Source organism: Dicentrarchus labrax, unplaced genomic scaffold (assembly GCF_905237075.1).
Source record: "Dicentrarchus labrax unplaced genomic scaffold, dlabrax2021, whole genome shotgun sequence".
Classification (NCBI taxonomy): Eukaryota; Metazoa; Chordata; class Actinopteri; family Moronidae; genus Dicentrarchus; species Dicentrarchus labrax.
The window spans coordinates 19091518-19235696 of NW_026136724.1; the positions used below are offsets into that span (position 1 = coordinate 19091518).

The window sequence follows — 144179 nt, forward strand, 5'->3', positions numbered from 1 at the left end:
CTCTGGCTCTGGGCGCTTGTTAGTATTATTGTCAAATTCCTTCATGAACGCACACCGCCAGACACACACAGGAACACACACACAGATGCTCACAGCCAAATCAAATCTCAGCTGGCCAGACTGACGTTGAAGGCTTTTAATGCAGCTGTCATTGGCTAGTCCTCTTACACACTCACATCCTCACGCTATAAGTGCACACACACACACACAAAGTGATGGAAGTCATCAAATACTCTTTTTTTTTTTTTTTGCAACAAACACCCAAATGCATTGAGCTTTGAGAGGAGTGTGTGTTTATGTGAAGTGAAGGCAGGAAGGAGCGGTGACACTGCAGTTAGCATTAGCCTCCTTTGCCATTCCCACCTCATGGCTGTCAGCCTGCGCTTAGCTTAGCGTCTTCATCTGCAGAGGATTAGCATGCAGCACTAGCCGGCGGTATGAGCTGAGCCTCGCTCTCTGATTAGGCGTGATGCATTTGAAGCCTCCACGGGGAGAGAGGACGGCACACACTCCGCCGCTCGGCACATCGGCTCATTGTATTAAGCGGTGTGTGTGCGGGATGTTAAGCAGATGTTTAGTGAATGCAGCTTAGTCGTTTTATACGGCCTACACAAGTCCACAGCAGCAGAAAGGAAGCATTTACCCAGCGTCCACTTTGGGTTTTGTACTATTGTATACGGGTCTAACTTAACTTACAGAGACGTGTCTGAATTATATTACGCCGGTTCAGTGGGTTTTAAATGAATACAAGTGGTTTTTTAGGAGAGCTGCATGCATTGAAAAGAGCAGTTTCATGCCTTGTCACTGGTGGGTCACTGGCTCTGGTGCAACAATATATGGCCAAAAGTATGTGGACACCTGAATTGAGCATCTCATTCCAAAACTAAATCCATCGATCTGCTATGATAACAGCCTCCACTCCAACGTTTTGTTCTCAGGATTTTGGAACCTGGCTGCAGGGACTTTTGCTCCCACATGACCCACTTAAGACATTCCAGTCCAGGCGCCGTGCAGGCCCGTGAGGTTCTTCCACACTAAACTAAACACCATTTCTGAGGTCATAAATATGTGGACAGGGGTGAACAACACTTAACATCACACAAGTAAGCACACACACTGTGACAGTTGTCCACTAGCATTAACTCAAAAGGGAGAAAAGTAGAACTGGAAATCTACATAATGAGTGAGCTTAAATGATGTGGAGCTAAGTCTGGAATTGGTGGTCATACATGGTGTTTTCATATCAGAATGTTGGTATTTCACTGTAAAAGTCTTTTAATTCCAAATTTTTGTTGAAATAGATTACATCAAAAAGTCTAAGTAAAAGTTTTTTAAGTTCAAAAAGATTCTTGCTTAAGCAGATTTTACTAGTCATTTTAATTAACACTAACTTAGTTTTGTAAGTTACAGAAACATTCCTGATTAATTACCTTTTACAAGGTATTTTGTTTTCATTGTCCAAATAAAAATGACAAAATTAAGTCAGTGCCACTTAATTTAATTACTGAAGCTACTTATTAAAGAATGATTTTTTTTTGTTGAATTTACTTACCTGGTTTTACAGTGTAGTATGGCAGTAGACAGTACAAATCAACAAAAATCTTCCCTGGGGTAAAACGTTATCATACATTTTTCTAATTGGAGGTCTTTTATATGAAAATATTTACACACCTCTTGCAGCAGTCTTTAGTTTTCTGGGTTTGGTGTTGACACATAGTCCGGTCCTTCATGTGGATGAAAAGCCCGTGGGACAGAAGTGACAGTGCTGGTTATGCTGTTATGGAAATGGCCATTTAGTCTGTCTCAGGACTCTGGGGAGCATCAGAGGTATCCCAGAAGTCTCTGCAGACCTTTTTGCGAAGAGAGTGCACTGCAACAAGTCCCCCGGGTGCTCATTATGGTAAACGTTGCTCTATGACAGGCCAAAACTCTAAAACACACACACACGCAACCCAGACAGAACTTTCTCTGTCTCACATGGTTCAATCACATAATTCACAAAGGCGGTGCGTCAGGGGGGTCAAGTAGTGGGACTTTATTCACATTTTAGCATATAGAGTCCAAATTTGAGTTATTGCATCATCATAATGGGGAGCAAAGATCAACCAAAGATGCTGAATATGTTTTTTAGGCACCAGCAATTCCAAGTTGAATCTCATTTTATTTAGTTGTGTACTAGTAGTTGTTTTCTTGTTACCGATAGCACATTTTCAATACTCCATAGATATTATTATTGAAGCATTGTCATTAAAATACCATAACTTGAATTAGAAGACATTCGTATCTTCCAATCAGGTACAGCTCAGCACAGCACGCAGAGCAGCTGCTTTAAACTCCTTTAACAGCCTACACGTCGTTTCTTTGCTTGTAACACTCAAGTTTTAATGCTTTTCCTGGCATCTTCAGATATACAGATTTCCCACCACTCTTCCCTGCTGTTATCTTCTGTTCTTTGTGCAATTATGCAGCAAAAATCTAGCCTTATAATCAGCGATGGTATTTAGGTCCTTTATTTAAGTGAAACTAATAATACCGTTAAAAAATACTGTGTTACATGTAAAGGTCCTATATTCAAGACGGCACTTGAATAAAAATACATATTATTTATTATCCTGTGCAACAAGGAAAAGTAGGATACTTCAGCTTTGTGCAACTCCTGTCTGGGTCTGTGGGGCCTTAAATTCAAAATAATGTATCAAGTTGACCAAATGTAAAACATTTCATAAATTAGAAATACTCAAGTAAAGTACAAGTCACCCATAATTGCACTTAAGTACAGTGCTTGAGTAAATGTACTTAGTTACTTAAGATCAATGCACTGTCTAATATTCAACCTATAATATCTCATCCATTGCTGTTGCACTTGAAACGTAAATGGCACAAATATGTTTCACAGTTTCCTGACGAATGTGATTGGATATGAATGAAGTGAATCTCCAGAGAGAGACACTGAAGTGTAAAAGGATGGAGGCACAGACGGAGAGTGGGATGAACAGGGGCGACGGAGAGAAAGAGAAAGGAGGTGAGAGAAATAGAGAGAGGCGGGTGGTAGACAGTTCCTGCGGCACCCTTGGGTGGCGTTTGCCGTGTTTGTGTGCGCGAGTGTGCGCTGCAGATGAGTAATGGCCTCTGACGTGCGTGTCTCTCTTGTCTCGTCCTCCATCCGTTTCATCATTACATGCCATCAATCTCCCCATCTCTCAATCTCCCTGTCAGCTCCCTCTGTTCCCCTTCTCTTTCTCCATCTCCCTCTTTTTCTCCCCCCTTCGTCTTCCAACCCCCCCTCCCCCCTCCATTTTCCTCTCCAACCCAGACAGGCTTATTCTACATCGCCAGCAAAGTCCTTGGGGTGTTTAACTCCTCACCGCCACTTCTTCTTCCTCCTCTCCTTCCTCTCTCTGTGCTGAAGCATTGCTCTGTTTCTCACCTGAGCCCCAGTTTAATTTCACTGTGAAAGCGGCGCTCACGCACTCATGCACACACACTCAATCATTCACTCACCTAACACACACCAAACAAACACGCACATGCACGCACACACACTCAAAAGGAGCTGTCAAGAGTAATGGTGTTTAGTGTAATTTACTGTACCGCCGTTGTAGCCTCTGCTTCCTCAATAGGAATCATTATAGAGATTACATAATGGGGGTAATTTTTCTTCTGCCGTATACAGCGCTGTGATGGCAGTACAAAGTGTTTTGGAGGCAGGAGAAACCCTGTTAGCTGTAGCTGAGAAGTAAATGGGTCCGGTGTAGCCTGGCTAAATCAGCGCCCGTTAGCCTCCCTCCCCTCTCTTCAAATCCATGCCTATTACTCTTAACAAACCAGAATGGATCCGAGGTATTGATCTGTTGGAGAGGGGAATGCTCTCTTTGTTCAAACACACACACACACACAGAAAAGAGAGCAGGCCGTACACGTGCCTTTGCTGAAATCCTTACACTCGTGCACAAATTAGATAATGTGCATGCACAGTGCCCCCCCCCCGCCACGCCACGCTTGGTTTGTCCCCCGCCTTCAACCTAAAGACCTCAACACCCAAAATGCAGATTAAGTGACTGTATTAAGACATAGTATGGCTTCAAAGACCATGTAAAAAAAAAAGCTGTCTTTACGTTTCTAAAGGAATACAGTCTGTCTTTTGAGGATCAAATACTCACCACGTGTAGCTCTGAAAAGTTTGCAGCTTTGTTCCTTTCATGGAGGAAGGCAGCTGTCGTCTTGTTGGATTCACAGCAGTCGTAGCAGATTCCAATGGAGACCCAGAGGCACTGCAAAAAGGGGTATCAAACTATAATGTAGGCAGTTCTCCAGAAACCACCAGATCCAACTTTTTGGATATCGGTTGAAAGGGAGGTGGCATGGTTTGATTTGATCTAAGGAGCAGAAAGACAGCTTAGATCAAATACTATGAAAGGTTTTAATGAATTTTCAGTTTGCATCTGATCAGCTTTGAGAAAATCATATTTTCCAGGAAGTGACTTCTATGTTATGTGTGAATAATTGTTTTAATGTCCTATAACGTCTACAGTAAATATTCGGTTTTCCAGCTGTCAGTAATCACAAAGAGAGAAATCCATAGTAGCAGATTCCAATTTGTCCTCCATCATTAGCCTCAGAGGACCATAACCCAATGCAACCACAAGATAGCTCTTGTTTTGACTCCGAGCAATGACTCCATGTGTACGGGCGCCGAAACTTAAAAAATGTCAGGACTTTGATTCTATGTTTTTCTTTACTTCTTAAAATAAGTGATTCATGGTTTGTCTACTTTCCAGATAAATGTTTTCAATCATGGTTGTTAATGCTCTGTTAAGATACAAGTATGAGCCGATGAAATAAAATAGTTTATTGTTCATAATGCGTCATGGCAAAATACATCTTAGGAAACACTGATCAAAGCTGTAATGCAGATGTACCGTTATAGACGGGCATAGGGGAAGTACACTATTTAGTGGGCAAGAAGGGCATATGGGACATAAATGTGTTATGTCCTATTTCACAGGAGTCTTGTTGGTCAAGCCAAAAACACAACATAAAACAAAAAATGTTGTTATAACCTCAATGTGGTCATGATGGCTGATTGTCAAAACCCTAAAGACTTTGCACTCATCTGAAAAATAACAGCCATATGGTACATGTTAGCTTGTTTATGACTGAGATCTCTTGCTCGTGGATGGAGCTCCAGAGCAACTGAAGCCTTCACTACTCTTCAAAGTGTCCATATTATGAGGAGACTCTGGACAAAGTGAAATCCCGTAGTTTTAAGCCAGTTAACCACGGACACCTGAATTTAACCTGTGAAAGTCACTCATTCAATTTGTGTCACAGTACGTTGGGCCTAAAAAACTCTTTAGCTGTGCTCCTGGCTTAAGCAAGAATTCAATTAGCAAATTTGAAAGGGTGCAACAAAATAGTAATTTGAGGATTATAACAAATGAATGTTACCGCGGAGCACGGCAAAGTCATAATATCACTTCTGAAATGAGTAATAAATAATGTGTAACACTGCCAGGTTCCGGTATGATGGAGTAATTGACTCTCCTCTGTGGTGCTCCGAGGTCATTACCTCCCCAGTGATGATTCATGTGTTCTCTAATTGCTCTGACATCATCCATGTTGGATACACACACTGTCTCTTTAACACACGCACACACACTTCGCTGCCTCTGTTGGCTCAGCAGCAGATGAAGCTGCCAATATTGTATTTACATTAAATGTGTGTAATTTGATAGACCCTGAGAAGAAGTTCGCTTTGGCATCGATATGGCTACACAGGTGTCTAACCTTGACTCCTCACCCAGCATGGCTATTCATAGGCCATTAATTAGAGCAGGATCCTTCTAATTAACACACAGGCACACTCGCTTTCTCTCTGGCACACACACTCGCACACACACACTCTTCTTCCCCCCTGCACTCCACTCTCTTCACGTTTGAGTTCCGTTTAATGCGCCCTGTTTGATTTGCCCTACTAAAGTAATGAGTTTGGAAAGCAGACAAAAATTCTGAAGTGTGTTTTGGAGGAGCCTCGGGATAATTTGAAGTCCTGGGGCTGGGAGTAGAAGTACGCTCGCTTGCTTACACCCACACTCGTACACATTCGCACGCACACAAGCGTGGAAGTACACACTCGCAAGCACAACTGTGCGGTGTCGTTTGTCTAGTGTATTATGTGTATATTTTCGGAGAGGAGTGAGAGGTTTTACGCATTTTAAATGTTCTTCAGAGGGGCCAAGCATAACAAAATCAGGGAAAAGAAGTGTCTCTTTGCTCACAGTAGTTTTCCATTCAGATCAAAATTACCAGTTGTGTTTTAACCGGTAAGAAACAACTGTTACTTACACACAGTCACTCCATTTATCTCCTCAGAGGACCTATTATTTTGCCTGCCAAGGTCTTTTAGGCCACGTCCAAGTCAAGTCTCAAGTCAATTAACAACAGTCCAAATCAAGTCTCAATTCAATCAAGACCAGTCCAGTCAAATCAGTGGAGGCATGTCTGAGTCAAGTCTCAGGTCTTCTCAATACAAGTCTGAAGTTAGTTGTGGGAAGTGCAAAACAAAGCTAAAAATAAGACTCAGTCAAGTCTTGTAAAAATAAGTCCGAGACAAGCCTCAGGTCAGAAGTAAAAAGTCCAAGTCACATCTAAAGTTTTTATTAAAACAAATCAAGTCTCAAATTCTTAAGGATACGTTAAGGTCAAGTAAGAAGCCTTGCATCGATTGGCCTCTGACCATTAAAATAACCACATTTACACGTTTACCTTGTAAGTCTGATTAGTGTTCTCAATACAGTGGCATATAATTAAACATGAAAGTCAACTCGAGTCGCAAGTTATCATTGATGTGACTTAAGAAGAGTCTCCAGCTCTACCTGGATCCAATCTCTTAATTGGAACAATATGTGTGCTCGCCAAAGTGTGTCGGATTTTCAAATGTAGCCGTCAGCAGATAGAGATGAAAAGTTCAACCTGTAAACAACGTATTCAGAGTAGATTAACAGACAAAAACAGATTTGCCAGAGCCGTTTAACAGGTGAAAGCAGCTTATTCAGAACAGGTAAAAAGATAAAGACAGCTTCTTCCGAATTAAGAGATAAAGAAGAGTGCAGTAGATTAGGCCTAATAAAACAGAGCAGCATTTATCCTGCACAGCCAAATCTTGTTGTCTAAACAATAACAGCTGTGACTGCGGAGTTCACAAATAGCACCGCAGAATTTTCACATCTTTCCCCCGTGCCAAAAAATATTTGCCAGTTACATTACAAGCACTTAGGAGCTGGAAATGTGCCGCTGCACGCTTTTCTCGTGTGGTTAACATGGAAACACACAAGCTAGCATCCACTTAGAATGCGAGATACTGTCAACCCCAAACTGTCCCATCAGAGGAAAGTGCTGCCGGGCCCCACAAATTGTAAAATTTCAAACATCAAGTGAAAAGTTGAGTGAGAACAAATGATATATTTGGCGAGGCTGGATCCAGGCCAGAGGGACTCGAGCTATGAAGGGAAATAGGATGCAGATGAGCCTTCCTCCTCCTCCTCCTCCTCCTCCTCTTCTTCCTTCTCAGCATTCAAACCTCATCCTGAACCAATATGCGGTGTCTGTTAGCCTGCAGGACGAGAGAGACGGACAAACAAGGATGAAGTGAGAAAAAGTAGATGATGGGTGAGGGGCTGAGCAGCCGGGGTAAGAGAGGGCGAGAGAGCTCGAGAGACAGTAGCGGGAGTGAGGGAGACAGAGAGAGATGGTTCATTAAACATTTAGAGGGATGGAGAGCAGACAGGCCTCTCCATTTCTCTCCTCTTACTGTTCGGGAGATAGGAGATTGAATGTAGGTCTGCCTGTGCACCGAAATACTTAGTGCATTGTGCATTTGTGTGTGTGCGCGCATGTCTATGTGTGTGTTTTCTGCCGTGCTGAAATCCCTGCTTGTCCCCACAGGTCTAGATAATGGCTTGGAAATGTAACAGCACGACCCTAAATATAGCAACCTCAGTCATGCTGTAACGCTGTGCTTAATCCCTATATCACAACACACACACACATAAACATGCAAAGACAAACACGCAGAGTAATGCAATTCCAAGGTTAGCCAAAGGAATTACATGTTGGTTGAGCTTACCCGCAGTGTATCTGCCTCTCTATATAAACTGGAGTGTATTTACCCTTGTACACACCTCTGTGTATTGTCCCATTTAGCACGGTTCCCACTCATGCATCCTAATGGCCCCAGAGAGCCAGGGAGTCTCTGCTGTCTGTTATTAGTGAGCAGCACAGATCAATGGGCTCTGGGACTGCAGCGCTAGCCTGTTAGCGCGTCCCCATTCAAACTCACTGAGCCGTAGCTAACGCCACAGCTAAAGTGTTTGCTAGTATAAAGTCTCCAAAGTGGGTAGGCGCACCTGTACCCGCCCTCCTTCAACAGATGTAAAGCTGAGCTCCAAAGCCAGTGAGAAGTGAGAGGACGACTGTGGACAAGAGATGAGAAGTCGTACAAAGGGGCCTTTGATGTGGCAGTGTTTGGGTCGAGTGGGTGGGTGTTAAAAGGCCAATTCACTCAATTTACAGTGATATCGAGCCATGCAGATGGTTTCGAGTTTGTCAGCTTTTCAGATAGCTGTCTCTGAGATTGCAGCTGCCACCACAATACAAAGAAGGTGAAAGGAATTTCATTTGTTATGCTCAAAGTATTGAAAACTTGCACTCAAAAAAAATTAACAGCATCTTTCCAGAAGTAGTATCCCTGATAATCCACTGACCTTACTGTGAAGAATTTTCTTCTGCACAAAGTATTTTCAATGAGCGTTGATAAGAATAAAAGGTATTTCTCTGGCTAGATGCAGGTCTAAGGAAAGCGGGAGAATGGTTTTTTGTATTTGGCATGAGCCGACCCTTTAAACCTGCATAAATCGATATTTTTTTATATCAGGATTGAGTCAGATGTTTGTGGACAGTCATGGTCCCAAAATTGTGCACAACTGTTGCCCAACTCTGCAGTTTAATGGAGCTTTGCAGCCTCTTTTACCTCACTGTTTTGCTTTTGTGACACATTTACAGTTGCTAGCTGGTGAACTACTACAGAATTTAGTAGCTCAAGACTCAGAAGTTGGTGGAAACCAAAACAGAGATATAAGGAACACTTACACTTACCATTGATGTTCTGTTCATCACGTGAACAGAAACATGGTTCAAAATGAGTGACAACCCCGCTAGCAGTCTGCCGGATGTGAACGTAGGCAACCCTTTACCCATAACGACTTCATAAGCTTTGGAAATGGTGGTGGCCATCAGCTTGTTTTGATGTTTTACTTCCCTCTGGTGGCCAAAAAGCTTCACAAACTGGATATTGAGTTGTCACTGAGTCATCCATCTGATCTGATGGATATTACACAGGTTTTTTTTATTACATAACTATTGTAGAACTGATCAGTACAGCACTGGCTGTGTAGCAGAAGACTGTCTGAATTGGAATAAGGCATTTTGTTTGAATTCTTTACAAATGTGCACTAAAAGTGTTTTATAATTATGATTAGGATCATTATTATGTGGAAACTGGTATTATTATTCCTTCAGTGTGAGTGTCTCTTGACGGCCTAACTGCTTTTTCAGAGGCTTTTCAACTCTGACATGAATACAGTTCTGAGAAAAATGCTGACTCCAAACCGAAAAAGAAAAAAAGATTGATACTGGATATCAGCCCAAAATGTCAGGGAGAGATCGGTCAAACCTTTGTGTTGATTTGACACTGTTTGTGTCTGGGAACTCAGAGCGAAACTGGGCCGTATGCATGCTTGCACACATAGACACACACATGCATAATCAGGCGATCCCTCTCCCTCGCTCCACTCCATCAGCATATGTCAGCATATGGCTCCCTCCTCAGAGAGACTGTTGAACAGACTGATCCAGGTTTGATGTTGCTCCAGAGGCCCTGACCTGGGATGGAGGGCAGAATGGAAAGGAAAAGGAACAAGAGGGAAATGGGAAAGGAGGAAGGAAAGGGAAAAAGGGAAGGAAAGGAAAGGGGGAGCTTTCTCTCCCAACAGCTGTCAGCCTGAACTCTCTCCTCCTGTTGACCGGCCTGATGCTGTCGTCTGGATTGTTACTGTCAGGCTCACGCTCCCTTCAACACACACTCTTTAACCACTCATGTGCACGTGTGTGTGTGTGTGTGAGACGAAACATACGACCATATTGAGCCATCTGTTCCAGTGCTAATTGGTATGCATGACAATGTTTTTCCAACCCATAAAACCTAATGAAAATGAACACCCCACCCGCCCTAATATCCCTTAATGCTATCACCCACTCCTCTCTGCCCTGCCCCCCTCCACCCATACCCCTCCTCCTGTACAACATTATAGGCACAATTACACTGTAGAGGGCATTAGCAGCCCCTCTTCCAGGGGCATTTTCAGTCCAGGAGGCAGGTCCAAAGATTGGAGATGTCCTGCAGTTCTCAGCGTCAGTGATCTGTCAGCCTTCTGAGATCCAAGGCCCTCCCAACCCCCCTATAAAGCTGGCTGTGAGTGTGAATTGTTGTAATTTTATGGGGTAAAGCTATTGGAAACACAGGGCTGCAATGTGCAAGTGATTTCCTCCTTTGTGCTGACGGAACGCTTAAGGAATCAGACAAGCAGAGAGGGACAGGAAGAAGGGAGGAAGGGATATAAAATGCAAAAGAGGCAATGAATATATTAATGATATTAAAAGTCAAAAGCGTTGAAGATGGAAACATTATTAATGAGTAATTAACAAATTAACCTCAACCTCTTTGGGTTGTGAAATACAAAGTGGGATTATGAAATTCTCTAAAATCAGTTGTATGAGATTTGAAAGGATTTTTTAGGGGATGAATCCCTGATTTACTTTAATTTACTTTGATTTATCGCAAATCAAAAAAGATTATAGGTGCAGTGTCTTGGACTCCCCACAACTGACTTGAAACAGAGACTTGGTTTTAAAAGACTTGGTGTGTCCTGACTAAACTGGAGACTTAGGCTGGACCTGTCTTTACTGACACGAGACTTGAGGATTGTATTGACCAAACTTGAGACTTACATGGACTTGTCCTCTACAACTTGAGACCTGACTTGACATTAGATTTGACAAGACTTGAGACTTACCTTGACACTTTGTTCAACCAAACTTGAGGCTTGACGTGGATTTGCCATCTTAGACCTAAGACATGCTTGACACTTAGTTTGACTTGACACCTGACCTCAAACTTGTTTTGACCAAACTTGAGGCTTGACTTAGACAAGTCTTGACTGACTTGAAACTAATTTTGATAGGACTTGACCTTAAGTTTGACCAATCTTGAGACCTTGAAACTTGACTTAACACTTGGTTTGACGAGACTTGGATTTGGTTTGACCAACCTAAAACTTGGACTTGGACATGCCCTAAAAGACTTGGAGCAGCTCTGGTAATCAATGAAATAAAATATGGTTTGTAATTTGTGTTGGGTGTTTTTTTATTTCAAAAATCAAATTATATGTGCCTATCGGATGTCCCAGGACAGAACCAAAACAGTGTTATAAAATGAATAGTGGCAAGAAAAGAAAGAAAACAAGGGATGAAGGAAAAAACAAGAAGAGAGATGGACTTGGCAAAGCGTGGCATCGTTCACATGAATCACAGCAGGGAAATGCTGGATAGACGCCCGAGTCACTCTGAGCAGTTTGTGTGTGTGTGTGTGTGTGTGTGTGTGTGTGTGTGTGTGGAGTTTGTGACGCCACACTGAAGAACACATGTGAACAAAATGCCCCAGTTGTGCTGCGTATATAAAGGAAACCTGAGGTCAAACACACAAACACACTCAGTTGCAACCACCATGAAATGATCTACGAGGGAAATTACAGTACGAACAAGAGCTTACAGATGTGTCCTCGCAGAGAAAAGCAGCTTCTCAGTGCTGGGCTTTTTTCTCGTCCCCGGACACACACAAAAAGACACAGAAAACACTACCCTCTCATACCAGCCAATAAGTAGGTTTCCTCCGGCTGTCTTGTCTCTATCGTGTTCAACTTCACCTCTTTCGCTCCCAGCCTCCCTTCCACTCGTACCACCACGACTACCACTCATTCTCCTCCGAGGTCGTGTGTGTGTGTGAAGAGCAGTAATGGTGGTTTATTAAAGTGTCAGAGGCGGTTTCTGCCTGTCCTCGCCACAGGAACACACTGAGCGCTCTCGGAGAGCAGGCACACGGACAATTTTGGCAGCACACGTGCGTTTTCTAGTTTTTTATTGCCGTCATATATGAAAATAGCGGCTACGCCAAATGCTAATAGAGGTGATATCCAGGCTTTTGTAACCTTTGTGCTGTAAATGGCGCAGAGGTTTACTCACAATGGGACATAATTGTGCTGAAGCCAGTACAACAAATGCACCCGTGTTGTTAAATCAGTAGTGTTTTGTCGCTGGCAACTGCCTGCCTTTTCTCTTCCCTCTCTCTCTCTTTCTGTGTGTCTCTTTGTTTCTCCCCGCTGCCCTTATTACGCCATTTTCTGTCTCTACCCTGTGGTTTTCCGCTCAGTCGTCCCCTTTAGAGGTGTCACGACCGATGTGCGTGAACACACCGGGGGGATTTATTGTTCAAGCAGGGCACAGCGGTGGAGGTGTTACATGTTGTACAGGTGCACAATATTGAGGATTTACTGTAAAACACACAGTCAAAGGATGCTCTCAAGGCCCTGGTGACTTTTTTTTTGACCGGCGTCCCAAATCTGGGTCGGTTGAATTAAAGCGGTACCAATCTGATATGATCCCACCCCCCTTCCAAGCCCTATCTGCTCTTTCTTCTGTTAGTTGGATCGGCATTGTTGGCCTGTTTTGTGGAGAAGCATTAGTCAAATGGGCCATCATCCCCGTCGGCGAGTCAGATGATGACTTTTGGCAGAATGCAGCCGCAGCGCCATGCCAGACAATCAGAGCCGTTGCCATTTCATCACACGGTCGCACACGGACGAACAGCCACGCACGCAGACTCACACCACAAACAAGCTGTTTCTCATTAAGCCCACAAACATGAGAGATTGAGCGAGAGAAGCGGGAGGTGATGAAGGAGGAGAGACAGGAGAAGCTGAAGGCTGAAGCTGAGATAAGAGTGTCTGAAGAAGAAAGAGGAAAAGAAAAAAAAAAAACAGGTGACACACCACAAATCTAACAAAGAGTCAAGGGTGAGAGTGTGGCATTGTAGTGCTGTCAACCAAAGAGACACCCACCTACCCAACACCCAGTACCCCCAGCTACCCTCACCCCATGCCCCTCAGACACTGCTGTTCCCATAGCAACAAGATACAGGGAGGAGGCAGGGGGTGAAGAAGAGAGGAAGTGTGCTAAAGATTAGGGTGGAATTTTGCTGCTGCTGCTGCCTGGATTTGACCAATCTGGTGTTGAGGCTTTAAGATGCTCTAATTCCTTTCCCCTTCCTTCCCTCTATCACGTGCGCACACACACTCAAACTCCAGGTCAGGCTGACGTGAGCTAGAAAGCATAATTTTAGGGAGATAATTCTAGGAGCAGCACTGTCGTAGTAGATGCAGGAAGAAGTGGGGACGAACTAAAGCAGGCTTTTCCAAAATAGAAATAGGAATATTTTTTATTTTCATCTTCGGCCAAGGTTTATGTAATCACCTCCATCTGTACGTTTGTGAGCTTGGTGACCAGATGTGCATGAAATTTGCTTTGCTCATTCACACCCTCAGGAGGAAGAAGGCTATTGATTCTAGTGACCTTACGACCAGTGCCACCATTAAGCCGGGTTTTCGATTTTCCAATGAAAAAATCTCCTTATCCTCCAGTTGTAAAAAGTGTTTGTTGTCCACATTCGTGCTCCCAGCAGATACAAACCTATTGATTTTTGTTGACCAGATCAAATTTCTACGTTTATTCATTTCTCAAAGGCGGCAGGAAAACATTTCACATTGTCCAGGTTCAATTTAACCTCCAGTAAAAGTTCCTTTGAAGTGAGTGCAAGGTCTATAGTATATAGAAAACATGCTGTGTTTTACTCTTTTGGGTGTTTTTTCCACTGCTATTGATTTCCATTCATTTCATAAGGGGTACTGCTAAGGACTATTTTCCTTATTGATGCATTTGCTGAACACTTTGTTGATTAATCAGTAAACAGTTTGATCTATAAAAAGGTAGAAAATAGTGAACAATGTCCATCATAGTTCCCCCGATATGAGAGGTATGTCTTGTTTTGGGTTCATTTCAAGAGAGATTTGATTTCCTACATTTGAGAGGCTGACAAAGCTATTTTTTCTGTCACTTGACTCACCTGCAACTGACAGCTGTCCTCATCATCAATATTTTTCTGATTAATTTCACCAATTTTTTTAAATTATCAGAAAATAGTGACAAATATTCAAATTTTATCCAACCAACTATCAAACCCAAAAAGAAAAACCCCAACTATATTGAGTATACTATCATATAAGATAAAGAAAGCAAATCTATAAAATTTGGAAGCTGAAATCAGTGGATTTTTTGTTGACTCATCCATTAACGACTAATTGTTTCAGCTCTAGATAAATTGAGAGATATCAGCTCATTTAGCAGACTCTTAAAACTTGCTTGAATTGTACAATCTATCATAGTGAACATCAGTTAATTTTTGTCAACACTGATTCGTATTCATACCCTTCAGAAATGAATGCAAAGCGCCAACTTTATGGTGTGCAGTTGAAAGCATTAATATACATGATTTGTAGTTATGAAACTTGCACAAAACCTTTTTGTATATACTGTATAGTGTTTCTTTGAATCAAAAGGTCTCTTGTCAATGGTGGTTTAGGTGTGCAGAGTACAACTATAGATAGCATTCCTCAACAGTTCAGAGTTCAGCCTGACTATAAGTGTGACTCGCTCTAAGTGGATCTCCTCCTCCGCATGTTATGGTGTTCTTCACCTTGTTCCTTGGGAGTACATGAGCTGCACGTCTGCGGCGGGTAGAGGAGGAGGTGGCACGATGACTAACGCACAGTTCGAGTTTCTTTTTTGCAACTTGAATAACTTACCCACATGCAGGAAGGGTAAAGGGTGAACGGCGGAGCAAGATTTGTACTCGGTTTGAAAGGACATCATTTATCAAAAACATGCTGTTTTAAATTAAATTAAGAGAAACCTTCAGCTTAAAAAAAGAGATGTCATACAGTTATTCAAATACCAACTTTCAATACAAGAATTGTATCCTTCTGGTGAGTTCTCATCCGTGCTACAATTGCAGTTATTCATATATAAAACTCATTAGTGGTTTTCATTTTTAAAAAATAGCTGGATTGAAAAGGACCAGATCTGTTTAGGATGATTCTCACCTGCATTTTATTCTTAACACTGTTGTGCTTCCTGCTGTGACATATGAATGCTACTATCAGGAACAAAACACAAATAACAAAGCAAATGATTAAACCTGCCCCCCCAAAAAGTCTTTTTTTATTATAAAAATCAAGAGGCATTTGTTCTTATGAACACATTTTTGTTAAGCTAACCTTAAGGTTCACTTTTCAGGTTTATTTTTTCCTATTATTGCACACCGGGATGTGCTCCAACATGACAGTCGTACACAAAAGAATTTATTCATGTCCTTTTTTGGTCCAACAATTTCACAGAAAACAGGTCAATGTAACTCACAATAGATTCAGATAAAGAACAACATCTATGTTTTGCCTAACAGAATAGGAGAAATGGCCGTTTCTTTTCATACAGCTCATCTTTTAAACAGCTGCTGCTATGACTGAATTTACAAAAAAAAAGCAATTAAGCAAGAGACATTCTTCTGCTAAAAGGATTTATATTGTCCTTCATTTTCAATATACTTCGAGTATACATATCAAGACAGCTTTATTTGCCACAGATCCCAACACTGCACAGACCAGCGCCTGCAGTATCTAACAAGGCAGCTTTATTCCTGTGGAAACAGTGTGGGCTCCTCCACTGTTTTATAGACGCAGGAAAATATGACATGAGAAACGAGCAAAATGAGACCTGTTTCACTTGCATCCGTGTGCGTCGTGCATCGGCGTGTTTCTCCTCATACTGTGTGTATGTATATGTGTGAGAGTGTAGGTGCGTGTGTGTGTGTGTCTCCTCTCATTAGCGGGCGGCGGCGTGCGGTAGCTCGTTAGCGCAGAGCTAGCTGAGCGTCGGGGCACCGGTGCAGCTTCATTAGCTACTGTGACATTTATCTGATCGTTTCCCTGCGTCGCATGTACTGCCACGTCTCCATGGCAACCCCAAATGCGTACACACACACACACACACACACACATAAAGGCAATCATACAGTCTCGCATACCAGACCCAGTTCTTTCAGCTGGTCACAGTTATTCATAGGTGCTAGTTCCATCAAAGCTGTCCTCCCTCCTGCAGCAGGGAAATACTGATAATGAATGTATGAAACCTGCTTTATGAAGAACGCACCAGTGGCTGTTGTCCCAGTGCTGTACCTAAGGTGGGAGGAATATTGCTTATTGTAAAGTTCAAGTGAATCACAGGCAATATCACACTCCCTCGTTTGGCTCGAACAGGGCCCCCGGGAGCCAGTTTACCTCGCTGTAACTCAGTTACAGAAAAACTAAAAGCGTTCCAAATAAATCAGTCGATACAGTACGCCACTCATTTAGTTTGAGTCACTAATCCGCCTCGCACCGCCGATGACAAAATCAGTTACAGAGCCGGATTCAGGGGGAAAAAAAAGCACGCCTCTTATGGTGTGTTGTGGTGAAGTTGCTAATCTTGTTTACAGTTTGATACGGCAGCAGAAAATATTCAGGACTATGAAATGAATTGTGTGTGTTTTTTTGGATGTCTCTGCTTGTGGCCTCTGTGCGTGTTTGCACACAGGTGCTGCGTGTGAGTTTCTTTAGGTGTGTATTAGCCCCATTTGGGACTGTCTCGTGCCTTCAAGTGGTGTTGTGTTTATCATGTTGCGGAGAAGAGCCAATTTTAAGCCCCTGAAAACTTGGCTGCACTGTATTTCTCTGTAACATAAACTATTACAGTACACACAAAAACTCAACCAAACTGTGTGTGTGTGTGTGTGTGTGTGTGTGGTGTGATCACGTTTAGCAGCATTCAAACAGAATCACAAACTGTGATCAGATTCTGATTCAGATGTTTCTAAATCCTGACAATCATAGTAGGATTGCTCACTCTAAAGCAGTGAGAAGGGCACAGAAAAGGAACTAATATGTTAATTGAAAAACAATAATCATTGATTTTTTAAGCTTCTGTTAGCTCCAAGTTGTGACCTATATATATATCAGTGCTTGTTAAAATGCAGCCATGGAAATAACTGTTGTTTAAGATGATATTCTGGGTGTTTTTTTCAGCTTTATTGGCCAGATTGAGAGTGTAGAGCTGTATGGTCTTCACAACCAACTGTCCATTCCACTGCATGTCCATTTTTACAGACATGAGGGACAATGAAGAAGGAATGTTGTGTCTACCTTTAGGGGTTCATGGAAATCTTTCAGTCGTATCCAGACATTTTTTCTAGGGCTGTCACGACAACCGCAATAATTGTAAAGCCCACCGCAGCTGACGTCACATCATTACCTCATGTTCATTTTGTTTGTTAAGACGGGAAAACGTCCAAGAGCGGCGAGGCTGAAGAGACACAGCTGAAACGCAGCGCTGCTCAGGATCCCTCAGTTCACCGCCCAGGATTTAAATACCACGGAAGAAAAAAGTTACGTAGCCTTTAGCAAAAACATTCCGACTGGAAACACCAGCAGTCTCGTAGTAAAACAGCGACTGGTCCGCCAATTATTCCAGTTCTCCAAGGCTGTGGCGTTTGCGTCCCGCTGCCCGCCAGTGTTTGGGTTTAACGAGTGACCCTGTTAACTGGCAACTTTCAGCCTAATATGTTAACTAACTGGCAACTTTTTAAACTAAGAGTCGCCAGGGTCACAGATCCAGGAGACGGGAGGAGGGGGGGGCATTATCCCACTATACCCCTTAGTCAGTTCACTCAAGACGTAAAACTTTCCAGGATTTCAAAAGAAAGAACAAAACTTTTTTTTTGTATAATCATATTGTTTCCCCTTATTTAACAGTATTATCTTGTGACACCTTACCTCTGATATCTATAATAGGAAAACGATAACATGATATGACCATAACGTCATGAATATTATTGATAATATTGAATTATCACTCAGCCCTTGGTGTGTCTTAATGCTTCTTTTATCATCTTCCACATTTTGTGTCTATCTGTGTCTGTGGGTTGTCGGAGAATCTGCCATGGTGTGTACGTGTCAGGATATGTGACTGTCCAGGTCTGTATGTGTGTGTGTTAACATGTCGGTACGTCTAGGTGTGTGTGTGTGTGTGTGTGTGTGTGTGTGTGTGTGTTTGTGTGTGTTTAGCTGACCTTGGTCGCCCCGCTCCCTCTGGGGGGAACTGATGTTTCTCACTCTGCTTGTCAACAAGATTAGTTCCCCTGTGGGACCGTTACACACCCTGCAAACACGCTGCCAATGAGAAGACGTGTGCGATAGCTCGGCCCTTCCGCGAACCCACTGAAGTGTGTGTGTGTGTGTGAGGGTTGTTCTGTGCAAGGGTGTGTGCATGTGCTGCGATTGAGGGGTTAAGGGAGTCAGAGAGGATGTGTGTTTTAGAGCAGAAACAGAAGGGAGAAACAGCAGGGGGATCAACGCAGCCAGCCTGAACTGTAGCCCGTGTGCGTGTATGCATGTGTGATATGTGTGTATGCATGTGTGTGCGTCTGTGCCTGGTTTCTGAGAGAGCCCATGCTGAGCTCTGAGCTGTGCTTACTCCTAGACCTGGCTCATCTGCATCCGTCTCCTGCACTCGCTCCCTCTCTTTTTTTTGCCCACTCTTACCCGCCTCGCTCGTCCTCTCTGTCTCTCTCCCACTGTCTTTTTGTAGCACATTCCTGTCTGGCTGCCTGTTGGAGTCCAGCTGTGAACAAGGCAAACAGAGAGGATAGCAGGCCCTTAATGTATTCCAGGTAGCTCGTCGCTGTCACTGTATGCTCCTCATCTGTGGGGGCGGAGCTTGTTTTCCTTATCCTTTATACCTGTAATATCCACCATGTTTAGTTACAATACATCTATACAAACAGAAGGTCACATAACTACATAGAGATGTTACTTGTAGTGTTGAACCCACAGAGAATGATCACCCAACTTTACAGTTCTCCTCGGCTCTGTGGTGCTTTTTAGCATCTTTCAGCTCATTGTTTTGGTTTTGCAGCCATCATCGCTGTTTTGATTCAGTCTGTCTCACCAGCCTCATTTCTAGGTTGTTGTTTTCTGATGATATGCAGACTGTGTGCTACCTGTGTGAAAGACAGACAAAGTTAGCAACTACCAGTTGAACATTGCGTAACAGCTAAAGATCAAAAAACAGTCAAAAGGAGAGTGTTGAGCTTAAATTTAGTGCCCTGTAACACAACTCTAATGGTGCTCTGTGTCTGCTGGATGTCTAAACAGGAAACTGTTTGCAAACACATTCGACATAGCATCTTTATGAAGATATAATATGTCAATGTTGTGGTTATAGCTTGTTCTACGGCCCCCAAGTGGCCAAAAAACCAATTAACGCCGATTTAAGTAACTTCATTTCTGGAAATGTGCAAATTAGAAACCTGGTCTCCCCAGCTGGATTTCTCCTGGAGAAAGCTGTTTTCTTGGCATTATATTCACATAACCAGGTTTCTTATCAATTTTTTTACATGAACAATACTTCAGGCTGCAGAGCTACTGTTGAGGATGACAGAAAAATGTGTGGCATCCTTGTATTCAAATTAACTTAGTTTTAGTTGTAGTTAAACTATAACTGACATTAAGCAGCCTCTATAGGACTAAAGTTTTAAGTAGTTTAGTTCCACAGCTGAACTTTTGTCTATTTGTCAAATTTAGATGGGATATTCATCAAGAAATAGCCCCAACACATACGCAAAAATAAAATCACAAACAGTTGTTTTTACATTTCAGTTCATGTATGTGTAAAACAAACAAAATACACCACCTAAATGAGAGCTTACAAGGCTTTGGAAGGCATCTTTTTTTACTCTGGAAAGTGTTTCCCCACGCCTCCAGTATTTATGCTAAGCTAGGCTAACCACATCCTGAGAGACAAGAGACTGATACAGTATTGATCTCCTCAGTGTCACTGTCGGAAGGAAAGCCAATTAGTGCATTTGCCAAGATGTTGAACAATTTGTTTAATATAGGGGAGGTCTGTGGAGCTGCGGATGTAAAATGAAGATGATGAATGCAAAAATAAATGACCCTCATAAGGTTTTATGGTCAATATCGTGCAGCTGTAGTTTGCTGTCTAATGTGAGTGTGAGGTGAGGGAATAGCAGCCCTCAGCAGCTGCTTCAAAGACCTATCCAGACACTTTTTTGCAGTCTAGCTGGGCACACACACACATATATATATACAGACACACACACGCTCAGTGTAGATCAACCCTCAGTCATGGCCCTGTGCTGCAGGGAGACTGGAGTGATGGAAGCAATAGTTAAGCCATTAAGGCAAACAATTGGCTCAAATTGAGAGGGAGAGAGAGAAAAGAAGAGGAAGAAGAGGGAAAGAGGGAGGGAGATGGAGAGGCCATGGCAGGAGTGGATCCACTCAACGACTTAATCCGAGCCCCAGGACACTCTCCTGCTGAGCTTCACACACTCGCACAAACATCTACACGCGCACACGCTAAAGCTCTGTCTGCTTGCAATAACACCTTGTCAGTCTTGGCCACAGGGGCGATGGAAGAGGCCCTCATTCCTTTGTAGTGAGGAGAGTCACCTACTTCCAACCACCTCGGGGAAAGACCGAGCATGCAATCTACACAAGGCAGTTCTGTAAGCGTTCGTACGCCTTATGGCTGCAAGTGTGAGGCTATTCATTGTCTTAGCAGGCGGAGTGAATGGTGGAGGGAGCACAGGGCGGACAGTGTCCTAGACGAGGGAGGCGCTTCTCTGACACCGGCTATTGTATCGTCTCCTCCGTGGACTCGTTCAGTCCCCACAGGCCTCACATAAACAGCCAACAATGAGGGATTGTGTCCAGCTATTCTTTGTCACACACACATCAGCTCCACGTGTGTGTGTGTGTGTGTGTGTGTGTGTGTGTGTGTGTGTGTGAGAGAGAGAGAGAGAGGGCGAAGGGATGATGTGCTGCAGTCCTGAACCCAGCGACCGCCGAAGCTCGTCCGATACAGTCGTCTTGCCGTTTATGTGCCTAATCATCAGCCAGTGATAGGGGCAGTAACTCTTCGCCACCTCCGCTGCCCTTTCCTTCCCTTCCTCCCTTCTTTCCCCCCCATCAGCAGCCACCCTTGGGGCTCCCTCAGCGCGAGGCCCCCGCGATTTATCGGACAGCTTAGCGAGGAGCCGTTGCTGCCGCGAGGACTGTTAGCACTGGTTTGGCTCGTTGACTCCTTCTCCGGTTCTGGCGTTTTACTTGACATGTCCTTTAAGTCCTTTAAAGAATTGGGCGTTTCCGCTGAGCGCCTTGGCTCTTTCTGCAAAAGATGGATGGCCCGCGTTCAAAGGTCTGGATGTTTTTTCCCTCCCTCCCAGTCTTTCTCCATATCTCTTTTTCCCCTCCCTCCCTCCCTCCCTCCTTCCCTCTTTCTCTTTCTCTCTTGCTGAGCTTTATAGGGTGGCATTAGTGTTGTCAGCTAACCAAGCTTGGGATTTGGCTTTGTTTTGTTTTTGCCTCTTAAGATAATTCTCTTTCTCTCTCCTGCCGAGAATAACAAAAGGGAAAGTAGAGCTATAAAACAGCACAGCCATTGACTTTGGTTTCATTAAATTGGTTTTCAGCCATCTTAAATAGACCACAGGCCTTGATGGCAGTGATGTGTGTGTGTGTGTGTGTGTGTGTGTGTGTGTGTGTGTGTGTGTGTGTGTGTGTGTGTGTGTGTGTGTGTTGGCAGTGATGTGTGTGTGTGTGTGTGTGTGTGTGTGTGTGTGTGTGTGTGTATGTGTGTATGCTGTGGCCATTTGCGTATGATTGTCCTCAAAAACACAGCCACACTTTGCCTCGTGCGTCCTCGGGTGGCATTCTCATCTCCGTAGGGCCTCGCCGCTGAAAGCCTTTCCTCGCCTTTATTCGTCCGGGAAAAAAAAGCGACGCCGTAGCCGGAGTTAGCATTCAAAACACGTGGACAGAAGAGTGTGTTTCGTGAAGATAAGTGTTGTAGCTCCGCAGTGAAAAAGGGTGAAAGCACTTCACCCCCATTTCATATGCATTCCAGATGTGGAAATATAACCAGACCGATCGGCGTGTAAGCATCTGTGTCCTGTTAGAGGGCCTGGAGGTTTACTGTACTGGTTCTGCAGCCTAATCCCTCACACACAACCTCACATTAACACGCTGCATGCTGCTTATTCATTCATGCATGCGAGCATGCACAAACATTCGCCCATGCGGGTGGTGGGAGACAGCGGGCCAACATGCATTCATAAAGTGTCTACAGCTCGTCCAGTAGCAGATGTCAGGTCAACAAGTACAGTGGGAAAAGCAGATATACTTTGTATGTTGTCTGTGTTCAGCTCAGTCCTACAGTGTGGATTTACTGGCATCCTGAATAGATCCGCTGCTGCATCTTTATATCAAACATCCAGTTAGGGTCAGCGTGATGTGTCAGTCTGCTGATGTGTCGGGTCAGTATATATAAAAACTGCAAGCTTCAGGGATCTCAGTCTGTAAAACCTGTATTGAAAGCTGCCTCTCACTGCTGTGAGGAGCTGCCGAGGCGCCCCAGAGAATTTTATTAGTGTGGCTCACTGCGATTCAGTGTCCCTTTGATGGTCTAAAGGCTGTTTTAGGGCCCACTGTGTTGAAAATAAAATTCTGGGTTTTGTACTTCTTTTTTGTCTTTTGTATTTTTGAATTTTTGCATTTCTTTTTTGTTTTGGATATACGGGTCCCGTTCTTAAGGGAATGCTTTTTCCAATTTGGTTGAAATTACCTCAAAGTCTTTAATTGTGTTTAAAAAAAGATTTTATGTATTTTTTTTGGTATGTTTTATTCTGTCTTGTGAGTATTGCTTTCTATTATTTTGGCAGAGGTGATGACCCATTTTTTTCCCCTTTCACTGCACACTAATTGTCTCCCTCCAGTGAAAACCATGTATGTCCAATTGTGGTGATTTAAAATTTTTCAGATTAACTGAAAGTGTTTCTGCGTGGGTTTAGAAAATACTTTTTCACAAAGCTGGAAACCAAAGCTGTTTTGATTCTGGAAAGTTTACATAGTGGAGGTTTTCCACAGCACAAAAACACGATATTTGATGTTACTTTCTATGTCCTTTGAGTTTTTTTTACTTGCACAAGATAAAATCAACAAACTTTTAAGTGCCTTAAAAACCTTGTGTAGAGTCAAAGCACGTAGCTCTAGATAACGAATGCTAGGACCACGAGTCTGATGCTGTTGGTGTCACTGGTATAAAATGGTGTACTTCTAAGCTCTTAATGTTCCGCCCTCTCTCTCCAACAGTAACGGCACGGCCGGGAAGATGAACGGGGCGTTGGAGCATTCGGACCAGCCAGACCCGGATGCCATCAAGATGTTTGTGGGCCAGATCCCGCGCTCCTGGTCAGAGAAGGAGCTGAAGGAGCTGTTTGAGCCGTACGGAGCCGTCTACCAGATCAACATACTCCGAGACCGCAGCCAGAACCCTCCACAGAGCAAAGGTACAGTGGCACAGGACACACTTTCATTCTGTCCCGTCCTCTGTTTTTTCCCTCCCTTCTTTGAATTTGCTTTTCTTATTTTCTTCTTCCTTTTCCTGCTTGCTTTCTTCTTTCTGCAGGACAGTTTCATTTCCTTCACTTCCTTTCTTCTTACCAGTTTTCTTTCTTTTTCTTTCTCCTTCTCCTCTTTCTTTCAGTCTTCTTTCCTTCCGTTCTCTCTTCATTCAAAAAATTAATATTTGTTTCCTATATTCCTTCTTTACTTTCTTGTATCTGAAAATGAAAATAAAATGTATGAAAATCTTCACCTTTAACGCAGGACTTCAATTTGTAATGGGATATTTATTGTTGCTCTCTAAACTTAAGTAAAAGGATTTGAATGGGCACATATACACAAAGACACTCATGCAAATATATACAGACAGACAGACACATGAATGCATAATACACTTCCATGAACCCGGATCCACATAGAGAAACACATTCTGTACACACACACAGAGACACACACAGCAGTCAGTGGCTGAGTGGGCCGTCCCACGTAGTTAATGGCAGAACAAATGATATATGTGCAAAATTACACAAGCAAACACACATTTCGTGCACCATTGGAAGACAAAGACTCTCCCAGCCAGACTTACACAGTCAATTGTGCGAAACCGCATGATTTGCAGCTATTTTCTCCCATTCCTTTTCTTTTTCCTTTGATGAATTCGTCAAGTGTGAGAGCAAACAATAGAGACAGCAGCAACGAACGGGCAGACAATAGCGCTGCCATATTAACAGGCATCAACCGGAGTGGGGGCTGATGACACTCCTGATGAGACATGGAGAGTGGGAGGAAAGTAAAGAGGACGTCAGGAGGGGAGATGTGGCGCTTCCATCCAACTGTAAAGCACATTTCAAGAGAAGTTTCAAAGTGTCACACGGAACAAAATATGAATCAGTGGGGATGAAGCAAATAAAGCAAGTAAGCACTCATCTGCCAGAAGAATGGAGCTGAATTAAGGATTTATCATTTTTGTGCAAGAGGATCTTCATCATACATGTCTGGAAACACCCGACGATGTCTTAACGTCGCAACGAGCGGTCATAAATCTACCTTATGTTCTACAAAATACATTTAAATACTGCAGATTTGTTTTGTCAGACTTTTTTTGGGAGGAAATGTAATTGCTCCCTGGGTTACGTTTGCTGGCAAGGTTTTTTCCAATTCAGGAATATCCAATACAGTTTTACACCGCACATATGTCATAAGATGGATGAAGGATTGGCCAAAGCTCAGGTCTTTGACACCACAGACCAGGGTTCATGTTGCTCATGGTTTAGGCTTGTTAAGGTTAAGGTCAGGAAAGGATTGCGGTTTTCGTTTAATGTTGAAAAAGTCAACACATTCCATCTTGTGATTCAAATGGCGACTTTTTCAGTATTTAACTGAGACCACCATCTTTCCCTAAACTCAACCAAGTGTTCTAAGTGGCCTAAAAATTGCTAGAAATTAACTTGAATACTTTTACAGTTGTTGTTATGTTGGGTATGAATGTTTGTGTTGGCAGGAAACGGCACGTTCCATGCAAACAAGGCCTGATTTCTAACCACGGAAAGTGGGCAACTGCCCAACATTCAGATCCCCATTGGCCCCTATTGCATGTCATCTGGCTTTGGTCATCATGACAAATGGAACATATTAGTTATTGTTCACTAATCTTGTCTATCAAAATCTAGTTTTAAGACTTTTATTTTTTAGAAAACCAGTTAGTTCCAGCATTGGAATACAGGCTGGCCTCTGGGTTATGTGGGCTGCCATACAATGGAGCTGCCATGTAATGCTCTGCTGTGGGCATTCAGAGGTTGTGTGTTCAATGTGCACAGGGTGGGGGGGGGGGTTAAAGGGGGGTTAATGGAAAATTGTTGTTGGGGGGCCCCTAAATTGTTGGTTTGGCCTTGGTGCAAACAGATTCATTTACATGAATGTAGTCTATAGGATGCACACTAGCAATGGGTGATTTGGTAGAAACGTGTACGATATTTCTTTTCACTTTCTTTTCTTTTGCTACTACCTCTCTGTCATATTTATTTACAGAATTTGCTTTTTGCTATTATTTTTGTATGATTTCCTTTTCTCTTTTTTTTTAACTTGCATTCCTCAGGTGAGTGTAAAAGCTTTTTGGAGACAGCCGGGGAGGCAGATGTCACCAATTCTAAATTAACACGTGCTATTGAGATCATGTTTTGAAATTGAATGGAATTTTCAGTGGCTAAAAGGTGTGCTGTCCTTCACCTTTCTGCACCCACAGTCTCAGTCTCACATCTCAGTCTGCTTCTGTTTTTAGCTTTCTTTCTCTGTGTGTGTCACCTGAGCTTTGAAAGCCTGAAGACAGTGTTCTGCCAAGTCCCAAATCAACTCACTTTTGCACACCAACACACTTATCATGCGCTTTGTGTTTGTGTGTTCTTAGCCTTGAGATGACTCCTTCTCTCCCCACTAGTCTCTTCTCCCTCCTCTTTTTTGCTCTCTGCTGCTTCTGAGGAGGGAAAAAAAAGGGCCAGAGTTCCTCCTCCTGTCCTTCAACTCCCTCAAATCTCCTGCTTCATCTTCACTACCCTTGAAATGAGTTGTTTTTATGGTTGATGAGTCAAGAGTATCACTCACCAGCACTTCTACAGGGGGAAAGAACACCTACCATGCCTTTTATTTATTTTTTCTCTGAATGGCAATCTCTCGCTCTATATTCCTCATTTTTGTGGTCGCTCTTTCTGTGCTGCGAGGTGGAGTGTTTTAAGAGGAAATGTAGCATTTGATTGGGCTCTTACTGGCCTTGTTATTCGCAGGCTTTGAGCACTGTTGTTGTTTTCTCATAGTTAAGTAAGCCGCCTGGCCTCATCTGCACCCGCTCAACTCAGAGGAGTTGCAATGGCCCCCTTGCCGGCTTCACTGTTGCGCCGGAGCCGATGGTAATTTCACCGGTGTCAGGGAAACTGTGGCCTCTCTCTTCCCTCAGTGTGTTTATTTTAAATTAGCGACGGTGTTGTTTGAAAAGGATCTCAGCCATTTGGGGCAAATGAGCCCACTCCGATGCCCCAGTGGCGACCCAGAGGCACTTTTTCCTTTTTCGTAAAATAGCAGTTTGGATTCAAATGAGTTTGTTGGTCCCACTGAGACGCAGACAAAGTTGCAACTACAAGCCTTTACAACTCCAACAACTTCTCTGTTTCCTCCTTTTGGTTTTGTTTGGAGCCTCATTAGCTGACACTTCAGCAACCGCTAGTCCAAAAAAGAACATCAACAACGAAAAGATAAAAAAACAGCACAACATGGCAGATATTAATTGACAGCAGATATTTGGCGAGTACAAGATAAGATTCTAAACTAGAAAATTCCTAAAGCAATTTTGATTGTGCCTTGCTCTGGCCCATATGTTAATACCATGTCTACGTGCTAACCGCTAATCGCTAGCTGTGCGCTAATCGCTAGCTAAGTGCTAACCGCTAGTTGCTAGCTAAGTGCTAGCTGTGGTTAATGTGTTTAATTGTATTATTCTCCTGAAGGAGTGCTAATGTAAATGAAGTAACAGCTCACAGTAGGGTAAAATATTTAAGGTGTATTGAACTTATTTTGTGTTAATATTAAAATCATTCAGCTTTAAATTGTTTGTTTGTTAGCCACCTGCTAATTATCTTTAGCTAGCCAGCTAGCGCTAGATTATTAATGCCATGTAATCCTCCCTATAGCATATTGATAACCTGTCATCCTCCTTAGCTAGCGCTAGCATATTAATATCATGTCATTCTCTTTAGCTAGCTAGCTAAAGCTAGCACATATAAACACATAAACCAATGGTAGTGCTTAGCTACATGCTAATCGCTAGCTATCCGCTAATCGCTAGCTACATGCTAATCGCTAGCTAAGCGCTAATCGCTAGCTGTGCGCTAATCGCTAGCTAACCGCTAATCGCTAGCTAAGTGCTAGCTGTGGTTAATGTGTTTAATTGTATTATGCTCCTGAAGGAGTGCTAATGTAAATTAAGGAACAGCTCATAGTAGGGTAAAATATTTAAGGTGTATTGTTCTTATTTTGTGTTAATATTAAAATCATTCAGCTTTAAATTGTTTGCTTGTTAGCCACCTGCTAATTATCTTTAGCTAGCCAGCTAGCCAGCTAGCTTATTAATGCCTTGTCATTCTCTGTAGCTAGCTGTGTGTGTGTGTGTGTGTGTGTGTGTGTGTGTGTGTGTGAGCAGGCTTTGGTTGTCATGGCAATCAGGGGAGCCCACAGCAGCTGCGCACGCTCTCTCTGTCTCTAACTCCTCAGAGAGACAGAAAACAATTAAAACGAATCCCCTCGAACGCATGGCCAGGAACGACCGAAATGAAAACCGAAAACACCGTGAGCGTCGTCATCTTGTTGACTATAGCGCTGCCGAGTTTCAGTGGCTAAAGTTAAAAAATGTGACCTGGGGAGATTGAGAGAGAAGAGGTTCAACGAGCGTTTTTCAAGATTCCTCCTCTCCATTTTAATATGGGAGTAGATGGGGCCGTGAGAGGGAGTTGCTGGCGCATCAGTGCGTTTCCCGCCAAAACTATTTGTCTGACAGCTTCAGCAGTGGTATCACTGCGACCCCAACGGATTTACCTACGTTTCTATCTATAAATTATTTCTGTAGAGTGAAATTTGTGGCCATGACAGCAGTTTACAAATTTATTTTTAGACAAATTTTTCTCTCTCCCCACACTCTAGCGATGATGTCACACACTCTGGCAGTTTTTTTCAGTTGGAGGTTCTCGCAATACACACCCATTCATTTTTGGACCGGTTTTCGGCGATTTACCGGCAAACCGTTTGGCGAAATTCTTAGAAAAGTCATAGCACTAATGTCCTCAACGAGCCGCACGTTTGATACCTTTTTGTGTATGTGCGACAAAAGCTCTGGGAGAAGAAGCGCCAAAAACGTACGGAAGAATAATAATAAGTTTAACTAGAAAATTCCTAAAGCAATTTTGATTGTGCCTTGCTCTGGCCCATATGTTAATACCATGTCTACGTGCTAACCGCTATTTAACCGCTAATCGCTAGCTGTGCGCTAATCGCTAGCTAAGTGCTAACCGCTAATCGCTAGCTAAGTGCTAGCTTTGGTTAATGTGTTTAATTGTATTATGCTCCTGAAGGAGTGCTAATGTAAATTAAGGAACAGCTCAGAGTAGGGTAAAATATTTAAGGTGTATTGAACTTATTTTGTGTTAATATTAAAATCATTCAGCTTTAAATTGTTTGTTTGTTAGCCACCTTCTAATTATCTTTAGCTAGCCAGCTAGCGCTAGATTATTAATGCCATGTAATCCTCCCTATAGCATATTGATAACCGGTCATCCTCCTTAGCTAGCACTAGCATATTAATATCATGTCATTCTCTTTAGCTAGCTAGCTAGAGCTAGCACACATAAACACATTAACCAAAGGTAGCACTTAGCTATGTGCTAATCGCTAGCTAAGACCTAATTGCTAGCTACGTGCGAATCGCTTGCTAACCGCTAATCGCTAGCTAAGCGCTAATCGCTAGCTAACTGCTAATGGCTAGCTGTGCGCTAATCGCTAGCTTAGCGCTAATCGCTAGCCGTGCGCTAATAGCTAGCTAAGTGCTAGCTCTGGTTAATGTGTTTAATTGTATTATGCTCCTGAAGGAGTGCTAATGTAAATTAAGGAACAGCTCATAGTAGGGTAAAATATTTAAGGTGTATTGAACTTATTTTGTGTTAATATTAAAATCATTCAGCTTTAAATTGTTTGCTTGTTAGCCACCTGCTAATTATCTTTAGCTAGCCAGCTAGCGCTAGCTTATTAATGCCTTGTCATTCTCTGTAGCTAGCTGTGTGTGTGTGTGTGTGTGTGTGTGTGTGTGTGTGTGTGTGTGTGTGTGTGTGAGCAGGCTTTAGTTGTCATGGCAATCAGGGGAGCCCACAGCAGCTGCGCACGCTCTCTCTCTGTCTCTAACTCCTCAGAGAGACAGAAAACATTTAAAATGAATCCCCTCAAAACCATGGACAGGAACGACCGAAATGAAAACCGAAAAGACCGTGAGCGTCGTCATCTTGTTGACTATAGCGCTGCCGAGTTTCAGTGGTTAAAGTTAAAAAATGTGACCTGGACAGATTGAGAGAGAAGAGGTTCAACGAGCGTTTTTCAAGAATCCTCCTCTCCATTTTAACATGGGAGTAGATGGGGCCGTGAGAGGGCGTTGCTGGCGCATCAGTGCGTCTCCCGCCAAAACTATTTGTCTGACAGCTTCAGCAGTAGTATCACTGCGACCCCAACGGATTTACCTACGTTTCTATCTATAAATTATTTCTGTAGAGTGAAATTTGTGGCCATGACAGCAGTTTACAAATTTATTTTTCGACAAATTTTTCTCTCTCCCCACACTCTAGCGATGATGTCACGCACTCTGGCAGTTTTTTCAGTTGGAGGTTCTCGCAATACACACCCATTCATTTTTTGGACCGGTTTTGGCGATTTATCGGCGAACCGTTTGGCGAAATTCTTAGAAAAGTCATAGCACTAATGTCCTCAACGAGCCGCACGTTCTGATACCTTTTTGTGTACGTGCGATCAAAGCTCTGGGAGAAGAAGCGCGCCGAAAAAGCGTACGGAAGAATAAAATATTATAATAAGTATGGGGAATAATAGTATTGTGCTTGCTTATGCAAGGCACAATAATAAGCACGAGGGAGAGTAGTATTGTGCTTGCTTATGCAAGGCACAATAATGAAATGTTCAACTAGGATATAAGGACCTGGAACACTTAGACTGAGCCTTGTTAAATCCAGATTCGTTAGTCTGTGTTTCTTCACGAGTTGAATAAGATACGCTTTCTTAGATCCAAACTTGGAACTGGAATCCTTTTGATTTCATGTCAAGTGTAGACTTTACAGCCAAGTCTCAAATAAATGCCCCTTAACACTGTTCAGTATCAGGTTATCCCAGGTAAAAATGATGAATGATCATCAATGAAACATGGTTTAATCTTTGGTCAATCAAAAGATACGTCCCATAACAGCCGTGTTCAAGTTTCCGGCAACCAAAGACCAAAGTCTGCTGTGAAAAAGGTCAATATGAATATGACACAGAATCCACTGTTGAGCTATGGCTTTGTGGCTGCAACTGGCTTTACATTTTCCTCCTCCTCTTTTGAGGTTTTTTTGACGCATAGAAACTTGTAGCGACATAAAGCCTTACACTGTACAATCTCACACACCTTAAAATATAGTACAGTCTGTCAAAGATTGAGACCATGACTTTATTAGACCTTTCCAGTCCAGGACTCACTTCAAACTCCAAATAGTGTCTCTTGATCAGTGGCCCATAAGTTATGCAAGGCATGTAACGTACCTTACTTTTCCTTAACCCTAGCTAAGTAGTTTTTGTCCCTAAACCTAAGGAAGTAGTAGTTGTGCCTAAACTTAACCAAAGTGCAACCGTTTCACAATGTTAACTACACAAGCTTTATTTTGATACAGGTCTCTCTAAGGGGTACCTATAGTGTCATAATTTAAAAGTGACCAACAGCAGTATTTGGGAGTGAGACTATGTTGACCTTTCTCACACAGCGTGACATTCAATGAATTGATCAGTATCGCACAGTCTGTAGGACCTGAACTCAAGCTTAAAAGTAGTCAAGTTCAAGTCCTCATCTTTGTGACTTAAGCCTTAAAATACCCTTTCTTTGTATTTTGCCAGAATGTCTGGTTTGCTGTAAAATATTGTTTTAAAAAATCAGGCTTGAGCAGACAGTAGAGTGGGACAGCAATGAATAAATTAATGATTAATTACAGGACGATAAAACCCAGGACTTAATGCTCGCTCAGAGCTACGGCTGGAATATAGTTTTGCACGTCAAAAAAAAAAGTGGAAATCTGTGGATCAGTGTAATCCCCCTGTTTTATTATTGTCATCATCTGGCCTCACATGATGGTCGTAAGTGCTGTTTGAGAGGCTTCTTCAGCCTGACAAGGATAAAATTCCTCGAGCAAACACAAGATAGTTTCTGAATATATTTGGAATGAAAGAAAATCATCATTCCAAATATATCAGCTTCCAAAAAAACATATTGCAAATACTTTAAATGATCTCTTTAAGCCTGTTTAGGTGAGTTAGAAGCCAAAACTTAATCAATCGCAGAAAATAATTTGTGAGTCAGCTTGGTTTCCTTTAATAAGTTCCCAGATTTGTTGCTTTTGGCCCTACAGCATTAAAATGTGTCGCTTTTGTGCGTCATGCGGAATCCATTTCGCAGTTTGACCCAGGTGTGTGAATTTAGGCTGTGCTTGTGTGTATTTTTTATTTTGACTAGGACGGTCTGGGGAATATTGTGGCACTACTGTTGGTTTAATGTGTTTGGAGTTAATAACCAGATGAGTGGATGAGCAGGGAGGAGGGGAGCCAGTGAGAAATGGAGCAATTTGGCATTTTGTGCTAAAAGAGAGATAGAGATGGAGGGAGAGATAAAGAGAGAATGAGACAAAGAGAGCCAGAGGGGTAAACAGAAAATGGTCCTTTTGCTAAAACACAACCTTAAGCGCCATGACGGGTTTGTTGCAGTGTGTCTGTGTCTGTGTTTTGGCAGGGGACGTGCTATGTCATTTATCTTAATGATACAGCCTGCCCACATGAGCTGCTGAGACACACACACACTTAAATTCACACATGCACAGAATAAGTTTAATGTCTTCATTAACAGGCTATATCCTACATAAGAGTCTCCGTGCAAAACGGCCTGGGAATCATTGGAAATATGAAAAATAACAACATAAATCAAAAGAGAAGTGAACTGTGTGTTATGTGGTCTGAATGGAAAAGAGTCATTAACAAGGTGGGAACAAACAGAGGATTTTTTAAAAGGCCAAGACATGAGATTATTATCTGATAAAGCAATGTTGTTCATCCAACTAGGACATAAGGCAAAACTAAGGCTGAACAATTAGCAGTTTTTCTATTAAAATCACATGTTGAATTAGAAATAGAAAAACTCAGTTTCCTCTGGCTTCTCTTAGTGCCCTTAATGGTATTTGCAGGAATACCCGCGCCTGAACGAAAACACCCAATCAGAGCAGAAAAAGACAGAAATACAGAGGCTTGGGTCTAATTGGTTGTTTTTGTTCAGGCGCTATAGATTCTTGCAAATGCCATTTGGAGCACCAGGAGCAGCCAGAGGAAGCTAATTTTCACACACATTATCTGTCTCATGTAAAACTGTAAGGACATACTGAAAGTTTCAGCAAATAAGACAAAAAGTTATTTTTATAAAAAATGACCTACTGCAGCTTTAAGCTGGCAACTCTTGCCATGTGTAATGAAAACTGTGGCCAGCAAATAGTTGGTGAACGTTAATTCTGTTCATTCTGTTGGCAGTCTGGTTAATATTCTCTTTGCATGTAGGTGTCTGTACTATTTATCAAGGAATATTCACTCTCTCTGAGTAATTTTGATCTTGTAGTTGGGTGTGCTGTTTTGACTCAGCTGATCTGTTCACTGCAGTTTCAGACAAGTAGCACGTAGCAATCTCTTTGCAAAGGAATAGCTTGATATTATATATAGCAGATACGTTAAATAGCTCAGCTTAGTACAAAGACTGGCACCTCTAAAGAGAGATTGTCCTCCCCGAGAACAAGATGAATTTGTGATTATTCTTGACAAACTTATGTTTTTTTATAGAAAATGCTGACATTGAAATTGAAATTGCAATATTGGTTTGAAAAATCCCAGTCAGATATTTTCTTCAAACCACTCTCCAGAACCAATAATCCATGACATATTCCGTTTTCTGCTCTCTGTCGCTGATTACTGCATCACAAAAGTGATTCAACCTACAGCCAAGACAAAGACAAAAGGGCCACCTGTAGAAAAATCAAACCTTCAAATCTGAGAAACGAGACAACACGCTGCCACCCACACGGCTTGATTGACAGCCGATCTCTGGGGAAGAGCGGGAGCCACAACAGAGCCACAAGTGTTTAGCACCAAAGATAGACACAGAGGATGTAGCAACAGTTAGCTCCTTCACATAAACCACCTTGAAAACAAAAAGTTCAATTAACACCGGTGCCCCCTGAGAGGTGGATACCTGAAATAGATTTTACGTCAACCATCGTTTTGCTTTTTTTAAATCTCCTCTAACCTGAAATGTCATCTTGATGGCTAAAAAGGCATCAACACAAAAATCCAATGAAGATTTGCGAAATAATTTCAAGCCCCGGAGAGATAAACACACGCGGGCAGATTACAGCATCAGATTTTCGATCACTGCTCAGACGAAAATCTCCCTGCCTGGGTTACTCTGATGCCACGTTCAGGGACCCACACCCGTCCAATGGCAGACATCCGCCTTTGAAACTGCAAGCCAACTGCGTCCTCTCGCTCAGCTGTGGCAACGCTGAACCAACGCTTTGCCGTCCAAGACAATTATCTGCTCTAATGGATTCAGTTGAGACGGGGCCGACCTGAGACGGAGAGCTGATTTATTTCATTCTTTCCTAAAGCAGAGCGGCCAATTATATCGCCTTAACTAGACGTTAGCTTTTTTAGCCGGCTACCGAGGCCCAATTAGAGAGCAGCTGCAGGTGGATTTTAATGGGAGATTGTGTGTGTGGATTCTCAGCTCGTCTCTGTGTGTCTTTCTTTTTCTTCCGTGTTTATACTTTTGCATGCCTCAGCGACAGAGAGAGAGTTGCTTGGTTATAAGAGAAGTTGCAGAGCTGGAATTTTTTCTCTCTCTCTCTCTCTCTCTCTCTCTCTCTCTCTCTCTCTCTCTGAGCACTTCGGGGTCGGCCAGAAAGCGGCTTTGATTTCCGGAAAGTGCTCTTGTTGTCTCTGCAGAGAGGGAGGGAGCGAGGGAGGATTTGGAAGGGGGGGCGGGGGTGACATTGGTGCTTTTCCACCAAAGTAACCAGTGGATTGTATAGATTTGTGGAGTGCTGCGAGCTGGACCAATTCCTACGTTGACAGGATTAGAACATCAGCCAAATGCCCGTCAGAAATGCGGCATTGTTTGAAGCCATCCACTCATCCTCTCCCTATTTTTCCATCTGACAATCTGTTCTTTATTGCGCTGTCAAATTCAGAATGTGCTCTCTGTCATTTTTTCCCCCCCATTCCTGCTGTCACTCAGCGGCTCTTTGACACACATAAATTATACACATTAAGGGGCATTTTTACAGCTGCACAAACAGCGGAGAAGGGAACAGCGAGTGGGGGAGGAAAATATAAGAAATAGAGAGGTGGAGTATGTATCCCATGCCACCCAGAGGCCTGTGTGAGCAGTAATTGCAGTAGAGTGTAGTTAATGTGGGTCAGCGGTTGAGTGGAACCCCAGGGGTCAAAAGGAGTGTGGAGGGGAAGGAAACCGGAGTGATGGAGGGAGAAAGAGGAAGTCACTGTGAAAGCTGCAGCCAGCCTCGGGTGGAAGGGCTTAGGGTGAAGCTCTCTGATACACCCCCCACCTGTCTCTTTTTTTCCCCCTTTTAATAAACCATACCTCCATTCTGCTGGACTGCAGGGCATTCCTTTCACTCCCCCCCCCGTCCCACCTTACTCACTCTGTGCTGATTCAACCCCAAACAACTGAGTGTTGAATACAGCAGCAGTTCCCGACCTGGATGTGTGGACCCGCAAGATAAAACTTGGTGGTTGTGGGGTGATTAACGGGACAGGAAACACAAAGATTTCTTGTGAATTGTTGGATAATCTTACCTCCACAGATCTTAAAATTCAAATAAATGAATTTGGGATTTTGGTCAGAAGTTGTCGACATATGCAACCTGTTATGGAGGGCAGCAAAAGGAGGATATATGGCTTCAAAAATGTTGAGAACTTTTGGAATAATACACACTTCTAAACACACAAAAAAAAATCCCATGATACAATTCCCACAGACTGCTAATGGGCCAGTATTTTGCACAGATCATGTTCAACTTGCACAGCCTTTAATTTTTCAGGATACTGGTTTATTTTCCTGCTGGTGTTGCAGACCTACCCACTCATTGCAGCTGTTGCAGGTTTTTTGACCAATTAGTGATTGTGTAGGGGGCTGTAGCTGGTGAATAAATGACACACTAACTCTGTAGAAAATGCAAGCAGGGAGCTGAGATGAAGCTTCAAACCTGCATCGGTTCAAGAAGCCAGATTTAGTCAAAATAGTTTCCAAAGGTGTCAGTACAAGTTTCCACTGCGCCGTGAGATCTTCCTGTCAGAATCATTTGGTTTGATGGCTGAGCTGACGGCTGTGAGCTCCACACGTCAAAGCTGATATTCACGTTTTACTGTTACTCTAGAACTTCAACAACAAACCAAAAAGGCTAAAGGAACAGCGCAAGAATCCAATGAATATTTTGTCTGACAGTAAGAGTCTCTGAATCACTGAAACCCAGACTAATGAATGTCTTTTAAGTAGATTAACCGCCGCTTAAGCTGACCCATCCACCTGTTTCTGTGGCAGGGGAGACCTGGATGTTCTATTTTAAATAGAAAATTACAATATAAATATACAAATGTACAATAAAAGTAAAACTGCAGTGCAGGTTGCCACCTCTGAAGTGCCTTGCACACCGGCCTGGTCTGCTTTCCCATGATCAGACATGAACAACAATGCCTGACTGGCACCTGATTTGAAAGAAAAAGGCAATATCGACCTGAAATACCAACACGAGGTTGAACAGACTTCCTCAACACACCAGTTCTTCTCCCCCTCAGCTCCGCTGCGGCCCTGCTGTCTCGAGCCGTGAAGCTGGGGTCGACCTGTTGTTGGAGGGGGTAGATGTGTTGACAGAGGCGGGGGGCGTGGGTCTTCACTCAGTCAAAGGCTCCCTTCAGCAGTCATAAAGCATTTATGAACCGGCATCTCCCTCCTCTGCTCCCACCACAGCAGCTCTTCCTCTCCCCTCTTCTCCTCTCTCTCTCTTTTTTTGTCTCTGCCCTTCTTTCCTGCGTCGTGTCCCACTCTCGCAATCTTTCCGTTGCACACACACACACACACACAGACATCAGCGTCTAATAGATTTTCCTCCCCTCGCTGCGGGTTGTGTGTGCGCATCTCTGGTGTGTGTTTTTGAGTGTCCCTCTTCAACAGCACAAGCAGAGTGTGTGTCCCCGTTCTGAGCCCTCCCGGCCTTCAGGTAAATGTTTGTGCTGCGAGAGAAGAGACACATACACACAAATTGATGGAAAGAGCTTATTAATGCCAGTCTGCAGCCCTTTTTCCACTTGCTCAGGGTTGCCGTATATGTTTCCCTGTAAATAAAAAGCACACATGCTGACATACACTTAAAATAATATGTGCGCTCATATTGGCTTTCTGCGGCTTTGTGTGTGCGAGCTGCGAGTGTGCTGACTCTTAAACAGGTGGAACTGGAACACTGCAGGGAACGTGTCTGTGTGTGTGTGTGCGTGAGGTCCACTCCACTGCTCTTTGATCCTCGTCTTGACAGCCCACCACCTGGGACGATCCGTCACACGCCGCATGGCTCCCAGGCCCGGCTACGCCATGGGAATCACAACACATAGCGGCAAACGCAGCGCTAACAGCCAGCCCTCCCCTGCACATTATACACTGTCAGAATCGCTAATGCTAACAGCAAGAGCTAACCCTCCCATGTACAGATATGCAACGAAAAATGCCACCGGAATCATAATTCACAGTGTGCGGCTAGCAGCTAACCCTCACACAGTGCTATTGGAATTGCTAATCGCACACAAGGGGCCAAAGCTTGAACACAGGTGCAATTGGAATTATAATGGAATTATAATGTACAATACTGAGGCAATGCTAAAAAGCTCCCCCTTGTATAGACATAGCATTGACTCTGCATCAAGGAAGTATAATGAAAACAGTAAGAAGTTAACACGCCTCGCATGGAGATCATGATGCCGGCTAACGAGTCAGTTTGGCATTATTACATATGCATTTAATCAAATAATGAACTTAAAGGGCCAGTCCATAGTTTGTTTTACCTCATACATTTTAACTCTACTAAAATGTATGATTGAAGAGTTTAAATTGTTGAGTGAAAATTTGTATTTTGTTCAATTTTCAATTGATAATATTTGAAAATCTAGGTCTGTTTTACTCTCTGACAGTGTTTAAGATAAGATAATCCTTTATTGATCGCCCAGAGGTGGATTTGGAGTGTTACAGCAGCACAAGGACAGAAATAAGTACAGATTAATAAAGAAACATAATAATAACAAATAAAAATAGATTAACTAGAAACTTTACACAAGCAATTAAACTCAAATTACAGGCAATAGCAGTACACATACAGTACCCACAGCTATTGTACTTGAACTTGAATTTAAAAAATGAACACAATAATTACTGAATGTTTTATCAAAGTATCAATGACTTTACAATTCTGTCTAGAGTGGCTCTGTGTAGTCAAATATATTTTAATTTGAGTGATAGGAGACGCTTTAAACCTCCTACACACACCCACGGTACACCTGCACAGGTGTCTTCACTTACTGTGCCTGATGAGACCCTGTCTGAGGACCGTGCTTGATTGAAATCTTCCCCACTCTGCTTAGGTGGAACATCTTAGACCTTTATGGTTTTTATTATCTGTGCTCCATTCAGCCGTGCCGGCATGCAGCTTGTTATGTAAGGAAACAAGCTTTAAACGGGGTGCAGGCTGCATATCAGGTGGCAGGTAGGACGTTTTATCTCTATCAGCTGATAATTAAACTGCAGAAGGTAGTAGAGATAGTGTGGATAACTTTTCCACAACTTTTAAGCACGGGCAGAAAGAGTTCAGCAACTTTCTGTACTGGGATTCAGCCGCTTGTAATATGTTTATTAGTCTCTGTTGTTCACAGTGCTGCTGGTACATGTGGTATTTTGTTAAATTTGCCTCACAAGCCATTGCTTCAAGTCACCATAAGGAGCATGTGTGGGTCGGGGTTTGGGGCGTTTATTAATTCATGGAGACCTAACTTAAACTCACATGCCCCCAAGCAGAACTCAGTGTTAGGTAGCAGTGAAAACACCTGTGTGGGTGTACAACTCTTAAAATCTAGTTTTGGAGTACTTCGGAATACTTCTACTACTACTTCTACAATATACATTTACACTTGTTGCATCTCTAAATTATGTTAGTAGTGGACCAGTTCTCCAAAATAATTAATTTTTCTTTTTGACACTTAATATTTGTTTAGTTTTGCTCCCACTTGTAGATATTTTCCATATTGGTCTCATTACTTTAACTTAAGGGTTATCCTTAGTGAGTCCAGTTTTTATCATGGTAACAAAGAGCTAAGATGGAGCAGAACTGCCAGAGATCTACAGTATGTGGAAGCAACTTCACCACTGAGTGTTATATGTAAAAGCCATATTAGTTTGGTGACCTACATGGAATAAATTGTATAATATTTTACCCAGTGATAGTCCGTCAGTCGTGACTAATTTCCCCTCTTATCGCCGTGTCTTTAACTAGTAGAAGCTGATGTGAAACTCTCGGTGGTAAATTAATACTGATAGCAGAAGTGGGGGGGCTTAGGGTTTAGTGAAGTGACACCCTGAGCTGCCTTTCACGCTGGGGGTCGGGGAAGAAAACACTAAGCTGGGAGTTATCTCTGCTAATACACAGGAACTGCAGCATTTGAATCACAACACCAATCACGTTGCTGACGCTAGGCTAAGGGCCAACTATTCAACAGCCGTGGCACCCAGAGGACACCGCAGGAATTCAGATCCATTACGCTCCCAGCCCCATCAAAGGGACTCTGGGATTCGGATGCCAAATCTGCTCCAGATGCTCACTGTTGGATTTCACTAAGATGCACTGCAGGGCAAGTGTCATAAGGGCTGATGTCTGCGATATGGCCAACAAAACCACAACCAGTCCGCCTCATTCACAATGAGTTGATTCGTGCCATAAAGACAATGGAGAGGACAACAAAGCAGGTGTAAACAATGGCACACTCACAGCTCATCTGTGGACAAATAAATACACAAGAAAATTAACAGATGAGCAAAGCTGGAGGCAGAAGGTCCAAACATATGAATCTGCAGCAACTGGAAGGACGATGTCAAAGCTAAAACCTGCACGGACCAGTGGCTCACCTGTATATAATGTGTGTTAACCTTGTTAATCAAGGCAACTAGGACTGATTGTGTTAGTCAAATGCAAGGTAAACTCAAATGCTAAGCTGTTTCGGGGTGGCTCTTGATTTTTCCTATACCTTTTGCATCAAAGGGGCCACTGAAAATGTCAGTTTGTGATCATTGTCAAGTTTATGTTTTGCTTCGTTGTTTCTATCCAGTAGGGTAGCTTGTGTCATGGGTGGTACGGTCGATGGTGTCAACGCCATCAAAATGGTGGTTTGTTATAATTTTTTTTAAAAACGACTGTCTCCAGATAGTTCAACGGGTTTTTGAGTAACAAAAAATGTTAATAGTTCCCTCGGTCTCCCCTACAGGTCACCTCAAAGCACCACCTCTCTAAATCAATGTGTAAGGTTTATTTAACTGCAAATACACTTGCTACCAGCGCAAGTTGCTACTTGCTAAAGGTAATTCTCGCTCACTGAAATGGACGTAGGCTCGAGCTAAAATGGCAATTAAACTTAGGTGTCAGTTAGTGTGATAATACACTCTGAAGTGTACTGATATAGAAAAATAACAGACACAGTACAATACTATTGCTTACTGGAGCCCAACCAGTACTTTGGCATGGTCTATATTATATGCCAGTTTTAGCTTATCACATCTAACATCTTCAACTGGAGCATGCCCTGCTTAGTATATAAAGCACCTCAGTCATATCTGTTGTTGTTACAATCAACTATTGGCCTAAAAAGTCCAGTTTTCTTAATGCTGTATTACTTACATATTCACAAATGTTTGTGTTCACGTTGTTGGCCTCTGCAGAATGGCAACTTGAGAGAGCAGACGAGCTGCTCTACAGTCCGAGATAGATGCTGTGCTCAAGGTCATGCCATCACATAAAACACAGGTCTTCGTTGTTCCCGATGATGCATCATGAATCTCGCACTTCCAATTTGTTCTTCCAGTTGACTGACTCACCAGTGCCGCCTCCATATTTTATGGTTGGCTCAAAGAGTCTTTATCCTACCGTTCTCTTCAGTCTTGTTTTTTAAGATTCCCCGTGGCTGGTGGATAATAATTTCAAAAGTGTCACGAGGACATAAATACAGACCATACTGTGACTTTTCCGATGTTTGACAGAAATGAAATAAATAACAGCTGCTGTTCATATGAGGAAAATAGAAGAGTCGCACCTCTGTGTCTGGCCTAAATGTCCTCCTGCTGCTTTTTTCGCCTGACATTGCAGGTTTGCATGCTGACTGAGAATGGCCCACAACTGCAGTGTTTCAGCCCCACTCTGCAGGGATTACACGCAGATTAATGAAGAGCCAAAATCCCTCTCCTGCTTTCTACTTTCTTCGCTGTGTTTGTGTATGCCCATGCATGTGTGTGTGTGCGCAGACACAGTACTCTGTGTGTGTGTGTGTGTGTGTGTGTGTGAGTAAGCAACTTTTATGTGCTTTTATTTGGTAATTTGCGGGTTTGTAGGCAAGGTTAAATCAGGGTTTAAATTGGATTAAAACAATTTTTTTAGTAGCCTGATAATCACACTGAATTGCTGTATCGTTTATTCAGTATTAATTAATCTGGCATTCTGTTCATGTTAGTGGAAGTAGCGTATTTTGGTCTAACCAATCAGAGAATGAGCACCATTCCTTCTGGGGTATTCTGGCTAGTTTTCAGAATACAACTGTTCTTTCAACAGCATGCAAAGCTATTTGAATAAAGATATTTCAATGTGGACCAGCTACTTATACACGGAAATATATTCCTTTGAAATGCAGTTCAAACAGCATTTATACGTTACCAAGACCTTGCACTTTTCAGCTAAACGTTGTCAGGTTTTAACCTATTCGTCTACAAAATCAGTTACTCAGAATAAGTGTGTGAATTAGTGAATGAGGGAGGGAGTGTGGGCAATAAATAAATGAATGAATACTTCCTTTAGTGAATGAGTGAGTAAGTAACTGTTCACCAGGATTAATGAAGAGGCAACCCCTTTCTCCACCACCTCCTCTGTCTCTGCGCCTTTGCATTATGTGCGTGTGTGTGTGTGCGCGCGCTCACTTCCTCGAGGCTCTAGTCATCAGCGTTGAAACGAATCCAAAAGCGTTGCCTTCCTCTCCGCTAGGATGTTTCGTCCTTAGCATTCACTCAGCGTCTGCCAGTGTCGACAGGTGATGCCAAGCAGATGAATAGAGAAAATGCTCTTTGTTGCTCCTTATGCTCATCCCCTCTCTCTGTCTCTCTCTCTCTCTCTCCCCAGGCTGCTGTTTTGTCACGTTTTACACAAGGAAAGCTGCCCTTGAAGCCCAGAATGCACTGCATAACATAAAGACCTTAACAGGGGTGAGTGTGTGTCCTCGATTCTCCTCTGCCTACTTTCTCCTCTAATCACACACTTACAGCAGCACCCTGAGGCGGCCCCGCCCCAACCTGTGTGTGTGTGTGTGTGTGTGTGTGTGTGTGTGTGTGTGTGTGTGTGTGTGTGGGGGGTGCGTGAGTGAATACACCGCTGCCACAGTGCATTTGCAAGCATGTGAGTGACCAAGTGACTGAAAGGGTGAGCAGGTGAGCAACTGAGTGTCAGTGTTAGTTTGTCCATGTTAAAGGCATGCTGTGGAGTTTTTCTTGTAAACAGCTTGTTTCCATTATATAAACCCTTTTTCACTGTAGATGATATATAAAATGAATGATGGCTGGATTCCATTTAGCTGCTTTAGTTTTAGGGTCCTGGTATTGTGTATGCTGGCTCGCTGCCATGGCTGGCTGGGACACTCCTTAAGGCCTAACAAACATGTTGAATGCATTTTCTAACTCCTACAATTTTTTTGAAAAGCTGATTTTAAAAATTATTTATAAATCTGCATTGTCTACATCCACAAGCTGCCTTTTTCTTGTCCTCCTTTTTCAGCACATTGTTACCTTTAACTATCACCAATTGGTGATATGTGGGTGAAATTGATTGAAACCACAGGGGGGGTTAAGTTCCCTTTGATTTGATAGATGTAGTCAGACAAACACATCAGGCAATTTGATGTGCAGGCCTAGCTAGGAGCTATGTGTTCAGCCAAAGTAAGGATCCCCTAAAAACCTTTTATTAAAAGCTAAATTAGTAGCAGTAGCACAATGGTGTTTATCAATGATCAATAGAATCATATTTTGGGAATATAATCATACTGTGTGATAACTGTAAGCAATGTGGAAAGTTAAAAGTTTTTCACATTTACTTACTTAAATTGCTTGTCTAATTCCTGCCATGTCACCCAGCCTCACCCAATAAATATTTGAACATTAAAATAAATAATACAACTTGTCGCTATTGCCCAATAAACCGTGCTCGTGGCATGCATGCAGTGATACTGTATAGCACAATCATTGAGACATTGCTCTACAGCGCCACTAGAGGCCAAAAACACTTCAAAAACAGGTGTTTGCATGCTCGCCTGCGTCTAGTTTCTGCATATCCGGACACGCATGAGTGTGAAGGAGTGTGTTGATGCTGTGGCATTGGCTTTCTTTCATGTCGTCTGCGCCGTTCTCCTCCATTGTTCCCTCCCGCGGCCCAGGAGAGCGATAGAGGAACCGGGCCGGAGCGCTCACTCTTTTAGCCCTGGGTGGATATTTAGAGGCCCCCTGATCCCTCCTGCTAGGGCTATTGGCTGCTTCCCCACCTCTCTTCTTGGCTGCACCGGCTAACTGGAATCTCATCAGTTGAGCGCCTGCATTCGCTTGCTTCTGTCAGTTGAATCAGCAGATAGCCCCCGTGGGCAGCACAGGGTGGATACTGCGCATCCCACAAGAGCTACCCGGGATTTGTGCTTGGGTTCCCAATTCAGAGTCAAGCTTGTTGTTTTGCACGGTGTCACCGTGTTAATTGCTCGTGGAATAAGTATGTTAAATTTGGTCTGTTTTCCTACGCTGTGAGAGTTAGTCACTTATCCCCTTGTTGGAGGTGTGAAACAGCCCTGGGGAGGACACATACTGCAGCAGTTTCAGGATTATGGGAACATGAAATCGCCTTCTTCTACACCATAACACCCTCCATCCCTGTGTTCTGTCTGGTCGTCCCTTCTCCTCACTAGCTGTTCTCTCCTGCGGCATCTCTAGCTGGTTGTTATGTTTGGGGCTTTTTCAAGTCACCACTAAATTTGGATTGTAGTTGCTTGCAAGGGCATGAGTTTGGTTTCTGAAGTGGAGTTCTAGGAAGTGTTCTTCAATCTTAAGAAAAAAAGAACTTAAAAAGAACTTTATGAATTCTATATCCTGCATTTGTATGCATTTATGTCAACACATTATGCTCGTTTGGAATGCGCTAACCCGTCTTAAAATCACATTTAGTTTGATTGATGAAGACCTGATACTTAAATGTCCCCTGTGGTGTTTTCGTGTTAACAAACACGGTTATATTTAAATTCAGTGTTCATCATTCAAAAGATGAAACAACACAATAAGAAACTGCAGGCTCTAGCTGCAAGATTGTATGCAAAACATACTGGGAGTACCAGGGACTCTTAGCCCCCAGTAAACTCTTTTTTTTGTTTGTGACAGTGCAGGAAAAATTAGAACTGCCCATAGAGACCTAGACGACATTGATCAAAGGCATAATATGTACATGATTAAACCTGCATAATATTTATCATGTCAGTGCTGGACAACACTTACTGGCTGACATTCGATTTTTAATAAAAAGTGCAGTATTGACAGACGGATGTGGTTTAAACCTAACCAATAAATACAGTACACTCCGTCACACACACTCTCAAAACACTGAATCAATAGCGGTATAATGACAGATCATTAAGTGGTTGGTGTAGGATTTGTTTATTATATGTTTTTAAGCTCGCTCCCCGCTCTGCTTAAAATAAAAATGACGGTCAGAAAAAGGTGAGGGGAGTCAGGGGGTAAAAAATGGATGATGAGGATGGTGAATTAATTGCTGAACGAGGCAAGACAAAAGGAGAGCTGACACAGAGAGGGAGAAATTGAACGAGAGGTTAGCCGAGTGATGGGCAGATGGACAGTAAAAAAGCGGAGTGCAGCACTCCAGCACGCTCGAGGGCAAAGCAATAAACGGGCTGCAGTTAAAAACCAATACCTGCTTATTAACTTCCCCACTCTCCTGGCTTGTAAAAAGCCAGTGGAACAATGTTTGTATTGGCACTCTTCCCCACCCCTCGCTCTATCTCTCCTTCCAAACCCAAGGCCCTAACAGGGAGAGATGCAATCAGAGTGGAAAGCTGGACGGGGGCCAAATTGGAGAAAAGGGCACCGGTATTGGCAGCGCCAACCGGCAGCCATGTTGGTTTAGGGAAGGAACAGTTGGAAAGGGTGCCGTTTTTTGTTGGTGTTTTTTTTTTGTAGGAGGGCATTAAGCGAAAGGGTCTGTGGTTAATGTGATAAATCTCTCTCTGCACGGTACTCAGAGAGGCAGCGGAGGCAAAAAGAGTGAAGGTTCAGGCTGTCTCGCAGGAGGAAAACAAAATCAGCAACAAACAGCAGCTCCTGTTGCTTCTCTGCCAGCCTCTCCTCATCTCTCTATCTCCCTCCATCACCCCTCAGCTGTCTCTGCTGACGATTTGTCAGCGATCTGACAGCGCAAGTATACCAAATGTATGCATATGTGATTTAATGCATGCAGAAAGTGTATATTCATGTCAGCGCCAGAGCTGTCTGTCATACTTCAGCGATGGAGTAATGTTTCCACAGCATATGCAGGTCAGAACAGGAACTGGGTGTTGCATTGCTAAGGATTCTTGTTGTCAGTTGTTATACATTTGTATCAAAAAAGTGCCTGGATTCAAGGAGTCGATTGGTCCCTTCACACCCGCAAGTTGTTGTGTCTCCTGCTGGAAGAAAGACACTGTGGTTTGCAGTAAACAAGGTCATCTTGTGATGAGTCAGAAAAGCTTTCAGATATGGAAGAATGTTGGGAAGAAGGATAAAGTAAACAAGCAGTCATTACTGCGACGGCAACTAACTTGGATTCCAGTGCAGTAATGCAGTGTATAAAAAGGATTTTTATTTTTTAACACTTGTACAGCTTTTGCATAGAGAAATGTTCACATTCTTGTTTTTGCACTTAGTCTTTTTTGTACAGATTCAAGGTCCATTGTGTAACATTTAGGCGGATGGAATATTACATTCATAAGTATGTTTTTATCAGTGTATAATCACCTGGAAATAAAAATTGTGGTTTTGTTACCTTAGAGTGAGACATTTTTATGCACAGAAGGTACACAGAGTCCACCGCGTCTCCTTCTTTGAGTTCCATAACCATCCTAGTTTCTCCTACACGCTTGGAAGGGTGAGCTGTATGAGATGCTAGATGCCACGAAATCCTACACACTGGTCCTTTAACTAATCGTGATATAACGTGTTAATAATGGAGCTTTAGAGGTGCTGGTAGATGTATTTCGTAACTTTTTGGACAGAGCCAGGCTAGCAGACATTTTGTGTTTCACGTGATGACATCGCGAGCAGTCATCATAAATAACACAATCACATCCATGCAGTGTGAGTTGGATGAAACTGGCACGTTTTTTGTTTTTTTATTTATCTCCTAGATCCAGTGTTATAGCCCAAACATTCATGCCTCAGTTGGACTATGTCATCACAGTAACCGCACAGCACATACATGAGCAGGTGGATTCATCTACAGCAAGTAAAAGAAGCCAGATTTATTTTCAATAAAATAATGCGTCGTCTGTATGACATGCTCCACACATGGCATCTTTTCTGTGAACACAGGCGAGCAAAACTGTTTCTCAAAGAACAACAGCTTTCACTGAAGTTGTTTCTAATGACCTGCTAATGAAGCTCTGGGGGGGTGGAGACAAAGTGCGTGTGTGTTGCCTGGAGAGCCGTGTGTTCATCTCTCCAACTCTAATAGCACTAGTGAGGTCTAAATACGTTTCTTTTCGCGTACACACACACTCGCACACGCACACAAAACCCCCACCATAACCCATCTATCGCCGAAAAACATGCCCTGTACCCCCGGAGCGATTTAAAGCCATAAGACCCAACCCCTGCTGCACAGACTGATCCACACCCCTGCATGACTCTTTAACACACACTTACACACACACTTTTATGTGCACACAAGCATATGCCCCAACACAGCCTGGGTTTATTACATTACATTTATTTTCTTTCACATTATTTGTTTTTTTTTTTCTCCCCGTTTTTTTCTTTTTGTTAATTTCCCCCTCCTGATCTACTCAGAGACAAACCCACCCTCCATGCTAACACAGCACACACGCTGAGACACACACACACACACCAACAACAACACGCAGCGAGTTAAAGCCTGTCAGCCAGCCTGTCAGACAAGGTTGTTTGAGATTTTCCACTAAATTGAACTCTTTCATTAGTGGCTGACAGATGTCTAAATGCCCGGTGTCTCCCCTTTTTCCCCCTCCACCCACCAAGAGGGCCCCGGGGCCGCTGTTCTACGTCTGAAGCTTGGCGGAGGAAGGAGGGTGGAGGGATTGGAGAGATGGAAGGATGAAGGGAGGGGTGAGAGCTAATCTAGGACGTGTCCTCTGGAGTGCCCTCCAGCTTGGAGAAGTTCAGTCCTTTATCCTCGTTTTCTTTCTTCTCACTCTACCCTACCTCTTGCCCTCTCTCCATCCCTCCCTCTCTCTTTCTCTTTTGTCCAGTCGAATCTCTCTTTCCATCTTTCTCCCTCTCCATCTCTCTTTCTCTTTGTCAAAAAGGATGAAAAGCCCTTTGATTCACAGTTTCTCTCAAGGATATTTCATTCTGACACTAAGGCCGAGGGGAGGGGAGGAAAGTGAGGGAGAGGGAGGGTGATCAGGTTGTTGGGTGGGGGTGTGCGAGGAGGGGGGTTGGGTGGTCGCATGGGGGGGGGGGGGCTTCAGACGCGATCAGTCGAGCCCCGTCCTCCATGTGGGCGGATCAGAGCGTTTGTCGAGCGCCAAGCTTGATAAGAAGCGTGGGGCTCATTAAAAGCTACCGTCGCACTGAGACCCCACACACACACACACTCACACACACACACAGGTCCCCACCTCCCTTACCTTTCTGCTGGCAAGATAATTAGTGACGCTCCGCTGCCAGAATACAGGCGCAAGGTTGTGTGTGTTCGTGCAACCAAAGGCACATCAAAGGCCCTCATCAAAGCAAGTGTGATCTCGAGCAAGGTTAAGGTTTAAAAGCTGCAATTTACAATCCAAAGACATAAGTCATTTAATCGGTCATTTATTATTTCAAGTTGGCGGACTGAGCTGCAGATAGAAGCACAGACTGTAAGTGATAATGTGTATTATCATTTTCAATGATGTGAGAAATAATATTCTTTCATGCAAAAGCCCCTGTGGTCTCGAGAGTCTGACTGTTCCAGCCTTTGAAGGGAACTTGTGTGCTCGCTTGAGAAATGATGCAGTGTAAGACTGTGGCTACTTTCACACTGCAGGCCCCAGTGTTTACTGTAGCTCTCGTACAGTTGTTTTTTAATTGACTGATGACATTCATATTTGAAAGTAATCTGATAATCTGTTCACACTGTGCTGAAATGTCACTCAAATCACACACTTAAAAGTTAGTTTCACCCTTATCTTCCACTGTTCCACAGGATTTATTAACAATTCATTAATGCTTTATAGAATAGCAGTTTCACAACCTGGCAACCCAGTCTTATGTTTTATCTTTTAAGCATAAATATATAATTCATAAAGCATTAAATAAATGTTGGTCATCATTCCGATTGGTTATGACAGCATTTTCCTCACCAACCTCTTCTCTGAGATCTGCGGTCCAAACGGAGAGGAAAACAAGCAGTCAGACATGCAGACAGGTTGTAAACAAGCCCCCAGGTTTCACAGACATCTTTTATATTTGTGTCTTAAACGCTGGCTGTATAACAGGCACTCAATGCTCACAATACTCAGGATTCACTTCCTAAATGTTGTTATACTGCCAAATAGTGGCCCTAAATCCCCAAATATCCTCCCAGCCCACTTTACGTCTAACCAAGTGGTATATCCAAGTTTAGTTGCACGATTTCTGCGTCTCCAAGAGCATTTAGACCATGAGATGCTGATGCTCTAAGCTGGTGCTTGAGGAATGGAATCTCAGCCAAATGGCATTGATCAATTCAGTATTAAGTGCTGAATACATTTAAAGCAAATCCATCATAGCAATGGTGCAACAAGACATACAAAAGCCCAGCATCAGCCCCATTTATCAGCTAACTGATACCTGAGCACATCCTCAAGTGTGCACAAGTGTGTGTGTTTTCAACAAACTACTTGATAGTAGTGCAGCGAGGGGAGGAATGCTTCATGTCCACGGCCTGTCAGTCGATGCGTGTTGTTTGTTCAGGTACGAGCCTATTACACATATCGCTGCTCTATCACAATAGCTCTCCACGCAGCACTTAAGTAGCAGACGAGCCAACTGGCAGGAAAAAGAGATGAGGTAACTCCCACCGACTGATAGACCAGCTGATTTACTCTTTAAGTTGTCGGCAGCTCGCCGCAGCGCAGATGAGCCCCTGTGAAACCTGACCGCCATAACCGCCCAAGGACTTGGGAAGTAGTTGAAGGTGGTGCTAAGCCTGAAACAGCGGAAATACGGCAGTGTAGGATATTAAATTTATCATGTAGTAAGCCGTGTGTCATCAAACATTCATGTGTTATAGCCTGGAGGATATTATGCAACAAGCTGAAAGGTTAGACCTCGGACAAATGGTTTATAAAAAGGCTGAACGGAGACGCCTGACCAGCAGACAGCTATTAGAGCAGCACGCACCAGTCTTTTTAAATGTGTGTTTGCGTGTGTGTGTCCTCATCCTTAAATCCTGCTCGGCTCCTCACAGATCATTTAAGTCCAGAAAAACAACAGTTGCTCAGTCATTGCAAACACCGCACACACACACACACACAACCATTCCCACAGCGGTGTCATTACAGAGGCTCATTATCAAAATCAATTCAATTAAAGGCTGTAATTGCTGTAGTGAAACCCAAATGCTATGGCAAACAGGGCTGAAGCAAGGCAAACCTCATCGATGCGCCGACCCACAGAGTGTGTGCGTGTGTGTGTGTGTGTGTGTGTGTGTGTGTGTGTGTGTGTGCTCTTATTTAACGAAAGAAATATTAATCGCTTGTTTCAAATTAACTTCCCTAACCCCTCTTTTCTCTCTGAGTTGGTGGCGGCGTTTAAGCATATTGATTCTTCGTGGGAGGAGGGAAAAGAGACGGGCTGGGGGGGTGGGGGAGAGGGGTGGAGGGTGGCTGTAAATGCAGGCCAACTATGTTAAACACTTAGAGTAGTTAGTGTGGAGACGCGACGTAGCATAGCTAATGCCAAATCCCTCAATCATTCTGCTCACACACGCGCGCTGGGTTAATTGTTTACCGAGCTAAATGAAGTGGGGATAATGTAGGCTAACTGTGCGCTAAGCGCTGCTAAGACGAGGGATATTGTAAAGGACAATTTGATTTATAGTGGTTTGTTTGCTGAAGGGAGAGTGAGAATTAAAGTCACACTTTATCTGTATCAAGGTGTTTGTCAGAGTGACGCGAGGAAGCCGAGGGTCTATTTGTAATGTGTCAAGTGTGCGTGTACAGTTTGTATTTTACTGTTGTGAGGACACGTTGGAGAGGGAAAACACCTGAAGTACATTCAACATTATAACACCTCAGGAATAATTCACCACTGTGCAGGAAAGATAAAAAATGACATGTGGGGGCATGTTCGCCGAGCAGATGATACGCTCTGCCAGCCGGTACGCCAATGATGTCACTAGCTTTCTAGGAAGCTGAATCAAACTAATGGAAGTTGTTTGAGAAGGAAGAGCATATGTTGATCCATAATCCATAAGAAAAGTGCACCCGCAACAAACTTGCCTCCAAAAGTGTAAAATCATTCTTTTGATGCAGGTCACAAGTAAAGACAGTTCAGTACAAATAAAAACGCCCATGAACAAAGAAGAAAGACAAATATGGTAATTACGGCTTTAAATCAAGTAGCAAACTTTTCTTCTAACCTTTCTAGCCCTCAAACCTTTCTTTTCTTTTTTTAAAGTTTTAACAGTAAGTTAGAAATGTGATTAAAAGATGCACATAATTAGGCGGATACTGTATTTTGGTATCTTCTCTTTCGGAAATTACACCATTTATAGATGTTTATTGAGATATATTTACACACCTGCTTTGTTTCATTAATTTTACTAGTGTATTTGTAGGCCTTGGCAATTACTGTAGCCTCACAATCTGATTATACAGGTGGAAATATATTGTTCTGGGTCTTGATTGTAGATTTTCTTTTTTTTTTTATTTACCTCCCCAAACACCAGCTTTTGTGTTTGAATGCCTTAAGGAAGATCTTAAGTGGAACCGAAGTAGAAATGTTGGTGAGGTGTGGTTTGTGTTGTTGGTGATGATCACCGTCTAGAGGTCATGCGTTTGCAGAGGGCACCTTTGTGGTTGAGTGTGGATGCTACACGCTTGCAGGTGTGTGTGTGTGTGTGTGTGTGTGTGTGTGTGTGTGTATGTATGTGTGTGTGTGTGTGTGTGTGTGTGTGTGTGTATGTATGTGTGTGTGTGTGTGTGTGTGTGGTCGGTCATACGGTCTCGGTCACTGATACTGAATCCCGACTGTGAGGGCCATCTGTCTGACTTTGACCCAGCAGCTCACCGTCACACCTTCAGAGAGGAAGGGGGGAAGAAAAAGTGTGTGGTCGTCGTCTGTCTGCGTGTGTGTGTGTGTGTGTGTGTGAGCGAGAGAGAGAGAGAGAGAGAGAGAGAGAGAGTGGGTGGTGTTTGGTACCGTACAGTATGTGCACTCCCCAGCTTTTGGCACACACACTCTGGTCATGTGAACTTGGCTGTGGCTTTGAAGGTGCCCACTGCTGGCAAAGGGCACACACACAACGCACAGTGGCACACTCTCGATATACACACTCCTTACACAACACACACTCATCCTATTCCCAGCGTGAGCCTCAAGTTAGTGCTCTGGCTCCAGGACAAGCCCACCTCTGACCTTTTAAGCATCTGGGGCATTCCTGGAAGACGTCTCCGGGCGAGAGGAGGCGACAGGGGACAACGTTAACCCAGGAGCCGGCAGTTAACATTTAGGAAGTGTAGGGTTTCCTGCACTCAGTACACCGGGAGGGACTATTTAACGGCCTGCCGAGGGACAGGGTTAGCGCGTGGATGGCCTGATTGCCAAACAGGTTGCTGAGGGACTCTGTACACGATGAGGACATAAAGATAAAAAAGCTGAAAGGAAAAGAGGGGGGTGTTAACGGGTGTCAGCTAGCCCGACAGATAGACACCTCGCCTAAGCCAGAAGGACGAGGTGATTAAAGAGACTGTCCCATAACTGGAAGGTCGTAAAATCCATCCTGGCTGCCCGCTGCACTCTGATCCCTCTGGTGTAATGTGGACCTTATGGTTTCACTCACCCGGGTTCTTACTGACATAAATATCTTCTGGTGATTGGATAAGCCACAACTGTGACCTGTCATGCGCACAGACAAATTAAAAGTCAATGACTCAATATGTTTATATTAATAGTGGATCAGATGACTGTGTGAAATGTTGTGACAAACCCACAGTAGATCCCACCAACTCTTTTAGCCAGCTTTAGCTCATTGTTTTGGTTTTACAGCACATTTACTGTGGAATTCAGTCTCTTATCGACCCTGTTTTTACCACATAAGCCTCGGCAACACCGCTGTCTATTTTTCTCAGGAGTTGGTGGAGACCAAAAAAAGAGGTAAAAGGACAGTGAATATTGGACTCTGAGATATTAAATTAAGGCTAATGTTTCTTAAAGGCTTAAGGCAGACCACTGTTTGCTAACATGTTAGCCATATGACAGCTTTATAAGGGAACAGTATGTCAGGTTTATGTGTTTGTTTGCTTGTTTTGTAGATTCTCAATCTCCAAATGGCCAAAAAAACAAACACTTAAAGCTTTAAAGTACAAGAGTTGACATAGAGATCTGAAATTAATTTTTTCTGTACATATTTTAAGCTGATTAAAACTGTACAGTATAGTAAAATAAGAGCACCGTGTCATTTTAACCTCCACGTGTGGTGGCATTTTTGCTAAATTAAAGCAAATATGCTAATTTGGATCATTAGTCCATTGCAATGAATGTAGACTTGAAGTCTAATTATACCATATATAATACATATAACTTTACAGACACTGGCGCTGGCAGTTGGTGCAAGTTAGCGTCCCACAGGGGAATAATCTGACAATGACTCAGGGATATAAGAGAAATATTTAGGAAGCGATCTGATATATATTTTATTTTTAACTCTATAGTTTTAGGAACACTTTTAAATGTGTCAGTTAATATCAAGCATGAGTCACTATCTAATGATGAAGACGTTCGTTAAGAAGCTCTCAGTCAGGAGGAAGAACTCCACTTCAAATCATAACGAACTTAAACAAATGACAATAAAAGTGAACCGAGCTGAAGAGAAAAAAGATTTCCACGACTGTAGTATGAATGAAGTCATCAAGTTAAATTTAATTTAGACATGAATGAACAGACAATCACTGCTGATTCTGGTGCCCGTGTAGCCGCTGCTCAAGAAACTCTAACTCCAGATAAATTAAACAATTTCATAGCAGGCTAATAAATGTCACACATTGCTTTGCAGTTATTGTAGAACAGCAAAAATGAGTTGTTATTCTCAGCAATGTAATTCTTAAACAGTAGGACAACATGGTGGCTTAGCAACTCATTATTAGCGGTGAGTGGTGACTTTCAGTTTGCACATTAATATGTAAATTAAATGTTAATCGATTTTCAAAGGTGTGCATTTATCATGTGTTTTACAGCGGCGCCCAGTGTGACTCAGTCAATCAGAACTGAACTATGCAGTTTGTAATAAGGCAATTCAAGTGCTCTGAAAATGATTAAAAACAAATGGTGACACTTTACTTCAAGTGCACTGCGGATGCATTACAAGCAGATAATAAGCCCCTTAAAGCTCAGACAAACTTTTTACGACGTAATAATCAAACATCAGGAAATTACATTCAATTTAACTTTGTGTCATTAACTGTACAGCTGCCCTGTAAAGCATTCAGCTCATCTTTTTTTCATTTCATGTTTTATAAATCATGTTCTGATTAATTATTGTGCAGTGGTTTGGAGTGGCTTATGAGGACCATTTCAATTAAAGATTTACCAGAGAAAACAGACTCTCGTCAGAGCGGAGAGGTAGAAGCTGGAAAAAGAGGTTTTCGGGCCCGAAAGGAAGAAAGAACTCTCGTGTAGGTCGTAGCAGGTAAACAGGAAGTAGATTAACTCGACATACGTTTGTAAAGCTAAATGCCAGCGCAGCATTGTGCCGGCTGCACACATGGCTTTACGTAGTGAAGATTTTGGTGCTCTGTGCTTTTTATGAGCCTGAGCACAGGGAGGACTTAGTAGTTTTGCTGGGATCCTGCTGAGCACATAATGAATGGCAGACTGCGGCTGTGGGCCTGCCAGGCAAGAAAAAAAAACAGCAGTGTGGAATTGTGGGATAGCGGAGGAGAGTCTTGCGTTGTGTGTCTCGGCGGGAGCTCGCCAAGATCAAACACGACGACAGCGCCGCCGCCCGCTGGGCATTCTGGGTAGACAGACCTGAGGAGGAGGCGCCTGAAAACCAGACAGAGTTTTTATACCTGTATGTGTGTGTGTGTGTGTGTGTGTGTGTGTGTGTGGGTGCTCGTCGTAGCTCTTGGCAGTGTTTTTCAGGAGTGAATGACGGCAGCACGGCGGATGCTGTCATGGCTTTTGTTTTTCTGTTTTTGTTTTTTGCCTGTAGAGGACAGACTTTGAAATGGATTAACGAGAACTGACTTGATGTGACTTCCAGGTTTGCTTTGACATGACTTTCCTCCTTTTGATGTGGCTTCCACCCAAACACACACACTCACACACACACACACCTCATCCATGTCCCTGCATCTGTCCTTGTGTTAGTGATACAGTACTGAGACTACAGCCTGAAGGGTTATCGACTATTCCTGTCTGTCCAGTGTCTATGACCCTCTTCCCTCCTTCTGTCTCTCTCTTTCTCTCTCTCTCTCTCTCTCTCTCTCTCTCTCTCTCTCTCTCTGTCTCTTTCTCTGTCTTTTCTCTCTGTTGATGGCTGATTCACAGTCTGTCTCTTGGCATATCTTTCTCACTGTCTGTTATTTTTTTCCCTTTTGTTTCTTTGTTTCTTGCCTTTCACTTTTCAGATTTTCTTTTACTTTAGATTTTCTATTTTTGTCTATATTTAATAATTTATTTCGTAGTTTTTCTTTCATTCTTGTCTTTCATGCAGACGTTTGTGTCTTTAACTACAAGTTAAAGCATTCAGCCATCACTGAATTTCATTTGAATTTGGTTTTTACTTTGTAATTTCTTTCACATTTTATTTCTTTTTAGAGGTTTTCCTGTCTTTCTTTCTTTCCCTGTATGCAGACCTTTGCATGAAAATGTGTCGCAAACTGCGATGCAAAGCATTCAATAGTGACTAGTGAATTTTGTTGTTTTTCCTCTCCTCTCTTTTTTTTTTCCTGCAGACATTTGCAAACTGCAAGTCAAAGCTTTTAGCCATCACTCAGTTTCCCTTAAACCTTGTTTCTGTCTTTTTTAATTTTTGCTTTTCTTCTTTTCTCTTTTTTTTATTTGCCCATACTGTATTCCCCCACCTGTATGACCACAATGTATCACAAACCACATGCTAAAGTGTCACTGAATTTTTTCTTTCCTCCTTTTACTATCTCAGTTCTTTGTCTTTCTAGCTCTTTTTTTCCTTCGTGCAGATATCTGAAATTCATCACAAATCACAATCAGACATCAAAATATCAGAAAAATCTATTAAAATTAAAAATAGCACACTGTTTTGTTTCAGTGTCTGCCATGATTGGTTAGTTGCATAGCTGCTATGATGGGGAAGGGAGTCGATTGCTACTTCACTGTCAGGTGCAGGTCTTTCTTTCTGTCTTTGTTCCTCCCCCCCTCCACCATTGACTGCCCCCATCAGGCAGGTTTGGGAACTAATCAACGCACCAACTAGGAGTGTGTGCATGTGTGTCTGGGACAGGTCTGGGAGACGGAAAAAAAAAAACAGAGAGTGAGGATGATAAGGAAGAGAGCAAGAGGGAGAGAGTTGGGATAAAGGTGTGTGATAGAATTGGAAGATCAAAGCCTTCTGCCACAGCGTGACTGAGCCCAGGAGCGTTATGGGTAAGACAGGGCACATACACACTCGTACGGACACACACACACACACACACACACACACACACACACTTATGCACGCACAGACACACACACGCACACACTCTCATGGCTGGTATTTGACTCTGAGTGTGATTGATACCGGGCTAGATTTGGAGAATCACTGTCATTCGTCTCTCCGCAGATCAAACAGCCACATAATCTCCCATAAAGGAAAGAGAGATGGAGGGAATAAAAAGGGGACAGAGGAGGAGAGATTGAAGGAGGAAGGATAGGGAGACAGAAAGCGAGAGAGAGAGAGAGAGAGAGAGAGAGAGAGAGAGGTGACAAAGCCTTCTCATCTGCAAAGTATTTTCTTGTTTTCCATAAAAGAAGACTCGCCACCTTAAAAACACATCCATCATTCAGCTCCATTAAACTGCTCCTTGGGCACATCAGAGAGATATCAAGTATCTAAAAAGACAAATGTAAATGGAAGTACTGGACCCCATTTACACCTTGTATAGACATGCAATCTGTATCTCAATATCATCTCTCTGAGTAAAAAATGCAAGCTGTACGGGCATGCAGAACATGTTGCAATCAGAATGCAACCGGATCGTCCAATCCTCATCTTAAATTGGTCTGGATTGTACCGTGAGCGAATCTCAGGCAGGTGTAAGTGACATCTGTACAGTGTGGTCACATTATTAAGAAATAATGTGACCACACAAAAACCTACAGACAGCATCCTCTGCAAAGGAAAAATAAGCTTGTACAGTGTTCCTTTGACCTGGGACACATCACGCCTGTTGAAGTCCACCAGCCTCGGCTACCTAATCTGTACATTACCATCCAATCCCCCTGTGAGCAGAATCACGATAATGAGAGCACTTATTAATAGCAGGTGTAAATGCAGAGACATGTGATCAGACACAGATTGCATGTTAATAACGTGTAATATAGGTCCTAGAGACAGATCGCTGATTGCTGAAATCACCTTGGGACGCGGATGCAGGGGTAAATTTCCCATCCACCACCTCAGTGACCTGAGGTTCAATTTCTAGTAGCAGCCATGTTCATGAGTGGAAGGTGGTTTGAAACTTGTAGCGTATAGATAGGCAGCATAGGTAATCTTTACTCCTCTGTTTCAACCCCAAGTTTTGTTTTGGGGAAATGGGGAGTAACATGAGGAGTTCGATTTTTCAGTTGTTGGAATCAGTTAGAAGCTTTTCACATTTCAGGCAGGGCCCTCGGCAAAAGTTTAAAGTTTAAGCTAAAAATGAAAGATTACAACAGCAACCCTAACTCCTAAGGAAACAAAATGGGCAAGCATAACTACAGTCAGCAGTCTGTGGAGGTAAACCCTTCCTGTATCTACACCCTAAATTTCCACATGCGACAGTTGACAATGTGCGCCCACTCAGATGACATCAAAAGCAGTTTATCTCATCTTATGATTGCAACCAATGAGTGTGAATGTATGTAAATGGCCTTGTGGCAAGTCTCACTTGTAATTCACTCATACAAGCCAACCATGTGTTTGTGTTAGTCACTGGATAGCCAGTTAAGCTGGTTTTAGCACATGGTATTCAGAAACATTGCTACTGTTTCTGTTGCAGTTCTTCTTCTTCCCCTTCTTGGTCTTGGACTGCTTCTACTTGGTCTTCTATTTCTCCATCTTGTTCTCATTCTCGGTCATCTTGTTTTTACTCTTCCTCCCCATGTTCTTAGTCTTGGACTTTTGGTCTTCCTCTTGTTCTGGTGTAAAAGTGTCTCAGGGCTGAGGCAGACTTGTGTCATGCACAGAAAAAACTGAACTGGTGCTACTGAATATTATATCTGAGATGCATACACCTGTAAATGAATGAATGTTTAAGCCATCTGAATTTAATCGGGACACGAGACGCTTGGAATAACGAGTGCACGTGCAAAACGCCATACAGTGTTTATGCATGTGTGTACGTGCAGCATTTAATATATTTTGTCCTTCTCTTCTGTCTCTACAGATGCACCACCCTATTCAGATGAAACCTGCAGACAGTGAGAAATCTAACGGTGAGTGGCCACACACACACACACACACACACACACACACACAGACGCATCAATATCACACACACATGCATCAATAGCCTTTTTGAATTTGCTTGGTAATAGCTATCTCACCCATGTGTTTGCTCGCTGCTTGACTGGCAGACGGGGCGAGGGACTGGGGGAAGAGATTGAGCGGAAGACATAGAGAGGAGCAGAGAAAGAGAGAGATGGGGGGGGAAATGCTGATATATATAAATATATTTTTCTATGTGTGATGAATTATTAAGGTGCTTCAGAAGGAGGTCAGTGAAAGTTGAATCGTTTTGGCCTTGTGGTGAACCCGTCTCTCTCCCCTGTGGCTGCTCGCTCATACAAACATGCTGTATGCACCCTCCTCTCGCCGCACACACACACACACACACACACACACACACACACACACTCACTTAAATGCATCTATCTCACGCACACACAAGGACCGTCACACACCCCGTCCTCAGATCACCCCATTTCCAAACTACATATCGCAGATCCAGTTGTGAATTGATTTCCTATAGCGAGCCTCTTCCTCCATTCCTTCTTATTCTAACGAGGAAGCTGTAGGCAGAGGAAGTATCAGGATGCCTTTAACGGATAGGGCCTGCGTTATTTCATATTTCTCCTATTGTCAACAAATCCCATGAAAAGACAACACAGACAATGTGTTTGTCCAACTATAAATACTTTATGACTCTCCTGTCTGAGGCACTCAGCTCCAAGCCCATTGGTTCCCGCTGAAGACGTACATTTTTAAAAAAGCTCACAAATATATAGCTGGAACAGCTAGTTTTTAGCAAATGTTACACAGGCACAGTGGTGGAAGAAGTTTTATGATTCTTTACTTTAAAGTACTAATACCACAATGACAAAATACTCCTCCACAATTAAGTAAAAGTATGTAATTCTCAGCAAAATATACTTAAATTGCTCAAAGAAATAGTACTCACTGTGCAGTAAAATGGTCTCTGTCAGTGTTACTTTTATATGTGATGTTTTTGAAATAATATTGCTGCTGCATTAATGTTTATATTGCATTTTTGAACTTTGTTATAATGCACTTTCCACAATCCAAGAGGGTTTAAGAAGTAGGAATTCAAATTTAAAATCACCATATTTGGAGATATAGGGTTTTCACTGGACAGGGAGTCATCTGAAAAGTAAGTCAGATAAATAAAGTTGAATAAAAAGTACAATATTTGCCTCTTAAATGTCGTGGAGCAAAAGTATAACGTTGCATAACATGGAAATACTCCAGTAAAGTGCAAGTACCTCAAATTTGTACTCAAGTACAGTACTTGAGTAAATGTACTCGGTTACGTTCCACCGCTGCTCGAACATCTTTAGCCTCTGCAAAGTGGAACGTGAGCAGGGCGTAATTTCAGGAGTGATTTTGATTTCATTTGATTGCTTTGAAGTGTGCATGACCTTTCAATCACGGAGTCTCCAGAGAACCACAGGGAAGTGAAGCTGTATTCCAACCCATCCTCCCACACCTCCCTCGCCTGCATCGTCAAATCACGAGAGGGAGAAATGGAATAACTTTTGGAAACACAAACAATGTTTTCTCCGGCCGCACTACGACCCGCGAGCTAAGGAAGTCAAGTGTAACCTATTATGATGGGAGTCGTCTTATTTGATTGGATAAAATGTATTTATCGACCCTCAAGTGCAGGATGAGTCATCTGAATTATGTTAATGTTTCACAGGAAGTAGAAGGAGACTTGAGATACAAATACTTAAAAGATAGAAGAGCAGTTAATGCAGGGACACAGGATAATAGGGTATCATAAATAATGTGGTGACGAAGGTGAATGTGGTTGTTCTTTCTTGAGACGCTACTGCGTTTGAAAAGCTGTCCTTCTGTTTTATTGTAGATTTTTGTACTGTGATTACGTTACGCTGCTACCTTGGTCAGGTCTGCCTTGTACAAGATGTTTTTTTTTTTTTATCTCAATGGGACTCCCTGGTAAAATAAAAGTAAAATATTTCATTGTGCCTTTAAAGACAGCTTTACAAGGTCGCCCTGGTATCCCAGTCTGTTTTTAATTGGTTTCATTTTGATGCAGCAATAACATTCAGTGTAATTTGTCAGGTTCATTATGTTCAGTGATATTTAGTCGAGGTAGATTTGGAAACTAAAAGACAATGATATTGAAGTTGTAGTTTAGTGGGAGAGGCAGGCAAACACTGTGGACACGGTGTCTCTAAGCAAAATCTGATTTAGTGTCTATTTTAAGGTTCAATTACTCAGTTGTGAAAACGCATAATGTAATTTCCCACTCGCCTCTGCAGAGTTCAGGTTTCTAGTTTGGGTTTCATCTGTTGGTGAGGTATGGCGGGATTATGAAATGACAGCCCCCTGGACAACCATGTCTTTAGAGCCTCATTGGTGGTCGATTGTCCGCCGTTTTCTGATCTCTTCCAGCTGATTACATGCTGTCAATACTAAACCACATCAAACTAAACCTAAATATTCTCCACAAAATCAATTTTATGTTATCACGATGACTTTTGTGGCAATCTTAAGGTGAAGTTCTGAAGGCCCACTTCATAATTCATCCATGGGATATTTGTTTGCTGCCGATGCCTCTGCAGCCACATAAATGTTAGGTAGATAAAATGTCTTCCCAGAGCCAAATTCCTGGTTATAATCTCGAGACCTCGCTGCTGATAGTCTTTACCTCAGGTGGAAAAATATTTCCCTTTTGAAATTGTTGTCAGCAATATGTGTGAATTATTCAGCGTGGCAGAGCTCAAGAAATCTTAGCAGCAGATATCTGAACATTCTGGCAAACAGAACTGAAATTATTTGCATGGCTAAGTGAGAAAATTTGTGTTTTTGCAGTTTGAGTGAATTGACCCTTGAAGCTGAGTAATTGAGCAGAATATGAAAATGGATAAAGCTATGATTGGATGAATTGACCATTAAAATCCAGTTGCAGGTAGCTTTACAGAAAGGATTTGACAAAGTTTGAAAGGTGTGTTTGTACAGGAACCCTGGGTGTATACATATTAAAGCAGGGCCTTTGCCATAACTTTACTTCACAGAGGAGTCCTTCTGGCTGACACACAGACGATGGAGTAGCATCATAAGCCACCTGCTATATCACTGTCCACTGCAGGGGAATACAATAAAATGACAGCATCCAGCAAGGCAGGGGAGAAATCCTTATAAAAGCTATCATCCGCTCCACTGAAATATGGCAAAATACGACTTTATAAGACATAACCGTCAGGGTAACGATGGTGGAACTTAATAAAGCAGCCACTACTCAGAGCCAGAATGGTGAAATATAGAGCAGACCATACGTAACATATCCATCCACTTAATGGTAATGACCTTTAATAAACCCAGTGTTAGAGTCGCTGTAACAGTGACGAATGGCTGCTCAGAGGTTTATTAGTTTAGTCAGAGGAGGAGATGGAAGCAGAGAGAGAGACGGAGAGATGTACAGTATAACAGAGAGATAGCGTTACTGGTAAATCGTGTGTTTCTTTTCACTAAACTTTTTGTGATTCTTTTCCTAATGTGTCGGAACTCAGCATGAAGCCAATTCTGCTCCAGTTTATCCCAGAATGCAAAGCTGACTCCAGATCATCCCAGAGCCGGCTTCATGAGTCTTATCACCCGCCCGCCTGCCTGTGCGCCTCGTCCGAGAAAACACAAACAGTCAATTGTAACGATATCTCCTCTTTCTTTTCTATCGACACAGAGTAAATTAATTACATTGCTGTTAGACTTGTGGTAATCTTCCTCTGGAGTGATGCACACTCACACACACACACACACACACACACACACACACACACACACACACACACACACACACACTGTGTACAAAGGAGTTAAAGCTTTTTGAAACAACACTTATCTTGGCAGCGTATCCCGACGGTTTGTTTTTTTAAACACACAAACAATTCAAACAGCAAAATAAACAAGTGCGCTATTGATTTCCCAGAGTGCAACAGACCGCTTATCTCTTTCGCCTCGCGGTAAGAGCTGACAGTTTCCTCATTAAAAATGAATTGGATTAGCATTACATTGAATGTGGTGGGAACGCATAAACACACACATACACACACACACACACACACACACACACACACACACACACACACACATTGTTTCTGCGAGCGATGAGGAGTTCGCTCTCAGCCGAAGTCACACTTAACCTCACTCACACGCACCGAAACCCCCGGCCCAAGTTTCTCACCGTTACCTGCAGCCCGCCTTGCATTCCTCGACGTTGCACCGGAGGAGGAGGGATTGTGTCAGCGAAGGAGAAAGAGAGAGAGAGAGAGAGAGAGAGAGGGAAATCCACAAGGGAGAAGGGAGGAGGATAGAGGAGGAAGAGGAGGAGAGGTGGAGGGAGGAAGAGGGTGAGAGAGAACAAGCTGGAGAGTCTCAGCGAGCAGTCGGTGTTGAAGTGATAATGAGACATTGATCAGAGCCTCGCAGATGGCATGATGAAATACATGAACTCTGTCTGTGTTCATCTCTCTCCCACTGTCTTTTTTTGTCTTTCTTCCCCTCTTTCTGTGACTGTTTCTTTTGATTTGTGTTTTGTTCTGTCTCATTCCATTTATCCACGTTTCTCGATTGTCCTGTTTTTGTTTTATCTTTTTGTATTTTGTCTTTTTATTTCGTTCTTTTTCATTCTCTTTGTTCTTGCCAATCTTTCTTTCTCCTTCACTGTTATTCTGTGTCTTGTCATTGTTATATCTTTTAGAAACAGTGAATTCCAGTGCAACGGGAAGCCTGTTCTCTGGCTACCTCCATGTAATACACAAAGATATAAATGTAGTGTTAAAGGGGTGGTTACCACTCCTCTGCAGCCTGTTAGCATAGCTTAGCTCAAAGGCTGGAAACAGAGAGAAACAGCTCGCCTGGCTCTGTACAAAGGGAACAAAATCCACCTAGAAGCACCTCTAAAACTCAATGATTAACATAGTATATATTATACTATAATGTTGTTTTACACCCTGTAAAACAGCAAGTTGTGGTCCAATCCTCTCAACTAACTCACAGCATGAAAGCAATTTTACCAGAATGTCTAACCATACAACAAATACTGTGCAGTCCTTCCCTCCATTCACACTTTTTCGTATTCTTCCTCTCCTTGGCTCCGCAGCGGTGGAAGACAGGAAGTTGTTCATCGGCATGGTGTCGAAGAAGTGCAACGAGAACGACATCCGGGTCATGTTCTCTGCGTTCGGTCAGATTGAGGAGTGCCGGATCCTCAGAGGGCCCGACGGACTGAGCAGAGGTGTGTGTCGCTCCGACTCACTTCCATCCACACGTAATACTCTTCATGTGAATATTATTACCAGAACAGCCTCCAGCAGCTGTTGCTGTTCATTGTGTCATGGCTCAAACTGAAATCCTGCAGGAAGTCTTTACTGTGTCGCTGTTCGAGTAGATTTGGCTGGTTGAAGACGGTGTCTGAGTCAATGGCTGGTGTCAGAGTAAAAGCAACTTTTCACATTAAAGTCATTTTGTTTTCATGTCCAAAAAATCTAGGAATTTATCTCATTGTCATCCTTTAAAATCTGTAACCTTAAAAAACATCATTCCAACCACTTTCTAGTTTAACCATTTATTGCGCGTTTAACATACTAAGTATTTTGCATAATCAGCAGCTCATTTGCATGTTTTCAAGCATTTTTCTCTTCACTGACTATTTACTGGAAGTTTTTTCTGAGCTGTCAATGTCACCATAAGACACTGTTTACAGTAAACTCTGGTGATTAGTGTCTCTCTGCAGCACGAAACATAAAAAACGTTTGGAGACATAAACTTCAGGAGACAGTTGGTTTTACATTTTTCTGCTTCCTTTTAAAAAACTTTCCCCATTTACCTGAAATAGCCTTTTTAAGTGGTGATCAGACTACACAATATTTTTGTCTTTTGACATGGTCACTTTTTCTTGCATGTCGGACTTTGTGTTAGACTTGCTTGCCGCACACTTGCAAGTGGTACATAGGTAATTGGGAACAAGTTGCATCAAGGCGCCTGATAGCACCAATAACGGATCTTTACATGTGTGAACACGCAGTGAAGGTGGGCCGTGTATATGTGTGTGTGCAGAGAGTGAGTAATTTAATGCTCCTGAATCAAGGGTTCATTCCTTTTCTGCTTCACTGTGTTTGCAGTTCTGTGTGGACGAGTGCCCATCGTAGAAAGTTGTCAAATTATGCAAGAGTAGGTAAAGAAATTGTGCCATGCTAGTCTTTACGTCTAAACATTGTGAGATGAACTATTTGAGGTCCAGTGTGTAATACTTAGTAGGATCTATTGGCATGAATGGAATATAATATTCATTGGTATATTTTCACTTACCGCCATATTGAACCGCCATGTTTCTTCAGCGTTATTCATGAGTTTCACAGCCACAGTAGTTTCTCCTAGACACTTGGAAGTCCTAGCTGTATTCAAATCACCACTAGATGCCACTAAATCCTACACACTGGTCCTTTAAGGCTACAGCCACAGGATACAGAAACTGCAGAAATAATTGTAATGCACTAAGAAACCAAACCAAAGAAACCAGTAAGAAACCAAAGAACAGTAGAGCTGACCCCTCAAAAATTGGTGAATCTTCTGTCTGGGTTTCATCAGTTTATCTAGTGTTTGGGCAATAAGTTACGGCGTACACATGCTCTTCTTTCCTGTAGCTTAAAATCCCTGCGATAACTCAGTGGTGCAACACTGCCTGTAGCATACCAGGACCAAAAACTGAAGTAAGAGTGATGTGCAAAGCAAACAAACCCAACAAACCAAAAATCCTTGCATGCCTCGCGTATAAAGCTTTGCATGTTACCTCCGTGAATCCGAAATTCTGGGTTGACCTGAACAGTGAAATTGAGCTTATTATTCTTCATTTTGTGTCTACTAAAAGCATTGTATCAGTTCCTGTTTTCAACCAGCTGCTTTTTGAAAATGGTTAAGATTTCCTTCAAGGTCTCTAAAGAGTCATATTAAAAAGTGAATACAAATGAACTGTAGCGACATCTTGAGGCTGTTGTGGCCACTGTGAATACATGCTTCTCCTTTTCGCTCTATATATCTCTTTTGCCTCTCTCTCTCTCTTTTTTCTCCCCCTCTTGCTCTCTCAGCCTCAGCCCCTGATCACCTGCCCCCCCCCCTTCCTCCTCTGACCTCCTAACCTCCATTCATATCCTTCACCTTCCCTGCCGTTCCAGTTTAGCCTCACCGTAAGCCAGTCCTAAGCTCTTTGATACTTCCACAGTGAGGGCTGAGGGCATTTTCAAACCGGCAGTCCAAATCAGGAGACGTGTTGCTGCTTGTTGCATTTACAGTATGTATCTGGTTGGTTATGTTTCGCACAGCAGAACTTCAATTTCAAAGCCATGTTACAGCAATCATTTTCCTTTCCTTTCCGTAAGTGGTCAGGAAAGACACAACACACAGAGGATGCGCTGTTTGATCACTGTTGTTCCTCTCATTCTTCAGGTCATATAGAAAGTAAAGCAAGTAAACATGGTCAAATTGAACTTATTAAAGACAAGGAGTCAGACACAGTGATACCAAACAATAGCTTTTTTTCAATTCCTTGCTTTGAGAAAATCTTTTTGTGATTTAACGCCAACATTTCACCAAATATTCTAATGATAAATCCAGGCATTACACAAGAAAAAGGCGAATTTCAAGATTGCAAAAATCACAGGAAATCCTTGTAATAGCAATCCTTTCCTTTTCTCAGTTTCTCAGAGAAGTAAATTATGATTTGGCCACTTAGATTTGGCGAGAAGCTGTTCCAAACTCCACAAGAGCACATTTAATCATGACTCCAAAATGTGGCATCTCAAAACTTTTAAATTGCTCCAATTGATTTGGAGAGGGGTTCGCGCTGCCTCCGCACCAGGCAAAGGCAAACAGGCTACCTGTTCAATTCATGGCATGTTGGCGTGTAATTGGCAATCATTTAGGTTACATAAAACCAAAAAATAGGCCTATTAACAAGCAGTTAAACCAGCTGGATTTATTGACTCTTGAGTTTGTCTAATGTGTTCTCCAACAAACTTGAAAATAACAACCCTAAAAATGCCCAAAGCCAAATTTCAGCGGATCATAATGTCGAAATATGACCAGCCGTAGCACTCTCAGCTGTAAACCAGCTGCCTCATCTATCAATCCAATCTCAGCTATTGTACCTCTATAAATAGTTCTTGTAGTAACACTGGGACCCCTTCTATCATCAACCATTCCTCCCCTCAAACACACACACCTGCCCAGCCCCCTCATTTCTATCTCCCCAATACTCCTTACCTCCCCCTCCCCTCTCCCCTTTGTGGTTTCTATGTGCTGAGGAGATGGAGGGGCTTTTGAAACTCTCTGTCCTCCTATTCCTCCTCCTCCTGTCACACGAGCTGTCATTGTCATTGTCACGCAGGTTCAGTGTGGATCTGTCACGTATATTTTTTTCTGTGGTTGTCGGACGTTATGGATGTTTTATTGTTGACTTGAGTCTTATTTATTTCAATGTGTCTTCTCTCTCTCCTTCTCTTCAAGGTTGTCTCTATCTAGAACCAATCTTTGCCTCAAACTAAGCAACTCAAACTCCCATGTTCCTTTGCTTCTTCAAACAGCACCACCCACCCTCTATCTATCTATTCAACCTGGCTGTCCTAGAATCCTCTCTTGCATCAATTTGTCCTCTTTTTCCCAGACATCCCACATCGGCCTCCTTCCCTCCCTTCCCGGATTCCTTCTTCCATCCCTTTTCAGCTCCTCTCTTTTGTCCTCATGAATATTTCAGATGCGATGGCCAAATCCTCGTTTCTGTAGAGCTGGTATAAACCACTTAGCAGCTGAGTAAGTCAAAGAGGAAATGCTTGTAGTCCAGCTCGGGTCTGGCTAGTAAATAAACAACCCTAGCCAGGTTGGAAAATAAATAGGTCTTTAAGGATTTCTTTGTTCCTGCGAGTCCCAGAGGCCTTCAGTCCCACCTAGCTGCGCTGCTGAGCTCCTATTAAATCGTGGTATCAATCAGAAGAGCGCTCTGCCATCCCGCTATTAATAAAATATGGATCACACCACCAGTGGATGGCTGGGCCTTGGGAGCTACCCTACTTTCATTAAAGGACTGTTTGGTTCTCCGCTGACGACAGAATGCGGCCCGCAAGGTATTTTTAGCACTGAAGCCACGTCCCATCTCTCTGCCGTGAAAAATAAGACATGCACCAACCAGCCAGAAAGCATGACTTCTAAAGTTGTTTTTTTTTTTTTCATTAACAGCTTCAACATTAATGAATCAATGTTCAGGCGCTGAGGAATTCTTTATTTAGAAGCTTCAGCAGGATCAAGCTGGAGAAACCGGCTAAAGATAGATATTTTTTTATGAGGGAAAACATTATTCTTGTGTGCCAGTTGGACACAAACCCAGGAGTTTCCATTAGATGACAACCAATGACGTTGTAGCTGACCAGTTTTATAAATAGAGTCAGGACCCATCAGGCCCAGTCTGGAGGGCTAACCCAAATGGAAGCCCCCTCCAGAACTGATCCAGTTCTGGGGCAGCGTTTCTCTGCAGAGGATGGGGCAACCTCCTGGAAAGTTAAATGACAGATTGTGGCCCGTCTAAAATAGACAGTCCCCTGAATCAGTTGAAAAAATGACCCCTTTTCAAATGTCCTATCTACAGTAATACCAGCTAGCACAGCAGCCCGGCACTGTAAAGGACACCTCGGAGTGTTTACTAGGTCAGTGCTGCAGAATCTGCTAACCTTGAGTCTCTTTTTATTACCTTCTTACAGCTCTAATGTCTCAGCAAGGCAGTTTTGAAAGATGAGTAAACTATAACTTCAAGTTGGCAAGGACATGTAAATAAAGCTGGACCAGTCTGAGACTGGATACTGTAGATATTAGTGTGACAGTCTGAACAAATGTTCCCATTCAAAGGTGGTGGAAGTAAAACATCAGCTGCGTCTTCCTGCATTGTCTTAAAATATTGGGGCCCAATTGAAGCAGATTTTGCTGTTTTAATATGAGCTTTTACATTTTAATGTTTACAATAATGGAGTTTCCCTATAAACAAATAAAAATCATATTTACATAATGTATTATTCACCAAAAGGTACTCTGCCAAGTGCTTTTCTTGCATATTTGTCCAGTGTACAAGTCTGGTTTCCACCAAGTCGGACCACTTTGGTTTGGTTGCAATAAGTAACTAAAACTACCTGGTTAAGATCAGGTAAAGATTGTAATTAGGATTAAAAGAAACTATTATTGACTTTTGGTAAAAAAATTTTGATTGGAATCAAAGTTGATAGCTTTATACACCCAAGCATTCACCTCAACCTCCTACCGAAGAGGTTTTGCAGCACTAAAACAACGCCGTGCTACTTTCAACTCTGCTTCTGACAGACAATTGAAAACCATAAACATAGGTCGTTTTTTATAATGCTGTAAATTGTTTTTGCTGGGGCAGTCTTTTGATTCTGAACTCCTGCCGAGCACCCAATTCACTGTTAAGAAGCACACTTGTCCTGTGTCTGACACGGTGTACTTAGCTTGACGCACACAGTGAGTTATCAGAAAGATTTGTCTTGCGAAAGTGGACAAAAGACATGATTATAATATTACTGTAGCGATGCGTGGCCGCTGCAAGGACATGTTCTCTGTTGTCAGGGAGAAGCCTTTGTCGGAAATCTGTGTAGTGGATGAAAGCGGGAGAGAAACTGACCATCCGTCACTCTCAGCCTCGTTCTATCACAGCAACAGCAGGCTTTTTGATAGAGGTGGAAGAGGACAATGATCGCATCTATTCCTCAACACATCTGTCCTTCCTCTCTCTCTCTCTCTCTCTCTCTCTCTCTGTTTCATTATCCATCCTCACATTTTCTCCTGTCTTTTTCCTCTCTGCCCCTTCATCCCATCCACACAGCCCGGGAGTCTATCTGATGACCCAGGCTATTAGTTTTTACCTCTATTGCCAAGCCACGAGTCAGCCAGCCGAACCTGAACGTGCGTGTGTCTCTGTGTCTGTCTGTCTGTATGTGTGTGTGTGTGTGTGTGTGTGTGTGTGTGTGTGTGAGAGAGAGAGAGCATGTGTGTAATCAGTTCAGGCCTGGCTGCGCTAACATGGCTTGGTGAGTTTGTTAGCATATTATTAGTCCGGGGGGTTGTTGAAGCACTTCTCACATTATCTCCTCTAATCACTCCCTAACCAGCCAGGCAAACACAACCTTGCATTACCCCCTACCCACAAACAGCCAATAACAAACTCCCCTAAAACTGCCTCTGGCTGCGTCCGATCTTGATTGGCTAAAATCAGTGTCAGTCACGGAGGAGGTCGACCACACCTCTTCTCATCTCTTCCTCCCTCGTCCTCGTCTCTCTGTGGATTGAATTAATATGATTTTCTATCTGACTCCCGTCTTCCCGAGCCCCTGCAGATATCTTGTCCTGGCTCGCCCCGCCCCACCCCGCCGCCGCCACATCTCTTTCCTGTTTGACAAAGAGAGAAAGAGGGCACCCAATCAGACACACAATGCAGGCCCAAATGAATTCAAATCGCTTTCATGCAAATTTGCACTGATTTACATCGTTGAATTGTTGAGAGAAGAGAGCGGTTGAATTCAGGTATGACTAATTCGGCCAGTGTGTAGGAGCGGAGAGGAAAAAATAAGAGACAGTGACAGAAAGAGACGAGGAGGAGGAGGAGGGAGGCATCAGCCAACCAATCCAAAGCCCCAGTGGTGATAGTGGTTGTCTCAGATGTCCTGTGGTGGCTGTGGATGGGGCGAGGTGGTGGGACGGGGTCTGGGGAAGGGTTGTGGTTGTCATGACACATGTGCTCGTTTTTCAGCTGTTGTTTCCACAGCGACTGAGAACACTGTTGTCCGCCTGTGAGCTGTTCTCTGTATCAATCTCTGTTTGGGTTTTTTTATAACAACGACGTGTCCAACCCTTTTGTCTTGTTTTTGTTCTTTCTTGTCTTCCCTCCTCCTCCTCCTCCTCCTCCTCCTCCTCCTGCCCTTCTGCCCTCCCCCTCCTCCCTTCCACTGTCCCACCATCCCTCCCTCCTCTCCTCCTCTCCCCTCCCTACAGGATGTGCGTTTGTCACGTTTTCCACCAGAGCTATGGCACAGAATGCAATCAAAGCCATGCACCAGTCTCAGACTATGGAGGTACTGTAACTCTTGCCCTTTCTTCAACTCTTCTCTTTCTCTCTCTGTCTCTTCAGCTCTGTTTAAACATGCACTTCACTTTTAATGTGCCAGCAATGTAATATGTCGGCCTCATGTTTGAATATCTGTAAGCCCCTGAGTCACCCCTCTGTAAAAGTCAGGAGTTACTACTCAATGTAGGTTGAACATTTTGGTCACACTTCCAGCATGGTTTGAGTCTGAACTGTTGCATTAATGTAAAGGCTCCCGCTGCACTAAGTTAAACAGAGACAGATTAAATGTGTCTTGGATTTCCTTGTTAAGGGCAGGTCAGATCAGTCAGTTTAACAGGCAAAACGCTTTTTCCAGCATGTCATCAAACAGAAATTTAACTATACTCATTTTCATCTATGCTTGGGCTGTAATTGAACTGTTTAAAAGAGAATAGAAAGGCTTTAGGAAGTCAGGTGACGTAGTATAATGAGTGATAGTCTGTGTAGGGACGAGGTCGTGGATGAATGGGTCAAGCTTTTGACTTTCACCCAGGAGACTTAATATTTGTATATTTTAAAAATGATGTTCAGTTTTCAGTTGCAGGTTGGTTAGGTTTAGGCTGCATAACTACTTGGTTAAGTTAGGAAACGATCACAACGCCAGAAACTTCTTTCTCTGACCGTGCCAAGCATACAGTAATGTATCCACGCATGTCATGTGTTGGAAGTAGCAAAGAGTGTCACCAGTGCCTTGCAAGCTAAGATTAGAAACAGATGAAATAAAAATTAACCAATTATGGACATTTTACATACGTGTCATAAAAGCCAGCAACGTTACACACTCTGAGACGGCTCCTCTCGTTTTCTTCCTCCCTGCTGACGTGATGAAATCGGTGATTTTTCTGTTTCCAGCTAGGACAAACTTTGGTAAGGTCTCAAAACCGCGACAAAAAAGCAGCACCTTTGACACAATGGGTAGGTGGTATTACAGACCTCATCAGCTGCACAGCGAACCCGGCGGTGCCGGGGACAGCTCCTTTGTGTTCCACCGGTTTTGGGGCGCCCTTGTCAACATTGTCAGGCCGGTGACAGGGCAGGATGACAGGGCTGTGATTGGGAGAGAATTACATGGTATAAGACGAGCGTGAGTGCATGTACGCTTGAGTCAAAGAGGGAGACAAAAAGTGGTAATAACAGGCTGTGTTAAAGGAAAAAGACGAGTGGCGTTCACCCCCGTAGCCCCCTCATTAGAGCTGATCATGATAATCATGGATGCCATTGATGTGCTGTGACCCTGACATGGGGAAAACGCATGCTCCTCCCTCCATCTGTCCATGTGTGTGTGTGTGTGTGTGCGAGCAGGGATTTTCTGTTTATATTGTCCCACTGCGAATATCAGTGAAGTGTCTGTGTTGATTTATGTGGCCGAGCAGCAGCAGCAGCAGCGTGTCTGTCTTTCTGAGTAGAAGGAGTGACACTCTCCTCCGACAGCGTTAGTATTAAGCTAGAATTATCCTCGCTCTGAGCAGTCGTCTGCCACAATGGGCCTGGTAAACACTGCCAGTGTCCCTTGCTTTTATCAGGCACACAGGAAAAAAAAGCCTTAAACCATAACACAACGATATTGCAGTGGACAATGGCAAAATACCTTCATTTCCATTTGAAAACAAGCTGTCTAGCCCCAGGCGGACCTAAATTGCCGCAACCGTTTGTTAATGTTCCTCAGTTTTGCAATTTAAAAGTAATTACTTCGGGTCCGTATGAGGGAATGAGGTCTGGTAAATAGAGTTTGGTTATTGTCTTGGCTCTATTGCACCCCACTGTCTTAGATAGGGCAAGATTGCGTGTTTGTGTTTGTGTGTGTGTGTGTGTGTGTGTGTGTGTGTGTGTGTGTGTGTGTGTGTGTGTGTGATCCCCGGCACGTACGCACCGCATGTCACTAGGAAAAAGGGAGGCGGCCCGGGCTGTCCATTCGTTGATGGCCCTGTCACTGTCATATCCATTCTCATTACGCTGTGACATTCAGGTACACGCTAGCACACACACACACACACACACACACACACACACACACACACACACACACTTCTCACGCGAACACACATGCTCGCTGAATGTCAGGCCGTAATGAAAGTGGATATGAGCGAGACAGGTAATTCACTGTCGAACCTCTAAAGACACACAAGGAGAGAAGTGGGTTGGCTTCATTGTGTTGCATTTGTGTTGATTTGTGCTTTACATTATTCACTCCCTTTATAAATACTCATTTAGCGCTCAGTTCCCCCTGTGCAGCGTTCCATCAACACTGATTTCTGTTTCCACCTTTCTTTTTTTCCCCCCACATGACACTGGAGGCCCACTTGCACATTATCCTGCCCTCGCTGCATGCGCACACACCCCCGCCATGAATGCACAAGCGTTCAAGCGCATGTAGACAGGAGCTTAAGTAGAGCATGAAAGAAAACAGAGCAGTGTCTGTTTAAATAGTGAACAAACACATCTGTCAACTGTAGTGAAGAGAGGAGACAGATACAGAAAGAAAATATTAGATTAGATTAATCAGGGGCTGATGGTTGTACCAGACACCATGTAAGGGTGGATGATCCCACTGGTTTTTAAACAGTCATAGTCAGTCTGACTTACAATACATAACGTTTCCACTTTAAAACTAGACCTAGAACTGGAGTTGTGTACTTACATTATCCCTAATATTTCTAACAATGGTCAAACCCCGAAAAAGCCTAATTTTATTCAGGTATCGGAACGTTTGTTACTTTCCTCTCGGTGCTATAACTTCCAGGTAACATGGTAAAGAGTTAGAGGAACACAACTAAACCTAAACATAACGTGAATAAAACTTTAATACATAACCTCATCTGCAAGCATTTCATCTGCAGTGGCGGTTGTTTAACACGAGCCAACGCTACTTCACTTCACCTTTACTGTATTTAGTCACATCTGACTCATGTATTTGCCCTCAGTTGCCAGTAGCGAGAACACTCAGTTATGTATAGTCTAATGCAGTCCAGAAATAAATCCTACTTTCAACTTTTTGATCAGTTTATAAACTGCCATTTGTGCTGCTGTTAATTGTATCATGTTATACTCACTGACATTGGGCAAAATATTAGAAATAGCACAGTACAATTCTAACTACAATGTCTAAACTGAGTATAAAGTTGACTCAGTACCTCTCTTGAAAATTTAACCTTCATAAAGACTGAATGGCGTTGTTGTATTTAACTTCAACATTTGTTTTAACTATGTGAATATAATACGATACTGTACACACTTGGTGATGTATTATTGTAATGCCGGCTGGGTATTCTGCGCAACCTTCCATGTAACTTTATTAGTATTAGTGATACATTACTACATACTTCTGTAGAAATATGGATTTCAAACAGCTGCCTTTGAAGTGTTTGGACCTATTCTAGCACTGCACAGGCTTCAGTTAAGATTTAATCATGGTGGATTTGAACAGTGCATAGTTCCAAGTATGTAATTGTCTGTGAAAGTGAAAGTTTTTGTAAGCAAAGTGTTTTTGGGACATCAGGTTGAAGCAATGTGCACACCAAGTACAGAGACTTGGCGTGCAAACTCTTTAGTTAACAGAGCCTCCTGCTTTCCCGTTAGTAGCTGAAGATCACATGGTTTGACATTTAAAGACTATGTGAGTGGTAAGCAGATGAAATGGAGAAGGTTCAGAGCACATAAACTCTCTTGAAAGCTATGAGAGATTGATTTTCAAGGTAATCGGACCGGAGCTTATAAGTTCAGTATGCGCGTGTGCGTTTAAGCATTTTGGGAAAGATGGGAAGCGATGTGTAAAACTCTCTTCACGGTTGTCTCAGAGAGTTGGCTTCAGGGAGTGTAGTCGGGTTTATTAGCTGAGTGAACTCCTGGTTAAGTCGATCACAAGTCTGTAACTTCTGTCACAGACAAAAGTTGGAGTTTTCTTGTGTGTGGACAGTGAGACGAGGTCAAATCACAGCCGGAAGAAGGTGCTGAGGTGTACTTTCACCGCATGACAAATGATCCATATGGTGTAATTATATAATTATACATTTAGATACTATAATTATGCCAGGTGCTTATTGCCATGTCTGCAGTGTAATGAGAGACTATAGGTTGTCACGCTGTCAGCCTACAAAGATCTGTCTGTCAATCACAGGTGTAGTGTGATGTCAGCACAGAAGAAATGTGATTGGATGACTTTTAAAGGAAGGGACAATCAGCCTGCTAAATAATGACATCCATATCTCAGTTCCTTCAATGATCCAAACTTAAAGACATGTAAAGATGTAAAGATATGTATCCAAGTATGGCATTTTTGTGTAGAAGCTTTGTCAAACATTGTAAGAAACAGACAAAAATAACAGAGAGGAGTGTTTTCCCTGTAGAAACATCTCCTGGTGAGAAAGGTTCCTGTGAGACTTCGAGCACTTTATTTTCTTAAGATGTGAAAGTTGTGCAACAGGGGAGACGGTCTGCAGCTAAATATCACTATACTGAAATAGCATCAAAAAGAAATCGATGCTACACCACCAGCATCGAGTTAATGACATGCTATTTTAAAAACATATGAAATCAGAGACCATTTAGGACAAAACAGTAACAACTTTTTTATGACAACAAATTAGCATTCTTATGAGATAGCATTATTCGTCTCTTATTAATAACTTCAGAATATTCTTGTGTGTTAACAATCTACAAGGGTCTCATGAAATATTTTGGTGCCCATAGAGAGGAGAAGTCATCACGTTGCCCCCTGCTGTTTGTGTTCAAAAGTGGACAATTCAAAGCAAATCAGATGGATTGCAAATTTAGTTTAACACAACATGAGGTGTAATTGCGCCCAGCGGCAGGGTTTTCACAGACGCCCATCAGCAACAAATACCTATAACCATTAGTTTGTCAGATATTCTAAAATGGACCAAAAAAGTTCCTAGTCCGGTGATAACACGTGCTTCCTGCCTTCGGTGCTTTAGAAAAGTGACTCAGAGGCTGTTCATTTTAGAAAATCTAAATATACTGTACATCAGATTTTTGCAGGAGTTATCTGAATTGTGAGCTCAGAAACTCAGAAAACAAAGTCCTATTTTAAGCTAATGGAATGGGTTTATAAGCATATTTTCTCATATTTCTCTGAGTTCATTCTCTCTTGCTTATTAAAATTGTAATCCTAAAGATTTCAGTCCTGGTTTATCCGTCAACACTGCAGCAAACACCCAGAAGAAGCAACTTTGTCAAAAATACATCAAAAAAGTAACTGGTGTATCTGTTTGCAGTGCAGCCTAACAAACTCATGGTGTATTAATAAAGAACCCGGTCAATAATTTGACTTTTTCCATCATAGTATGAGTAGCCTCGATCTGATTTGATTCTGCACACGTTTTCCACACAACAGCAGGACTTTTTACCTATGTTTGCTGCAATATTTAAAACCGATCTGCTGTCAAAAAAACTTTAAAACGTGGTAACCTTTGTGAAGCAGCAGCATTAGCAGTAACTTAATCCAGCTCTGATATGGCAATAGTGAGGTCCAATTAAAAACAGTAATGTTGGATTGTATGCTGCATCCTTTCCTGGAAATCCCTTCTGTTTATGAAGGCAATTTGAATCTACCACAGGAATGGCGGACTCCGCCACTTACCATGAAAACTACTATATAGAGAGGTCATTACAGAATTTCTGCTATTGCAGACAATAGTCTAAAAAGGGGTTTGATTTGTGAAAATCATGGGCATAATGTTTTAAAGAAGCATGTAACCCTTTGGCTTTTGTGAAAACTAAAAAACCACCTCATTTAGAAATACATGGTTTTCCATGGACAGTGATGTTGTTTCATCTCACTCGTGGCTCATTAGCACTATAGTCACACAGTGTTTGATATATGAAAGTTCAAGCTGTTACTAATCTATGATGAATTATTAAAAATGCCCCTACGGTAAAATCAACGATGATTTGTTTCTTTGAGCGAAACCAACAGATGGCAAAAGCTGCCAATTTCCCTCCGTGTGTTTTCATCATTTAAGGGCAAAGTTGACCAACCAGTCAATCGCCTGAAAAACTTTAAAGTGCCTCCCAGTTTGCAGTGAGAACCAGCAGCAAGTGTAGAGGCCCCTCGCCTTCGGCCCCTCTCCCAGGGCAGGACTCTCATTCTGGGCTGCATTTCCCCCTGCTCGCTGGGTGTCAGCTGGAGTAATGAGATATTTAGCAGAGAGGGATAGGGAGCTCCTGTCTCAAGGGGAATCGACTGCAGCGGCGCGGCCTCAGACTGACACTCTCCCTCCGAATGCAATTCTCCCATCGTCTCCTCTCCTTTATCTGTCGGCGGTCAGAATAAAGAGGGAAAATGACTGGTGGAGAAGCGGAGTAAATATGGCCGAGTCGCCGTCAGACAGGAGACATGCTCATTCAGCTGATAAAGTCGAGCCCCAGCCCACAGAGGAGGGGTTGTCTGGTCACACACACGGAAACACACACGGACAAGCATCCAGGTACACTGTGGAAAAGCGGTTTCAGCGTCAGCCTTAAAATTGAACATTGGTTAAATTATGCCTCAGGTTGTTTTCACTCTCTTTATGTGCAGGCTTATTGCATTGTCACTGCATATCTTAGCAAGCTGTGTTACATATTATAATTTTCAGGATGAGTTTGGATACTCAGAAATGCCAATATTCGGCATGTGAGCGGCATTTGTACAGGTTCAAGGACACAAAAGCATTCATGGACTTTCTCATTCCCTGTCTGAGATGAATATGTTTAGAGTTTTAGCACTACAGTTCCCATCATGCTCTGGGAGATTCAGACTGAAAGTGTAATGTCGCCACTGAGTCTGTGAGTTAACTGTGGATGCTGGCAAAAATCGACACCATGGAAAGTTATGCTGAGTTAAAGGTGCGATTTTTGGCACAAAAAAATGCTTCACTGCTTGTTAAATGAACTTGACACTTAAACTTAAAAATATTAAGTGCGGCCGACGGTTTTGATGTCATATTGTCAAGAGATGATAGTCCTGTTTGCTTTGCAATTATATTTTATCTTCCTGTAGAGTAGCTCTTAATGTAATGGCGGTGGTACCATGAGGGCTTGTGCTGTCAGCTTTAATTCGCCATCAATTAGCTGATGAAACTTGTAGGTAAAGACTAGGGATATAGACTAAAGGGAATATTATGTCTTAATGAGAATCCAAAATAACTAGTGACAATTGCTCTTATCATTGAATCATTAAAAATTATTTGACAACAATTTTGGTAATTGTTTTATTGTTTAAGTCATTTATCTGGCATGCTAAGAGCTTGCTGCTTCAAGCTTTTAAAATGGGAGGATGTGCCTCTTTTCTCTGTTTTATATCACCGTAAACTGAACATATTTGAGTTTTGGAGACAGCAAGAAATATGAGGATATCACCATCGGCACTGGGAACTTCTTGGAGGGCATTTTTAAAAGTTTTTTGACACTTTATGAATAAAATAATAAATAAAAAAGTGATTAGATGCAGCCTTACTAAGATATATATATATATATATAGGAAAGACCCAAAACAAGCCTCCATCATTAAAGTTTCCTTAAACTAAAAGAAAGACTTCTTGAGAGTTTGAATTCAAATATGATGCATGCTGGGAAGTATGATAATTCCAAACTTTCTGATCATCAGTATAAGTTCTGATAAAAGGAGTTGATTTGAAGATTTTACTGAATCATACATACTGAGCCACAGCCTCTGTCACATGCACTTACACGTATGTGTACACATAGTCACACTTAACATTCATCCACATGCGCGCACACACCTGACATATATCACAGCTCCGACTGCGTGCTGCGCTATCTGCAAAGTAGCCAAATCCCTCCTCTCCCCCGCCGAGTGCGGATCGTGCCTCAAACTAAATGTTTCAATCAAAAGGTTTTTATTCTCCTGTGGCAGATTGCCTTTGTTTCGAACGGATTTGCCCCTAGTTAGACTTTGATTGCAGCGTGTGAGTAATGGTGTGGTGTGATATATTATGACTCGTTTCAGCTTCATTGTGTTTCAGCCGTCGCTGCAACTTTCATCCGGAGCGTTGTTTTGTTTTTTTTTTATCATTTTTTGTGTGTGACTGTTCATTCATCTCTTTCTCTCTGTCTCTCTCTTTCTCACACACACACACACACACACACACACACACACACACACACACACACACACACACACACTGCTTCTCTGAGGAATAAAAATTTGGACAATTAGATTAGCTGATTGTCCAGATCTCTAAATCTTCCTCTTGCCCTCTCAACCCTTTTCTGGTCATCCCAATCAATGTCTCTCTCTCTCTCTCTCTCTCCACACACACACACACACACACACACACACACACACACACACACACACACACACACACACACACACACACACATCAAGTCTCTCTTCATATGAGATGATGAAATAGTTGGAGAACTCAGGAAATCTGTTTCTGGTGAAACCGTTCTGGACTCAGAGATAACTGAGCCCTTGTGGGGGAAAGAAGAAAGCCCACTGGCTTTAGAGTCAAGTTTCCTGTGTGACTCTGTGTGTGTGTGTGTGTGTGTGTGTCCTGTGTCACTGAATGTGTGTGTGTGTGAGAGAGAGAGAGAGAGATCATTTTATAAGACAGTTTTAATTAAGAATAGATTTCTTTTTGCTCTCTTTGCTGATGTAAAGTTTCTTAATACAAAGATGTGTGTTGATTGGTCTTGTGTTACTGTACTCTTGTGAGTCCTTCTAAGTGTGTGTGTGTGTGTGTGTGTCCTTTCCCCCACCATCATTAAAACCTTAATTTTCCTGCTTTCATTACAATATATTAATCATCTTTATGTGAAGGTGTGTTTTCTACCTGCTACCACTGTATATTTTACTTACTTTTTTTAAGTGTGTGCACAAACCTGATTCCCTTTTTCTCTTCTTTTTCCTATTCCCCCCCTTTCTTTACCTGTCCTTTCTTCCTCATCCTCCTCTTCTTGCCTTCTCTCTCTTCTTGTCTCCTCTTTAACCATTATCTCTCTCATCTCCCTTCTTGTCTTTCCATTTCCTCTCTTCCTTTTCCTACTTACTCTTTCCTCTCTCTCTCTCTCTCTCTCTCTCTCTCTACTTCCCTCTCCTCTCTTCTTTCTTTTTCCACTCCCTTCCTCTTCTCTCCTGTCTTGTGTCCTCTCCTTTCCTCATCTTTCTCCTCTCATCTTCCTTTTTCATCTCTCCCCCTCTTCCCCCTCTCCCTCCTTCCGCCTCCTCTTCCTCCCCCCTGCAGGGCTGCTCGTCTCCCATCGTGGTGAAGTTCGCCGACACGCAGAAGGACAAGGAGCAGCGGCGTCTGCAGCAGCAGCTGGCGCAGCAGATGCAGCAGCTCAACAGTGCGACCACCTGGGGGAGCCTGACGGGCCTGGGCGGCCTCACCCCGCAGTATCTGGCTGTAAGGAGAGCCGCCGCGTCGCCCACCTCCACCATCACCTCCTCCACCCCTTACTGCAGCCCCATGGCCAACGCCGCCGCAGTCAGTGCCCCAATCGAAAACATCCAACTTGAAAAATCCCCAAATACTCTCACTGGCCCCCTGTTTCCCCCTCCCTTCTTCCATTTGTTCTGTAATTCCTTCTTTAGCCCTGTCATTGTTCCTCTCCTCCATCCTCCTCTTGGGATTGCAGCTTAGTGAGGAAATGAGGTCTCTGAATGGGGTTTGTGGCTGCCAGAAGCCAATAATATATGTTTAATATCTCCACCCAGAAAAAGATGCACTAATACGGCGTCTTTTCCTGTATTTCACTCTTATTTAGACCATGAAAAACTGTCATGAAATTCTCAATGCAAGGACAAATTCGAGATTTCAAAGTAATAATCAATCATCAATAACAATTTTGTAATCTTTAGCTCCTAAAAACTATCCTTTATGTGCTACTAATTTGCTACAGCAAATACCTTTTTGAAAGAAATGTAATTCTGCCTGGATGAAATTGTTAAATAATCTAAAATTATAGTGAGGAGATGTTTTTTTAATGAACATAAGTCCAAACATTCACTGATTGCATTTTCCACTTGTTTTCCCTGTCAGCTAAAACATGAGAAACATCTTCTGCTTATGTTACGGCCACTCAAAGCAGTCTCTGTTAAAGTTCGGGAAAGATTGTGGTCATGGGACAGGAGTTATTTGCTCTTTCAATATTTAACCAAACCCACAATCTTTCCCTAACCCTAGCCAAAGTGGTTTTGTGGCTTTAACCTAACAACATGACGGATGAGAACTCCAGCCGTCTGCCCTTTCAGTCTGCTACAAGAGCGTAGCACTTTATGGACTGAAAAAGTGTCCAGTGAACATTTCCTTCAAATATGTACTTGACAAAACCATTTAGTGGTATATAAATATAATTTACAGACCTCTTTGGACTTCTTTCCTATGCTGCAAATGTTCGTTGTTCAATGAAAACTACTGCATCTCCAGATTTGGTTCACCTAAACTGAAGTAGGTTTTTTTTATTGTTTGACACTTGTTAAGCTAAATAAATCATTTAGAAACCCATTAGATGAACAGCACAATGTTGTTCTAACAAAGCTAAAAGCAGCAAGGTTTCTTTCAGCTCATGAAGAATTTACCTTTTGGAGATACATGGTTTTCACAGAACAGCGACAATGGAAACAGTAGCTGAGAGTGTTTACAGTAATTGTTTGAATGTATTTTGAAGTTGTGGTAAATTTAAATTTTGTGTGGGATTAAACAAATATATTATTTGGCTTTGGACAGTATGGAACCCCTGGGAGTCCACTGATCCCCAGTTTGAGAAATCCTGCCGTAGAGGCTCAGGTGCACAACATCTGAGCCTCTCTGGTTGATGTGTTGATTATTATTTGTTATAAAGTAGGGTTCAGAAACCTCATTCTCTCCCTTTGTCCCTGCAGTCCTTTGCCTTTCCAGAGCCTCATACTCACAGGACTCCTCTTGTTGAAAGTCTCGGCACTAACCTTTGACTCATTGCTCTTCAGTTTCTAAATTAACTGCCCAAAAAAAAAAAAAAAAACACATCTCAAAAGTCTGGGATTCGATTCTCAATTTGTTTGATCCTAAGTGCAATTAGCACCTGTCTATTCAATGAGGGAAAACAGAGCTCAGACAAACATCCCTCCTTTACTGGATATTGATTTATTTTTGGAAAAAAAAACATTTGAGATAAAAACTGTTTTGTGAATTGGGCTCCCAGATTTTTATGCTCTTTCAATCCCTTTTCTCAGTCTTTTGAAAAGATTAAGCTCTATTCTGGAAGAAGAAAAAAAATGACACACACAATAGAAACAAGATGTTAATTTGCTGTTAATTCAAGTCTTTGAAGGATGAGTTTTTGACAGCATCAGTATTCCACTTTTGTTTTGGAATCTAATTAGTCGGCTAGATTAGAGCTTTCATGCTCAACTTGTCTGGAAGAATCATGGTGGAATACAAACAGTGTTTGCTTAGAGGAGAGATCAAACTATATTAGCAGCTCATTTACTCATCGAGCACTGAGGCAAAAACCACATTGCTAACCCGCTCATTACGAGTTTAGCTTCCCAGTGTAGCATTGTATAGACATGTATTAAGCTTTCGTTATACACCCAGCTCACTTTGTTTCTCCCTCTTCTTTTTTCTCTGACTTCTCCTCCTCTCTCTTTCTTGCTTTCTTTCTTTATTGCCATCAGTTGCTTCAGCAGGCAACCTCCTCTGGAAACCTAGGAGCCTTCAGCGGGATCCAGCAGATGGCCGGTGAGTCAAAAAACAGTTGATACACTCCCCTGAAACCACGATATACGACGGCAATAGACTCTTTGTTGCGCCTCTCTGTTATTTTTTTTTTTTCACAGACTTCTAAAAGAGGACCAAAGAGCATAACAGATGAACTCGCGTGGCAGAGTAAAGAGAGATCTTTGCCCTGAAGATTTATTAACTGTTGCTAAGAATTGTCTTGATCTTTTAATGAGGCCAGACAAGAGTTGTGCCCTGGGCGTGTAACAGTGGCACCGTGGCTTTGCAGGGATGGATGAATCAGAGAAAGGAGGGAAGAAAGAGAAAAAGGGAGTGGAGAAAATTGTTTAAAGTGGGCTCCTTTGGTGGATATCTTGTACTGCTGGCTGGCGCCATCTACTGCTCTCTCACTGTGGAGGGTCCCTGTGATTTTTCATCTGCATCTCCATAATTCCTTTCAAGAGTATCTGCAGGTTCAAGGCAAACTCAAGCCTTTTATAGATACAAGACCTCAGTTTAAAGCCAATTTAAAGAAGGAAATAAATAAAGCCAATAAAATCAGCCTATTGTGCATTAAATGCAGCCAGTGAATGTCCTCAAACTCTAAATGGGTTGAATACGAAAAGGACACAAGGAAATAGGAAATAAAGTGGTAAGGGACAGTCCAATTCTCCAAAGGGAAGCTGATGCAATAAAAAATGCATATTGTATTAACCCAGTTTTGTGTTAATCTAAGCCTTGAGCATACCAAGAAGGCTCCTATTAAATGTTGAACAAGATAAAATCTCTGTCTTTAAGAAATATAATTTTAGGGCTTTAAATTTTGGTTATTTAAGAGTTTCAGAGACCCGTGGATACTCGCTCCTCATCATCTCTCTTTCCATTAAACTCTTCTCCTCTTTCTCACCACTCTCTTTTCTCTTTTCTATTTATTTTAAGCCTCTTTTTGCAGATACTCTTGCACCTCCCACCCTCTTCAATCACAGTTTCTTCATCTCACCTTTACGCCTCCTTCCAGCCTTCACACTCTGTCTGTTCTTCCCTCCTTCTCTCTTCTTCTCCTATTCTTCTGTGAGTTTCTTAGTAAGGTGTCAGCTCTTAATTTTACGCTGTTTAGTCAGTTGACGCGGGGAAACAGGATAAAGAAATTGCCAAGAAACAATAACAGCTCAGAGTGTGATGGGAGTTTTTTAAAGTGGCGAGCCCCGTCATGTATCCTCCAGTTTTTCTGTCGCGTTCCCTTGAGTTACAGTGCCTCGCAATTTCCCTGTGGCTGATTTAAATTTTTGCTCACTCTGCTGTTGAGCTCAAACACACATTTCCTTACAAACACACACTCGCCCGGATAAATAGGCTCTGGGATTTGGAACCGAGGGTGAGTAACGGTGTCTGAATCTGGAGATCTGTTGGTCCTCCATCTGCGATAGAGAGAGAGAGAGAGCGAGTGAGCATTAGTGATTGGCAGGAGATGTGACACAGCTGAATGACATCTGGTCCCAGTCTTTAACACGAGGAGCTGCAGAGCTGAGAGGCTTCAATTACACCAATGAGCATTCAATTAGACGCAGCCAACGCCAGCCTGGTGCAGCCCAGCTCTGCCATACAGGCTGCACGGAGCGCGCTCACACACACACACACACACACATACACAAACACACACACACACTCACAGTCGCTCGCACACTCACGTACCATCTGCACAGCCCGGATACTCCGACTCTGATGTGGGAAGTAGATTGTATTTGTCTCATACTGTCTCTCTTTCTTCGCCTTCTCTCTCTTTTTTCCCTCTCTGTGCGGCTTCAGCTCGACTTTATTCCCCTCTAACCCAGTTATTTTTATCTCCTGCCTGCTCCCTTTCTCCTTATAACTGTCTCGAAAATGTATGTTCAATGAGGCAGATAACCTTTGACAAATGCAAGTAAGAATTGGTGTAGAGCTACTTTGAGAGAGAGGGGGCGAAAAGAGGTAGCATGGAGAGCGAGGGGGAGAGAAAGAGAGTCGCTGTGGAGTTGTCTTTGTCGTCAGCTTGGAGAAAAGAAAGGGATTGGAAAAATAGACAAGAAAAGAGGAAAAGAAGAAAAAGAGGGTAAGGAAAAGATAGAAGAGGTAGGAAAGGAAAAAGGAAAAAGAAATGAGAGGATAAAAGAAAAGGGGAAAAAAGAGGAGAGAGAAATTGGAAAGGAGGAAATTAATAAAAGGGAATGAGGAGGAATTAGGCTTGGAAGATGTGGGCAAAGGAAGGAAGGAAGGAAGGAAATAAAGAAAGGAAATAAAAGAGAGTGAAAATGGGAAAAAAAAAAAAAGGAAAGGACACAAAGGGAAACACAATGGTAAATAGGGGATGGAATGGGTAAAGGGAAAGGAAGGAAAAAGAAAGTGAAGGAAATTAAACAAATGGTAAAACAGGGGACCAAAGGGGGGGAACAAACTACCAGGAAAGAAAACCAGAGGAAATTAGAGGAAATGGGATGGAAGGGAAATGAGACAGACAAAAGAAAAGGCAGAGCAAGGAAGCAAAGACGATGAAAAGAAAGGGAAAGAAAGTGACAATGGGAACGGTCGAAGGGTCGGGAAAAGAAAGAGGGAAAGGTCAAATAAATGAAAGGAAAAAAGGGGAAAAGATAGAAAAGCAAACATGAAAACTGAGAAGACAAGAAAAAGAAGGGGAAATGAATAAAATAAGAAGGGGAGGTGAAGGAGAAATGAAGGAAAGGAAGAACAAAGACAGGAAAGGCAAGGAATAGGAAGCTGGGAGTGGGAAGGGAAGACAGAACAGGAAATTAAAGGGGAAAAGAAAGGGAAGGACACAACAAAAATGGAAAGAGGCAGGGAAAGAAGAGCAGAGAAAATGAAAGGAAAAAGGAGGAAATGGAAGAGAAGAAATTAAGAAAAGGAAGGGGAGGCAAGATTGGTAAAAGAAGGAGGAAAAGAAAAATACAATGAAGAGGATTAAAGGAAAACAGGAAGTGTAAAAGGAAGGAAAGGAAGCAGGGAAAAAGAATAGGAATTAAGCAGAAGGAATACAGGAATAGGGAAGGCAGAAAGAAAGAGATAAACAAAGAGATAAAGGAAATAAATAGAGAAAAAAAGACAAGGAAAACAGGAATGAAAGGAAGGGCAGCCAAGGTGAAGGAAGTGAAGGGAAGACAATGACTATTTGTTTGCACCGTGAACGCACTGAAGTGGCATTATCCCTTAAAGGTGTGTGCGAGCAGCTCTGAGCCTCTGTGGTCAAACCCGTCCCCTCAGCCGCTTTCCAACCGTACCGAGGGAGAAAGGGCAGTGAAATAAAAATCTCCTTTTATATTATAATAAGGAGCCACGAAGGAGAGCTCTTACGAGCAGCCTTCTCCTCGCTGAGCAGCACCAACACTGACACTGCCTCTCGTCTCGCTCACGTGGTGCATCTCCTGCCTTTTACAAATGAAAACACTGTCTGAATTAGTGCGAGAGCTGAGCACGCGGGCGCAGACGGTGATGGAAAGAACGACAGCGACGGCTGTTTTATTCTGCCACCTTTGCGTAGGAATAGGAATCCATTTTGAGCTTTTGATGGATCACAGAAAATTGGAGAAAATCGCTCTGAAAACAAGATTGGTTCTGGCTTCCTTGCCGCTCGTAGGTAAGCACAGACGAGTAAAAAAAAATAAATAAAACACACACAAATATACATGCTCATTACTGCAGGCACACACGTTTAACTTTTTTTTTTACGTTTTTCCACTCACACACACTTCCTGCTGCAGCAGCTCGTCACGACAAGCTCAGAAAAAAAGAACACTTAGAAACTGGCAGTGGTCTTCTTTTTTTTTTTTTTCCCCCTTCTGTATTTAATTAACCAATCAGAACTGTGAATCCCAGTGATGAATCCAGCCATCTGTTGTCATTGGCTGCGTTCAGTTTGGTTGTCTGGGTGAAGGATATCTCTGTTTGGATGTTACAACCTGAAACCATTCACCACCACGGTGTCAAACAAGATGGATCTTCTTCATGGTGTCTTGTTTGTGTGTGTCTATTTGTGTGTGTGTGTGTGTGTGTGTGTGTGTGTGTGTGTGTGTGTGTGCGTGAGTGTGCGTGAGTGTGTGTGTATTTCCATGGTACTGTATATACACCCAGACTGTATATACGACACATACACCTCACATTGACAGTGTCCACCCTTTTAACTTTAAATCTAACAAGCTCATGAGTCAGAGGAAGTTCCTCGCTGGTAAGAACAACTCTGGTGACTGATTCTGTTTGCTTTATGAGGTTTTCCTCTGATTGCCTCATAATGTTCACACACTTGCACAAACACACTCGCGGAGTGAGGTGAAAGGTGGAGTTGTGCTCACAGAAGGTGTTTTATAGCCTTTGCTTCACCATCATTTAGGTGTTGGCATGTAGTCATTAATTATGCTTAAGTACAGGCCTGTATGCTAATGCCAGCAAGCAGATTAACAGTGAGGGGAGTTCAGCCTGCAGGTGGCCTGAACTACAGTGCGACTGCTGACTGGGGCACAGCGTAATGTTTAGTAAAAAGCTAAAAGTCTCAATCATGTGCCGTTGTGATTAGAGCCTGACTGATGGACAGGAGGCCGACGTCTGCTTATTACAGATATATATATATATTAGTACAGGAATGTTTAATTAAAGTATAAAGTACAGTGTCTTTGTTGTATTTGTGTTACATTACAGTTATTCTCCATGTAGAGTAATGTTTACTGTTAAAAATGTGCGGTTTTCATGTCATTTAACAAGAAATAGTTTATAGTTTTTTGTTGTTAAGTGTCTGAAAGAAAAGAAAAGGATGGGAAAGGAAAGGAGAAGTAGAAAGAGGAAAGAAAGGCAGGTAAGAAATTGGGAATTGAAAATACATTTTTTTTTTAATGAAACAATTTATTATTAAATTAAGAAGTTTATGTAACCATCAGAAATTAGCCAGGGTTATCCTAAAAGGCTAATTAAAAAAGGCACTCTATGTACTTAAAGGCACCGTTTTATACTCTTAAATATCAATATGGGCCTTAAACGTGTCACAGCTCTAATCATGACTTTTATTTACCAATTATTCTTTTCGTTTAAAGCACATCTTAGCTGAGCAAAGAACGAACTCCAGTCAAATCTCAAGGTCTAGATAACTAGGAAGGTTAGTTTCATTAGCTGTCGTCTTTTTTTTTTTTTTTTTTTTTGCTTCGCTTAGACAGAAAAATACAGGTTGAACTAAACCAGTGAGAATATTTCTGCCTCAGAGAAATGCACCAAACCTAAACACTACAACAGCTGCTTTTACTGATTCAAACACATGTGGGACTTATTAGCGAAATCAGCTGCTGCAGTGTTTGCCTTCACACACTGCAGACTCCTCACAGGGGCGAAGATACGTTAAAGTTGTCCAACGATAGAGCAGGAAAGACACACAGCACATCCACACACACACTCCTCTTTTATTCCTGCGCACCTTTGGGACAGCAGGAAGCTCACTCGTGTTCAGTACTGTCCTCTGGTGCACTGTCCCGGTCCAGCCAGGCGGCCCAGCCACGCCTCAGCCTCGCTGCCCAGGTTTGACACCACCCTCTCTGGCTCCTCTCTCCAGGTATGAGTGCTCTGCAGTTGCAGAACCTGGCCACTTTAGCAGCGGCGGCGGCGGCGGCCCAAAACTCAGCCAGTCCCTCCACCGCAAACCCCCTGTCCTCCAACGCCGCCTCCCTGGGAGCGTTGGCCAGCCCAGGTAACACCGCAGCCACTCAGGTTGGGGGGTCCGACGCCGAGGGGGCCAACGCCTGCCTACGTCCTCCGCTCTGCACCGTTACCATTACCAGTGTTGTCGCCCCCCCCCTCCCCATGATTCCCGGCACCTCACCGCCCACCGCCATCACTGAAACCATCAACCAATCATCGTTGCCGAAACATGCCCATCTCCATTGTTCAGATCTTCGTCAGTGTTGTTGACCTTCTTTCCTGGCACATTGCCGTGGTGTGTGTGTCCACCGTCTCCGCTTTCCAGACCTCCATCTCAATAGAGAAACCATGCTGTGTTGTTGTTGCTGCGCTGCCTACCTTTGCGTCCCCCCCCCTCACACCTCACGTCCTCACCATGTGGCCCAACAACCATGATACACGCACTGTATATGTGTGCGCGTGTGCATGTCTGTGTGTTCTGTGCTTTAATGTTTCCGTCCGGTATCAGATCTGTGTGGTTTTCTTTGTCTGTGCCTAACCTCACCAGCTCTAGAGACACGTGTAGACATTTTTTTTTTTTTTTCGGCCGTAGTTGTTGTGTCCCGGAGGACGGCGTCTGTTTGCACCTGTATGTGTGTGTTGGTGTTTTGTCTCTGCTCATGGCTGGGGGGGGGGGGGGTCAAAAAACTACCAGGTTGATGTCCGAACTCGGCTCAGGTTAAATATCGCCACCTTCAGATTCTCTCCTTCCTTTTTTGTTTTTTCCCACACTGCCTCATTCTCCCCTCCCCCTCCTCCTCCTCCTCCTCCTCTTCCTCTCCGTGTGTTCCTTCTCGTTGCCCTCGTCTTTTGCTGCTGCCCTCCTTTTGACAAGCTCCCTGTTTCTGCTCCATCATTCTCCCCTTTCATGTCGGCTCGGCCTCGCTCCAGCAGCCGTGGTTTTGCTGTCTCTTTTGGAGCGCACTCCCAACAGAGCATGAATATGAAAAGCTACCTCTCCCCCCCCCCCACACACACACCTCCTCACCCCCACTCCTCCTTACCCCTCATTCCCCCCCCTTCTCTTCTTCCTCCTTCACGTTAACACTTGCGCCGCTTCCATCCCACTTCCCTGCCTCCACCGAGCCGGTTCGCACTGGCATGAATGCCCGTTCTTGTCTCGTCTCTCTTCCTTCCCTCGCTTATTCTCTCCATACTCTTCACCTTCTCCCTTATTCCAAGCCCTCTCTCTTTCTTTCTCTCTGTCTGACTCTGAATGTCAGTCCAACCTTGAATAGTACACACTCAGGTTGAGCTACTCAGCGCTCAGTGTGAATGAGTGGCGCTATACTGCATGAGTAAATGAAACTGAAAACGTCACACCAGTTTGATAAATATAGACAGTTCTGCATGGAGACAGGCCAGCGTTTTTGTTTTTGCACCATGTGCCGACATAATGCTCCCTTTATCACACCATTTCTTAATATATTCAGCGGCAATCCTGCTTTGTTGGAATCGCTTTGATGAGATCAAGGGTAAATTAATAGATTCAATCTTTTTTTCTTTTTTTTTTGTCTGAAAACAGAAAAAGGTTGTGAGCTTTGTGCACCATACTTCCCACCATCTCACCCACCACCACTGACATAGTAGTTCATGTATGGCACACATTTCACATCGGTGTGTGTTCAGGTGTATGTGTGTGTGTGAGTTTGTGTCCACCGTGTTGAAGTTTTGTGTGTTTTTTTTTTTTTTTGGTGTCCGTGACAACACGAGCAACTGATTTAAAGCCAACTGTAAATAAGAAAGATTTGCAAAAGTTTCACACTCTCAACATTTCCGAGAGGTTATCTGTAAGCATAATAAGTCTCTTCTGATTGTGCTCTTGCCTTTCTGTACATATGTCTGCTTTTTTTGGATGGTCCTTGTGTTTTTTCAATGCAAATATAGCATCACCATGAATGCAGCAATATTCCAATTTACCTGCTTTTGTGAATATATTCCTGATCTAAACAAACCGTAGATGTTTTCATCTCCATATAATTTTGCTCATGAGGTTTTTATATGTAGGGTCAAGGTGCTGCAACTTGTTAGATTAATTAAAGGTGCTACTTTTAATATTTTTAAGCTTACCATCAAACTGACTGGGACACACCGTTAAAGATCCATAAAAGAAGACCACTGTGGAGAAAATTGGTTGCCTCAAGATCACATTTCCCTTGAACTCCAGTGCTTGGTGTTTCTAGCTTTCTCTATTCACACTGGCTCTACTTATACTCCACACATATCGTGGAGTGATTTCTCCATTGGCCTCCCAGCATTAGTCTTTATCATCAAAAAGCTTAAGCTCTGTTTGCACTAGAAGGATGATGGCCAGTTCGCGCAAATCTCCGAACAAATCTGACCAGACAAATCTTGGAAACTAGAAAACATGCACAGAGTGTGCAACCTCTGCCAAGGCTGAAATATAGCTCTCTGTGGTTACGTTTTAATCGTGGAAATTTTTGGTTTTTAATCCAGGATTTGGATCTGCATCAAAATACACATTGATGGTGCTTTGTTTCAATGCTGCTGTAGCACTTCCGAAATGGGAGGTGCCATCAAGTTCTTCAAATTCAATTCAAAAGGGTGGAAAATCTGTTAGGGTGAAAAGGATGCAGATTTCCAGATTCATCTTCAACCTTTAAAACCCAAGAAAACTGAATTTTTCTGTTACATCACGCTGTTCAGTTAGTCAGTGCGGAGTGACTTATACGATGTTTGGTCTATAAATTGGTCACACGGTGGTGCTATCTCCACCTTTTCCCACTGTTCATCAATTTCCACCAATTAAATTAATCAAATTTAAGTCCGACAGCCTGCTAACTTACAAACCAAGAAAGCATTGAACACATAACCTCCTTCGTGGAGGTAAGAATGTAAAGGCAGCCAGTCTTCTCAGCAGTGCTTTCAGTTGTTTGCAGTAAATATTTCAAAATTATGACGACGTTAGATGGGACAGGTAGCACTTTATATAAACTCAATAAAGGCCTATCTTAAATAGCCTGAGAATGTAATGTATTTAGTAAGAAAGCCTCTATACGTGGGACTTTGAGGTTTGTTAAATGCTTGTATAACATGGCTGTTTCTTTGTCTCCTACTTTCCCCTTCACCTCCGCCCTTATCCCTCCTTTCTCTTTTCACTCTCTTCATCTTGTTCTTCTCCTTCCCTCCTCCCCTCCCATTCCTCCTTCCTTTCCTTTTCTTCTTTCTGCCCCGGCAGCAGGCACCACAGCCAGCTCCAACGCCGGTGCCATGAACTCTCTAACCTCTCTGGGCACCCTGCAGGGCCTGGCAGGCGCCACTGTGGGCCTGAACAACATAAATGCACTAGCAGGTAGCATCAACAGTGAGTATTCACCCTGTCATCAGCCACTCCACCTTCACCTACACCTCCACTCCGGACCATCCACATCCAACAGCAGCATCACTACCACAACCTGTGAGTTGATGCAGAGAGACGCCAAACATTAGAGTTTGATTGAAATGGGTTTTTGAAGGCCGTTGCATATGATATTTTAATTAAAACTGATAATATCTCATATTTAACCTTTTAATTTTGATAAATTTAAAGACAAAAAAAAAGACTTGTCAATAACACTTACATTAAAACCTGCAGAATTTGCAGTACTATAGTGTGCTATAGTATGTTTAATGTCATTAAACAAAGGCTGAGAATATAAAAAACCCATCTAGATGTCCAGCTCTAATGTCTGTGGATGTACAGAATTGTATCATACCTACATGGAAACAGTTTATACTTTAGGTACATACTTTAGATATAAACTCACAGGTTGAAATTGGACAGTTGGATCAGTTACTTAATTTTAGACATTAAAGTCTATATTTTACAACAATGAAAGATGGAATAAGAGAAATGTATAACAAATAATGATGAACAGATGAAGAAATACATAAGAAATGTATTCAGAATGTATATATTTGTAGACAAATGGACAACAAACACCAAACTACAGTCTGGAGTTTGGTTCCTCTGGTCGTCTCTCTGTGTCTCACTTTCACTTTATAATAAATTGTCCTCACTCTCTCTACTTCATTAACTCATCTGGTCACATATATTTCATCCATTCATCCATCCATTCCTCCATTCTCGCCATCCGCTTCCTGGTTGTGTCCTGGGTTATGCTTGCTGTAAGAGTGCTGCGGTGCCGTCCGGGCAGAGCTGACGTGCTGCTGTCACCTCACGCGTCTCTGTGTGGGACAATGTTGTCTCACATTGTGTTGTTTTGTTGTGTCATTTGTTGTGTCTTCTGTCATCTGTACAAGGGGATTGAACATTTAGAGGGTTGCAAGGGAAGAACTCAAATTTTATTTATTTTATGTCTTCAAAATAAGAATTTGATCATTTTTATGTCAAAATGTAACTTCTGTTAAAATACAACATTTGACAAATTTCCCTTCCAGTACAGACAAAATATTGTAATTTTCATGCCAAAGATCTTATATCATATTTAAAAGAATCATTTACAAATCAAATTTTATTTTGATTTTGTGCGAGAAAAACATGAAATCAGACCACTTTAATCCAAGAAAATACAAATCTGGCAAATTTCCTGCCCAATAAATACATATCTGTTTATTTGCATGCCAAAAATACAAATTGTGGCAATGCCCAAAAAAAATATTTTACCATTTTCATACACAAAACATTCCAACCGTGGCCGTCTTTATGCTAAAAGAAACTCAAATATTTATATTGGTTTAATGCTGATTAAATACAAAAGTTGAAATTTTTATGCCAAAAACAAAACAAAAGACCTTTTGTATGTCAATAAAATAAAATAACAATTTTCGTGCCAAAAACTTATCAGGAAGATAGGAAAAGACGATATGGGCTAACTAGTGTTAGTGTTATGATGGCAGTTGTAGGGCAGCTGGTTTAGTAGTCAGGTTTTACTTCAAAGTGTGGTCCATCCAGAGCAGATACACTTGTTTCTATCCGCGTGTGAATTGTATCGACTACACAGTCTGTGTGGTCCACCGGCGTCTGCCGAGCTGCGTGCTGTGTGTCCTGCCTTTGACCTCTGGGAAGACGGGGCTGGGATCTTAATCAGCGCTGTTATTACAGCAGAGATCCTGTACTACTGGCCTCTTCCACCACATTATTCTCCTCTGACCTTTACCGCTCCTCGGCTGGAGTAGCTGTATCCGCGGTGTAAATCATATACGCGTCTACTCGAGCACACACAGGTACAGAAACACAGGACATGCGGGCACACGCGCATACACACACCTTTCAAACAGAATGGGCTACTTTCTTTTTGCATCCCATTTTGTCCCAGCTAACCCATCCCTCCTCATTGTGTGCCCTCCTCATCCCTCCACCCACCACCGACCGCCCTCATTTAAACACATCTAGGCTTTAATTGAATTGCAAAGGTCACCAGTGCAATTATTCCTGAATAAATGAGTGACCTATAATCCACAGCTCTGCGGTGATAATTTATTTCACTGTGTCTGACGGTGAGGCGACAGGACGCCGAAGCCAATGTCAGACCCCCCCAGACAAGTTGCCCTCCGCCGTGATATTAAGCCGTTACAAGCAGCTAATGAGTGTTACCGCTGTGTTCCTTCACTTTTTAAACTCAAACCCCCCCTTCCTTCCCTCCTCGCTCCACGTGCCTGTCTCACACCCAAAGTGAGACGTCACAGGCTAGGAAAGGACATCAAGTCACGTCTCGCTGTTGATGTCTGACTCTTCTGTAGGGTGGATTATAAAGACAGACCATTATGGGATTTCACATATCAGTACTAATGCAGATTATCTGTCAGTACCTTTTTTTTGTCATTTTATTAGGGTGTCCTGGACCAACTGCTTTTATATTTTGGGTTATTTGTTATGTGGATGAATCGATTCATTTGTAGAAGACAAAAAATAAGACATTAAAACTGAATAATTCAGACATTAAATGAATAAGATGAAAGACAAAGTCAAGAAAAATGTACTGCTGATGTGATAATAGCCTAAAAGTTTAATTAGAAGAGCCCTTAATTTAAAGCAAGAGTTTGCAATTAATGCCTACTAGAACCTCTAAAAGTCACATCATGTCAGTTAAATGCGTACACAAACAGAAATATTAAACTTGTATTAGTCCCTAGTCCCTAAGTTTAGCAGGCTACTACACTACCCATAATTCAAATGGATGGCCACTTGTCTTTAAAATTAAAAAATGTTAAAATTGGGACCCTCGTCACGTCCTTCAGCAGGTCTTCTTAGTGACCAGTGCTGCAGCTAATGTAGTAAAAGGAGCCAACAGCTAATGAAAATACACCAACACAAGAACAGTTTTAATGACCAAATGGGGGCCAACTGGAGAAAATGTGTCCCTTTAGGAGGCCCTGCATTACTAGCCCCTGTGAGTTTGTTTTCATGTGATCATTCTGGTGTTTTTCATTTTTGGTCTTCAGTGTTTTGTAGACACTACTGTTTTCTTAGTGTGTTTTTGTGTGCGTGCATTGCATCGCTGCGTGCTTCTGATCTGGAGTACACCTGTGTGCAGCTCTGGCTGTCATCAGCTACGCTCATACTGTACTTTATTGTGTTTAAACTAATACTCTGTGTGTCCTGTGCTCTGACGTGTTAGCTGTCGTGTTTCGTTGTTAGACGCAGTATTGATGTGTATTTTTGTGTGTGACGTTGACATGTGTGTAACTTACAGTGTTGTCTGTGTGACCGTCAGTCTGTGTCTGTGTGTGTGTGTGTGTGTGTGTGTGTGTGTGTGTGTGTGTGTGTGTGTGTGTGTGTGTGTACGTCTTGTAACAGTCGTGTAGGATTTTGTATGTGTGTGTGTGTGTGTGTGTGTGTGTGTTAGTGTGTGTATGTGTGGTAAAAACACAACCTTCAGTGGGAGCGCTAATGAGTAAGTGCACTCTTCTTTCTTTATTGTTGGGTTTTATGTAAAGTTGCTCAAATGCTCTCAGGTATGGCGGCTCTTAACGGAGGCCTGGGCGGCGCAGGGCTTACCAACGGGACGGCGGGCACCATGGACGCGCTGACGCAGGCTTACTCAGGGATCCAGCAGTATGCCGCCGCAGCGCTGCCCACCCTCTACAGCCAGTCCCTGCTGCAGCAGCAAGGGGCTGCTGGCAGCCAGAAAGAGGGTCAGTAGCCTGGGGCCATCTGTCTGCACATCACTGCTGCTCAGTGGGAGTTCGATTATTTACAGCAGTTCTTCACATTCAGTGTTTCCTCCAGGATTTATTTTGTAGAACAGCAAATAGACAGCATGAGGCTTTTAAACTCCAGCTGAAACCTAGGATGATTATGACTGTGATTTAAAAAAAATTAACTCTTAATAATATAATATGTAGGTAAAAGTGTAGTTGTGTTTATTTCTACAGTTAATATGTACCAAAAACACTTTTTTAAATGCAGCAGCACCCCAAATACACATCTGGATTTGAAGTTGTGTTTCCTGCTGCTAAAAGACACATTAAATTGACAAGAGCAGCTCAGAAAATGCTTCTAGTAATAGAAGATGATGAGAAACACAAATGAGTTGCTTATTTAGTAGAAAGAAAAATCTGAACTGGGTGCTTTTGTTGAAATTGGGGGAACATTTTGTATTGTTCATTTTTTATTTTTTTAAATTCAGATTAAACACAAAAAGTCCACTGTTTTTTGTCCCTGAAAGACTCCTCTTTAAAACACTCTTACCAAAAAATTACATTTGTTTATGAAAGCCATTTTTATGCCCATTCTCCGACAGAGAAAAACAGAGGAATTATTTTGTCTTATTTTGAAGAAACTTATATTACCTTAGTAGGACAAAATGTGTGTTTAATCAGACTTCTCTATGAATATCATCAATAATTTTGTTGATGATTGTACAGTTCATTGTGGAAGAGAAAATGTAAAATTGATCAGTCTACATATCAGCGCTGTTGCAAAGTACCACCTTCACACAGAGCCTGGTGGTTGAAGTTCAATTTTCCCAAAAGCTTTCAACAGCAGTGTTGAATACAAACCAGATGATGAAATGTAAAGTAAAAGAAAAAGAGCCACATACTGTTTGTTTGTCCACTTCTCATCTCTGCTTCCAACAAAGATCCATTGGTAAAGATGCTTTTCTTTCTTTGACAATCCATCCAGGGAGACAAAGATGTGACAAATACCAGGCTCCATTCTAGCTTCATTTAGCAGAAGAGAGCATATTTAATGATTCTAAGAGATCTGACCTCTGTGTGATAAAAGGGGGGAGCGACCTATGACCCCTCTTAAGAGAGACAACATGCAGCTGAAAGAATGAATGAATCAAAAGCAAGAGAACAGGGAACTACTTTTATTAGCAGAGAGCCAAAATATAATTATTAAATGAAAACCAAAAGCTTTCATCTTCGTTTAATGTTCAATACAATTGCAGAATGTTGTTTAAAAGCAATAACAAACTCAAGGTCATGCGATATTGTGCTAAGCGCTGTGCTTCAGCTGCGTTCCTATGACGACAGCACAGCGGTGCCAGTCGCCACAATGCAGCGCTCCCTCTCCTGCAGTTTTGTTTAATGAAAAACCACTCTGACCTTATACCCGCTCTGCATCTCGTCCCGCCAGGTCCCGAAGGTGCCAACCTGTTCATCTACCACCTGCCCCAGGAGTTTGGAGACCAGGACATACTCCAGATGTTCATGCCTTTCGGAAACGTGGTCTCTGCCAAAGTCTTCATCGACAAACAGACAAACCTTAGCAAGTGCTTCGGTACGACAGCAGTGCACGCGACAGTGTGTGCTCCCAAAGAATGGGAAACACACAGAAATGCCTGCAGTTATCTGTCCTTTTCCTTTACTAGCTGTGTCTCAGTTCAGGGGCTGGATTCTCTGAAGGATACAGCCCACGAAACTGGATCCTTCAGAGGAAATGAAGGCCAGGTTGAACATATCATGCTCATATCATAAGAGATTTATTTTACTGACTTGGCATTCACCTCAGCACTCAAGTCATGATTACAACTGAAAAACTTTAGATTTTTCTTGAATATTGGTACAAAACAATTCGGAAGTGCTTGAAAAGGCCAAAAAGTATGGGTGCCCTATGTCGACTAAAGACGGTTGTGGTCAAAAATAATGAATTCAGGCTCTCCTCATCAACTCATAAAGTCCAAAATATTGAGATGCACCACTATGAAGTTATCCTTAAATAGCCAGTGGTAGACTAAACATGTCAAGGCTGTTTATGTCTGCCTTACATTACCTGCAAAATAAAAAAAGTCTTTGGTAACACTTTGTTGCACAGGTCCCATAGTTTCCTAATTATTTTAGACAGGAACTAAATTCTTAAGAAGGTTCCTGAAAACCACCATTTGGCACTAATTATAAGAAAATTTGAGATGGTGTTCAGTTAATTACCAGCATAGCGTAGTGTAGAAAGTCTTCAGTGCACACCAGGTCAGCTGCGAACACGGACAATTTGTCCACAGGCAAGCGTACAGCTGTCAAATATGGAGAGTAAAGATTCCATTAAAACATGAATACTTACTTTGGTTTAAATGGGTTTTTTGCAGTTTCGAATATTTTAGCAGGTAGGTAAAGAAAATCTGCTGGAAATCAATAACTCCTCCGTATGAACTCAATACAACTCATTAAACTCAAATTACTGTCTCACCCCCATTGTCTCTATCTTCTCTTAAGATTAGTACCAAATTACATATTCTGTCCAGGAAACTTTGTGGTAAATTATTAAGAAACCACAGGAGCAACTCAAAATTCCCACTACCTGTGACTGACGAAAACTCAAATCCAAATACCTGGTGAACATTTTCTTGCACTTCCCTGCGATATTTCCAGACTTAACGAGTTGACAAGGATCATTTGAGTGCTGCAGGAAACAAATGACGGACTCCAAATGGGCTGTGAGACATTGAGGGCTGCAAAGGACACACTGGTTGTGTCCTCCAAATTCAGGCAAAAGAGGTTATGTTCCTCAGCCACATTTATGGAAGCTATTCAAATGGGACACGCCTGATTAAAAGGGAACCAACCCTGAACTGGGACATCAAGTGACTCTTTTCCACCTGGTATTAACGTTCTGACTGACAGAGCAAAAGAAAAGGCTTCAAATCCAAGGTTAAATGCATTTTAAGTGTACTGTAGATTTTCATTTGCATAGCATTTGTCCATGTTGACAACAAAACCGAACTATAATGCGTCTCTCCGTTCCTCGTGTAGCAACTAAGGGCAACAGAAATAAATCAAGCATGGATCCAGGAAGGAAAACAGAACACAAACAGACAGCAGTGATACTTGACAGAAAATGGATTGCGAGGATGGATGTGAGACAAGCGAGACGAGGAGTTTACTGTCAGTTTTAGAGGTTGCAGATATTACAAGAGGAAGTGAAGTGTGTACGAAGATGGCTTTGTGAGGGACAGCAAAAAATATAAAACACAATAAAACCTCAGTGTCAGTGCCACAACCATTATTTTGACATTTTGACCAACAGTGACCTTTTGTCATGTTGTCCGTATGATATTTTTGGAGCAGATACTGTGTCTCTTGTCAGATTCTTTTAGAAGTATTTGTGTCAGGATTGTACTGCAGTTATTTCGCAGACTCAGGATGCTTCAAATTGGAAGTGTCACTACAACCCCTCCCCCCCTTATTTGTTTTACTATAGCTTTATTCTTCAATCATTTTGTTGTTGCAACAACCCAGTTCCCCTCCAGGAGTCATTAAAGTTTAATCTTTTCTTATTGTGTACCAGGGGTGTATTTTAATGTAGATGTAAATGTAATCCGGCTCAATCAGATCTTGAGACACAGAAACACGGTGAGGGTCCCTCGCGTGGTATTTTAACACAAGTTTATTATAACATCTTAATTTTGAGACAGTATAGTTGCTGTAAATAAACAAGTGGAAGTCTGTTCAGCTGTATTTTATATCGTCAGATTTGGAGGGAAATCTGCTGCGGTGCTTCATGGCACAAAACAAAAAGAAAAGGAATGAAAACCTTTGATTGCAGAAGTGAAATTTTTTTGACGTTACACAGGAAACAATGAGGATTATGGAAGGATTAGGGAAATGTGGTCTTTATTTTGAGACTGACGCTAACATAAACAATACAACTGGAGGCAACCAACCATGGTCTCATTAAACCATCCATGCGTGCATTTTCTGCTGCTTATCCAGGTCTGGTTCACTAGCCTGTTTCCGGAGCTCCGACCGGGCCAAATCCAGATGAAACCTTTTCTAAGAAAGCTTATCATGGAGCGTTAGCAGACACAGGCTAGTGGAGACACTGTGGATATGCTGGCTAGCTACATGTTAGCACCTTTTACAATCCCGCTCATGCTGCTACTTGCTATTTCTTTTTGCTTGGTTAAATTCCTGCTCCTTGAAGAAAACACTAGATATTTCAGCATGATTTAGTGATATATCTTATACCAACAAAGCTTTATTAGTTTAATGATTCAATGTTTCAAAACGCTTCCTGTTGCGACTTTAATGCCAAGTGGGAAAAGGACCGGTAACTAAGCCACATTGTGACAATCTTTTCAGTCCATTTCCTTCCGTTTTTCACCAACTATCCACTTTTCTCTGGCGCCCCCCGCAGGCTTCGTCAGCTACGACAATCCAGTGTCGGCACAGGCAGCCATCCAGGCCATGAACGGCTTCCAGATCGGCATGAAGCGGCTGAAGGTGCAGCTGAAGCGCTCCAAGAACGACAGCAAACCGTACTGATCTTAGCACTAGGGTCTATCTGCTCCCCATGTTAGCACTGCTAGGGTAAGTCCCCCCCACAAAAAGAAAAAATGAAAATGAAAAAAAAAAAAAAAAAAAACAGCAAACCGAGCCACGACCTCTACACAGGGACTGGGGGAGGGTGGGGGGGGTTGATGGGAGGGAAGGGAGGGATGTGGGAGGGAGGGGGAGACGACCTACAACCACCCTGAGGGAGACACACGCCTTGTTTTGTTGTTTTTTTTTTTTTTTTACTTGTTTTTCTTGCTTTTTTGAAGATTTTTATGTTAGCTTTCAAGTATTATTATTTATTATAATTAATTTTTTTTTTGACACACATGAACGCTTCCATTACCGCCATTACTTTGTGCAATTTTTATTTTTATTTTTTTTTTTTTACAATGGAAGGAAGTAGCTATCTTGGGTAGCTTTAAAAAAAAAAAAAGTTTGTTTCAAAGTTTTTTTTCTTTCTCAGTGATTATTTATACATTTTTGAGGACTAGTTACAGTCAGAACCGAGGTAAAGACAAAGGAGCCATGATGATTTTTAATTTTTTTTTTCCTCTCTCTCGTTGTGAACCTGGCGACGGGTTCATTTTTTTGCGACACGCACGCAGATATGCACATTCGACCTTTGACCTCCGCGGTGTTGGTTGCAGGCCGCCGCTGCTTCTCCAAAACCCCTCTATGCCTGCTGGCAACCCGGGAGCAAAGGCTGCAAAAACGTTAGTGGCCTCTTTACATTATAGTCAGTGGCGACGTCAGCCTGCCGTACAGTTACAGTCCACCACCACGAGAAGAAAAAAAAACCACACACACACTCCAGCTACGTCTTATTATTTATGTGAAAATATAAAAACAGTTTTTTATTTCTCAGAAGGTGGAAAAAAAAAATTAGTAACTACTTTTCTGGGTCAGATCACATTGGTCTTTGTTGTGAAAGGGATATTACAGCATGTAGAACATTTTCAAAAACAACATCCAGAATTTGATGAAGGCTATAATAATAATTCTAATAATAAAAAAAAGAGTTTATGGGTTAAGGTGGTAACTGAAAATACTTGATGTTTGTTGAAAGATTTAAAAAAAATAATTCAAAGTACAGAAAGCCACAGGCCTGTAAATTTTATTTGTAAAAAAAGCAGTTCTATTTTTATACAACATTTTTACTGCCTCAGATGAAAAAAAAAAAGGATTTTATTTATTGCCTATCGTTAAGTTATTGGACTCCTATAAAGTATACAGCATCATTAAAGTAGACCCTTGTGGAGAAGTCTCGTGGAATTGGGTTCTCCGGTGTTTTTCATGTTTTTTCAGTGCAGAAACCACAATCACGACACGCCCGCCCCGCCCCCCCGCCCCGCCACCATTCGAGCCACACCGCCCTCCCTCCACCCCTCCCTGTGTCATTTATCCATTCACACACATCTCTCTGTGCTGTTCACCCATTCATCCATCCATCCATCGTCCACCTCTCTCTCTTTCCACCGCTCTCCCTCTCTCTCTCCATCCGTAGTGGGACTACTTTCTACCTTTTTCCTCGCGTTGTTTTTTCTTATTATTTTTCTTTAAAAACTTATTTTCACTTTTTTTTTTGTTTTCAGTGTTTTCCGTTTTTTGTTTGTTCGTAGCCCCCTCCTGCCCCTCCCCCCATCTTTCAAAGGATTAAAAAAAGATAAAAAGATTCAAAAGTAAGAAATGAAAAGACCGACCCCCACCCCCCTTTTTCCCCTCCCCTCAAAAAATAGGACTATTTTCTCCCAAATGACATCCATCTGGGATCTGATGGATAAAGCTTTGGGTGCTCTCTGTTTTTTGTGTATATGTGTGTGTGAATGAGTGTGTGTGTGTGTGTGTGTGTGTGTGTGTGTGTGTGTGTGTGTGTGTGTTGTTGCCTGTTAGTAAAGACCTATAACATTATATCATTTAAAAAAACAAAAAACAAAATCAAAGCTAAAAAATTGCCAATGAAATCAGTGAGTGGTGTTGCTGTTCTGCCGGTTTGCATTGTTGTTGTTGTTGTTGTTGTTGCTGTTGTTTGTTTGTTGTTGTTTGTTGTTGTTGTTGTTGTTTCTCCTGATTTTACAAAAAAAAAATGCTGTAGTGGTGTGGTGCTCTGGCTCTCTGTGTGTAACTCTCTCCTCTCCCCTGTTTTTTCTTTCCCCCTTTTAGAACAACCCATCTCCATGCCTGTTAGCTCATCGTTTGCCTAGCATGTCTCCGTGGCGTCCCCCCCCAAAAAAAAACACTTTAAACAAAACAAAAACAAAAAAAGATCCCCACCAAACAAAAAAAAGTGTCATCGTCCTCCTCCCCCGTCATTGTTTTTTCTGATGTCTTTTCCGAGCTCACCTGATCATAACCTGGTTCTCCTCCTCCTCCTCCTCCTCCTCCTCCTCCGCCGCCTACTGACCTTTTGAACTTTGAACTTTTAGCTTTTTTGGACTTTTTTGATTTTTATGATTATTTTTTTCTCTTTTTTGTTTGTTTGTTTTTTTGCATGTGACCTCATTTGGATCTGTTTTCCGGGAGGGTTTCAGGGAGGGAGTGAGGCGATGAGGGAGGGGTGGGTAAGAAAATGAATCAATGTGAAAAAGATATAAAGCTGCATTCATATGAAAAACAAAAAAGACTGCGATTTTTATGGAAAAACAAATGTTCTTTTTGGAGAAAAAAAAACAACAACCTGTGGCAAAGTGATTTCCATTCAGTATGTTTTCTTGCATTTTTGTTTTGTTTCTTCTTCTTCTTTATGTCAGTTTTTCTTTTCTTTCTTTTCTTCTTCATTTAAAGTAAACTTGAAAGTTCACCACAGGAATTGGCGCGTCATCTTGCTTCTGGCGCCGATGAGAAACAGAGCGCGGGCCAGAAGCAGTCCGCGCCAGTTTCTCTGAGAAATAAGACTACTTCCAAACAGTTTTGAGTAAAAACTGTCTGATCAATATTAGACTCTCTCAGAGCTCTCCAATGGTTTTTACATTTTTCAGGCAGTGTAAAGTTTTTTGATAAGGCCATTTTAAGTGGCTCTGTTTCTCATTCAAAGTCTATATATAGAACCACTTTTTTCTAGAGTAGTTTAAAGGTAAAAATAAAAAAGACATTTGCCCTGTTTGGGTGGGAGAAATGCTACCTACTTGTGTCACCTTTTGCTGAACTGACTCACAGATAGACAATCCGTGGTTTAAATGCACATGATGAAATGACCTATATTTTCTACTGTTTAAATGTATAGAGGAAAAAAAAATACTAAGATACCTGTAACCTGCGTTAACGTCGGTGCTTCTCGTGAGTTTAGTTGTGGTTTCATCACAAGTCTAACGGTCTTAAATGTTCTCATGTTTTTCAAGAGAAGACTAAAAAATCAGTTTACTTGAACAATAGACAAAGCCTTTCATATTACTATAATAGTTACTTTGTTGTTTTTCTTTCGTTTATTTTTTCTTCTTTTTTTAAGGAGTCCCTATTTGCTAAATTTCTTGTTGGTTAATTAGCTATATAAAATTCCTAAAAATATATATAAATATAAATATATCTATATATATATATAATGTCAGCTTGTGAAGCATCAATGTCATTATTATTTTATTTCTCTCGTGGGAAACAATATTTAGATGTGTTTTGTTGTTCAGCAAAATGTCTTATAAAGAAAAAAAGACAAGATCAGTGGAGTTTAGTGCCAAATTCTGAAGGTACTTCCTGCCTAGCGCGTCAGTGTATTTCTTGTGAAATTATTTGATAACATGGGTATTTTATTATAAGTGTTTTGTATGGATCCCTCATATTTAAAATATAGATTTAAAAAAGAGTTTGTTAACTTGCTATTCTGTGGTCTTGTTGCCTGAAAATGTCATGTTTGCTTTTTTCTTTGTAAAGATGTAAAAAAAAAAAAAAAAAAAAAAAGTGCCCATGTGTCATATATATATCTATATACACGCACACACGGACACACACACACACATTCTCGTGCAGACCTCACAGTTTACTTTCTTGTTGTGCATGAGAGCCCCTGAGTGTGAAAGCCTCTACAGCGACCGCTACCGCCCGCCAGCGTGCACGCGCACACTTTAAAAACACGCGCACACACACACAAGAATCACGCACTGATATTTTTAGCCATTGTACAGCCGTTTTATTCATCAAAGCCTTACCACAAATCTTTGCACTCCTGTTCTCTCTCTATTAGTATCTCGCACACACAGACACAAACACAGACATCAGGCTTCAGTATGTATTGTTTTGATTGTGTTTCTCGCACACTGTCCCGCTCCTCAGCCGGAGAAAAAAAAAATTGAGGTGAGAGTCATACGCGAAGCCTTATTTCTCCAAATCCTCTTATCCCCTTTGTTAGGTTCAAAACATTTCTGAGTTGTAGCCGGCGCCGTTTGTCTCAGACGGCGAGGATCATTACTTTTTGTGTATCACCTCAGACGGGCGCGCTTGCTTTCATGATGTAAGCACAGGGCAAGACTCGCTCATTCACAAACCAGCCTCGATCTTTTGAGGAAAAAGCACACGCCCGCCGTCGGACAGTCAAAAAAAGAGAGAGGCGGGACGGTCCGGAGCAAAGTTTTTTTACTCGTTTGATTTCGCCGATGAACTTATCCTTTGACGTGTTTTTTAAGTGGTTGTTAAGACTTCTCCATATGTGAGTCTTGTGGTGTAATGGGCCAAAATCATGTTTAGATGCCAAAGTGTGTTATTGACATTCTCATAGTCAAGCCGTTTACATGGCACAGTGTTGTCAGTCTATTCAACTGCCCCCGATACCCCTCCCTGAAAGCCTAGTTTACGCTCTGCAAAAAAAAAAAAGGCAGCATTATTTTCTACAGAAGCTCACCAGTCGCCTTAACCAGGGAGCGTTGTACCAGTATTATAAGAGTAGAAGATGTTGTCAAGTCAGTAATGTGTGCCAAGTCTAGGTTCACCCTTTTGTGTACAGTTAACCTCCCACTCGTCAAAGTCTGGGTTTCGCTCTTCCGCCATTTCGTCCGATCGGAGGCCGGAGCTTGAGAAGCTGAAATGGCCGTTTGTCCTCGCAGCGGTGAAGGAGGAGAGAAAAAAGGAGGCGCCTGTTTGAAGGATGCCGCTCTCTCCGACTTGGTTGTTGTCTCCCAGGCTAACCGGGGTTATTAGAAACAGGGCTATGTGGAGAGACATCTTATTGGAATAGCGACAGGGGAAATAAAGCGCTTGTTGGTTGGAGAGGAAGGGTCACGTCCGCAGGTCCGCACAGGAAAAACAACAGCCACAGCCGAGATGAAGGCAATACAGCTTTCATTATCCACTCGAAGACCAAACCCAATACCAAACTTTATCTGATCTCAAGAAGGGAGGCGAGCAGACTTTTTCCTAAATGCAGTATACACATGAGCAGTGCCACAAACAGCCATAACTACCTGTATGAAAGCTGGACAAGACCAGTTCAATCAGTGTTAACGGACCAGTTTTCTGAACCAGCGCGTGTGCAGGTTTTTTCACGTCGTATATAACCGCTGCAGCGTCAAACCCTTTGCATCCGAGAACTACGATTGCACATCTTCACACCGTCACCTCGCTCTCGCACAATTCGCACGACAACTTCTATTCGTTAAGTGTGGAGGCTACATCACCTGTGCCGTCGCAAATGTCGACTCACGGCGCGCTACTTTATACGGCTGTCTGCGTGTTTTCAGACATTTTAACTGTCCCAAAAACTATGTCGTAAATTGCCAAATCTCACCGAGTTGCACACAGCCCGACGTTGCACAGTCTAGTGTGAAGCATCTTGTCTTTGTTTCAATGTCGAAGCACAAGAGGGTCGTGGAAACAGAGTTTCTGTCGAGCGGCTCACCTCAGGGGCTGTCATCGCCGATGCTCGTTGTAATCTTTCTATCTTGTCACTGTTCACTTCTCTGTTCTCCTTCTTTCTTAATTATCTTAAGTGCTATTTATCAAACAATGAAATCTGAAAGGAAAAAAAAATTGAACTTGTCGTTTCTTTGCATTATGGCTTATGTCAAGTTTTTTGAGGAAAAATGTTTTGTGTGTTCTCTCTTTCCGTGCCGTAAAAAAGAGCTTGTTGTCTGTAGAAATTATCCAAATTCTTTTAATTTTTTTTTATTGTTTTCTTTGTTTCTTTCAATTCTTCAAAAAGGTTTTCAGTAGTTTCAAAGTTATTGTCTTGAGAGAAGCCAAAGTCAATGCATTTCAGTGGATCCTGTAAGCGTGATGTATGTTTGTTTGACAACACTTCGAAATCTGTCACTGGATGGGATTTAAAAAGTACAAAAAATGCAGGCTTTCCTATTTCTACAACTGATTGTACTTATGCATTTTGTACCAGTGGAATTTTTTATACTGGAGATTAAAGGATACAACAAAAAAATCTTAGAAAAAAAGCTGTCTGGCCTGGTGGTGTGGCCTGACTCTGACTGGTCCCCGAGTATGATTTCTAGCTGGCATCAAGAAAGTTGGCTTTTGATATAAGATTTTCTAGAAGATCTTTGGCTTTATTTCTTTCACTTCTTTTTCCTCACTTGAGTGTTGTTCTTTCTTTCTACCTTTCTTTCGTTCTTTCTTTGTTTTCCCGAAAAACAGAGGGTAGGTGAGTGTCAGATCTTTTCGGTTTTGCTTTTTAAATAGTTCTAGCAAGTTTGTCTATACAACAGCGGTAAGTTTCATTTGACTTCTGTATTGTGCCGTCTACACGATAAGACAATTATAGAAAAAGAAGGAATAGAAATATTTAGTCACCTTCAGTGGATTAATGTATTAGTTTAATAAAGAGATCAACTAATTAGAAATTTTTTGCTTTTAGCTGTTTAGATTTTTCCGGTTTCTCTGTCCTTCTCTGTGAACTAACTGTGTAGCTGAAGCAGTCAGAATTATTTTTGTAAACGTATGTTCTTGTGTGATGCAGTTTTTTGCTTCTGTCTCCTATATTAAACCATTTTTCCTAATACTTGTCTCTCTCTGTGTTGTTATGTTCCAGTGCCTGTCTGATGTTGTACTGTTTCACAACCTCTCCCTGCCATTCTCTCGTTTTCTCTCTTTCTCTTTCTTTCATAGTCTCTCTCATTCTATCTTTTTTCCCGCGTGTTCACATTTTTGTTTTTTTTACCACATAGTAAAGTTGACTCCATCCCCAGTGACAACTCACTATGCTGTTCTCACTAAACATAGTAAATATACATCGAAGTGTTTGTATGTATATTACTGTGTAGCCCAAGTCGCTGCGTGACAGTCGAGAAATAAGTCGTCACCCTAAAGAAAAAAAAACGGCCGGACAGGATCCTGGGAATCCTGCTGACTAAATATTGAATTTCAACCAAAATTCAACCAGTAAAAACTAAAAGGCACATTAGCTGGGTATAGAAAAGCTGAACGCATTTTTTGTTCTTAGCTTAAAGGAATCGACATTTTGGGAAATACGAATACTAGTGCTAGGCAGTCACAATAGCTCTCAACAGGCCAATGAGTTTACACGATTTATTCAAAAGCCTAACTGTCTGCGAACTATTTCTCTTTTGGGAAACTGCAACAGAAGAAGTTAATTGAAAGTTGAGGCGACAAGCTATGATAGCTTTCACCATTTTTGGACTCTCTAGCTCTAAATCCACCAAAGTTTTAGATCTCAGAGTCCCGTTGTCAGTGTAGAGTTTCCAGAAACAACTGCACTCGGCCAAGAAATAGTCCGGCTCATAATCTTGCGTAAAACCACAACTCATTTCGGTTTGTGTACAAACAAGATACAACGTGTTAGTGAGCTTCAGAAGCGTACCGTAGATTTATTTTGTTAACTTTAGACGGAGCCATGCTAGCTGTTTCCTCAAATTTCCAGTCTCTATGCTAAGCTAAGCTAAGCGGCTACTGGCTGTCGCTTCATATTTACCTTACAGACATGAGAGTGGTATCAATCTTCTCATCCAACTCTCGACAAGAAAGCAAATTAGCGTATTTCCCAAGATGATGAATTATTTTAGGTACTGCATTTTGAATTCTTTCTTAACTCACTTCAATCAACTGAGAAATGCTAAAATGTCATTTGTTTTCGGACTTTTCCCAGCTGCTGTGATAAAAGCTTAGCTCAAACTGGAATTGGCTGTTGCTTTCAATAAGCGAGCCGGCTCTGATCAGGGAACAGCTAAACTGTTTATTGGCCCCTGCGAGCGTTCCCTCAATCGGGGATTTGGCCCACGCCGTCCTCCTTCCTGTGCTGTCCGCTGTCCTGGGCGAGGCCTGTCCACTGTATGTCCACTTTGTGTCCGATCCACTCCCGTACTGTCTCACCGTCACAACTGCATCCCCAGTAGAGAGAGAGGAAAGAGAAGTCAAAGGTCAAAGTTTTCACCTTTCATTCACAGATACCGAGGAGGGTTTGACATGGGTTTGAATAAAAACAGATTTTTTTCTTTGCTCCACATTTTGAAGGTTAACCCGGAGAAATGATTGTAGTACTAGGAAATGAAAAATGGGAAGATCTAGACAATACTGGCTGCTTTCTGAAAATATAAAAACACATTGTTTATCTAATAAATCACCCGGCAGATTCCTGCCCTTTAAACCAGCTTTTAAAACCAAAGCAGCAGCCCTCAATGCTTTGAATTCTTTATCTTTTTAACTTCATATTACAAATATCCACGTTGCTGTACATTATGTGCTCTCTGGCACATTATGGCATCTTTTCCTTTCATCACTGCACCAGTCCACCAAGTCTGTTATTAAATATTGATTGTGAGGTTCAGGCAAGGCATACAATAAACTGCCCTCAGTCTGTGGATCTAACCCATGGATAGATAATATTACACCTCTTATTATTGTCGTCGTGTGGACTGTAATTCAAGAACATGGCTGCAGCTCAAGGTTTTATTTTTCCTCGATGTTTTTCTCTTTTGTTTTTTGCTCTTCGAGTTTTATTCCATCTTGCAGAATCACTCTTAAAATGTGAAAGCAGCCAGGAAGGGAATGTGTATTTGCAAGCAAAATGTAAATTAAGATTGTGCACACACACATTCGGTAGCCTTAAAAGATTTGATGGTCGTACTGTGGAAAAGGTGAGTGTCTGAAGATGACCACTACATCAGCTGTCGCCCAGGATGCGCCGAGATTCAAGGTAAGGTCCACGCAGTCAGACACAATATTCTAAATAAACAGATATTTTGACAAGTGTGGATGTTTGAAGGTCAGCCATGCCACTGTGAGCACTTTCAATTTGACCGTTTATAAGTCCAGAAGATTTCAAGGCTTCAGGTTTTATTCTTCTCAGAGTCGGAAAGGTTTTGGGCCTTTTACGCCATGCAGCATCACACAGTCTTTAAAATAAGAGTTGAATCACATAAAAACCCCAATGAACAATACAAGACAAAGGGAATGTACAGAGAAAATCAAACAAAGCAAATCTTTCCACACCTGACGGACACTATTAACTGATTAATAACAAGCTTTTTTTAAATGCATTTCCAAAATATTCATTTAGTAAGTCCAGGTAACCTTTACAGACACCAAGGAGTCGTTCTTTCGCTACTTTCCCAATTTTCTGTCATTTCTTGGAGATGGAAAAACCTTAAAAACACCCATCATGAAGCCTCTCAGGCGCGTAGAATGAATAACACATGAATAAATCCCACAATCAATAAGAGACTATTTATAGTGAGCATACAGCAGTGATACTGGATCAATAGACCAAACACAAAGACATTGTTTGCAGATGAAAATAGAGGAGTCACGCTCAATGAAACATCAGAACAAAGGCGATGTTTTTTGGAGTGCGGTGAGAGCAATGTAAGTAATTCAAGTCATACTGTGCAGCGGTTTGGATGCAGGTAAAATAAAGAGTAATGCTGTTGATCAGCAGGCGATCCGTTACCACCCTGCGATTTTTTTTTCTGAAGATATAAGCAACTCTTAAGCCACCAAACCACACAGCTAGTCTATTATTCACGCCTTCACAAGATGTAAAAGCAAGACCTGCCGCAGGGGCTGAGAACACACACGTACACATCAGTCTTCAATCCGTCACGTTCCCGATGGAACCGTGTAAGCATCCTTCCGCTGAGGAACCACAGAGGATGCTGCGCGCTCGCCGACGCCACCCAGAAGCTGAGGAAGTGGGCTGGAGAACAGGAAATTGGTCGGAGAGGATGAGAGGAAGTGAACTGTTTGATTTGAGCTAATGAAGATTAACTACCGGGAAGGAGGCTGATGCTCTGCCAGAGCAGGAAACCAGATCTTCCCTGCAGGTGTTGCAGAAAAGGTCAAGGGTCGACTGAGTTTTTCTGCACTTATTAAGTTCTAGGTTTCAAAGCAGAATTTTTTTGCAGGATAATAGAGTTCAGGAGGAGAGGGTAGTGCAGGAAAACAGCAATTTCTTCTGGTCGCAACAACATCAAGGCCACAACTACAACTAAGGACACCGAGGTCATGAACGGGATGTGTATTTTTTCATGTGTGATTCCACAAGGACACAATTCATTCAGAGAGGGAAAAATCATTAAAGTATGTCCTTACATTCTCTACTCAGTCTGGAGGATAAGGACAAGGACAGCAGCCCTAAATAAACACGGGCTACCCTGTCTTAAGTTTCTGAATCTTGACCTCAGGATCATTTAGGTCCAGGTTGTGTCACCTGCTGAATAACCTCACAAATGAATCCTAATTAAGTGTGTGATCTTAAAATCTACTCATGAGGGCTTTGGTTAACATCTCAGCATTAATTAAAAAAAGGGTTAAGACGGAGAATTCAATAAAATCTGACGCAAATGCGTGTTTATTTATGACTATATAGATATACTGTTAATGCTGTACCTTTGTTTTATATGCCTTATTAGTACAAAAATAAAGAAGAAAACTGAATTACACCATTATGAGGGGTTTTGATAAATACTTACTGTAAAAATGTATACATTACATTTACATACATAAACGTTTTGTTTAGAAAAGAATTCATTAGATTATTTTAATAAGAGGGGACAGTATCATGTATACAGTTTCCTCAGTTTATTTCAAGTAAGCAAATGTTTACAACTTACCAAATATTTACATATAATTTGCTAAATATTAGATGAATGAAATGGAAATAATTACATTATCTTACATAATATCCTGACTACAACACTTCACCCATTCATTTCTGGAAAGCAAATACATTTAAACTTAAACTTTCATGAGAATGGGAAATGAGGTGCACCATTTTAAATCAACAATTCAAGACTTGAAGAGCCACTTTATTATTATTATTATACATTTAGAGTGAGTCATCCGTTTTGTACTTTGTGCTCATGTGTTGTAGAGAGCTGATTGCATTATCATTAACATCTATTTCAACTTTTTTTTCACCTTTCCAACTTCTTTGAATTCACTGTGCCATGGAGCAAAAAAGACAAGTGAGACTGAAATTCCAAATAAAGGCTCTCTTTGGTATGCAGGTAATTAAATTATAGTGTTGATCAAAGGAAGGCCTGGGAGAGGTTTTGTCTTTTTTTGTCTTTTTCTTTGTAAATTTTCTCACCATTTCTTATGCCTTCCTTTGAAGAACTGAAGTGAGTCATTCCCCTTTTGTTAGACAAAATATTCACTGGATTGTTATGCTTATGCAATGCTTAAGCTTGTTGGCAGAACATGGAGAGAACCAGAGAAATATATATATATATATATATATATATATATATATATATATATATAAAAAACAGTTACCAAAGGACTTAATGCATACAGCTGAGTGTTACCAGAGTTTGGTAATACGATGCTGCCATCTTGTGCTGACAGAGGAAAGTAAACCTTGATGCAGCGACCTCGGGATCCACGTCGGGCTCATTAAAACCAAGAATCTCCTACAAAAACACTCCCATGGTGATGCTCTGCTGATATTACGTAAAGAGGGTGCCACCTATGTGAGAGTAATGCCTGTGTGTGTCTTAGCATGCTCTTTGATGAGATTAGCACTGTATACCATGCCCTTCATTAGGCCTGGTACTCCTCATTGATGTTTGGGCGTGCCGGATCTCAGATCAGTCTTTGCAGCTTTGATCTGTTGCTGAGTGTTTGTGTGTTTTGGTGCGACTGTGCTGATGAAGTGACACTTATTCTTGTGCAGCGGGAGAGTTTAGTCCCCGCCTGTGAATATGCACCACTGTTTTGTAAAAGCTGCTCACTGTGATGTAAAACCTGCAGTAGCACCTGCACTGAGGTGTTGCAGTTGTCAAGCTATGACATTCCCACTTGTATCATATCAGACTTTTAGAGTTTTTATTCTTCAGCAGCTGTTAAGGCTGCGCTTGCACTAGTTTTATAACATCTGGCAGACGTACTATTGTACTGTTTGTTTACACTGGGTGTTCCCACATTGTCAGATTGGACTAATAACAGAGTGTTTGCATCCTCTTATTGTAACTTTGATGGTGAATGTTACCCAGTTGGTGTGAAAAGCTTGGTTCTGGTAATAGATAGTAAAATACACTTGCTCAAGTAGTACAATTTTGAGGTAATTTAGTAATTTTACAGATTCAGCTTATTAATACATAACATGTTGTCAATAAATCGAATATGAGATACACAGCAGTATTTATTGTTATATGGTAAATGTGGGGAAAGTTTAAATTACTTTAAAGTCATACATATCTTAACAATTATAAATGCGTTGTATACATTATTCTGAAATGAGATATTCTGCATACTTATTACACCCAACAGTGCATAAAATAGTTCAAATCAGCTCCACCTCGAACAGCTACAGTAAAGCTAGCAGTAATATGCTAGTTTGTACTACATTTTGTTCAGAATATTAAATATACAATTTCAATGCAGGACTTTTACTTTCTCATATTACAGTGCTTAATTTATTATTATCTGTAATATTAAATCTGCATGCACTTGTACATGAAAGGTTCCTTTTCACTGCCAGTACAAACGTGACTTCGACCAGATAGACCTTAATATTTTTACACACTTTTGAAAGTATGTTACCTTGAGCATATTTTTAGCCCTGTGTATATAGACTACTGTATAACCTTCATACACTACATCATCGGTGAAGTGGCCAATATGTTTTGACCTCGTGGCCTCCTTTCGAGGGCATCTCTGATTACAGCAAACTCGGGAAATAACCCTTTTTCATCACATTCCTCTTTGTGTGTATTGTCGCCACAGAGTGCAGTTGCGTTCAGCACTCGTAGGTGGAACTGATGTAGAATTTGTTGCAGACAGCAGCGCCACAATCACCAGCTTAATAGGCCGTGAAATCAACACTCGCAGCAGGGCGAAGCCAGAATCGTGTCCCTCTCATTGCCCCCTTAACGTGGTCACATGACGCATTAGGATAACAAATAGGCCGTAACGCCTGGCACTAACAAGGTAAGTGGTACAGGTCTGCAGCACTGTCAGATATTGGACTATAAAACATATTATATCGCTGTCCCCTGATTGGCTGTGAGGCTGCTTCCTGCCAGCGAGCTGTAAACCCACAACAGACTGAGGCTTATTGATTGATCAGACAATCGCACATCCATTCAAATTTGGGTGCTTGTTGGTGCACTCCGGTGTTTGTGCTCTTCCTCAGATTTACCTTTTGGTTCACCGGAACGTGCGTCCTTGACAACTGACGGACATGTCCAATAAATGAACACAACATGCTGCAAATGAATAAATCAATCGCTGACTTGAATTGAGTCTGACATTGTTGGAGAAAGTCAATACTCGGTGGTAGAGTTCCTCCAATGTTGCTAAACCAAACTTAACTCAATTTACGGCCTTTTTTACAGGTCTGTTTGTTGTCTTTGTTCTCTCTACATTTTATTGAATATTTTAAGTTTTTCAGGGCCAGAATTTTCTCCCCCTTTTTTTTTATATTTTATTACCAAAAGGGTGGTTTTTGGGTATTCCCCTTGAATGTAAACCAGAAACCATACAATATTAAAGAAGGGTTAAAAAAAAAAAAGGGGGGACTTGAGACTTGACGTCAGTATACCTAAAATCCTGCCTCCGGCCCTGTCTCCCTCACATCATATTAATTTGGGATACCCTTTTTTTCCTCAAAGAATCTTACATTAAAGGTAAACCCGTGGAGCTTTTGTCCACTAGCGGTGCTATCGAGCCGCCGTGCAGTCTCGCCAGCAACATAATACACGTTACTGCTGCTGTTGTTTTTTGCAATTCTCTTGACCGACGGTAGGTGGCAGTAAAACGCAAATCAATGCACTTATATGCCAACAAAAGCAAGGAAGAAGAAGATTGCAAGCTTTTAAACATGGATGCAACAAATACAGGATTTAAAAAATCCACTCTGGACATGTTTTATGAGGAAGGAAATGCAGTGATACCATTTGTCAAGCCTCAAGGCTCCACAGTGCTTTTTGGTGAGTAACACTGAATCTACTGTAAACTTTGTTTGCAAGGAAACTCTACAGGATACCGTCAAGTGCTGGAGGTCATCCCAAACCATGGGCGCACAGGTAGAGAGGCTACATGTCAATGAATTCTCTTCTGAAAATATCTCTGCTGGTTGTTTGATCCCAGAGGTCACAGCTGACCCTGTCCTCTTCTGTTTACCGCCCAGTGGCTCCAAGTTGCGTTTGAAAGCACCAGGTGTGGCCCCAGTCAGCAGTCAGCACACTCTGCAGTCAATAATGTGGTCTGCCAGGGGGGGGTTCAAAAGCTCCTCTCTATAAACAGTATGCTCTCTAATGTAAATAGTGCAGCCCTATACCCAGCCCTCATTATACACTCTGGGTGTGTGTTTAAGGCTCCTCCAGGGCCTCCCGGGCCTGCCGTAACAGAAGTGAAACACAAAACAGCCGACTGAGCCTGGCTGAACGAAGCCGCACTGCGCTGAGCACATTCAACACGCCGCTCTGCAGCTTAATGCTGGAGAGGAAAGCCGGGGGATCTGCAGGGTGTGCAGAGTCAGATTTTACTGTAAAGACCTTTTTAAACAGAGATCTGCCAGTGTCACCATAGTCCCCACTCTCCTTTCCTTGCCTAGACTTTTTCAGATCTGTTTTCTCATGGTCGTCCTGCCTTACTTTCCCCGTTACGTCTACATGAAATCTACAAGTTTGGGAGCCACTTTCTGAAACAGAAGTCGGCCCGCTTGTGTCTTTTCCTGTCGCATGAACTCTGCATTGAAGAAAGCCTGAATGAAACACTTTCAATGACCTTCTGAAAAGAGAAAATCTGCATGTAAAAGTCCTGTAATGATCACCCTGCCTTTCTTTTCCCTCTCTCCCTCATTATATCCAGGTTGCAACATAATTAAGGTTGTGGAAAGCCAAAATGATGACATTTCCAAAGTCCATTTTACACAGGGATATGCCAGTAGCAGCCCTTTCGTGGTCATCAAAACTCCTCCTTGTCATTTCCTTACTTTTCGTGTCCAATTTGAATAAAATCTGACTTCATTAAAGACAGAAAACATAAAAACAACAAAAAAAAACCCATCACACTTCCTTTCAATTACATCCAACTTGCAAAGTACGTGGAGGATGTCAACGTTTTTTTTAAACAGCGCTGCCTTTCTTTTCCTTTCCTTTTTCCCTTTTTATAAATTGCTATAAATCTGAAAGGCTGCAGCCAATTCTGAGACCTTTTTAAACACAAATCTGCCACTATAGGCCCATTGTGATAGTCCCACAACGTATTTCCTTTTGTGTTCCATTTCCCATCATGTCCAATTCTAAAAAAACTATAACAAAAATGCCCTAAAATGTTCAAAACTGACCTGAGAATGACAGCCCTGCCCCCCGATGCCCCTCGCCTCCTTTCCTCTCATATTCCAACAGCCTTTGGTGTGTCTGTCAATCCTTCATCTGCCCTCCATATTTTTTTTCCTCCCCCCCCTCCTGCCCTCTCCCACTGTTTCCCCCAGCAGGCACATAATGTCTCCCAGCAGTGCTCCTATACACATTTCCCGCCTATAGAGGTCAGTGTGAACTTAAAGAAACCAGATTTAACCACAGTTCAGGTCAGCACACTGGCTTACAGATGCACATGTGGTTGGTTGGTGATGTAATGTGTCATTTACAAATTAAAAGTGCGGTCACATGACGGGAGCGACTGGAGAGCAGATGTATTAAAGAGAGCAACTGGATCTCTACTGTACACAATCTGTCATTTCTATCAGCAGATAAGTGTTGCTGTGTAAACAACAGAGATAAAGGAGTCCTCTGTGAAGTTAACGCGAGTGGTTCCAAACAGCATGTAAAGTGTGTGTGTGTGTGTGTGTGTGTGTGTGTGGACACTCCACACGCTCGCCCGCAAAACCTTTTGTTAGCCCACTTTCTATCAGTTTTATTACTGTTTATTTGTTTGTTTGTATTTGCAAATATGTATTTATCCACTTTAGCTTATAGAAACCTTCATGGCGTACGGTTCGGTAGTTAGAGTCAGTCGTGTGAGAGTCTTTAAAATGGCCAAACTCCAAAACTATATCCTTAAAAAATGGTGATTTTTATTTACTTGTAATTGAAAAAAGGTCTAGTGAGCATTTCTAGCAGGCTAACTGATATTAGCTCCCAACTTAGCCCTTCTTTGTAAGTCAGTTTTCCTTATTTATTAGTTTTTTAATGGGCGATTGGAGAATATATATCTATATTTTAGCCCTTAGACACATGACATACACTTTAACTGGCATCAAAGTGGTGTAAGTTATGTAATATGTTTTTATTATTTTAATTTAAACTGTACATTTTAACCTTAATATATATAGATATTCTTAATATATTATATGTCTGTTACATCTGGAGTATGTAAGGAAAGTAATTTCCCCCTGGGATAATTAAAGTATTTCTGATTCTGATCTCAAGAGTGGAAATAAAGTATACAATATATATCTACATATCAACATTTCATATATGCAGTTTTGACCATTTATTTATTTAATCATTCATTTATTTATTTGTTTCCAGGCTTTTTATTAGACACATGATACCACTATAAGTATATAATGCACCCTTAACTCGGAATAAGTTGTTTAAACACCACATTTAAATACTTCCTGAGGATTTTCTTTTAATTTTAAGATGTAAAATTGCATCTATGTGTATTAAATATTTAATTCTTCTCGTTAAATAAAGTTAAAGACATATATTAGGCAGAAAATAACAGTGACTGGAAAACTTTATTATGATTTTCATGATCAGTAAAGTTAGTTTGCAGGATTTTTTTATTCACCACAACAGCCTAATAATGTGTGTGTGTGTGTGTGTGTGTGTGTGTGAGGAATGTCGCAGACTGGACTGATCTTCCTCCTCCTCCTCCTCCTCCTCCTCTTCCTCCTCCGCAGCAGGAGCAGCAGCATCCACCCGGTGAGGTCAGATCAGCCCGGCGGGCGGCGCATTGCTACCTGGCTGGGATCCTGCACGGCTTCCCACACACACACACACACACACACAGAGAGAGAGAGAGAGAGAGAGAGAGAGAGAGAGAGAGAGAGAGAGAGAGTTTGAGAAGTGCTCTGGACTTCCTGGTACGGGACCATGGACATTTTCTGCTCCAGCTTGTCCGGACGAATACCTGCAGCGATGTGATCCGAGAGGAGGAGGGACCCCGTCGAGTTGAGAGCAAGGTGAGGTGTGTGTGTGTGTGTGTGATGAGAGAGAGAGTGTGTGTATATATGTGTGTGTGTGTGTGTGTGTGAGTTTGGTTAGCTCCGGTGTCCGGGCTCCTAACGTTGTGAACTTGTCGAGCTCCTGAAACGCATCTGTGAGTGGAAACGGTGGCGTTGCTGCGGGGAGCTGAACGACGGTGGCCCATTAACGGTAGCTTTCCAAAGTGAAATGAAACATAGCGTCTGGTGGGTGAGAGGGAGGGGGGGTGTTTTAGTAGGGGAGGTGGGACTTTGTCGGCCGTCTGCGTTAAAGGATTCATGTTTTTTTACGTTTACGAAAGAGGGTTTATGGTGTTTTATTATTGGAAACTTTGTGCTTATTTGTATTCACCGAGGCCTACCTAGCCAAACCCACCACTGTTGAGCTAGCAGAGTGGAACAAGGGGGCTTCCGGTATCGTCCTACAAAATAAAGGTCTTGTTTACATGCAGACGTTGGTACCAAAGGTGTTTTTCAGGTGATTTATAAGCTTTGTATCCTCGTTATTGTATATGTTTTAGCAAATGATGATCAAAACATGCTCTATTATTTATCTATTATTATTATTATTATTATTATTATTATTGGTGGTGAGAATATCAGTATTAGTGGCAATGCTTTGAAGAGATGTTAGTATTTTGGTGATTTTTAAGTGTTTCACAATAAAAGAAAGTTGTATTTAAAGTAAAAAGTGACCAGAAGAAACGACCATAAAACATTTATTTTAAAAATCTATAATAAGATTATCCCAAAAAAAAGTATACTTAAGGAATATTTTATTTAAAAGTTTTAAACTGGTGTACAGAAAAAGCTCATACACTTTTATTCTAATTTTGTTTAGTGTACAAACCCAAAGTCTTCACTGCTCATAAACTATTTTATTTTGAATGTCAAGTCGTTTTAATTCCGGTCGCATTTTGGCTGAATGTTTAAAACTTGACACGACCGAAACCCCCAAGGCTGCCTCCCGCAACGGAATCGATGCGACCGGAGCACCAATCACGAGCTCCCATTGGCTCTCGCGGCGCGCTCCGAGGCTCCTGATTGGCTGCGACGGCCTGTCACTCACCTTTTTTGATGAGCTCTGAGCTGCAGCATTTGTAGCGTTTAAACGAGCCGAGGAGCTGAGTTGTTTACATTGTAAACGAAGAGATTAGGGTCTTTTTTCCTCTCCTGTTTGGTGTATGTTGTTTCCAGGCTCACCAGAGGGTTACCTTTTGTAGCAAGGTGCGTTAAGTTTCACGTAACTTTAAAATAAAAACGGATGTAAGGCGATTTCACTTTCGAAATAAAAGCATGAAACGTGTCAGCTCCATATGTTTGTGTATGTGTAGAAGCTGTAGAATGAATGGATGCAACCTTGTTATTTTAGATGTGTAAATAGGGAGAAATAATAGGAGTCATGGAGTAAAATCACACTTTTTAAGCACAAATAAAATGACATGTAAAACTAAATATGTCATGAAGCATGCATGCCCTAATAAGAGACTCTTAAAGCATGAATATAATAGTCAGTATGTCTGAATAGATATAGTGAGACCTAATTAAGAAATGTACAACTATGTAAAATAAATCCCAGTCTGTGTTAGGTCTGTTGTAGGAGTAGGAGGCTTCCTAAAGGAAAAAGGTGGTTTTATTTTGAAACTTGTGCCAGGCAATCATATATTTTAATGTTGCAGACTTGACAATTGTGTGTCTTTTCAATCCTTCCTATCCCGCTTCAGGATAATGCGGCTTAACAGCAGTCAGGGGCTTTACAGTTGGAAAACACAAGCCGTTTGTAGTAGTATGCAGCACTGAGACTGTAAGGTGCCTTTCAGACCCAAAACCTGCACAACTAGAGTATTCAGTTAAGGTGGAGGGTAATATTTGACTCCCAGTATCAAGCAAAACAACCACAAACTGATTTTAAAAAACAGTTCTGTCAGAAAAGTATGTTTTTTTTCTCCCCAACCCCCCATGCAGGCCCCTGTCCTCGTATCACTGTTGTCAAATCAAAAAGCTGTCTAGAGCCTGGGATTGGTTGTTCCTCCACAGAACTACGTCTCCGGTGTTCAGGTTGGTTGGTGTCGGGCTGCGATGAAATGAGCAGCATGTCCGGATGTGGCAGGGTCAGACTACTCGCTTTATCAGCTTTTATTTGGAGCTATTGTGTCACTGCTGAGTCGCTTCTCTGGGATCAGCCCTTTCCCCCAGCTCAGATGCAAAACAGAGATAGAAAGCTGAGTACAAGCAACATTCCTGGATAAGGCAAGTCCTGTCGCACCACCATCACTACTACTGGTAAAAAAAAAGTCATCATATAAAGACAAAATATAAAGACAAAGCCTGTGACAAAGGACTCAAAGCTTAAATCAGAATTTTAGAGTTAAACAAACTTGCAGCATTTCTTTGACTATCCTGCATCTGCAATTAAAATGAAGACACTGCCATTTAAAAAAAGTCTAATTTGTCTTGATAAACAAAAGAGGACTGATGCATGCAGGGCTCCCTGAAGACTTTATGATGGACAGTCAGACACTGAACTACGACGGAGTATTAGGGCCATACTAAGGAAAAATAAATAAATAAATAACATTTTGGAAAATAAGAGAATAAAGTCGTAATAGTACGAGAATAAATGAGACATTACAAGCTTTTTTTCTTATTAAAACAACTTTTTTTCTTGCAATATTACGACTTTATTCTCGTAAAATTATTTAAAATTATTTATTTAGTTATTTTTCCTCTTAGTATGGCCCTAATACTCCGTCATATTGAATATGTAAGAAATATGTCTCTTTTTAATCTTTGTGTTTCCTCTCCATTAACTCGATTGCTGTTCGACAGCTAAATAGGCCTCGAAAAATGTCTGCAACATCATTTGTTTTAGTAGAAAACGTGCGATTGGAAACGGCAGTGTTCATTTTTGGAGGGAGATTTGAAACACAGCCACCAAGGTTTGAGGTTCTGAACCGACAAAGTAGTACGAAACCGGCCGCAGCGTTTTGAAGTTTAAAGGTCTGATCAGTCGTTATGCTTCAGCGCTGCCAGTACACCGTTGTCAAGATCTGACCTTTTTACACACAACCCCCTGCTGACTTTTATACGCAGTGGCTGCACCGTGTGGCATTTCAGAGGCCGAGTGAATGTGAGGAACATTTGCACCCTGCTGATAATAGTTAACTGCAGCTACCACAGAGTTGTGTGTGTGTGTGTGTGTGTGAGGTTAAGTGTGTAATGCAACATTTTGAAATATAGGTGTGTTCTAGCTGCTACTAACAATTGCTTTTAGTCACACATCTAACTTTAAATTCAGTATTTTGTCTAAAAGCCAAAACAGTGTTAAGGATAGAAAAGCAGCAAATATACTGTCGGATGTTTGTTTGTTCTTTTTCTGCTTAATAAATGACCTAAAGTAATCGCGCTAGTTGAGTCAGATTTGGTAAAAGAAAAAGTCATTAGAATTACTTAAGCCCTTCTACAGACAACCTTTTAAAATGGCCTGTCTATTAATTTAGGAAAAATCACAAAAAATATCATACTGGATTATATTTTCTAAACTTTTATTTTAACTCAAGGGAACATTTCTAGTTTTCTAAGCAGAAAATGTTTAGTGAATCTGCTATCCTGCACCTGACCTACAGTAAATGTAGGATTAGATGTGCACACACTTTTATTAATCGAACCATAATACCCAAATTTGGTAAAGGACGTAAAAATGTCTGACACATCCAAACAAAACAGAAAAAAAACGAAGAGTTGGAGGCTGCTGTTGGATGTGTGGCTCGGTGACAGAGAGGAAATGGAAAAGCCCCGCAGTCGTCAGGGTCAACAACCACAAATTAGTTCATCTCCTTCTTCTGTTCCGTTTCTATCTCTGTTACAGCGTCTGCAGAGCCTCTCCAGAAACAATTGAATGAGTCTGTGTGTGTGTGTGTGTGTGTGTGTGTGTGTGTGTGTGTGTGTGTGTGTGTTTTCTTGTTGAAAGGGCAGTTTATTTGCCAGGCTGTGCGGCGTCAGGTGGCTTCCCAAACTCAAAAGCAGGTTTTGTCTGACTGAATGTCTGTAACATAGCAACAGAGACTCTCTCTCTCTCTCTCTCTCTCTCTCTCTCTCTCTCTCTCTCTCTCTCTCTCTCTCTCTCTCTCTCTCCCAGCTTCACATCTGTTGCTCTTACAGTTTTATACCTTTTTAAACTAAGTGTTTACTTTCTGTGTAGGGGTGTATGTATGTGTATGTGGTTATACAGAAAGAAACCTGCAGTCACTGAAAAAGACACAAAAAAAGAAGCTGTAGACATCTTGCTGCACTTTGTTTCATTACTACTTTTCTTATTCCGCCTTTTTCTGACTCACAACTTAAAGAAATATATTTTCAGCACCAGAATCTGTACGACTGGAAACGGGGAAACAAAATCCAGCGAACAGCACCTCTAAAGCTCACTAATTAACATCTAATTTGTTTAATCCATACAAAAACTGCGTAAAAAAGATTGTTTGAGGTTTTGATGGGAGGATTTTTATGGACAGAGACAGACTAGCTGTTTCCTAGTTTCCTGTCTTTGTGCTAAGCTAGGCTAACCAGCAACCTCAGGCTCTGACGACGGTTTAGCTTCTGTGGGCAACGGCCAAATGTTTTGAGGCTTCCGGTGGGCTTCAGGAAAACAGATATCTTCATCGGGCGATAGGCGATCGGTTCCGAGATTGTATTTCTACCAACGCGTTCCAGCCTCTTTTGCTCGCTCCACCGAAACCAGCTCAAATGTGATTGGCCGATACTACTCGGCTTACAAAAGGAAAACCAGAACGATGCCCAACCCTCGGTCCCTGGCCTACAGATTCTGCATTCATATCTTCATCGCACAGACACGAGAGTGGTCTTGATCTTCTTATACAACTCTTGGCAAGAAAGCAAATCTCTAAAAAAACCCGCTCGTTCCCCGAATCTGCGGGTCAGCTGAAGTCTGATAAGGATTCCAATACAGTGCAGCAGAATCCGACTGACTTCACAAGGCAGGCAGCCCACCCACATACCAGACACACACACACACACACACACACACACACACACAGGGTTTCTACATTCCCTCACTGCTGTCCAGGCCTTGGCACCGAGATGCTGCTGCTGCCCGTCTTTATTGGCCGCTGATCCCCCGCTGGCTCGGTCCACAGCTCTCTCTTTTAATGCCTGGCTTCAGAGCAGCAACACACAACACACCACCAGATGCTGAGCCGCCCTCTGGCCTGTCTCTGTGTGTGTGTGTGTGTGTGTGTGTGTGTGTGTGTGTGTGTGTGTGTGTGTGTGTGTGTGTGTCTGAGAGAGAGAGCTGCATTGGCTCCTGACCCTGCATCAGATTTAACTAACCTCATGTCCAACAAACACACTGCTGTTTAGCCAATACGGGTTTATGAAAGCCGATACAGATCATTTTTGGATAAACGTGCCACCAGCTGCCTGTGCTCTGTCGTGTCAGTGGGTAGTTAATGCACTTCAGAGAGGTCTAACCAGCCCAAGGTCAGGTGGTTAGTCTTTAACACGCCGTAACAGTGGTTACACTTCGCTCACAGCTGCCGGCCTGCTGAGTTTACAACACCGAACAAAAGAGGATCGGTTTCTGGAGTAACACTGTGGTTTGACAGATATGGTTTTTAGATTGATGCTGCCATTAGTGAATGTTTTGTACAGTTTTATTCGTTGTCTTATAATCAGACTGCGAGCTGGAGCCAAAATAATCAGTTTTATCACACTGAAGATGAGGGTTATAATATTTGTAATTAAATATCGGAACAGTTCAGAATAAAAGCAGCTCAATTGACAACTTGAAGGCATTTGGAGAGTCCAAACCTCCGACAGTTAACAGTTGTCCAACTTGCTACTGCAGCTCTAATAAACCTCTATACACCACCTGCCCAGCATCAAACAGTAGGGAGACAAAGTTAGCAGTTAGGATGGAGGAGGATGGCGAGGACTGGTCTTACGTTTCTAAGGTTGCCTGAAACATGATGCCAGATGAGTGCTAATGTTGCTCAAGTTCTCTGCATCAACTTTGCAGGTTCATATGGACAGGGTTGTGTTCACTGCTCATCCAAAGCATCATAAAAATCGTTGGTTTTATTTGATTTTGTGATTTACCAATCATATCTAAAGGTTTTTGTTTTAAGTTAGTTACTTTAGTTAGTCAGTTACTCCCACTGTTTATTTATGCAGCCCAGAATCACAGGTTTTGGGGGCTTTACACTGCTTAGATATTATAATCATTATTGTTGAATGATCATTTAAATAAGAAATTGTCAAAAATTGTAAGAACATCTTTAAACTGCCTGTTTTTTTTCTGATCAGTTGTCCACAACCTGCAGATATTTAGTGTACAATGATATAAAAGTAATATCCTCACATTTAAGAGGCCTGAACTGCACAATGTGTGGGATTTGTGCTCGATAAATCATTGAAAAGATGACCTAATGATACAAATACTTGTTGATTTAATCCTTTAAGCTTAATATCCACTTTACCCAGTTGTTCCATATAACTAAATGTCTGTCTATCCACCAGATTTCATAGATACGTTGATGATCAATATGTAAATTAGTGATCAAACCAAGTGTATTCCACACATTAAATATAACATCCCCTCATTCCAACCCAACCTAAACTGACCCCAGCTCCTCACTGGCTGTGTGGCTGATTGGCTGCGTGGAGTGCAGCTCTGTTAGTTTCGGTCTTGATAACTGGCTGGAGTCCCAGCTCGGGGCAGAGGTGGACATATGGTGGATCTAATCCCAGGTCACAGCCTCGAAGCTAATAGGGTTTTTTTTTTTCCCATGGGTGTACTTGTGTGTACTTTATTTCAAACGTTCTGTTGTTGGCTGTTTGAGCCCTTTGAAACACACTTCTTACTAAAGTTGATGCTGTTTTATGAAATAAAAACCACACTGGTCATTTTATAGGGTCTGAACTTGAAGCAGGCAGAGCTCTGTTGGGGGGAAAAGGTGATGTCTCTCGGCAACTGTTGGCTTATATTTCTGCTCCCTTTAAAACATTTAACTTTATTAGATGGAAGATCTAATGGGAACCCTCTTTAGGAAGCAGGATCATTGTAGTTAAATCTGACTAACGATGGTTATCATTAATCTTATCTAAACTTTGATTATTGCTTATTTAAATCCCAACTATTTCATTTATAGAGAAATATTTGCATTTTCCCTTACCTGATCAGATAAGTAGTTTACAAATCTACTTACCAAAAGTTCATTCTTACTTACTTGCCCCCATACAAACAGTTTTATCTATTAGCGGTTATCAAATAACAACAAAGCCCATCTTATCTGCCATGCAAGCAACAGGCTGTCGGCTCTTGTTCCGGCATTCCAGCAGCGCTTTTTGGAAACCTGACGTGCCTTTTGAAAAACAACCCTTGTTTCATCCGCCAATGCTCTCTTGCTTCAGCTCACAAATGTCGTCTTTACCAGCCGCCATTTTATCACGAGTTGCCCCGTCAGTATCGCACATGTGGAACTCAGTAGGGATGCAGAGGAAGCAACATGGCTGACTCCTCCTTTTTCAAGCAACCTGCTAGATTTACAAACCTGACGTGACATTTTAGTTGCCCCGGGAAGTCAGCCAATCCTTATTTTGAGCCAAGATTTGTAACCAAGTGCTTTAGAGAATTCCACACACTTATTACACAGAAGAAATTGGATTCAAGATCACTTTCGTAACAGTGTTTATAGAGTCTGTTGAGGTTGGAGGCTGGAGTTGGAGTGCAGCTTCTGCTACTGTTTTGTAGGAAATGCAGATTTAAAAGGATTTATTGAGCAAAAATGCCAAATATTGTCTAGTTCCAGTTTTTTAAAACGTGAGGAATTGAATGAATGTTTCATTGTAAACTGAATATCTCTGGGTATTGGACGGTCGATCGGACATGACAAGTAATTTGTTTGGGCTCTTGGGAATTAGTGATAGACAGTCATTCTATTCACTCTAAACAGTTAATACATTAAACTAATAAAGAGACAAATTGATGGTGGAATCAATCATTAGTAGCGGCCTAGTCTGTGAATGTGTTTGCTTCAGCTTTTATATGAAATGTTTGACAGCAGTCGCACTTTAACTCTGCTAAATAGTTTTTAAACTGTCTAAACCCACTTTTAAATTCAGCGTCAGTGATAACGACAGTGATAATGCCCATAAGGCAGTATCAGCCCCCCCCTCCTTTAGTATGGATGGATCTCTGCACAGATTGCTGCTCTGCCGCTTATTTGTCATTCCCTCTGCTGCCGAAGCATTCTGCTGACCTGTGCTGGTTTTCGCTCGCAGCCCTGGAGGATATTGGATCCTACAGCATCTGCAGTTGTCGTGCTCATGGCAACATTGTGGTAGTGGTGGTGGTGGTGGGGGAGCTTAATTTGTACATCACCTGCATCATTTCCCCCCCATCCGCCTTCCTGCCCACCCCCCTCCCTCCTCCTCGTTCAGCAGGCATCTGCAGAGTGATCAAATGACCCATTATTACCGCATACTATCATCAGATTACTGTTATTTAGTCCAATGACCGGGCCTGTTCGGATGGATGGATGCACACACACACACACACACACACACACACACACACACACACACACACACACACACACACACACACACACACACACTTGCTCACATACAAACGGGGCTGTTCATTCACCCGCCCCATGCCCTGCCATTTCTATCCTAGCAAAGATGGGCAGACCCACATCCTTAATCGACGGTGTGTGTGTGTGTGTGTGTGTGTGTGTGTGTGTGTGTGTGTGTGTGTGTGTGTGTGTGTGTGTGTGTGTGTGTGTGTGTGTGTGTGTGGGTGGTTGATTTGGGAAAGTATTTGCCTTTTAGTGACAACTGAATGCATCTGTGTACACTGGAAAAAATAGGGCCTAATTCCATTATCATATCCAGTTTTTGTATCCATCATTAGGTCGATTAAATGTAGGAACATAATGAAAAATGTCTAGTTTTTTTTTTTTTCTAACAGCTTGAGCCCCCAAAATATTCATTTTACAGTTATTTAAAACAGAATAAAAGCTGGTAATCCACAGCAAATGTTTGGCATTTGTTGCTCGATAAATTCCTTGGAACACTTACTTGTATTTCGAAGTTGCTGTTCACATTCCAAAACTTCAGTTCAACTTCAGTGTGCAGAAGTGGATTCTTATGTTTTTCTTTGGTTTCCTCCTCAGGTCATGAGTGCCTCTCGGAAAGACCCAGTGGAGAATAACCTCACCTTTCCAAAGCCCCGCCCTACCTGGGCCTCGCCCTGCCCCCCACCCCTGGACTCCCACCATGAGTAAGTTCCTGATTTGTTTGTTGTCTCTTCCGCTGTGGCTGCTCTGTTGTTGTGGCGCATATTGCAGGAAATGGTGCCATCGTAGCGTGACGTAGCCGGTTATCTTTTATATTAGGAAGTATAAAACACCATTAAAACCCTCAGAGATGCTGTAGTGTTTGCAACGGCACCAAGAGGTTTCAGAAGTTAGATTTTAAACCGTGGATTTAGAGTTGTTGTTGTCGGGTTATTGGAGCAACAAAGATTGATGTTTGTGCACAGAGACCTTGATACAATTTTAAAGAAACAGAAATTTTGATTAAACCTTTGTCATGATTTGCATTTCAACCTGACCAGAGACTAGAAATGAAAATGAGCCAGCTGGAGCGTTCACATTTTAGTGACGCCAGTGAGCGAATGATCTGAACTACACGAGTTGGAGAGAGATTTCGGGTGTTAAGGCGCGTTTTCATTGTACCTGCAGAGTTGATTTTTGTCATGCTGTTGGCTTTTATAGTGCTGCATTGGTTGCTGTGGTTTGAGGTGTTGCAGTGGCTTAGTTTCAGTTGGTGAGTCAAACCTTTTTCCCAGCAGAGAGCTCACTCACACTTTGGATTAAATAGTTTTGTTTTATCACTTCTTCTGGAGAAGATTTCCCACCAGTGTGTGTACATGAACATCCAAATAGATTTCAGTCTAATATCTAATCTACTGGTTGATGCAAACAGGATACTCTTTCAGAAACCAATGCGTATTATATCTAACTATAGACTAGTGTTTGAGGTGTAGCATCAATAGGCTGCTTTCCTTTGCACCTTCGACCCGCCCCTCCCTGCTCCCCCCTGATGGCAGAAGCATATGGCACAGCGGAGCGAAGCGCTGCAACCCTCACCACCTCATCACCCATCAATCACTCCGCAAAGCATGATGGGAGGGCAAATGTAGCGGGATGTGCACTCCATCACCTCCATCTACAGTGCATATGTATGTGTGTGTGTGTGTGTGTGTGTGTGTGTGCGCTGCTATCTGCTCGATGCACCGCTGTATGTCAGTCTGACCGTAATGGCACGGCCTCACATGTCGTCTCAGTGTGAGTCATCCAGCAAGGCCAGACTGCAGTATATTCTGTTAATGTCTCATACATGTACACAAACACACACACACACACACACACAACACACACACACACACACACACACACACACTCTGCACCAGAAGAGCTGATCGTTTTCACCACGAGAGGGTGTGTCCTGCTGAACATGAGACTGGGCGATATAGATAAAAATGTGTTTTCCTGATACCATAATATGTCCTGATCACATGCTCAATAATCATAAAGTTATGTAAGGATCTGCATTCCACCGTTATGAATTATAAAAATGATTAATTTGTTTTTATAATATTGAAGTATTTCCAAGCTGTAGCTGTAACTACAGAACTTAATTGATAAAATGTTCTGTTATGGTCTATGGAAAACCAGTTTTTAGACCTTGAATACACATAACATCCCTGGCTCATATAATCTGTTAAAGTGATGGCTTTTCATTCAGACATTGGCAACTTTTACATAAACATTGCTTAATTTAGAGTCAGTGCAGGAAGAAACCACACTGCTCGTGTTGTGTTTGGCAGCCGAGAGGGAAAGCTGACTTGAAAAGTAATGATACGAAGGAAGAAGAGTGTTTTCTGTTATCTCAGAGGCTTCATCAAGTATGGATTTTAAATCTCTGCTGCTGAGGCCTTAATTAATAGACTTCATAAGCACAGGGAGGCGAGTGGAAATAAATTGTTTTTATCAACTGATCTGACGTGAGAACAATGTCAACAACTACGTTTGGCTCATTCATAATGTTTGGTGGTTTAAGGATATATTTTCTTTGTGCAAAGTAAATGATAATTGAGTGATAAATAGAGGTGAAGAAGGCGTAATTCATTTCTTTCTGTGCATTTGTTTTACCTTGTTCTTCTGTTGTTGCCTTTATGTTGATCTCATGGCATTTAATTCATGACACGACATGTCCAGAACCATTTCCAAAACCTCAGAAAAACATTTAAGATGCCTGACAATCTTAACAACCTCGCACAATATTGAATCTTATGTTAATCTGCTGCCCACCTTTTAAGCCAAACACGTGATAACACTGATGTCAGGCCTCCACATTTTCCAGCTCTACCCTCCCAGACCTTCTTGTTTTCTGTTTAGCTCACTTCACAGATAAGGATTGAATGGGAGCCAGCATTTCCTCCCGCCAGCGGTGTGTTAACTCACTCGGTGCCGCTCGCCTCTCCAGCGTGTCTCTGTGCAGAGCTGTGAGGCTGTGGATCCGTATACCAGGGGGCTGGGACTGGGTTACCGGGGCAACCCAGCGCATGTGAGGCGTGTACTGGAAGGTGATTGGATTAAGCAGACGCTGCTGAAGGGGAGTGCTGAGAGGTTTAACCCGATTACTGCCTTTTGCTTTGCACACACTGCCAGCCAAACACACACACACAAACACACACCTGTTTGTGTACGTGTTTGTGTGTGTGTGTGTGTGTGTGTGGGTGTGTGGGTGTGTGTGTGTGTGTGTCACGGGAGGTTAGGTGGTTGATCTGATTGATTGGGAGTGATGAAAATGGAGGAAAGCGTGATTGATGAGCTGAGTCGTGTAACAGCGGGAAAAGCCCACTGGCAGCTTGGTGGTTTATGCGCTAGCTGCTGCTGTCTCTTTCAAACTGTGTGTGTGTGTGTGTGTGTGTGTGTGTGTGTGTGCACCCACAGTCCCTGGTGCAGTTGATACATAAAATTAATATATTGCTGCGTTAAAAAAATGGAAGATAAATGACAACTTTTGTGCAAAAGTTGCAGCTGCAAACTGCTAGAAGTCAAATAAAATCAAACATCATCAACATAAAATAAATCATAACAAGTAAAACAATATGGAAACGAATCAACAACAGTCGTTAAAAAGTGTTATGATAATGTCTCTGCCAACGTAATCTACTCATAAACAACTTAAATGGAGCAAAATAGCCTCAAAATACAGGAAGAGAGAAAACGCCGGCGATGAAGGAACTTGGTGGGGTTATTGTTGTTTTAATGTGACCTGAATGTGCTTCGTAAGCAGCCGGCGCTCTGCAAGAAAGCCTTTTATGTGTTCCATTATTTATCTCAACCTTTGATAGACTCACTCTCTCGCCTGGAGATGGTTGACGATGTTGATATCCTGAGCTAATTACCTTAATTACCCTCCCCCCCGACAACACACACACACACACACACACACACACACACAGCCGTAGGCCAGGGGCAGGGTGGGGTCAGCTTCCTCTAACGAGTCTCCTAACGAGGATGGATGGCTTACTCCGGATGGTCTGAGTTTTAGAGGAAAAAGAGGGACAAGAAATAGTATTAGTAACAGTAGCTTTCATTTGAAGAGCTGGACTGAGGTGGGTCTCATTCCACATTGCACGTTTTAACTCTGGTGAGGTTTGACTGTGGGCCAACAGCAAGATTTTAGCATGAATTCAAACGCTAGATGACTAGACGTTCAAGGAACTAATCTTCTACACTGTAAAACCCAATTAGTTAGTTCAACTCAAACAGTTCAAGGAAACTGATTGCTTTAATCCATTTAAGTTTATTAATTCAAATACTTTAAGCGTGAAAAACATTTGATTTGAGGAAAGTATTTGTTACGGTATCGGGTAAAATAAGTTAATTTTACCAATTCCATTAAGTTAATTGAACTTAAATAAGTATATCACAGTCGTATGCACCATTTCTCCAACCTCTCCAAACTTATTCAAATGTATCTGAATAAAGTAAGAGTAAATTAAATACATCTTTATACAAATGCTACCAATTTCAGTTGAATTTACTATAAAAAGCAAATTACTATATTACCTTTTATAATTTTTGGATGCGTGATGATATAAAATAAAATAAAAACAAAAATTTTGTAATGATATAAAGTCAACTTAATAAACTGGAATTATATCACCAATATTTAAAAGTGAATTATTTTACCTCCTTTATTAAGATATGCTGTTCGGTTTTACAGTGTAAACCAGTGGTTCTGGGTGCTACTCCTTTAAATAGCCAGGCTAAAACAATAAAACCACACTATGTTATGCATCTATGTGCTGACCTGTATTCAAACTCAGCTTTTAACGTTTCTTCTTCTTATCACTTTCAGCACTGCGGATGTTTCAGTGCCTTATTTTCTATCAGGCATGTTTGCATGTTTTTAAAAAGCCCTAATTGCTCTCTCGGTGCATTTTATTCCCACGTGGTATTCTTGTTATTTTAGTTTTAATTTTGTGTAAAAAAAAAAAAAAGTTAAAGGATCTCACAGGAACCAACTCATGGATGGCAGTAGCTGGCGTTTACGTGTGTGTGGACTGATCTGTCGTCTAAGAGAAAATCTGGACTCTGAAAAGCCAGTTTTGGCCGAGGTTCCTCATCGAAGTATCATACCATATGAGGTCTTATAACTATGACTAATAATGCTCATAACCAGCTATTTATGAGTACTTTGACAGCAGTGAAGGTAAATAATCATGACTTGCTGTCAGTCAGTTGATTTCCCCTGTGGGTCCATGTAGCGCTAATGATGGAAGATAAATAACGCATTAATTGCCAGTCAGTCGCAATGGCTTCGTGTTGATGTGAACACAAACTGGACTTCCTTACATGAACCAAAGCACAACTAGACGCAGCCTTATAGAAAGAAAAGACCCTAAAAGTATCTAATTCAGTGTGGTCAGAAGGGACGATGTCTGAATAAATGTATCGGAAACACATGCATATCCATCGTGTAAATACAGACAAGTGAATGGTTGCTGTGTGAAGCCAAAAAGAGGCTTAAGTGTTGATAAAAGTAAATAAAAGTAATCACATGTTTTACTTTTATGGCTTATTCACCACAATACACTCAGTACTGTGAATAAATAAATGCTTCCACACAGGCGTCCTAGCGACAGCTCTTTATTAGATGTTTGTGATCTTCTGCTTTGTCCAGTCACAACATGCTCCCGTCCCTTCAGGCTGGACATGATGTGACAAATATTATTATCTGTGAATAGAAGAAGCACACAGTCATTATATCTGCTAATAATAGAGTGCAGTTCTGTCTGTCGGTAGCACAATGGCTCCCAGCGTGCCCCCCCACCCCCCCCCCCCCCGCACACTAACACCGTCGTAGGAAATAGATTCAGATTGATAACGGTGGAGGGAGATTGATGACAAATGAACACAAGCTATGCAGCATTTTATTGGTGCTGTATAAACAGCTCTGTTAGTTACAGGAGGATAGTGGCGCTACGTTCCTGTCAGCAGCTGCAGGTCATAGGTGGAAATAAATGGAGGGAAAGAATGAGGGATGAAGGAGAAGAAGCTCTAATGTAGTTGATAAGTTCCTGTTTATATTCTTTTTCTTCATGTGGAGGCCACATGTGACTTTTCCTGTACAACAAATCAGTGATTTCCATATATTCAAATTACATATATATGACATTTAAATGTCACATTTTAGGATTATTTATTAGTGAAAGTTTTAATCTTTCTGTTTATATTTAGATTTTATTTAACAGATATTTTGCCGATGACTGATGAATTCTAAGCGAAGGTCTAAGTGTATTTTCTCGTCTTCATTGCCAATGTGTGTGTGTGTGTGTTTCTAAAATAAGACAACAGCCCCCCTAAAATTACCTTTTTTTACGGCGTCCATGTTGGTGTGACCCAAGTCATACTTTTACGACCTCTGAACTCTCAAGTAGCAGTTTTCAAGGAGCGCTTTAGAGCAGCACGACGGTGCAGGCATGGACGGTTGGCTCCAATCTGTTCACCTGTCCTTCACTTATTCCGACACGTGTACACACACACACACACACACACACACACACACACACACACACACACACACACACACACACTACCTTCATCTCTCCCTGTCAGAGGAAGACTGATGTCATTGGGTGGCCTGCTGGGCAGTGTCTGGGTGTGGTGCCGGATAATTATCTCCTCTTCAAAGCCTCATCTGGCCTCCATCTGCTGGACTGGTTAGCACGGTTAGCTTTGCCGCAGAACACACAGCAAAGGCTTTACGCTTACCATCCTGCTAGACCTGCAGTATCCATTAAAAGTGGGCTGAGCACGCAGGTTCTTTTTCCAGCCACAACCTGGTTTACAATCACACAGGCGCACACATTGACACCTGGAAGCTGCTCAACACAAGCACAGCCTTTCTGTAGTCAGCCACAGAGACGTTGTGTTGAACGGTTTGTCTGAGCACCTCGGAGAGTTTTATGCCACATTTTCCAAAACCACAGATCCTTGCGAACATGGCCTGTGAGCTACCAATTCCCACATTTGCAGGGCGTAGATGACAGCCAACGGTGCTAATGTCTCCCCGCGGTGCATGTCATTCTCCGCCCAAGACATCGCCGTCCCAAATAGCTCTTAGCGGGTGTTCACACTGAAAATAGCTCTGCGTTAGAAGGGCTGCTTTAATTGGAGGCGCGTGGCTTCCGGTACCACCCAGTTGGTGAGGGGGGTGTTGTGTGTTTTGTGGTAAGGCTTTTTTTACATTCAGGTTGAAACAACTTGTTACAACAGGTTCAATCAGAATAATGAACAACCGTCTGTAGGTGGCTTTAGGTCCGGTGTTTCTCAGGGGTTTGTTTGCGTTGAAGCACTTTTCATCAGCTCTGTTTCAGTCATAATTACATACAGTCCATTTCCAAGTGCCTGAAAATAATAACAAACAGTAATAAAACAATAATTAGTTTTTCTGTTTTGTATTGTAAGAAAAAAAGCAGCACAGTTGTTGCTATGGGCTGCCTCTTAACATCTGGGGTGTCACGGGAATTTAAGATTTGCTCAGTCCTGTTTGTTGTTCCCTCAGTTTATAATGACACATTTCTGACAGCACTTGAAGGCGGCATTTGTTGGCGTTGTTTTTTTTTTTTTTTACCGTTAAACCCTTAAGCCATGAAGTGATGATGACACATCTCCTGGTGTGAAATGTGTCCTCTTACTTCACGCAGGCTCCAGATAGTTAGAGCCTCTCAGCCCACAGAATGACTCCGAGGCTAATTACTAGAAAGATTGGTATTTGTTTGTTCGGAAAGCACCCGAGGAAAGAGGGCTGTTTCGGTTTGTTGTTGTTACACAGGTCGGGCAGGTTTATTAGCCCGCCGCGCTTCCACAACTTCAAGGACCCGTCACCCCCCCGAGCGTGCTGTGAACCTGAACTTGAATGGGTTAAGGATTAAGATTAGTCCAGATTTTATGACAGATGACATGCTGTTTTCATTTATGCTACTGTGTCAGATCCACATCTAAGGTCTCCCGCAGAAAGGAAATGAGGCAGGCGTTGTGGTAGAGGAGGCTGTCTCCAGTGTGACATTAACACCAGAGACAATAAACACTGTATTTTCTGCTGCAGCAAAATGGTTATCAAGTCTGTGATGTTTACTCCCAGAATGCAGCTTACTGTGGCTTTTTACTCCAACTTCTCCCTCCTTATATTTTCTCTCCCACAATTCAATTTGTTTTGCCGACTGCTTTATCAGCACGTCGCAGAGATATCATATAACATCAAAGGCAGAAGCTGGCAAAATGGAAAATACAATCAAAGAGGAATTGATCCGTTCAGGTCGGGGATAGACGCTAATCATTTTTAAACACCAAATTTGGTGGCCAAAGTACATTTTTGGTGGCCCAAATGTAAACTTAGATAAGAGATATATGTGATATACAATGTATATCTCGATGTGTATTGATATACAGACTTTTCCAATTAATGATCGTGTTTTCTCGGCAGTGGACTTGCAGTGTGGGGGATGAGACTTGGTCGTCACAGGGGGCCACCTACATGGAATATTTGGTGGCCACAGAGCCACCAGAACCAGGCCGTGGTTAGTGTTGAACCTGCCATTTGCTTTAAAACTTCATGACAGTTTTTTTTTATGACAGCAGCTGAAACAGTTATTTAAATTACTATACAAGTCATTTTCCATGTTTTAGCCCAGTTACAGAAGATTATTGCTGCTAACCGTTTTGGAAACCGTGCTTCAGATTTCAGAATTCTGTGCTTACATTCAATACTCTACGGTGTGTTGATAAAACAATCTTACTACAATGTCCATTTAGTGGATTGCCAACATTCATGAAATGGACCTTGTGGTAAGAAGTTTTGTCAACTAGGCCACTGTTTCTGAGGTCAAGAGAGGTCCTGAAATCTACAGCAGGTTTTGGAAACTTGTATTTGAGGAGACTGACCGTGCATAACCACCGGTATATCCTTTAAAACCAACAAATTCTGCAACTCGATGTCACACACTTTTATTTACTGCCTCAAGTGTTGTGCTCTGTAGTAAAAGTTATCATCTGAACATGAGCGGCCAAAGATCTGATGATTTGGTGGATCGAGGTTTTTCTGAAGGAACCCGACTGTTGTTTGGACTTGCTGTGCCTCCTTCGTACTCCACATTTGGCTCACCGAGGTCAGTCCTGTTCCAACTACGGCAGAGAAATAATGAATCATTATGCATCTTTCGCAATCCTCAGAATCCTAAGATTCAATTATCTTGGGTCACTTTGTCTGTGTTACATCAAAGAGTCCACCTTTTGAATTTAAACCAATTTGGTTTAGACTGTCTCATTTGGAAAAGAGTCACTTACCTCCCATCCTCCAAAGCCTACACCTCATGATGCATAAACTGGAATTGGACAGCTTGAATTCACTTTTCAAATCATATCATTGGTCTGAATGGGATTCTAGTTTCTTTGCATCCATAAATATGTTTTCTCAATAAGTTTTATTTTTTGCAAGCTGCGAATAAAACTGAACTCAAAACTCCTCCATCCCTTTCACTTTCCTACTGTTTCCAGTTTACTCCTCCCTGTTTAATTTCGGTGCTTGCCTGTGTGTGTGTTCCATGACAATTGAAAGTTAGTAGGTGTGTGTGTGTGTGTGTGTGTGTGTGTGTGTGTGTGTGTGTGTGTTTGTGAAATGTGTGATTTGATGCCAGTTTCATGGTGGAATGCAATGTTCTTCCACCCTCCCTCTCGCCATTTTCTGTCCTTTCCTTGCAATGGTGAGTGATGCTCGGATGTCATGTTTGTGGTGACAGGGAGTGTGTGTGTGTGTGTGTGTGTGTGTGTGTGTTGGGTTATAAGAGGGGTGGGGGGTTACAGGAAGGAAGCCTTGCTGGAATATGATCACATCTCCTAGTAAACAGGGCAGCTGTAGGAAATGGATCCACATACCTTGTCCTTAGGGCATCAGCCTCAACATACTGAAACCACCAGTGAGAGATGTAATGAGTAATATAATGTTACTGACACACACACACACACACACACACACACACACACACACACACACACACACACACACACACACACACCCTTGGTAGATCGCATACCTAAACACATCCTCACCTACACATCACATACTTAACATAACATACTTATTTGTCAGGTTTTCCACAGATGGGACCCTTAAAAACTGGTCCAGTCAGCGACGTCCTCTCATCGTCAGTGTTTGTACAGTATATTTAAGATTTAGGAGAGAAATGTGGTCTGTTACAAATGTTGCCTTCACATTTCACAAGCTGATTCTTGGACTCACATTGAACACCTTAACTTCCTGGAAAAGAGTGAATCTTTAATGGTGATCTCATCCTGCACAAGTAGGTGTGAACTTTGAGCTGTTTTTTTTCTTTTACTACAGGAGCGTATCAACCTGTTCACCAGGGGCTTCCCATACATAACCAGAACTTTTAGGGACCTTCTAAGGTTTCGTACAATTATGATTAGTTTTTAAGCAATTAACCTGCTGATTATTTTTCCTAATTATTTGACTCATTGTTTTGGTCCATTGAAAATGCCCATCACTGTTCCCCAGGGCTTCAGGTGACGTCTTCAGATGTCTTGTTTTGTCCGTCCAGTAGTCCAAAAACCCCAAATATTCATTTTACTATAAGCAAGGACTAAGAAAATCTGCGAATATTCACACTTAAGAAGCTGGAACTAATAAACTTTTTGCATATCGGCTTCAAAAATATGAAAATCGTTGATTCATTTTCTGTTGACTAATCGATTAATTGGTTCCTCCTACTGTTCAAAGTTGTTTCGGACATACGCGATAAAAAGGAAACAGTGGGACAAACTATGTCAGAGAAACAAAAGCAGAACCTGTGACAATTAACTGATGGTTCCTACTATTTATGTCCTACCTCTATTAACCTATTAGGAACGTAAAGAGTCCACATAGAATTTCAGTAAATTTAGAATAAACTGACCTCTTCTATGTAAAGTTTGTAGATTCAGAGCGTCAATAAGGGATATTTTATTGGATGGATGGATTTTTCTGGGGGAGTAGAGCATGGAAGAGCAGTTTTGATACCTTTTTACATCGGTGGCGCTGCCGCTGGCTGCAGATAAAAAGGGACTTGCACTGCCACCTGGATAGTCAGCTGCTGCTGGGCGGGTTTTCCATACTGCTGCACTTTTATCAAGTTTCCCAGCTACAATTATGCAGCTCGAAGTGGACCTTGGGATTTATTCCTGACGTCCTTGACAGAATACCAGCAGACCACATTTTAAGTTTGTTTTCTTTGAGGAGCCAAGGGTGTGACTTGACAACACTGGCAGAGATAAGGGAGGAGAGAGAGAGGGTATCGGGGTAAATGACATTATGAAGCCATAAAATATAAACATTTCACTTTCATATCAGGTTTATAGGAGGCAGGCATCCGCGGCTCCCTGCAGCCTTGGTCAAATTCTGTAAATGTTAAGCCTTTTGCATTGATTTAAACTGGCTCCACCCGAGAAATGCTTTTAACTGAATAACTGAGTTTTTCCAGAGGATGATGTAACTGCAAAAACAAAGATTTATAAAGAACAGAAGCTGCTCTGTGCCGACTACAGACTCAAGTTTGCAATATGAAGAAGAAAGTCGACCTTTTTGGATAAATACTGTATAATATAATCTACAACGATATTTTGAGCAAGATAATTGCACCAATAATTCTGATAGCAACCTCCCTCTTTCTCTTTTGCTTTCTCTCTCTCTCCACACACACACACACACACACACACACACACACACACACACACACACACACACACACACACACACACACTTAAACACACAAACAGAAATTATGACATTGCCTCGTCACCAGCTTTTCATTGCCTCTCTGTATTCAGTTGCCATGGTGAGCCGAGCAGAGCTGCTGTTTTCCGCAGCGGCCCTCCCGCTCAGAAAGTTTAGCCCATCAATACTTAATGTCTAGACTTAAGACAGATGGGATCTCGTACAATGAAGAATGCTTTACTGTGGGGCTTCTGTGCCCTTTAATGGGTTTTTCATTATCCAGAGACGTGTGAATTCACCCAGATTTTCCTTCCTCCACTTTTCTCCATCTCAATGCTATCCAGTTAAAGTTATTTGCTCTTGTTATTGAAAGTAACAGAGTTGAAGCTCTTGTTGTACATTGTTGTGCATCGTAAAGGGTTTGCACTGAATAGTTTTATTTTATGAATTAATGAAATATTTATCTTCAGATTAGATATACGAATATACGAATACCAATGTACGTTCAGATAGAGCAAAGAAAAGCAGCAAAGTCCCACATTTGAGAAGCTGAAAACAACAAATGTTTGGTATTTTAGCTTGAAAAGTGTACTCGGTGACTAATGAATTATCAGAATAGTTTTTGATTAACTTTTTTTTGTTCAACTAATAGATTATTCGGAGTTAGCAACTGGAGAAGAATTTAGCCAATTCTTCAGTCATGTAAGGTGTGTTTCTGTTTGTAAACCTGTTACGTTGCATCCAGTATGTTACACAAGTGCTGAGACATAGGATGTAATTAGACCAACTATTTGGTTCATAGGCCTTACCAAGCTCAAACTAGCACCGTATGTCCTGTACTGCTCCCATTGTGCAACCAACACGCTGTTAGAGAGACTAATGTGCTTCGGTGGTCCCTTTCATAGAGTTTAGAAACACACACACACACACACACATATAAGACATAGCACAGGTCGTCCCATAAAACACACAAACCTGCCAAAACATGATGCATGATGTCACTGCAGTTTGATGAGATCAAGTGTTACTGAGTAACAGAATATCTGATCGGCCCTCAAGAAACCACAGCCTCCCATGAGCGGTCATCTTACTGTAAACCAGTGACCAGGGAGGAAACACACACACACACACACACACACACACACACACACACAAGCGGCCTGTGACAAACACCTCACCGCCCGTCAACCCGTGATAAACGACACACACCCTATCGACCAATGTCAAGCGGGATACACCTGATCGACTGTGTGATGTATGAATGCACGTGTGTCTGTGTGTGTGTGTGTGTGTGTGTGTGCGAGGGAGAGATTGAGACAGCGAGGGCGAGCACAGAGCATTGTGGGTAATATTCGTTGACTCCCACACTGGTGCCGCAGTCACCAGGGCTGCCTCGTAGATCTTCGGCTGTCTGCCTCTGCGTACATCAAACCCCCGCTTCTTCTGCTCGGCCCCCGCTACTCTGCTTGCTTTACCAGCTGTTTATTTTGCTGTCGCCTTGTAAACAATGCCACACGCGCGCACACACACACACACACACACACACACACACACACACACACACACACACACACACACACACACACACACTCTTCTGATGCATTCACACACACACTGTAGAAGCTATTGAATCTCCCACCTTTGTGATAAACATGGTGGCTGTTTACTGCGAGGCTGGGTCACGCAGGCCTGGGAGAGGTTAGCTCTGAGGGAGGCCTGACCCCTTAATGTGGACTCACAGTCACAGTTAGACTGATTCATGGGCCTTTGGTTAAGGCTATGTTTGGAGTCTTGTATTTTCACTTCTTTTATTTATTTTCTTTTTATCTTGCCATTCAAATCAACTTAGGGTTGAACTTGGTCTAATGATTGTTTTCTCAACTAATTGATTCATTGTTTGGTCTATGAACTCTCCTTCTCCTTTTCCGGAGCCCTCACTGACATGTTGAAGTGAACTGTTTTGTCCGACCAACAGTTAAAAGCATAAAGGACTAAGAAAACCAGCAAATATACACATTTTAGAACCTGAAACCATTACATTTTGGGAATTTTTGTTTAGAAAAGGATGTACTTCTGTACTGAGCTGTGGCCCCGAGTGTTGGGCACTGAGCACTGAACCCCAAATTGCTCCTGCTGGTCAGGCTGGCACCTTGCATGGTAGCTTGCTGCCATCGATGCATGAGTATGTGTATGAATGCACTGTAATTCTACTACTAGATGTACTTACAGCCCTTTTTGCATACATTCTGGAAGAGGGACCCCTCCTCTGTAGCCCTTTATGAGGTTTCTCTCACTTTTTTATCTCATTAAGGAGTTTCTCCTTATCCGAGTCAAGGGGGTGTGTCATGCTTTATAGGAATTGGCATGTTTTTATGGGTTTTTAAAGACATTTGATTGCCAGCTATAGTTGGAAGCATTCCATCATGAAGGTAAATACAGTTTGGATTGATGCCTTTATTTAGATAATGCGTTCATAGCTGGTAGGACAAGTAATTGTCCATCTTGGCGGCATTTTATGACTTTATTAGAGAGTCAACAGTAGCGACATAACAGGAAATGAGGGGGAGAGATAATGGGAATGACAACAAAGGTCCTCGGGCTGACTCAAACTTGGGTCGCACTGTTGCTCCAGGTCAAGTCAGTTTTACTTATAAAGCCTAGATTAACAAATGTGTCTCAGAGGGCTCTATAATCTGTACCACATATGACACCCTTTATCCTTACAGCCTTTATTCAGATACGAGAAACCTTAGATAGAGCAGAGGAGGTATCCAGATGTGTACAGAACAGCCAGAGGTGGCAGTAATAAAATGATGTGTGGAGAAACAGAATGACAGTATCTGGCCTGTGACTATGAAAAAGAGCTAAAACAATTCCATTATGGCTGCGGCTTGTCCCTAACCTCATGCGAGTACCACTTATGAGTCAATGACTTGAGTGCTTACAAATTCTGGTTTTCATTTTATGGGGCGACGCAAACCAAAACAAACCACATACAAAAATGCAACAAATTAAAGCTTAACCGCTGCGGTTCGACGCAGGCAACAACAATGGTTGGCCAAACTGTCAGTGACGTCGCCATGACTCCAATCTGCTTTGATGGATAACCATGCACTTTGTCTGATTTTGTCTATTGAATAGAAAACATTCAAAAGTTTTGTTGTCTATGTGAGGGCCTTTGCCTGGAATAAAAGATTATTCAAAAGCATTAAATAATATATGAAGAATTCTAGCATTGAGTGTGTGCAGAAATATGAGCATTGGCCTCCAAAAAGCCAGGATTTAATCAATACTTACAAAGAGACTCACAAAGAGAGTCTTGCTTTGAGCGGGGAGGTGGTTTTCAGCCCAAATGTGAAGTAGCTCTTCAATAAAACATCTCTGTATAAAGTTTTAAAGGGAGGTTGGAGGCAATGACGTGAATAAACCCAGACAGGTGCTGTTGGAACATTTCATAACACGCCATGTAACTCGCCATGAAGGACACTGGAACTCTTGGCAGAAGTGCGATTGGTCAGAAAAAGCTGCACACTTCAAACAGGAAGTGACACGGGGAGGGCATACAGGAAGTGTGAGGCTGAGCGCTGATGTTGTTCCACTGTGTTTTCTTTCCCGTCCGTTCCCATTCCCTCGCTCGCTCGCTGTGGCGCGGCGCCAGGTCGAGGGAGAGAGGAAGGGGAGAGGAAAGGGAGTGAGAAAGTCACAGCAGGGCATTCTGGGGGAATCCCCCCCTCCCCACCCCACCAACCCCCCTCCGGGTTGGCTCCATCCACACACATTAAAACTGTTCTGAACTGCTCTCAACCTTTTCAAAATGCTGACTCAAAACTACGTGCTTTATTGTCCGCGAGGAGTGTCGGACAGTTGGGTTTGAATCCGGGATCTTCTGTTTCTGAGGCTGCCAGTTGTTGACAGATGTTCAGTGTTTTGTATCATTTTGAAATAGTATGTGACACTTGATCTTACTGCGATTTGGATTTCTTTCCTCCTGTGGACGGGAACATGTCTCCGGTGGGATAATGTGGCAGCATTCCTGTTGGAAGTGTGAGTAGGAAATTGTCTGCTAACACAATAGCTGTAACCACTTTTACAGGGTGATAATACATCTGGACTGTGAGTGTGTCTTTTTGTTTTGGAGCCAGTCTGCTCCCTAGTGATCACACAGTTGCTGTCTCAGAGACTTTGTCGCTCTGTTGAAGATTTAATTCTTGGACAAAAGATTGCAACTCTAGTTAACCAGACAAACCACAAAAATCTAACAGCAAAGTCAGTTAAAAATACAAAAAGTTTATAGTGAGGCTTCAGGTTTACAGCTGCACTGATAAATTGGCTGCTATACTGCTATATTGTTTTGTGATAAGTAACAAGAAACTGCAGCACACAATGCTAAACATATGTTTCAGGTAATTAAGAGTTTTAAATATTAGTATTTACCACAAAAACACAGTATTAGTTACTCAGGGGTTCGTCATCTCAAAACATTGGTTCATTTATTAAAGTAGAAGTTTTTACCTGTGGGTGATGCATTTAACACTCCTCCTCTGGGGATCATGGCTGTCTGTAGCAAATGTTCATCTCAAAAGCCACGTCGCCAGCTTGACTTCAAACATCAGCGTTAGCTTGATAACCAACTCTTGGTCTCTCGCTGCGTGCACGTTTGCACGGAGCTCAAACTACGAGCACGCATCTACTTAAATGTGGTGAGTTGCTCCTGTTCATGTTGTTCCCGTGCACGGTGTCTCATTGGCATTCAGCAGCAGGAGTCCGAGTGCCATGACGCACTGAAGCACAGCAGGCAGCATTAATCAATGTGCCGAGCAATCAGCACCCAGCCTAATTCAATCACCCCCTCCGACAGAATGCTGCCATCAGGACAACAGAGGAGTGTGTGTTCACACCGCTGTCATGTCTGCGTGATTTGTGTGTTTGTGTGTGTACGCGGGTCCTTATGCCAGCCGCCGCCGACCCCGAAACAAACCCCTTCAGAGAGGCAGGGCGGGAAGAGGACGCAGATTGAGAGCCTTGTGGAGAGGAGCGCTGGGTAAAATTGGTGTTGCCACTTACTCGCAGTGCACAAGGAGAGACCGAAGTTCAGACGCGGGGGCCAGAGAGATGACAGTGTAGTTGGTATTGTCATTTTTCGACAGAGCGAGTTGAAGTGGAAACAAAGAAGTGGCATCGAGTTGAAAAAGCCTTCACACTGTGTTTCCTGGCACGCAGCAAAGATGTTCATTCATTCATGTTGTGATAACTGAAGACAGTTCCTCACTAATTTTGAGCAATGTTGACAATAAGGGCTTAAAAGCTTCTGTTTCCTATTGGAGTCTTTTATTGTGAAGCTTTTTATGTTCCTGTCAGAGCCTTCTTCTCTGTTCTTCTTGAGTAATATTTTCTTCCATGTAATCTACCAAAACTCCGGCTTTTGTTTCCCCACCTCTCACATATTCTTTACTCCGAGTTCTTTAACTATTATCATTCTGCTAAAGGTGTTTTCTGTATTGGGAACAGCTTTCATTGCCGTCTCACAGGCTTTCTCACTCTGCAGAAAATATCATTCTGGACAAAAGACTGAACTCTTTTTGAACGATCGCGTTTAAAGATGTAGAATAAAAGCACAAAAACCGACCTTCAACGGTTTCAGTTCAAAAAGACTGTCAGTCTGTAACCTTGCAGCCTCGTAGGAGGAGGCGATATGGATCAAATTGACCGTCTCACATTAATACATAAATCTCATTCAAATGCAGTGTCTTGGATGGAGAGAAGACATCGGTTTATTCCAGTTCTTTTAATGTCAGCTAAATAGGCTTTTCCATCCAGATCAGAATATTACCAACTGCAAAGATTACTTGATTGATTGATTATTAATTTTCAAGCAAAAAGGCCACATATTCTCTTGTGTCAGTTTCTCAAATGTGAGGATTTGCTGCTTGTCTTTGTCATATGTGACAGCGTATTATCTATCTCTACCTTTTGGACTGATGTTCAGAAGAAACGCACACATTGAAGACATCGCTGTGCCCTTTGAGAAACTGTGAATGTCAATTTTTAAACATTTTATAGACCAAACAATGCACTGAGAAAATAATGGGCGGATGAAAATAATGGTTACTCGCACCTCTAATTAACTGTCGGAGAAAAATAACAGTATCTGCGTCGGTATCGACCTGCACCGACCTGCTTCAGTTCATCCCCGCTCTCCACAGTTGTTGCTGTGTTTTTTCAACCTGTGCTGAGTGCCTCCTCTCTCCAACGTCGGCACAAGATCGAAGACCCAATCGCGTCATTGACAGCGTCTCGGGTTGCCAGTTTGAGTGAAGCAGGCTGCCACGGGGCCGAGCTCTTATCTGACCTGTAGATTAAAGAGACGATGCATCAGCAGCTCCACCGGACTTACAGTATATGTCGCTTCTCAGTCAGGAGGGTGTTAAGGCGAACTCGTGGAGGGGGCCTATTGATCTGGTGATTGTAGAGGGGCCCCTGGTTGGCAGGACCTGTGGGTGCTGCTGGGAGGAGACTGAGGGCTCCATCAATATCTTCCTGCTTCTTCACAACTCAGCTACAGTGAAAGCAGGTCAATCCATATCTCTGTAGGTGCCTCCACCTCTCACCTTACTCACTTTTTCCCCTCCCCCTCTTTGATTCCTTTGATAATCCCTCTTGAAAGGAAGAATGTGAAACCAAAGAAAAGTTTTCAGGGATTACACAGTGATTCCTGGGAAAATTCTTTCCCGTGCATGCCTCGAAGGAGGAGGTCATTCAAAAACCGGCCACACAGCGCTCCAGCGTTTCATATGACCTGTGTCACTTGATGCCTGTAGCACACATCTGACATGCCGCCGCACAGTACGAAGCACAACATGAAACATGGAGTGCTGCACTAGATTCAAGAGTTTGCTGTTTTAGTTCATTTATCCTCTGAAGAGTCTCTCCAGCTGCAGGGAACCACATCTGGCTTTCTATTTGAAGGTTATCAATGTAATGCTGAGA

General features: G+C 42.2%; 1 protein-coding gene across 24 annotated transcripts; it reads left to right on the forward strand.

Moving 5' to 3' along the window:
- Window positions 1–23484: 23484 nt before the first annotated feature.
- Window positions 23485–106206, forward strand: celf2 (cugbp, Elav-like family member 2). 24 transcript variants are annotated; one of them, XM_051392987.1, is made up of 13 exons: window positions 23485–23686; window positions 42041–42123; window positions 57978–58026; window positions 63177–63311; window positions 70118–70197; window positions 79439–79600; window positions 81853–81916; window positions 87474–87608; window positions 90801–90923; window positions 94517–94696; window positions 96147–96290; window positions 99141–99313; window positions 101441–106206. In XM_051392987.1, the coding sequence occupies exons 1-12, from the start codon at window positions 23509–23511 to the stop codon at window positions 99266–99268; spliced, it is 1461 nt and encodes a 486-aa protein (XP_051248947.1). In that variant the 5' UTR covers window positions 23485–23508; the 3' UTR covers window positions 99269–99313; window positions 101441–106206. The 24 variants fall into 24 exon arrangements, with proteins under 24 accessions (XP_051248947.1, XP_051248924.1, XP_051248927.1 ...); XM_051392964.1 differs by having other exon boundaries at window positions 23494–23686; window positions 63177–63344; window positions 79439–79681; window positions 90798–90923; window positions 94499–94696; XM_051392967.1 differs by having other exon boundaries at window positions 23494–23686; window positions 63177–63344; window positions 79439–79681; window positions 90798–90923.
- Window positions 106207–144179: the final 37973 nt, after the last annotated feature.

What these genes read in the sequence shown, in the direction of transcription:
- celf2 (XM_051392964.1), top strand. Translation starts at nt 23,509, where the DNA reads ATGAACGGGGCGTTGGAGCATTCGGACCAGCCAGACCCGGATGCCATC. An exon ending in GAACCCTCCACAGAGCAAAG is followed by an intron (nt 23,687 to 42,040) that starts GTACAGTGGCAC and finishes CTCTCTCCCCAG; the next exon opens with GCTGCTGTTTTGTCACGTTT. An exon ending in ACATAAAGACCTTAACAGGG is followed by an intron (nt 42,124 to 57,977) that starts GTGAGTGTGTGT and finishes CTGTCTCTACAG; the next exon opens with ATGCACCACCCTATTCAGAT.